The sequence below is a fragment of the Rhamphochromis longiceps genome, linkage group LG10 (genome assembly GCF_057381845.1).
Source record: "Rhamphochromis longiceps isolate RC_006_pf linkage group LG10, R_longiceps_female_GT1.1, whole genome shotgun sequence".
Lineage (NCBI taxonomy): Eukaryota > Metazoa > Chordata > Actinopteri > Cichliformes > Cichlidae > Rhamphochromis > Rhamphochromis longiceps.
In genome coordinates, this window is record NC_140566.1 from 11,843,181 (window position 1) to 11,945,465 (window position 102,285).

A 102,285-nucleotide genomic window follows, 5' to 3' on the forward strand; every position below is an offset into this window, starting at 1 on the left:
GCAAAACAGCAATAATCCATATGGATTGTAGGCCTTTTGGTTGTTACATCATTCAATTTATGGCTATTTCTGGGACACTTTCCCCCCCAAGAATCCTTCCTGCTTATAGGCTGTCGTTTCTGATCCTCGGGGTTTGGCGTATGTGTGGGATGGCACTGACTGAGTTTAAGATTGAAACGTTGAATACTTTTTTCCCCAACACCTTCTGAACGTGCTGCCCGATACTGTCCCGATCAAATAATCTCGACCTCAGAGCCTCCGACACTGAGAAGAATGCTCAACGAACAAAACAAAACAAAAAAAGAATACTATATACTCAATGACAACTGGTCAAACTGTAGGCGGATATGTTGACTCTTTTGAATATACATGTTCGCACATCTTCACTGCAGAATAATTTCAAACGAATCACAAAAGCAATCCTCCGTTTCCTCTTAGCAAACACAAAGCAGGATATGACGTCAATGAACGCTGCATCTAAAGAGCGTCGTTAGGAGGAAAGAAACAGCACAAATATACTTTCATGAGAATACTGAATGATAAAATGTACAGAATATGCTTTTTTTTTTTATCTCCAAACAATCAAAATGAGTAATGCATACCTTTGACTCTTTTATCTTGTAATGCCCTAGCTCTAGAACATGTTCTGACACTCTCTGAAATCACAGTATTTTTCAAGTCAAAACCATATCTACAATAATCAGTATTTTGTTTTTAACCGTAATGAAAAAAAGGAGCCCTCTCCCTCAACCTCCAACCCCCCACCCAATCCCCACCCTCCCACGAGGACGCGTTTCTAAAAACAACATGAGAAGAGAAAGGAATACAAGGGTTGTGTTGACTCTCGTCGAGAATGCGGCGGTCGTCCCCCATCCGAGCGGCCCTCTAATGGAGACCATTAGGCCAGAGTTGATGTCTGATAAAGAGAACGATATCACTTCAAAAAACCCAAGGAACAACACATAATCCAAACAAGGTTGCTGTACATAGTAGAACCGGAGATTTCCGTGCATGTTATCCATGGGTGATGGCAGGGGTGGGGGAGGTGGGGGATTCGGCTGTAGGGGTGCGTGTGGGGGGGTGCCAAGGATCTCACTCAGCTGATGCCTGAACAGACAAGCCACCACTGATTTCATGAGCTGCAGAAGAGGATTTTTGATTACAGTAAGTATCAATAAAAAGTCAATGGGACTCTGAGACATCGTTTCTCTCTCGAGAGCTTTCGCTTTCTCTTTTTTTTCTTCTCTTTTTTTCCCCCTTTTCTTTTTTTTCTTTTTTTTTTTTAGCAAAAATATCATGCAGTCTTTAGTTCCAAAACCCCCCTTGGTGGGATCTCGTGTTTGTTTTGTTCGTTTCAGCAGGAAAAAGAAACTCAAAGTCTCCAAATTCTTCTTTCACAATTATTCTTAAACATTCAAGTCATCCTATTAATACTTTGTACAGCAGAAAGGTCTTTCGGATTTCACATGTGTATATATAAATATAATATATAGAAATATGCATATACATATGTTCAACTCGTATATGTGTATACATATTTTGGAACTGTATCAAAGCCAATTTAATGTGCTCTCAAAATATGGCCCATGATTCCTTGTGGGATGCACATCATTTCACATAGTACAACCAGTAGATAAGGTTGAAAAATCCAAAGGTGATAGGGAAAATGACCCGGGACCACTTGTCAATGGTGCTAACATCTGACAGGTTGGGGATTTTCAACTTGAGCTTGGAGGAGCGTCGTCTTAGCCGACAGTTGGCCCGGCTCCGCATGGCACTCCGATCCAGCGAATGGTGGCTGAAGCCATCTCGGGGGGCCATGGGCTTCCTGAATTGGACCCCGGAGCTGTCAAAGGACATGACCGAATTCCGAGAGTCACTGACGCTGCTCCCCACGTCAGAAGGCATCACTTCGTTATTCATCTCCAGCGTGGTGAGGAGGATGTTTCCATAAGCATCCACCTGTGCAAAGCGGCGAAAGACACAAAGATTCAGCGAGGTCTGAAATGCCAAGGAGCAGCCCCATTAATCCCATTAAAACTGATACTTATGTTAAACCCCCCCTCCCATCCCACAAGCTGTCAAGCTTAAGCAAAATGCAGGGATGATATGGAATGTCATTTCTCGCATGCAACAGAAATAGTTAACAAGACTTTCTTTATATATTACTGCTATTATTATTTTCTTTCTTTTTTTTTTAACACAAGTTACTTTATCGTGAGGTCTGGCCTACAGCTGATATGATTGCTAAATAAATGTACCCCAACTTTTCTTTGTTCCTCGAGATACAGATTTCTTCGCTGTGTAAATGACCTGAAGGTGTTGGTTTGAAACGGCACGGAAATGGAGTCCTTGCAATGTGAAAGAAAAATGAAGAGAACATTAAACGGCTATAAAAATACTGGCAAATAAGCACATTTTCTCAGAAATTACACAAGGCATAAGACATAGAGTTAACAGGAACAACTTTTGAATAAACATAGCATTTTTAGTACCTCACACACAGGAAAACAGGAAAGGGGGGGGGCTTTTTTCACTCCATTTTAGCATCTGTCATTGGCAAATTGCATAAGTGCTGATGCTTCCTTATCTTACGTTTTGATGTTTATCCAATTTTTCTTTTTTTCATTTTGCAGGAAAACAGGTGCTGAAATATAAGGCCGGCCGAGTGAGAGTGAATAAAGCCTACAGCATAAACATAGACAACAACCTAAATAAGAAATGGGAATGTTTACACCACTGTTGAGTTAGATGAATAGGTATCTCAATGAAAAAGGCTATGTTCGATAAAAAGCAGTCAGTGCTTGAGGGAGAAGCAATGGATGATGGTCGGTGAATGCATGTGGTGGCATCAGTATGCTTGTGGAAGATTACTTCAGGGACTAGTGTATGCATATGTGTCTTTGGATAAAATGGCTGTGGCTCGAAATCTTATGTGCAGAACATCGTTGTTTTGTACTTGAACTCTGACTGACACAGAGAGGTGGAGTACAAAAAAAGGGGGGGAAAGAGAGAGAGAGAAAGAGGCGGCAGATGAAGATGCAAACCTGTTCCCTCAGGCGCTTCTCTTCGTATCTTGTGCGCTCATTGTTGGCTTTGTTCAGCCTCTCGCTGAGTTTCTTCTGTTGCGCGGGGCCCCGACCAAAGAACACGTAATTTACAAAGGCATATTCAAGCAGGGCCAGGAACACAAACACAAAACAGCCCATGAGGTAGACGTCGATGGCTTTCACGTATGGAATCTTTGGGAGAGTCTCCCTAAGGTGGGTGTTAATAGTGGTCATGGTAAGCACCGTTGTCACACCTGAGTACAGCAGCACACACACACACACACAGAAAAGAAACACAGAGACCGTCAGATACTGCACATGTACACACTTTTACTCCAAACTGTACTTGTGTATCGTTACTTACTGCGTGGTGATAGAAGTGGTGAAAGGAGTGCACAATTTACTTTTATTTAGACAAAAATGTCATTCCAGTGTTCTTTTCTCCCTTTTAATCTTGCATTGCTTTGCTAATATAGTGGTAACTAAGTAATATTTGCCTTTAATGCGTGTTAGAGGAGATAAGGAGAAAAGTGGGATTGTTAAGTAAATGTAATCGGATACATATTTTTACTAGAGTTCATTGATTGGCTCCAAAGTAGGAGTTACAGTTCGCCGCTTTCACAGGGCCTCTGTCACTAACACAGAGAGACAGCCAACCATTCACATCTACCTCCAATTTACAATCACCAGTGAACCTAACATAAGCCTGTCTTTGGACTGCCAGAGAAAGACCATGAAAACATCCCCACGCAGAAGGGCCCAGCTGGGGGGTGGATTTGAACAGAGGACGCTGCACCATCACTATGCCACCGTGCCACCCTGATCACATCTTAGTCTAACTATCATAGCGTTAGTCACTTTGATGCGGTTTATTCAATTATCATGGCAGACAATGCTCTGAGAATACTTGAGAAATTGGATAAGTGTCATGAAAGTTACCAATTTTGGTAGTGTAGCTGGGCCTTGTGTCATTACTAATTATTTGCAATAAAAATATTATATTTAAAATAAAGATTTTTTTAATACTGTCTCACTGAAATAGTTGTGTTATTCTGTTTTTGGACTAATTTCTGGGAACAAAAGAAATTCCACATGACCGCAATGTCCTATTGAAAATAGCTGATGCTGTGACCTTTAGGTGTGCGTTTGTTGTAATTATCTATCAGTCATTTGCCTGTATATGCTTCAGAGTTACACAGGAACAAGTAACACTGCACGACAGCCACATGTTGTTCCTTCCTGTGATAATAAATATATTCTAGCAGAGATAGTTATGAGTTTAATAATGCAGCAGTGGCTGCGGCTTACCCAGGGCCACCCGAGCTGCAGAGGCATCGTAATTGATCCAGAAGGAGACCCAGGAGAGGATGGTGATCAAGATAGAGGGCATATATGTCTGCAAGATGAAATATCCAATGTTCCTCTTAATCCTAAAACTCAGTGAAAGCCTTGGATATGCACCTGTAAGGAGAGAGGATGGAGGATGGGTGATTTTGGAGCAGGAGAAGAGTGAAAACACATTAGTAAAAAAAAAAGAAAAAGAAAGAAAGGAAAAAAGAAGGGAGAAACCATGGCACAATTTAAGTGTTCCAAACTCTGCACTTTGACAACACGCAGGGTAGTCATTTCTCCATTTGTTCAGATGGAGCACTTAATTTCCCCAAAGCGATGGATTCCTTTCCAGGGACAAGTTCGATTCCAATTAAACATGGCAGAAAGTCGCAAACGAGGCAGATTTTTCTGCAACCCCTATCTCAGCAGGCAGCTCCAGCATCCCTCTGAGAATTGTCACAGTGAGCTGCTCTGCTTTTCTTTTGCACTTTCTCTGTCCTCTAAACATTAACAAACGGCCATTTTTAAAGGTGGATAATTGCAGTGCATGCCTATATGCTGAGAGGAAGAAAAATGTGTGCCGTAAGTCATTTATTGCAGAATCTTACCAGAAAATGTTTTCTAGGAAAACTATCAGCCAATGTAAACACTGATGGGTGGTTTCTCTGCTGTCTAGACAAGATATTTTTAAAAAAAAAATGTAAATAAAACTAGAATACAATGATGTACAAAAGATTTTGAGCACAATATTTAATTGGAAATCGTGCAAGGGCATGTTTATGTCTAACAGAATTTCATTTTGAGTGTGAAACTGTCAGCAAAAGTTGCGACAGGGGCACCGTGTTACATCTTGTCATTTTTTTACACAAAAAGATGAGCATTTGGGAACTGAACAGGTGAATGTGTTATCCAGTGTTGGTTTTTACTTTTTTACTCTGGATGCTATAACTCCAAGAGGATTTGGTTGGACATTATGTTGCTGAAAGAACTTTCGGCAAAAAGTGCTGCTCTAAAATCTTCATGAATTTTATTGAGTATTAATGGGAGCTTCTGTGCCATTGCACTAATGCACCACCACACAATAGAAACTATAGTTGTTGGCTTTGGACCAATGTGTTACCTGACTTACCACCTTTAAGTCACTGATCTGTCATCTTGTCATCTCACCAAAGGACAATTTTCCACTTTTTTTTTCTTTGCATGATTTTCACTTGTATTGTATTGTCGATGTAGCAACCTCGAATTACCTGTAAATCTTTTAATGGACATTCGCATAAATGCCTTATCAAATGTGATAAATACATGCCAGATAAAGAGCAGCAACAAATATTATTGGAAGTCGTCAAACTCAATGAATTATTAATCATACATTCGACTTTTTCCTCTGTTTACCCTTGTCTGGTTGCTTAAGGGAAGTTGGAATCAGTTGAAACACAACTAAAAGGACATTTATGTTACACGTCTAAGGTCGCTTCTACATCTTTGCTTGTTGAAAGTCCGATGAGAAGATTAATAATCCGTACGCTGAATACGAAGCACAGAGAGAGTGAAGTGTTAGGTTAACATAAATACTGCAAATAAGGATAATGAGCTAGCATGCCTGTATTCAGAGGGGAAAAAGCTCACCTACTAATAAAGCTATTTATCTCTCTCAAGCGCTCTAATTAACACATCTCATCCCCGGAGTCACTGACGTTTGCCAAGCAAACTGACAAGATTGCAAGGAGGCACTGCCACGGGCCAAGAAGTATACAGTATTTATGATTCTTTTAATAGCAATAATGATAAATAAAAGCTAAATCAAGAGTTTTAGAAGTGTTGCATGAGTAATCCTGATGAGACAGTTCTCTATAATCTCTAATTTGTGAGAAACAAAAAGATGTTTGCTGGACCATTTCAGGCTTTCATAACCAGCAGCTCAGTTTCTAAATTTCTGCATTTTTATTGTGATTTATTGTGCTTGTATGCAGCCTCTGTCTAAATAGATGTGAAGCATTCTTACCTGTAGTAAAGATGACCTCCTTGGACACCAATTGGGTGGCCACGATGGAGAACTGAGGTAACTCTAACTTGTCAACGCCTGTAACAGCATTGTCTCCTCCTTCCCAGAAGAATACAATGTCATCTGTGGTATATCCATCTGTGCCAAGGTCGGGGAAAATGAGAAGTCAGGGGAGGGAGGTGTAGATGTGATAAAGAAACCCTCGTTAAAGTCAACCACATTTCTGTATGAAGTCTGATACATGAGTATGGATAATAAGTCAGGGCCTGCACTGCTTTGAAGTCACTGAGAGTTCAGGAACATGGTGTCTTTATATGTCTGTTGACTGCCTTCCTAGATAATAGTTATCTATCTATCTATCTATCTATCTATCTATCTATCTATCTATCTATCTATCTATCTATCTATCTATCTATCTAAGAACATCATATAAACAGAAAAGCATGGTAGTGGTAGTGTGATGATCTGGGGTTGCTTTGCTACTTCGGGAGCATCAACCAGGATTTCTGCTCGTTACTAGAATGTCCTGAAGTAGAATTCCCTGCCATCAGTTTGTATCCTGAAGCTCATGCATACTGGAGTTATGTAGCAGTCAAAGTCCAGACTTAAATCGAATTGCTTTGGCAAGACCTTAAAAGGACCGGACCGTTCCTGCTAAAAAACTAAACAAAAAACCCTCCAATGTGGCTGAATTAGAACAATTCTTCAAAGAAGAGTGAACCAAAGCTCCTCCACAGTGGTTTGAAAGACTCATTGCCAGTATTTGCAAATGCTTGACTGCAGTTCTTGCTGCCAAGGGTGGCTCAAAAAAGTGCATGTGGCATTTGTTTTTCACATAGGGACGGGTAGATTCGGATAGCTTTTTCTCCTTAATAAAAGCTATCATCATTTAAAAACTATTTTGGGTTATGTTTGTCTAATATTAAAATTTGTTTCACGATCTAGAACATTTACGTGTAACAAACGTTCATGTTTTTGTTGTAGTTTTTCATTTGGTGTATTTGTTAAGTAAAAGATCAAGTGTAGTCAAGCAGTGAGAGCAGGAAGAACACATTTTTGCTTAAGACTTAAATCTACCAATCCATAATCACATGCTTCACTATCCCATCTCCTGTGAAGATATAGCCCCGTATGCATTAATATCTACATAAATTAACATATACTGTATCATAGGTATGACGCGCCCACATATTCTCAACTGGCAGTGCAATTGAAAGTGACCACAGTTAGATTTATGTCAGTAGGCCAGCATGCATTCACTGCAGAGCCGTTTCTCAGTCTGAGAAGTATTACTCCATTTCACATTCTACTACTCTGTGCTCAGACCTGGACTGCATTCAGTAAGGGACCAGGATTCATTACTATTAAATCTCTCTTTTAGGTTATAGGAAATGCGACATTGTCCATGAAATTGAAACAAGTGGCTGACTTATAAATCAAACTGATGTCTAATGTGCACCATTCACTAGTGCATAGCTTCCATGACTGTAAATAGCAGAAATGCATGCAAGTCTTTAATTCACAGCCTGTCCATATTTGATTGCTTATTGAAATCCCCGAGGGTAAATTCTAGGCAGTTTTATCTTGAACAACATGAACCACAAAATATCTGGTGTATTGAGCAAGTGGATTTGATTGATGGAACGGTCAATGAAAATGATCAAGCAAATACAATTTTTAATTACACCACAAGCATATTTTTCTCTCGGATAATGATTTATTGAAATTAAAGCATTTGGGGGAAAATAATATGTGAAACAGCTGCCAGCTAATGTTAGGAGTTGTATTTTATAGGAAAGTTTAAAGTGAAGTGCAGACTTTTAGTTTTTATTTCAAGGGCTTTTTTTTTTCAATAACTATTTGGGAATTACAGACACTTTTAAACACAGCCCACTCGTTTTCAGAGGATCAAAATTATGAATTGACACAATTTTAAATATAAGGATTGTTTTTTATACTTGGATGAAAATTCTTTGACTGGCTGAAATCTTGTTTGTGGTTCTCTCTGCCTTCAGGTTTGTACTTAGTAACTGAAAAGCATGCACTGTTGGGTTGAGACCAGGAAATTGATAAATATCCCAAACCCTTCCTGGTCTTTTTTGATACTTTGTTGATGTTTGTAGTTTTGCATTGTGCATCTTTTGGCAAATTATGGGTAGAGGATACGCTACTTTGAGTTTATGATTGTTTTTTACTTTGTTTTCTTTGTTAACACAAGTATTGTTTGATGGCTTTGTGTTGTGGTAGTGGTAAGACTGTTTATTAATCGGTGAGCATGGCTAACTTATTAGTCTTTCCCAAAATATCAAACTGCCCCTTTAGGACATACTGAAAAAGTTCCGATTTTTGAAAGAAACATACTACCTTATTCAAAGTATCTGGGTCCAGACTACCTTCTAAATGAATCATTGCTGATAAGCCCTGAATCTGGTGCTAAATGGAACCTAACCAATAACTAATTACTACCTTCTTGCTACCGATATATTGGTTACATGTCTTATGTACAAATTATTCATTGAAATGTATGATGTGGATGTGATGGGTAGAGTTAGTATATTATTTATTAATGTGGACACTATGTTACACATTGAAAGTTCACTACGGTTTGCAGTATTAATTACTGGCCTTTGCCACTGAATAATCCACGGCTGGCTTGGTCCATCTGTCACACTGATGGCGGACTGTGACTATTAAAACTGGGACTTCAGCTCAGCCAAAACTTAGCCGCAACATTAAAAAGGCAGCAACCGGGGAAAAGATTTTGCCAGTAATAGGGACTATATCTCAACCTCACTTCCTATTTCATCAACTTAAGTGATGTCGTCATCCAAATAGATTCAATTTTCCTCCCTTTTCCTGTAAAGAACGCAGACAGTTCGAGTGTATCGGTGTTTTCCCAGACTACTGAAAGGAACCAAAGAAGTTATCTAATTTTTGTGCGTGTATTTCATTTCAGCTCAGTTTTGCAGTCATTTACGGTCATATTAGTTTCTCTCCTCTGCGTTCTTTGCTGATCTATGCACCCTAAAAACCCTTTTAGATTGATTACTGTCTCTTTTGGAGGTGAGTAATCAATGCACATCATCAAGCACTGCAACTTTTTCTTTTTCTGAAGGCAGTCATGAAGTCATATACGCCGAGGGTTAAACATCAGACAATTGCCATACATGTGCAAAGATGACAAATATCTTTCTAATTCCTCATGCTACAAAATAAACCAAAATAAAACTTTATGTATTTGCACCTAATTCAATATAGATTACCTGTATTGTAGTGATTAGCTAGCAAAAAAGTCATGGTTGAACATTAGGGTGGAGCATACTGGGGGCCGTCTGCATTATGCGAAACTCTTGAACCTTTTATGCATCAGTTTATGAAGGAAAATTATTATCAGGCCTGGGGAGTAAAAATATGACAAAAATTCTGATATAAAATAGAGTTAAGCTCCCAGACAAACCATACTGCTTTTAAATAATTATTCTCAGCTTTTCTTCCCCCTCACAGTTTGGGCCACTCTCCTTAAAAGTTGCTTTAGTTAATTGAGGCTGCAACACTGATTCTTTTTCATCCATCCTGCTTGAGATCATTGTCCTGCTACATGGTCCAGTTCCGGACAAGGTTTCGCTGTTAGACAGAGGGCCTCACATTTGATTGTACAATCATTTGATATACAGAAAAGGTCCTGGTCATGGCTCCAAAACAAGACCAAATCATCACCCTTCCACCACCGTGCCTACATGTTTGTGCTGATATGGTTTTTTGGATTTTTCCAAATGCAGTGCATTCTTGCATACTTTTTCTAATTGTAGTGTCATGAACTTTAACATTTAACATGCTAACTAAGGCCTGTAGGGTCTGAGAAGTAGCTCTTGGGTTTTTTGCTATTTCTCTGAGCATTGCACAGTTTGACTGAGAACAAAAATTTATACTTATGGCTGTAGGTATGTTATTTTTTTTTTGAAGGGTCTTTTGCATTACTCACAGCTTTCAATTTCCAGGGTGCAGTTCTGTTCATCAAGAGGGTACCTCCTTAAGTCCATCATGCAAGCAGCAGTAGTGGTTATCCTGTGAGACAAAGACAGAATAGAGACATGAAGACCTGGTACAGAAAAGACCAGATGAGGGGAGTAGTAAAAAGTCCAACAACAAGGAAGACATAGTGCAGTGGGGCAAGGAGTGGTCCTTTACCTGGAAGTTTCAAGTTCTAATCCTGCATGAATCCAAAACTTGCATTAACCTTTTTACGGCACATGTGAAGCTCATGGTCAGGAGATCTGCAGGAAGTAGATTTTCTTTTTTCAAATTCTTCCTTTTCTTGACATTTTTATATTTCTCCTTTAATATAGAGGTCATCATTTGTCATGTTGTACATAATAATGAACCATTAGTATGACGATTCCATAATCAAAATTCCCTTTAAGAGTAATTATTCTGCAGGTCATTGATTTGATGACAGTTTGTCAATACTCTATCTGTCCCTATGGGTCTGAACATACATAGCTTTGTAGGTTCTTTTCTATAAAGGGGAAAATGTGAGACTTCAGTGTGATTTATACATTTGTGATTTTTGAGGTCTGGTGACGTTATTTCGTTTTATGTGGATCACTAACTGCTCAGAGCCTGCATAGGATTTTGTCGATTTATGTTATTTATTGCTTGCTCTGAGATATGCATTTCTGCCAGGTAGCTTTAGAAAAATGTATGCATAGTAGCTTAATGCCAATAAATCAAGGCGCACGGGAAAGCAGCTTTGGCTACAAATTACACATGTGGGGATCTTTGAGATATTCACCGGTGCAGCAGATTTTAGTTATTACATTTCTGCGGTTTATACCAGCTGGTATGTGTTCATCACACCAGTTCTCATTTTCTTACTGCTGCCCTGTGCAAGTAAAATATATTTACAGTAAATTAACTTTCAGGTCATCGCCTTGTGACAGAAGCAAGCAGCACATTCATGTGAGAGCATGATAGCACCTCACAAAGTTTCAGCTTTTAGAGGATGCAATACTTTCGGGATACACTGAATCATATAAGCCACAGATGCTGCCAGAGTCCATGGTTTTATACTAATATAGCAAGAAAATATACACAACCATCTACCATAACTAGAATTAGAAATACATTAGATAATAAGCTCTTTGTGCTGGAAATATATTGCTTGAACACAGAGTCTGTAAATTGGTCATGGTGGCGTGAACACAGTTCTGCTGGCAGGTAATTGGAAAACAAAATATGTTCTGCTGAAGCTGATTTGGCTATATTTACACCCCAGCATGTGTGGCTACTAAAGCCATGATGGCAAAAGGCACCATGAAGGGTAAAGAAAATTATACATGTACATAAACAAAGTGTGCGACACGTATGTGTTTATTATTCACAATAACACTGTGCTGCATTCTGCTGCACAAGCAGTAAGCTGTTCAATCTGCATGCTGTTCTGCTCTACTGTACCGCACCTCCCTGTTGTCTCACAGCGATCTTCTGCTGAGAGGGTATAGCAGGGCCACTATTGTTACACACTGTGACAAGATAACATCATGCCTAATTACATTAACAGAAAAGGTCCCTTGGCAATCGTGATTCGAGACCAAAAGTTGAAAAAAGTCAAAGTTAACAATAATTACAGTTTAGAATTGCTATATGAGTCCATTTAGTCGGTTTCTCCCTGCACTTGTAATATGAGCACCATGAACACCATGTTAGAGAAAGACCAGGGTTTGGAGTAAACTAGATTTATGCAAACATACAATTGGGATTGAAGTTCATAGATAAAATAAACAGCTGAAAGTGGATAGTGCAGCAGTCCTTCGATATCATGATTACAATAATAAAGACAAGGAAAAAGTAGAACATTCACAGTTAAAAGAAACATTGGCTACCAGTTGGAAACAAACAGAGGTCTCCTGGGTTACATTTGAACGTTTCCTCTTGTGTTTAGCAAACCTGTCCATCCACCCAGACCACCTCCCTACATACCTTTACCTGTGATCACTACAGTCTACTACTACTACTTGCCTATGAGATGGGTTTTTTTAAAAAGGCATCATCATATTAAAAGTTGAGTCCTTTGCAGTTCAGACCGCAGAAAGAACACGGAGACAAAAAAGAAAGATAAATTATCAGAGATCATTTCAAATCATTTGGGGCTTCTGTTATAGATAGTCTACATACTAGCCAGGTTTGGTCTTGGTGCTGAAATTGCACTGAAAACTCAAGGAGTCAACAGAATTTGAGCTAATAGCCTCATGCAAACAGAAAGCAGCCAGTTTCCATTATCAATAATCTTGTCTCTTGCCTATAGATTATTCATCATGAAGTGCAGATATCTGCAGTTTTATGCAATCCCATCAAACACTGTGTTGTTTTTTTACATTGATTAAATGATCAATTTAACATTTTCCTTTACTGCAGTTAAAATTATTAATTAAAATAAATAAGGTTAAAATCATAACTCTCTCTTTTTTTTCATGATTGCACAGCAAACATTAACAAAACATTCAAAAAAGAGAGCCACCCCCCCCCCCCCCCCCTCCAGAGAAAACTAATACGATGGGTCCTTTTTGATCATAAACAGGAAGACAAATCCTGTCAAGACACTGTTACTATTCTTAAAAGACAATACCCCTGATACAGCAGCACAGCGGAGCAGTGGAATCCAGGCAGCTGCAGAAACAGCAGCTCAGAGTAATGGACAGAAATGAATTCTTTACCCCTCGGCAAAAAAAAGAAGAGAAGCCCACAAGAAATGAAATTGACTTTATATGTGACAGTTAACAAGTCAGGAGAGAATCATCATTGAGTAGGCACGAGCTTGGATGGCTCACAGCGAGGGGCTGGGATTTGGAAATGTCAGCAGATGTAGGTCAGCAACTTCCAGTCCCACAAGAGATGGTCAGCAGCCTCAGACCTGTGCATGCACTGCAGTCTGACACTCAGCACTCTCTACGCTCTGGATTTTAAGTTTATATGCAATGCAATTTAGTTGTCTTTGGAGGTAAAAGACGAAAGTGAGGTATGGGGAAGGGAGCCATCTCAATGGGCCGGCCATTGGAATTGGCATCTAACGCCTAAAGAAACCTTTGTGGTCAAAATTCTGTTTTGATGGAACTTTGCAGCATCTTTTAAGTCACTGCATTGCAAAAATGATTCATGAACAAAAGGGCTGACTAGTATGCAGCCAGTAATATAAAAAATAAATAAATAAAAGGTTCATTCCATTCATTTCAAAGAATTATGCCAACATAACACCACTACTAAAAGCAATCTGGAGGTGGATCCCAGAGGCTCGGCACTACAGACTGGTAGGCTTTCAGATATCTGAGCAAAAGTTGTGACGCCTACGCAGTCTACTCCTGTATCCATCTCTGTGTGGTAGTTTGCTTACCAAAGAAGATCACTGTAGTATCACAATGCTTGGCTTAATAAACAGAGCAACATGAGAGAGCAGATTTACAGAAACGGGAAGAGAGAGAACACAATCTGGCGAGAGCTTAGCTCAACAAAGCCCTCAATGCTCATATTGGCTCGTTGGTTTGCTGGTGATGATTCAGCCTCTGAACCCATTGGCAAGTTAGAAAAACCTGCTCAACAGTTTTTTACTGAATACATCTTCTTTTAGTGATGTTGGAAGTGACTTTGCGTGCAACACCCTGATGTTCCCATGCATCTTTTGCGGTTTGTTATACGTAATAAAGCACAAGGTTCAAATCTATCTGTAGAATTACCTGGTACAACCGAAAACAAAGAGCTTAAAGAACCAAAATGTTGCAATGATGGAATTTCATTGTTTGCTTTTTTTTTTTTTGTATTTGCATTCATACAATTCCTTCATCTCTGGATTCTTGTGGGCAAGCACAGCACTAATAATTCATGTGTCACAAGCATTTCAAGTAAGTGTTGAACTCAAAATATTAAGTTCAAAACTGTTCTGTGTGCATGTATGGGTACCTAACTTGATCCTCAAGCAATAGCTGAAATTAAAAAAATATATACTAGAAACTGAAGTGTTAAAACTGCTTTAAAGGGTTCAAAGCTAAACTGTATGGACTATTACTTGAACAGTGCATAATCCTGTTAAAGTATTACCCTAAAAAAATGTTAATTAAATCTATGAATAAAAGTAATGCCTTTTATCCCACTGAAATTTATTGCTGTACGAGAAAAAAGAGACACAAGTACTTTGAAATTATGCACAAGCCTAGTTAGACTGTCACATCAGAAGAACTGGTTTGTGATCCGAACCATTCTTGGAGCATTGATCATTGCTGCATCCACAACTCTCCATTGCAATCTATGTATTACAATACGGAAAATTTAGAACTAAGGATAATTATTACCGTTTACTTTATTAAAGTAAACTAAGTTGTAGCGCAGAACAGAGTAGTCTTTGAGTTATAGGTCTGAATATAGCATCTTCTAAAATATCTTTTTTGTGTGTGTGTTTGATCATGAGAAAAATTGATTTAAAAAAAAAGTTGGTGCAATCTGACTGGTAATCTGGAAGAACAAAGGCTGCTGGTACAAAGAATCATTCACCATTCAACACTCAAAGCCACATCAGTGGGTAAAAAATGACGGTGCCTTTGTGAAGCAGAGACACTTTTAAGCTTTTACCCAAAATGATTATAAAAATAGAAGTAGTCGAAGAACGCAAGTTAGATTAGAATCACAGTAAGTTGTACGAAACAAAGCACATTTAAAAAAAAACAAACACAAAAAAAACACCAGTGCTAGCACATTTCACAGTGAGTGGGTAGAGAACAGGACAAGGTGCAGTAGCGTGTTTAATGTGATTGTCCACAGTTTGTGTCTATCCCCCACGTCGTGCTCAGTAGCAGGACGTGGGGGATAGACTCAAACGGGGAGGGGCTGCAATAAAATCCATTTAAAGACACCGAAAACCTCAGGCACTCTGATTTGAGAGTCACAACAATCAATTAGCTTGAACTCAGACTACAAACATTTATTGTGCATTGTCTGTTCTGGTTGTCCTCACAACCTCTGGGCAAAAGACGAACAAATCAAGAAAGCAATTTCATTACACGCTCATGGGAAGCTTATAAAGGCCCTGGAATCACCACTGCATGTACGATTATGCACTTTTTTCTAATTACACACTGCTGACAAAAATCAAATCTGAGACCATCTACTATACAGCTTACAGCAGACAACACCAAACTGTAGTACGTCTCAGGACGAGCTGTTGAAGAATTAGCTGACGTTAAAATCCCCTGGAACGGACTTCGCTTTCCATTTCGTGCATGCGGAATAAAAAGCCAGCCGAAGTGCAAATGCAGGTGTAATGCAATTTTCTTCTGGCTCTGGTCCATTTTTGCTACCCTTGTGCCTCTTTCTGCGGGCGCAGAGGAACCTGCATGTGTTGAGCTGCGCTGAGTGGAGCAGCTGGGAATGTTTATTCAGATCAGGTGGCGCAGTGTCATTTGGTACCATTTTGGCACAAGTCTCCACCTGCTTAAATTGGCCGCTGCACAAAGTTGTTATTTTATTCCACACACATTCAAAAACTAACAAAGCTAAATATTTAATGGGGTAAAGTCAGAGATTTCACTTGGTATATGCTATTTTGTCCGTGCTATTTTTCTGTTTGCTTAATTAGTACCTGCATGGAACAATTTTAAATACTTTTTTTCAAGTTCCCTTCCTTAAAATACCAAAATAGTGTACTCGCCTTCATAAAGGATGTACTCTCCAAGTCCCCCTCTAGTCGTTCCCAATGTGATCATCAGCTGGATGTATGTAAACAATGTTGGATATATAACGTTCCCCATCAAACAGCAACTCTTTTTTTTTGTTTTGTTAAAATAATATATTCATCCTATTCCTGACTTGGAGAACAGAAACACAAGTACAGATTGTACTTGTCTGGTCAGAAGCTAAAATTAGCTTGGCATGCCTGTGTGGAATTGTCACAGTAGATCCAGATGAAACCGTCTCACAGATATTTGTTTGCCACCTCTGCATCAGTGAGGATGCATTTCTGTTGAAGTGATAATAGCCCTGTGACGAGTCATAAGAAGAAAAAGAAATACTTTTGCAGTCACATCTCCTTTTGTGTCAGCACCAATTTGGTAATTTGGCATTTCTGAATGCTGATTATCGCATTAATAATTCATTACTTCATATGATGTAAACCCTGTCGCTGACATTTTCCTTTATTCGGCGAACAAAACGCCTTCCCAGCTTCTTTGCCTCTGTCACACTACTTTATTTTAATAACTTGTGTTAAGAAAAGCAGCAATCCATTGTGAGTTCCATAAACCTTACTTTAAGCAGTGCCCAGGGGATTTTTAGATGGGTCCCTCTGTGCGCATTTGCTGTTGACTGAATTGTCTGGTTCGTCACAGTGATCTGGGACATTGAGGTGGTGAGCATTTTAAACCTTTTTTTTTTAGCCTTTCTGGGTCAATGAACCTTTGCTTTAATGTATTCGTCACTGCTTCCAAAACATTGTGATTGTTTCAGGTCAAGCTTATAACTTTGCAGACCATTAACTTTAAAAATAAAACTTGAAAGTCTGTTTGTTGTTACCAAAAATAAATCTGTCATATTTCATCCTGCCAAAGGACCAGATGATATGGGCTAGCAGAGGTGATCTTGTTTTTCCAGCTTAAATGTGGTTTAAGGTTAGTAAAATATACCACTTGATGAAGGAAATGGCCGGCAGCACAGCAACAGTTGTTCAGGTGATCGTAAGAGCTGTATGTATGGATGTTCAGCAGTTTGCAAAAGTTTTAGCAATATCGAAATACTTATGATTCTGCTGTACTATTTATTTTACGGCTAATGCTGTTTATGGTCACAGTGAGACGGGTCCTTTACTGGCACACGTGGAATGTTTTTCTGTGCTCACATTATATTTTCTGGGGCTTAGACTTCTTCTAGTATAAAAGTAAAATGTAAAAGGCAACAAGAACTCTGTCCAGTTTCCTTCCAGGCTGTGGGCAGAGAAACATCCTGGAAAGATTTCTAATCAGTTGCTGAGGAAAATGGAGCTGCACATAGCCACACTCACACTGGGACATTTCATGGTGTCCAGTTCCTTCTCACTTGACCTGTTGAGACTGCAAGAGCCAATCTGCCTCTAAGTTCAGCTGTGTAACAAACTTTGGTAATGATAAAAATGATAAATAATAATTACGCAGTCTCATCTGTATTAACATTAAATGGCTCAGTCATGCTACAGCAAAGACAGGAAAGCAACCTCCTTGTAAAAGATTGGTGGTTGCAAGTTGATTGGATTGATTTTTTTTTTCTGATTTGGTGCCCAACTGTGAATAGCTGTGGCAACAGCAAGGTGACTGCACAGGTTGCCTGGTGGAAGGCAAGCAATTCTGACTTAAACAGTCAGTCTCAGACAGATTGCAGACAAAATAACTAACTAACTTCCAAACGCATTGCTATCTATTTGAGTCAGTATTCACTGATAAGGGCACGCCTGTGACAGGCCACTTTCCAACAGGGGGATCAACTCAACTGGTTGTAGTTTTGTTATATAGCTGTTCAACAGCAAGGCTGGTGAGTACCTGTGTCATTTTGTAGTTCAGTTGAAGTCCTGGAACACCTATGTCACTGTTTTTGGAGGAATTGGTTTGGGCTGGATTATTTTATTAACTGGATATTATCACAAACAGATTACATGTAATTCCCATCTTGACCCCATTCAATAGGACATGATAGCAAACTGATAGTACACTGACTCTGTCCTATTGCCATGTTTTCCCAGCCTGACATACCAAAGTTGCTCTGCAGACAGAGACTGTTTGCGGGTTGTTGTAGACCTGGTCTACTTAAAAGTTCATTTCACACGGTCGCAGCAACCAATAGTCATCAACCTAAAAATTAACTGCACTCTTAGTGTCACAGCATTGCTATTATGATGTGAAAGCAAATAAAACAACAGTTGGACGGTAAACAGAGAAAAAGAAAGACAGAAGAGTGTGGCACAATGTATCCACAGCACCGATGCTTGCCTGATAAGCCACATTAAAATTAACCAGCAACCCACGTAGTGCGTAGCGTTTTTACTGCTCTTACCTTAATCCATATAAGACGGTGCCATCAGGGTGCAGTCGGATCATACGGTTTTTTACTGTCACACCATGAAGAAAGGACTTCTTGTCATTAAGGAAGTAGGTGTCAGGGAGCCAAAGCTGGTCTGCTACACGGTTGTCCAGAGTTAGGTTTAGGTTCAGCTCACCATAGGCCAACCGTTTATCTCGCCAGCTCTGCTGGAAATACATTGTGATGGTATAGTCCTGGGAAGAAGTAAAGGAAAAACCAACATAAACCACAGGCAAAAAACAAACAAAGAAACAAAAAAGTACTCAACTGTACTCAAGGGGAAAAGTAGACAGTTGTTTTAGATTAACTGCTGCTCAAAAGTTAAGTGCAGAAGAAACTAGAAGATGCTTAAGTGAATCTCAGATCAGGAAAAAACATCTAATGTTTCTGATTGTGTTAAGGAAAAGCGTGAGAGAGAAGGATTAGGAGGAGAAATGCAGTGAAGTGGAGAAATATCGTCTTGCAGCTAATGTATCCCCTGTAGCCAAAGGGCTGTGCTGTTAATAGTGCTGAGAAAAACACGAGTACAGGCGCTTAATGTAAAACCTACAAAGTGCAAAAAAAAAAAAAACGGCGGCTTTCGATGCATCTCAGATTATTAGAGTTAAATAACAAGTTTACCCACACTCTGCATTTGAGCATGATGCCTATTAAGAGATCTGGTATCCTTCCTTTCTGATTTATTATTAATGACATAATATTTTTTCAGAAAACGCCTCACCCGTGTACAAATGAATGGCCACGGGGCTCGTAATGAGAACTAAACCAAACTACTGATAAACAACTCAATCACCCCTTTCAGTGACATTTCTCATTAATAATCAGCAATTTTAGATGCAAATTTGAGGAAAGGCACTCTAACGTCATTTTAAAAAACACAACCCAATGAAATTTTCTGCTACTCAAAAACCTGCAAACGCATCGACGGGCGGAAAACACTGACATTTTATGTTTTTGTTTCATTAAGACCGTGAATTTTTAATAATCAGTCTGAGTGACTGATTGTTAGATGTCTTGATGCATTCTCAATCATCCAGGAAAGTAAATCTCCAAAAGTTGATGCTGTGATTGCAGCCATTCCCCAACTCTCTGTGAATGGTACTCATGGCCATTGATCAGTGGGTTTTGGTTAGTGGTTGTTGATCAATGGTCATGAGAATTTGCGTAATTAACCTGACATCTGACCTCCCAGCCCGTTGTTCCTTCAGTGGGCTGGTTTCAGTCATTATGCAAATGTACTGTTTATAAGATTGGGGAAACCTGCAGTCAGCTGAGTCTGAAGAAGTCACTTGGATGAGTGATGAAATATTTCTCCTACAAAACGCTACGCCCAGATGAACAGAATCAACTTTAGGGGATTGTTAGATGTATGTCAAATCACAAATAAACTTTGAATTTTTGGAAAATTATTCCATCACTCCAGAAGCAAAAAAAAGCCATACAGCAGAAAATAATAACAATAATCATAATTTTTAAAAAGCTGCCACACTATGTGGGCGGCTATATCATGCTGAGTGAAAGAAAAAGAACGCTAAGAGACAGGATGATGTCATTTTTCAGACATCAGCCATATTGCCTTATCCAGTACTCCAGCCTGCCTCTCTGACAGTCTTTGTCAGAGCAAACGAACACGTTGTATATTACCTGCAAACTAGTGTGAGGAGTAATGATGAAAAAAAGGAAAGAAAAAAGAACCTGCAGTCAAATCTCAGTGTCTCATTCAGTAACAAGCAGAAGCGGTTGTCCACCATCACACGTATCCACAGTCTGTGTGGCCGTTCAGTCCAACTGAACTGTACAAAACACAGTTAGTAGTGTTTGTAGCTGGAAAGCCTTTGAGCAATCCTGCCTTTGCTGATTCTGTAAGCAAGTATTTGCCTTGGTATTTGCAAGTGCTGTGTGATAGTTATTTACTTGGTAGTGATCCCATGCAAAGTAAATGCAGGGATAATATTGCCAATACTGATTAGAATGATCATTAATTTGCAATTTGACCACTAAATCACTGTGATCGGATACCACAGTAATTAGTGAGCACACCAAAACACACCTTTAAGCTTTTCATGTATTTTCAAGTCTTCAAAAAACACTAATTTTGAAGACCTGGAATTTAAATGTGCTTGTCTCTAAAGCACTTTGGATCATCTTTTATTATTTAAATGTGCTGCAGGCTATAAATAAAAATAAATGTGACAGTCAACACAGAAATATTCAGATATTTTTCATAGCGAGTGTTTGAGATATATTTTTGGGGAATTTTGGTATCTGATATTTAATATTTGCATGGTTTAGCATGAATCTAGTCTCTTCTTGCAAGGTTGGGAGTTCCTAGTGTGAAGCCCTCCTTAAAACAATGAGATCTGAACTTACCATGTTTACTTCTGAGATGGAGTCTATACTTGCTATGTTGATGCTCATTCCTACGACGACTGGAGGACCTGAGGAGAAAGGAAAACTTGGCGTCACCAAAGCGCTTTTATTTTTTCTTTTCTTCTTAAACACACATATTTTGAAGCGATGCTCTAACATTAAACTGCTTGATAAATTCAGCAGCATCCACCCAGCCACATCAGATTTTGTGTACTGACTGATGCAAAAATCAACACTGTGTTATGTTTTTGCATATGAAAACAGCCATTTTTTTTTTTTACCGAAAATGCACTGTACCCTTGTTCAACAGCTCAAATACCCCCATCCCCAAAAAGACAAAAAAAATCACACTGAGCACAAATATAAAGGTTAGTGCTTAATATGTGCAGTTGCCAGTGGGTGGATGCAAAGCCCAGCGTAAAGATGAGCCCCTTTCAGAAGCCTCTGAAACCACACGGAGAAAATGCTCTCGTACATACACGTTTCTATACTAGCAGTTTATGTAAAAGAACGAAAAGAGTGAACCACGCCTCATTTACATGATTATAGTGCATGTGACAGATATGCATGCTGACTCTCTTACAAATGCAATAACCACATACCCATTTCAGTCGTCACACAACTTTAGGTTTACGAGGTGTATGCATTCACAGTGCACATAAAACCACAGTCGCTGCAACCAACAGCCAGTGACACCATGTGACTGTGCTGTATACAGTCATGAATACGCATGAGACATTGCCTCAAATACAGGAAGGCACACTGTAACACTAAAAAACGTAGATACATAACTGCAATAAGCGCTTGCTTGTTCTTTTCTTAATGCCTTGCATTGGCCTTAACTGGGGGAACAGATCTGTTACCATTAGTTCTCAGTGTTTTATTGGTGCAAAATACAGCCTTCCCATTCCCTGTTCTTCAAACTAAGTCACCTTTATTTTGGTTGATGGAGCCACAAAATATAATTTGCTGACACGGAAAACAGAAACAGCAATAGCAGATCAGTGATTGGTTCATGTGGCAAAGCTGAATCAGGGAATTCAGATGATGTGCCACAGTTTTATAGTGGAAGTGGCATTTGCATAGGAATCATAACTACGAGAAGAAAAAAAGCAACTCTGCTGCAGTGTGTACAATCTAATATATCATCATACATACCCGAAAGACATCAGACTTATAGCTTTTTACTAAAATGAATCAATGCGATAGCTACGTTATTAGTGCACTGCTGCTGTGTGAACTGCATGTGATATACTACTGTATATCATATGCATGGATATACTGCATCTACAGTATATCATTTTTCAGGGACTGGTGGCACACATTAATTAGAAAATAGAAAGGAATAAGGACGGCATGATAACTTTTTTTTATCACAAGCAATGACTGGTTTGTTATGCTGATTGTTTCTTCGAATTTTCTCTTTTTTAAATAAAAGTTTACTAGGCCATCATTTCCTGCACAGTTTTAACTGCACAGTGAGATTCCTCAGCATTAGCTGCTGGTAATAGGTACTGAAAGCGAAAAAATTTTTTTTGGAGTTTCATTGGGACAGAAGTATCAAGTAGAAAGCACCACCAATAATTACTTTTTTGTAATAACACAATATAATTAACACATTTTATGAATATGTATATTGTTATAGCCTATTGTGAGTCACAGAGTCAGAGAGTGACATACAGCTGATGGTTATACTGCACAAGTTCACATAGACAGATTCTTTGCCCAAAACAGATCTAAGACTTCACCTCTGGATCCTCTAAAAATATAACACTCTGAAATAAAAAATATATATATATTAATAAGAAAAAAAAAGTTGACAGCTGCTTTAGATGACGAGAGCTGTGGTGATGTTAAAGGTTGGAAACTTGCACAGTTCAGAGGCCATAAGGATTTTAAGTGTATAAAAATCACTAACATAACCCAGATCTGCCCAAATAATCTCACCATACAGAGTCTAGATGCATAAAGAGTCCCCATGACTATGCTTCTGATTATGGCTAAAAATAGAGTTCAATCTAGCCTGTCAGTCTGCTCTCAATAACTATAGTGTGTGTTTCTGTGATACAAACATCGATCCATAAACTTTATGTCTTGCCTCTGTAGCTTAGAGCATGGAACAAACTGTGCAGTCTAATTCATGACCAACTCTGACCAACATAATGACTAGGAACATTTTGTTTCAGCAGAAAGGTGAATGAAATAAACATTTCTGCTAGAATTAGCTTTGATGACTAATCGACTTATTTAAACTGTTTGTGTTTTGACAAACTTCATCAATTATACTAAATAACACTGCAATTGGCACTGACAGATTGTCTGTGTTTCTCTTTTCATACTGGTGCAACATCCACTTCCTTTATTAAATATTTAATTGTGTACCGCATTAGAACATTTAATTGTACTCCAGCACTCTGGAACAACTTTTTTTTTAAAAATACAGCGGGGTCCGAGATCTCCAAGCAATTCAGAACAGAGTGCTCACTGACGTGACCAGGAAGCCAAGACGGTTGTTGAATGTGGCTAAAACAAATGATTTATATCACGATCATACCCAATAAATCATTTTGCACCTCATTCCTCCTTAACGACACTTATGTTACACATTTCAGTGCATCATTCTGCTTAAACTATCATCTGCAACCTATAGGTGTAACTGTACTGACACACATGTGTGGGTAAAACATTGTTAAATTTAAAAACAAAACCTGTGGCAGCTTTGTCATGTATGAAATATTAGCACATATGTTAAGTGGTCACAATAGTTGGATTGGCAAATTAGTTAATGGGATTAGAACTGTGTTACCATTTGCGTACTACACATCAGGCATAACATTATGACCACCTGCCTCATATTGTGTTGGTCTCTCTTTTGCTGCTAAAACAGCCCAGACCCATGGACCCTGTACTGGACCCCTGTAGGTGTAAAGTAGTTTCTGATACCAAGATGTTAGCAACAGACCCTTCAAGTCCTGTAAGTTGAGAGGTGGAGCCTTCGGACCTGGGTGTACAATACATCCTAAAGATACTCAATTGGATTGAGATCTGGGGAATTTGGAGGTGAAGTCAACACCTTAGACTCATTGTTTTGCTTCTCAAACCATTCCTGAACACTTTTTGCTTCGTGGCAGGGCGCATTATCCTGCTGACAGTGACCATGGCCATCAGGGAGTACCATTTCCATCAAAGGGTGCACATGGTCTGCAGCAATGCTTAGGTAAGTGGTACGTGTCAAAGTAACATCCACATAGATGGCAGGACAGCAAGGTTTCCCAGGAGAGTATTATCACTTTTGATAGATACTGACCACTACAGACCAGAAACATCCCACAAGAGTTGCCGTTTTGGAGAAGCTCTGACCCAGTCGTCTACCTATCAAAACCTTACTCTAGCCTATTTTTCCTGCTTCTAACACATGAACTTTGAGGACAAAATGTTCACTTGCTCCCTAATATATCCCACCCACTAACAGGTGTCACGATGAAGAGATAATCAGTGTTATTCACTTCACCTGTCAGTGCTCATAATACTATGCCTGATCGGTGCAATCTTGAGGGTCATGAAATAACCCCCGAAGCCTCACTGCAACAATCTATGGCTTTAGAGAATTAAAAGGCATATCAGATGTCCGCTGTAAAACACAACAGAATCAGACGATCAAAAAACAGCAACAATACAAACATTCTATGATATTTTATGATAAAATGTGATAACATGAATGAATCTGCTACTATTCTGGGGATCTGACTGAAAGACCCGCACACGTTCTCTCCTATACTCTGCAAATTCTTCTTCTTTGACTCGTCCCACTACTCTAAATACCCTAAAGCTCTGTCATCTTTCCTGACCCATCTTTTCCTTAAAAAATGGATGATGGAAGGGGGTATAGGGCCATTTTCCATCACACTTTGTGAAAGCAACCAGCAACTGTTTTCCCCAGAGATGCCAAAGTACATTTGTTCGCTAGATGAAAACAGAAAGCACCAAATCTCACCTCTCTCTCTCCCACCCTCCCTCCCTGTCTCCCTCTGCATATGTTGACCCTGCTTTAGAGGAGCAGAGTCACTCACTTCACTACCACAGCTTTCTTGAAATAAAACTGTTGCCTGCACTTGCACTTCACAAGTTGGAACGAAAACAAACACCATTAGACGTTGATTTTCATAAAAAAAAAATAAAAAAAACCCCCCAACAGTAGCCACCACATACTTTCTTGTTCTCCGCTGCAAATGTTTCCAACCATCTCTTAGTCTGTCTTTTTAATAATTTATCAAAGGTTGGGATCTGTGGAAAAAGAAGGGTGCGAATAAGAGGAAGAGATCATAATGTCCCAAGGCAAGCCATATTGTGTGCGAACAATTAGCGAACTAGCGTGTAACACTAAGTTTTTCAAGAAGCCTCTGAATGTGTCAGCCTGCTCTGGCTCGCTGACGGGTTGCTGGCCAGCATCGCAGTAGGAACAGCTTGTAGCACATGTCTGATGATGGTCTGGGCATAGATGTGGTGCATTAAAATGGAAAAGAGGCAAAAACAATATGAGTTGATCTTTAGTCGCCTACTGGTTTCTCCTCATGTGGTTCCTCGTGAAACTGGGCACAGGGACATCACTCAGGGAACAGAACAGATTTACTGAAATTTTACTAAATTAAAGTCACCCTGTGGGGTTTTTTGATGTCCACTCGCATGGCAGTGTAATGACCACATGCTCTAACAGCATGAAGATTTTCCTGTGCGTGTGTGCTACATGGGTTGACTGTAAAGGCGAGCATTGTTGGTGGTAAAGAATCAATTAATCACATTAATCATTTTAAATGTAAGTGTTTAAAATGGGTTCTCTGTAGCAGGGCATCATGATTATAAACATAATACTATGTTTTTCTTATTTTATTTGCTCTTCATTTGATTTGGGTGAATTTGTACTCTAACATCACAACACAATTTAGTGTGTTTTTTTTTTAGGTGGACATTAAGATGTAATGTATAATATTTTCCCAAGCTTTCACAGTATCAGCAGAGGTGACTAGACTGAAGTCTTCTTAATGCCCATAGCATGTAAATAAAAGATGGCAACTGCCTCTGGGTCTGAAAAGTGAATATGATACAAATGTGCTTTAAACCTACATTTTTTTCTAGCGGCCAGCAGGGGGCAGTCTATGAGAAAGAATCCTAATTCCACCTTCATGTGTGACCCCCAGGAAACCTGAAGGATTTCTAATCTCGTTTGCTAGTTTTAAGTTGTAGTTAATGTACTCGAATGGTAATTTTGCAAATGATGCTGCCTTTTAGATTGAAACAGACCATAAATATACTATAGATGGTGGCAATGATGACAAATCATTATTGTTTGGTCAAGTAGCGTCCTGTCCTGGAATTCAGTCAGACTCATCAGTCATGACATCGGGTTTGAAAGGAACTCTCAAACTCTCAAGGCTGACCTCCGTATGTTGTTGTCTTTTTTTCCCCAGAAGGACGCTGACTATTTAGTTAAAATAATGGATGAAAAGACCAGTAGCGCTATCTTAAAGGATGGAGAAGCTTATGCTGGTCACATTTACTGAAAGGCAGGCACCAAAGAGAAACTTGCACAATTTTCATCAGGTTGAATTTTATTAAAATAAAGGTCAATAAAAGGCAAAGGATCAATAAACTCATCTTTGTTTTTTAAAATACAAATCAGTCAGTGATCTCATTCACTCCATATTTTCCCCCTTGCTCCTGCAGTGACTGTGATGGGACCCCAACAGTGGGTCCCATCCCACATTTTGAGAACTACTGCTTTAAACGAATAAGATATAAATGTGTTTCTTTTCTTGCCAGTAGCTGAAGTCATTATTGTCATGGCTCATTAGCATGGAGTGGTGTCCAGTAGATTTCCTAAATGGTTCATAAACAGAAAATAAGCCAATCTGATTTCATTCCTTGATGACAATTGTTTTTCTTTTTGAGCCCTTGCGTCCCCTCCTTTGCTTTTCATCTATTATGTATGCTGTCCTCTGAAGTCCAACAATGTGTTGCCACATTTAGCTTGCAGTCTAACAGCCTTATTTTGCCTCAGGGCAACCGATGTAGGGGGCAGTGGAGCTGCCCCACTTAATGTTTTCCATGGCAATGGCAGTTCAAATCAAAACAAAGTACGTTCATTGCTGGGGAGTGGCATATCCTGATTTCAACTGAGGGCAGGGCACACATGTCTTTGTAACTAATCTTTTGACTGCTAATCATGTTTTTTTTTTTCTAATCTTAGCTGATAATCCTAACCTGACTAATATCTGAAAAGTCGTTATTTATTATAAAGAAAATAGAGCAGGTTAAAAAAATGCCTTTGTTTGGGTTTTTTTTGTTTTTTGTTTTTTTTGGACACTCTAGACTATATATGGTCCCTCAAATGTTATTAGGCTGGCTATTTGATGACTAGCAAAAATCACGAACTGCTTCCATTATGAAGTGTTAATAACATCCAAAGCTCCGCTTCTATGCTATGCTTCAAACACAGAATTACTACTTTTATTATGTGTTTAACACATATATGTGCAATATGTGCATTTCCTTTAATGTGTTAGCATAATGTAACATAATCAGCTACAAAGTACAGTTGGAGTTGCTATTACAGATGTTTATCATAATCAGAAGTCAAAATAGTGCTTCTTTGATTCATGTCAGTTTCTATGCATAGTACATGTAAGAGCATGACAGGTCAGGGAGGAAAGAAAAAGAGAGTCAGGCTTCCCTAAATTGGGTCTTTACTACGATTGTATTTTCTTATATATTAAAAACATGTCTAATAATGTAAACCTTAATCAGTCTGATGTCTGGGTGCAGCCACAAGAGGGCATCATGATAATATTCCCTCCATATTTGCGCTTATAATTTGGATGTTTTCATAAATTAAGCCAGATAAATTACAAAGAAAGAAAGAAAGAGAGGATCAATAGCACATTCAACACAGGACCAGCATAAGGTGAACTCGATATAGAATCCTCCTTAAGAAAGCTAACCGCTAAATATGTGGTTTAATATTGCATAAATGTGTGACATTCTCTTGCAGCAATGGTTTCTGATGAAATACTTCATAAGTTATATTGTGTTTGGACATTTGCATTTGATCATCTACACAGAAAATAAACAAAAGAGAATAACTTGGATCTTAATTAAAGAAAGCATTATTCCTCATAACCTGTCAGTCGAAAAAAAGCCTTCTGAAAACAAATTTGCGAGATGCCAAAGAAAACACCGCCTCTTATATAAAAAAATAAAACTCTGATAATAAACCTATTGCCTAGCAACAGAGGGTTCCATAGCAACTGTGCAGCATTTTCCCTTCAGTGTTGCAAGAGAAGCGTGATGATTTATCCAGCTGAATCTGTATTTGTTTTTGTTTTTTCATTTGTTTTTTTCTCTTTATGTTTTGGTTTTATTCAATGGAAACCTTTTTTTTTCAAGACAACACAACAATGTGTCCTACAAAATGCTTTCACTACAGCGGCCTCAGTTAGCTGCTTCATGATAGAGATCAACCGAAAACAACAGCGGAAAGTGCAATAAATAATAGAAACGCTACCTTTGCTCAAGAAGCCAAAGGGTGTCTCTGATATGCATCAGCAAAAGATTACAAAACAACATGACATCTTAAAATCCAATATTTCAGCAGCCTAATTATACAGCAGGTCTATTCCGCTAGTGCACCGGCTTTCATGTTACATTCATCCCGAACACTGAGGAAGGAACAACGTGTCTTTTTTTAAAAATTATAATCTAAGACCCTTATGAACTCCAAATGAACACATCATATACATTAGATTTACTGTAATTTTGTGGCTGCTAAAAGTAGGATCAGCTTGGAAAGAAACAAATGCATCAGATCAAGTAATCATCACGAGCACATGTGAACAATATACGGCTAAAACTGAAACGAGGCGGTGATGTTTGCTTTAGGAAACGCATACATTGAGAGGGAGGCAGTTCTGTACGTTCACGTTTCCCCGCATGTATCAGTGTCTTTATGAATGAAGTTATTTAGGTCACCACAGGGAGCTAATGTAACTGCTGACTGAACGTATTCACCCTAAACCCTCAAGAACTTAAATATCCTCACAAAGCTATATAAGTGAAGAAGTCATCTTTTGACATTTTTAGACACACGTCTAAAAAAACCCCAAAAAAACATGATAAACTGCAGTTTCAGTCGTAACGTGTGCAGCCAGTTTAGGTCTGTGCAGAACGCTAGGTTTTTATTACTTTTAATTATTAGTATTTTTCTTCTGCTTTCTACAAGCTTCAGGGTAGCAAAGACCCGGAGTCTGTACCCCAGCATGCAGTGGGCAGGACACAAGTCTCTTGCAGGGCTAACACACATAGACGGATGAACACAGTCACACCTACGGACAATTTAGAGTTTCCAGTTGCTGTGCATATATCAGGTCTGTGGAAGGAAACTGGATCACTCTTTCAGAACCCAGCGCAGCTTAATGTTTTCCCTGAGGTCTCATCGATAGGGTCAAATATGTCAAGTACTGAGCATTTAATCAGGTTGTTTTCCTATTTTTAATTTTTAGAATTTCAAAATAATTGAAATTAATGTAATGTCAAGTTTGTTTAATATTTGCGTCCTGTGCGTATCCCATGATTGCAACCCGTTCTTCTGTCCCGTCTTAATCATTCATTCTTCACACTTGTTTGTAACATTTAGTTCTCATTAAAACACAGACAAAATAAGTTATTTGATACCAATGTTGCATTCTGCACTGTCCAAGGAAAGCAACCAAGTGCAAAACTGCAAGCGCCGCCAAAACCGAAGACCCTGAGCCAGTAAATAAGGCGAAATCATTAAACCAAAGGGGCCTGAAAAAGGACAGAAGAGTAGACAAAAGAAAATGATGAGGTGAAACAGGAGAGCAGAGGCAGTACATCACAGGAAGTCAGAGAGACAGAGGATAAGTAAAGGTGGCCTCATCTTATCGTCCTATCCTGTCACAAACCTCAGGCCTGATGTATGAAACCTACTTAGATACTGCACTAAAAAGCTGGAAACAGAAGACGCTTCCTACTTACGAAACACTGCACATATTACAAATGAAATTTCCAACTCCTACATTATAATCCCACAAGGAACATTATTAAAGTAGTCTGAGGGGAGTAAGAGTGAATTGAAAGGTTTGACTTCTTTTTTTTAGAAGCAAGTGCAGTTGTTGAGAGACACTAAAATAGCAGACAGTTAATCACGAGGGTAACTCAATCAACCAAATACAGTGGGGCAAAAAAGTATTTAGTCAGCCACCGATTGTGCAAGTTCCCCCACCTAAAATGATGACAGAGGTCAGTAATTTGCACCAGAGGTACACTTCAACTGTGAGAGACAGAATGTGAAAAAAAATCAATGAATCCACATGGTAGGATTTGTAAAGAATTTATTCGTAAATCAGGGTGGAAAATAAGTATTTGGTCAATAACAAAAATACAACTCAATACTTTGTAACATAACCTTTGTTGGCAATAACAGAGGTCAAACGTTTACTATAGGTCTTTACCAGGTTTGCACACACAGTAGCTGGCATTTTGGCCCATTCCTCCATGCAGATCTTCTCGAGAGCAGTGATGTTTTGGGGCTGTCGCCGAGCAACACGGACTTTCAACTCCCGCCACAGATTTTCTATGGGGTTGAGGTCTGGAGACTGGCTAGGCCACTCCAGAACTTTCAAATGCTTCTTACGGAGCCACTCCTTTGTTTCCCGGGCGGTGTGTTTTGGATCATTGTCATGTTGGAAGACCCAGCCTCGTTTCATCTTCAAAGTTCTCACTGATGGAAGGAGGTTTTGGCTCAAAATCTCACGATACATGGCCCCATTCATTCTGTCCTTAACACGGATCAGTCGTCCTGTCCCCTTGGCAGAAAAACAGCCCCATAGCATGATGTTTCCACCCCCATGCTTCACAGTAGGTATGGTGTTCTTGGGATGCAACTCAGTATTCTTCTTCCTCCAAACACGACGAGTTGAGTTTATACCAAAAAGTTCTACTTTGGTTTCATCTGACCACATGACATTCTCCCAATCCTCTGCTGTATCATCCATGTGCTCTCTGGCAAACTTCAGACGGGCCTGGACATGCACTGGCTTCAGCAGCGGAACACGTCTGGCACTGCGGGATTTGATTCCCTGCCGTTGTAGTGTGTTACTGATGGTGACCTTTGTTACTTTGGTCCCAGCTCTCTGCAGGTCATTCACCAGGTCCCCCCGTGTGGTTCTGGGATCTTTGCTCACCGTTCTCATGATCATTTTGACCCCACGGGATGAGATCTTGCGTGGAGCCCCAGATCGAGGGAGATTATCAGTGGTCTTGTATGGCTTCCATTTCCTGATGATTGCTCCCACAGTTGATTTTTTCACACCAAGCTGCTTGCCTATTGTAGATTCACTCTTCCCAGTCTGGTGCAGGTCTACAATACTTTTCCTGGTGTCCTTCGAAAGCTCTTTGGTCTTGGCCATGGCGGAGTTTGGAGTCTGACTGTTTGAGGCTGTGGACAGGTGTCTTTTATACAGATGATGAGTTCAAACAGGTGCCATTCATACAGGTAACGAGTGGGGGACAGAAAAGCTTCTTACAGAAGACGTTACAGGTCTGTGAGAGCCAGAGATTTTCCTTGTTTGAGGTGACCAAATACTTATTTTCCACCCTGATTTACGAATAAATTCTTTACAAATCCTACCATGTGAATTCATGGATTTTTTTTTCACATTCTGTCTCTCACAGTTGAAGTGTACCTCTGGTGCAAATTACTGACCTCTGTCATCATTTTAAGTGGGGGAACTTGCACAATCGGTGGCTGACTAAATACTTTTTTGCCCCACTGTACTTCGTTTAAACAGATTTAACCTACAGTATATCTACTGAACACAGCCAAATGAAAATAAAGCGTATTTATTCGAGATGAAATTTCAAATATGACGCTTTGTGCTCTCCAAAGATGAACAGAGCTAGATCTGAGATTGTTGTACGCACAGAAAAAGGGTAAGTCACCAATCTGTTTTGAAGAAATTTAAAAAAGGAACAACTTGCAGACTGTGAAAGGTTTGTTTTCTGTGATACAAAGGAAATATGCCAATGTATGGGTACTTGAGGACAAAGTGTGTCCATTGCAGGATTTCCCCCTGAAGCTGTTAGCAAACTATTGGCTAAAAAAGGGTATAATTCATTCATCAGTTCTCTGTGGTCCAGCTTATTATTTATTTACTCGTAGGCCTAATTTATTCAGTCGCACATTGACAGTTTTAATCAATGCCATTATTTTCATGTTCCCTTCTGATCGTGAACTGAACATTTTGAAAAATTGGCTTAAGCAAAGTCATAAGATATGTGTGCTGCTAAATACAGGATGTTTTCTTTACAAAAGGGCATCTGTTTTTGTCTCTTTTAATTGATGCCACGATATCCAATGGCATCAGCATCATCGTGCACGCATTGGTAAGTCCCGCTTTAAATGTCTGTGTAATTACATTAACCTGTGGTAATTATGTGTAGATCCTCCTCACCAATCAAGACTAATATGTCTCAAGAGAGTACGATACATGAATTAGTTCTTTATTAGTAAAGAAACTCTTAGTGTTCCTCGTGTTCTTTCTGCTGTTCTGTCCAAGCCACTAAATTACAATTTACCAAAAAAACAAACAAGAAAAACCCATCAGGAGTGAATACAACCAAGGTCATCAAAGGGTGAACAGTACAAGACATTAGCGAGATGTGTGTGAGGCATGTGTGCAGGAATCTCACTACTTCTTCATTTTAGCTGAATTGCCATCTAGAGTTTACAGTTCATTTATTTTCACATGAAATGCTGCTAGACCACAGGAACAGAGAAAGTCACATTGCGCAGGTGAGATAAAAAAAAGAAACATCTCACCTCGAACAAAAGCGAGGAATAAAAAAAGGTCCTGCAACACGACAAACAAAAGTCAACAGAGCTGGATAACAGACTCTAAATGACAAACTCAAAAACAAGGGGGAGAAAAAATAGTATGTGAAAAACAAAAACAAGCTGCATAAATGTAAAGAAGGAAAACAAACTAAAGTCGTGTTAGATCAGATGAAAAAAGTGGAATCAAAAGGAAGAGTAACAGCGAGTGCTGCTGTGTGTTCAAAGACTCCGAGGAAGAAAGAAGGGCAGGAAGAGAAATAGAGAAGTTGTGTTGTGCCACTAGAGGAAAACTTCAGTAAGTTTAACTCATCAGCCAGTTGACACATACATCTACTGTACACTTGAACTGCAGAGACATGTGACCGTGCAGGAGGATGGATACATCTGTCCAAATGTCTTCCATTTATTTGTGATCACACAGAAAATCAAAAACTAAAAACACAACTACAGTTCAGATCTTTCAGTTTATACATGCATATCTTTTGACATACCTATAGCTTCACAAAACAGGAGAATGGAGTTTGACATAAGAAAACCTATTCAAGTTATTTCTAAATTGTAGACTTAACAAGACCTGGTAAAGTATACCTACAGTGTCAGTTCCTGTTTCTATTTACAATTAACAAGAGAGCCCTGAATTGTAATATGAAAATGAAAGCATCACCACTGACATCACCATTATGCATACAGATGCCAGAACAGTTCATACGAAACAGCATTAAGGTAATTATCTGTATCGGACACCCTGAGAACGTATTATCACGATCAGTGTTGCAAAGTAACACGTTACTGTAATGACATCATATTTTTCAGGAACGCAGTAATATAATAAATTCAGTGATTACATTACAGCTACAATTATCTCATCACTTGCATTAATTCTTCAGTTATCTTAATGCTGGGTGGATAGAAAGAAAAAAAACATCCAACAAAACTTTTCTTATTCCTGCTCACTTGTGCTGCAGTCAGCTGATTTCAGGTCATGTGCCGGGAGGAGGAAAATGGTGGAGCGGTATGGACATTGCTTTTATATTTATTGAACAAAAGGACAAACGTGAGGTAGTCCGCTAAACTACAAATTGCATCCACGACATAAACAACTGCATCGTGCTGCCAGCACTACTTTTGCTCTGTATTTGGAAGCATCTGCACATATAGCATGCTAACGCAATGTTAGCAAAGAACACACACTGATCTTCAGCAGGTCTTCTTTGGTAAGTAATGTAATGTAATGTAATGAGTAGTATAACAGATTAAGTAACATAATACAATACTTTTAAGAAACTAAAGTAACGATCCCAGCACTGATCACAATTATGGTGTATGCAACATGAAACAAAATTAGAGAATCATCTTTTTCTGTTATCGCTGTCAGTCTCTAGCATATTTACAGTGATGCTAGCTGTGCCACCATGTTGGGTACTCTGACTAAATAAAAAGCAAAATATTTCTGGAAGCCACATTTGTCAGGCTAACAGTGAAATTCTCTGTCTAGGTTGTTATTAGCACACGGTCAAAAGCCAGCATCGGTAATGACATGATGTTCATTACTGTGCATGGCATGTGTAACGTGCATAGCTATCTGTAAAGGTCTCATAAGTGCTGAAGTAGATTTCCTTCAGGGGAGACTTTGCTTGTTTCAGGAAGACAATGCCAAGCTATGTTCTGCACCTGTTATAACAGCAGTAAAAACCTCCAGGTACTGAATTGCGACGCTTCAGTGCAGAACTGATAATAATTATAACACGAAAAAATTTCCCTTTCAGAGCTACAACACTGGTCTACTCTCAAATGGTCACTGAATTCAATATAAATAATTTGCATTTTATTGCATTGTTCTTATTGATGCTTTAAGAGGTGTAAACACTGTTTCACAGAAGTTGAGCCACGCTTCCATCTTGCGTTTTCCTTTAGCCCTACACTATGCACAAAATATTTTTATGTGGAAACCTTTTTTTTTTGTGGCCAGCTGTTTGAGTTCAGAAATGAGATGGGCTTTTAAGCATGTTTCCTAGTAGTAAGGGTGAAAGCATCTCTCTCCAGATGCCGTAAATGGCTTTTTAAATCCTTGTTTATGTATATGAAACAATTTGATAGCTGTATCTTGCCCTTGGCCACCCTATCATGGCCTTGTCAAGGACACACCTCCCATCAATCACTGCAGGTTCAAGAAGTGAGTCACTGGGGACCTTAAGAGGAATTTAAAAAAAAAGAGGAAAAATGCCCTGCATGCAGGATGCCTCACCAACGCCTGACCTAGGGTTTTTGTACTTTGCAGTCCACTGCGATACATTCTGGTGCAATTCTATCAGCATTTTTCTCCTTCATTTCAAAGTTGCTGAAAACAACACTTTGAATGGGAAGATGAAGTATGTCCTTTCTCCTGCATGCTATCTCTCACCACCCCTGCCCCCCCTCTGCCTGCCTACATACACACCTCATTTAATTCAAATAGAAAATCTAAGCGAAGGGAAAAGGAAAAAGTGCCCAGCTTGAGCATTTTTTCCTGCGTTCCCTCTGTAATAAATCACTGGGCATTCTCTCTTCATCAGGATAGATTTCACTTGCACATGCCCCAACATCCATCCTGGGATTCTGACAACACACTTATGTTTTGCGCTGAATAGGCATTACTTTGAGACTGAATTACAATGGCCTCTGCCATCAGCCCATATGCAAAACACCCCAACATTTGACATGTCGCAGCACACAGACTAAGAGATTGTCCCAAGTGTTGCCTGCTAACCTTGATAGATCTACCTGCTACCACATATTATTTAATATCTGCGTCCGCCAAACTGCAGGTTGCATCCGACGTCCTGCGGGCATCAATCAGTGGTCGTGTTCTCAGAAGGTAAAGTAATAGTGTTGGGAGTACTTTCTGTAAAGAGCCGCACACGTATGTGAGCAGCATTTAGTCTATCATCTCAAAGGACACACGGGATAGCCTCATATCAATTACACTTACATTACGCTACAGCATCTTACAAGCTGAATATAAAGCGCTGCAGCTGCTGCTCTTACTTACATGTCCCGCCTTTTATATGCAGTCAATTAGGTGTCCATTCTACTCACCACTCTCGCTGAAACCGATGTGCTGTTTCATGGCTACATTTACCACTTATCCATTACACACAAGATCAAGCTGCAACTGGGACTCATTTGAGGTCAATGGGAAATGAGATCAGCAAAACCCGAGCTGCATATGGCAGAGAGATATGGCAGGTGACCGTTCTTTGATGACATGTCCACAGGCTGGACCGCCTATAGCTCGGGATCCGGCAATTACAGTTGCTGTCACAAACTGCCGCACAGGTAGAGAGTCTGATTCGCTTTGACGAGTGGTCCTGAAAGCCATTGATGTTTTTTAATGGTTGAGATCATTAAACTGCAAAATTCTACCGTGATCCTCTTTTATTTGAAACCATTAAAGTCTTGTGTAAAAATGACTTTATGGTAGGATGCAAGACAAAATACATGTTGTGGAGAAAACAAGAACGCAGCATTGTTATCGACTGTGGAAGCAATATGACTTCCTGCAGTCGGAAGTCTCCAATAAATATAGAAAGTTTTATCCTCTTACAGTGTTTTGGTACATGTCTATGGAACACCATTGACACTTTAAATACGAAATAGAATCGATTTGGGGTTTTCTTTTCATTCACAGAAGCAACACTTGTTGGAAATTTGAACACTCAAAAAAATTAGCCTTTATTTCTTATAATTTTAGCTGTTTAAACTTTTGGTAACTTAATAACAAATCGACAAAGAAACATTGTATCATGTAATCTGAATGTGATGTATTTCATTTCTTAGTCAAATTGCGGATCCTTTTTATTGTTGTTAAAAATATGTCTTCATGTCGTTTCATGTGTAATGATAAATAATACGTACCACCTCAGAACTGTTAATGGTAGCATCAAGCAGCAGCAGCAGCAGCTCTATAGCTGACTGATGTTCTTGCTCCAAGACAATTCCAATGTACAGTAGGAGCACATGAAAAATATTTAAATTATTATTATCATCCAACTAGCACATTCTGTTCTGCATATAATTATAGTATAAATGTGAGAAATGCTGCTCTATTTACAGACTGGAACAATTTTCCCTTTATTGTGACACAGTAAATAATCGAACGCACAGCAGTGTTAGACTATTTTTTTCACTGTTAGCAGCCCGACTTTGACACACCTTTAAAACAGCTGCTCACAGATGGTGCATTCTGACACTGTCATAGGGACCAAGGTTAAAAGCCTTAAACTAATAATATCAATTAAATGTATTAAATAAAAAAATTGCATTGATGTCATTTGATGTTTGTGTCTGTAACACAATACTGTATTTTAAACTAAAAATCACATATTGGTTTTCAACACCAAATTCTTTTTGTGCTACTTTTATTTGGTTTTGTTTTACTTCATTTTTGTTTTTTTAATGCTCATAACCACCATAAAACATAAAATGCCCCACGACCGCAGAGAATTCCCCAGAGATTTAGTCACCTCTGTAATGGTTTCAGATTTATTCCCAGTGGAGCTGCTGTGACATTCCAGTCCCCGGACAGGGTGTCCTTTATTGTCCTTTCTCCCTAAAAGGTACACGGTTGAACTTTAATTAATCCATCTGTTACAGAAAAATTCTCCATCCCGTGAACCATGTGAACCTTTAAAGTCGTGGAGAGAAAAAAAATAACAGAAGAGATCACCACTTGCAATTTCCACTAGTCACATGTATTTCTAAAATCTGCAGGGCTGTCTACACCGAGACAACACTTCATAAATTACCCCTGCACAGCACCTTCTGTTAGACATTTACAGGCTCTCTTTGCAGGCTCATTTCTTTGTCATCCTGCTTATGCACATCTACAGTATGCTCACTGAAATTCATTTTCTCCCTGCTGCACTACCAACAAAATACCATTTAAGACACACTAAGCCACTATCACTGTTTATTACACCAGACAAGGACAAAGTAAGGTAGGAGAGTAGCTTAGTAAAGCATCACTGAACTGTTTTTGTGCTGATAATCTAAATTATTTCCCATGTTCAGTATAGGAACGACAGAAAGACAATGTAAACGCTGACCTAATCAAGATCCACTGAAAAAAGCTGAATATTGTGAAACAGCCTTATAAACTATGGCATATGCAAAATACCGCTTCAAGAGTATATAAAATATGCTTAAGAGTGCTTAAGAGTATATATATATATATATATATATATATATATATATATATATATATATATATATATATATATATATATATATATATATATATATAGCCTTCATGGGAAACTGAACACTCTACATTTCTAAGAACAATGACTGGCTTTGAATCACAGCCTACCTCAATTTTATATTTGTATGGCGCCAAATCACAACAACACTTCCCATATGGAAAGATATATATAAATCTTATAAAGTTTGTATCTGTCTTGTGTGAAACTTGTATGAAAAGCATACAAGAGTGAAAACAGAGATAAGATCCCTTGAAAAATTATATAAATGAAACTTGTATGTTTTGGATACTTACTAAAACTATATATGAAAGTAATGAGAAAGTGGCCACTTTCTTGAGTAAATTAATATAAGCCTTATATCAGCGGTCTCCAACCCCCGGGCCACGGACCGGAGTAGTTTGGTACCGGGCCGCGAGAGTTGAGGCTCGGGTGTGAAATGTATGGTTTTCAGGGTTTTTAGCGTTATTTTGTTATCGTTTTTATCATTAACTCAGTTTTCCTTGGTCTTTTCACGTGTGTTATGAATAAATCTTATTTTTCTTCTGTACCGGTACTAGTTTTATTTTGTTGGATTTATCCACGACACCTAAAAAGCCGGTCCGTGAAAATATTGTCAGGCATAAACCGGTACGTGGCGCAAAAAAGGTTGGGGACCACTGCCTTATATGATTCACTATATGAAGTAGACCACATCTTATGCAAGTCTTTTATAAGTTTTTCCTATTTCTTTTCCATATGGGTTGCTTCAAGGCACTTAATTGTCTATTTTGCTTTTGTTTTTTGCTACTCTATACCAGTGCTGTGCTAAAATCATGCTGCCAAAACAATTTGGTCAAATAATAATGATTGCTAATACTACTACTACTACTACTACTACTAATAATAATAATAATAATAAAAATAACGAATTATTGACTGAAATATTTTTGAAAACTGGGTCCAGTGTGGAATTGGCACATCTTCCCTGTGCACATGTAGGTTCTCTCCCGATACTCTGTCTCTGTCTTCCCACTGTCCAAATACATTAGGTTAATTGGTTAAACTTGCCATAGGTTTAAATGTCAGTGCAAGAATAGTAGCCTGTCTCTGCACTAGCCTTGGACTGGTGACAAGTTCAGAGTGCACCTGACTTCTTAGCCTGTGACTGCTGCAACAGGCTTCAGTGTCTCCCAACAACCCTAATGGGTAGATGGACAGTTACACCTGTTTTGTTTTTTTCAAACCTTCCTAACTATTCAAATGCTCCTTATTTCTGTGTTTGTTGCATGATGAAGGCAGGAAGATGAAATGTGCATTTTAATCAAATAAAGACGTTTAAAGTCTTTGCTGAGTGGTTTCCCATTAAATTCCCATGTAGCGTAACTTACCGTTTTATGCAACCACATTAAACACTGTGGAAAGCACTTTCACTGATAGCTTCCCCCATTTAATGATGTTTATAAAGATTTCTATTTGTAACCATTTGAACCTATTAATTAAAAGAACGTTTAGGTAGGTAGAGGATTGGTTCTTTGTTTCTTTAGTCTACTCTGATATGATGAAGTATTGTCTACATTGGTTGGTCATCTAAAAATACATTCGCTCCATGATTACAAGCTCATCTCAAAGTCACTATTTGAAAATTGCTTGCCTCAGAACACCCCCTGGACATCTACTGACTATATTTAGTGGCCGGGCTTTCAACTTCACTCAGTGCTCTTCGTGATCAACACTTGAACTTGAACACCCTTTTTGCCAACCCTTAAAAAAACATTTGCCCACCAGACCATATTTAACCATGTATATCCATAAAATCTGAAGTGCTGGATTGAGTAAATGCACTTTTTTGTCATCTAGAGATGTCCCACACTTGGTCACGGCTCTGCGGGAAGAATGACATCTTTACAGCATTTGTGATATGTCACCTGTCATGGTGTGTTAATGGTGGAAGCTGAGATCATAAAACCCATTCCTGTGATGATGACAGCTTGATTTGAAATGTGTCCTCCAGAAGGACGAATGTGTGAATGAGCTGAGCTTGGCCCTCTTATCGTCTCCAACTGACTGGACGTTTGTTTGTTTTTCCATTTGTTAGCTTGTTCACACTGATAGCAAGACAGGGAATTGTTTTCGCCAGAATGAAACTGTCAGATCACCATGCCCTTTTTCCTGACTGAAAGTACAAACCATTCTTAGCACAGTGCATGACCTCTGCTAGGTCTCTTACTGGAACATATGGTGATCTGTCGAGTATTATTGATAAGTATTCTTTTCACAAAAGGTTAATGAACAAAGAGACAAAATGGCTGTGTAAGTAGGAGGGGGATAAATGAAGGATCCGTCTGCAGAAACAGCAACTTTGTTACAACTGTAAAAATGCCGTAACACCTATAGGTGGCGGTATCATTACCAAAATGTATCTCTCTATATTATTTCCATTGTTTGAATTCTGATTAAACGAGGAGGATAAGCTTCTCCTGAGAGCTGGAATACAGTATTTGAGTCACAGTGGTCAAAATTGTAAATTTCATGTTTTTTTTAGAGTCACACTGTGGTTGCATACTGCAATGAAAAAACAAAATTGCAAATTTCAAACTATCTTTAAATGCATCACTTAAAAATTACAGTGGATGAAGAGCTTTGGTGGACAGTCTCAAACCATGCTGCCTTTGCTGTCTGGGCTCAAACTATGTTGAGATTATGGTGGGGTAATGTGGCCCAAAATGCATCCATCCATCAAAGATTGTTGCTATTTTAAGTGTTCTAGTTTGTTTTTACATTTTTTGCTTATACGACTTATAAAAAAGGGTAAAGCTTCTGTGCAGGGGAAGTACCAAAACCAATGCTCACTACAGTACTCTGAAAATGTACATGTTTTTTTAGTACTGTAGGCAATCCAGACATGTAAGAAAAAGAATGCACATGAGCAAAAACACTATGCACTGCACAGCACATATTACACATGGAAAATAGCGACTAGCGTACTTCGATCTAGACTTTTAAAAAAAGGCCAAAAGGGGTTATAACTGATATGCAAAAGGCTATATGCAAATGATGCCATCATGCTTTTCACATCTTTGAATTTAGAAAAACATCTAAGAGATGAAATCCAGACCTGTTAAAGTAATTCAAAGTAAATGAATTTCAATTCAGCCACATCATCCAAACTACGAAATATCCTTATGTTATTCTGAAATACACACTTTTCGACTGGTATTGGTACGAACTACTAAGTTTCTGGTACAGCTACATCCCCATACCATGGGACAAAAAAATCAACATTGCAGTACATTGTCTTGTGATACAATAATTAATACCCAGGAACCAAATATCAGGACAGACTCCCCCAAGTTAGCCTAACCAGAGTCTCTATTCATGACTATTGTAGAGCCTTCAGTATTATTGTGGGGTCGTAAAATATAAAGCACATTGAGGCGACTGTTGTTGTGACTTGGCCACTATGGATAATCTGATATCGCCGTGTTGGTGTTGTTCCCACATCATCATGAAAATGTTGTTCCAGGTTCAACATTGCAAGTGACCAATCACATTCTTGTGGCGTTATTCTTTTGCGCACCAAGCCATTCGTGCATTTATGAAATTCCAATGTTGCAAAGAAAATATCAAATCGACTTACCGTTTATTAAAGGGTTACAGTTAGGGTCAGGGTTAGGGTCAGGGTCCGTTGATCGGCGGACAGAGGCGGTTTCTCGCAGCTTAAGTACAGTTTTTTGTTTTACGGCGGTTTTTCCCGAAGTCGCAAAAGTATGACGTCACAACATTCTGATTGGTCACTTGCAATGTTGAACCTGGAACAACATTTTCATGATGATGTGGGAACAACACCAACTAGAGCTGGGCGATAGAACGATAACGATATGTATCGCGATATAACTTTTACTCGATAGAGAAATTAAGCTATCGCGATAGACCTCGCCGCTCTTGTCCTCTTAAAAAAAAAAAAAAAAAAAAAAAGGTCAGCCAATCCAAATTAAGTAACGCAGAGCCGAACCAATCACAGCCGCAGCGTCACGTCGCGTGACTTGTTACGTACAGCACAAGTGCCAAGCCGCACGTGTGTTTGTTTGGGAAGCACCCAGCGGGTAATGGAGCCAGCGCGTAATGGAGGAAATGAGTGTGCCCACTAGAAAAATCAACCGAGCGTGACCGAAGAGAAAACAGATGATGGTTCCAATGCCGGAGAGATTGTCGAACGGAAGAGCCATAGAAGTTCCGTAGTGTGAAGGTATTTCGGCTATTTCAAGTCTGACAAAAAACAGAGTAGCGTGCACTGTAAATTGTGCCGAAAGCAAGTCTGGAAATACAATAAACTGGTGCATGCGTCACACTGTGCGCCACGTTATTGTTTCGGTGAAATGAATTTCTACAATACTGTTACTGTTAATTCTACTCTCTGCAGTGTTTAAATGCTTACATATACACACAGTTACTGTCCCTCCACACATACGACTCGGTTCTGCTTCTATGCCCCAGCTTTGTTTACTTTTTCCCACCGAGGCTTCTAGACTTCTGATTGGCCAACATTTCTGCACGGTTAGGAATCTAGCCCCACCTGCTGCTTTGGCATGTTTATAGCAGCGTTTTCCTTCATTTCTCCCTTTATGTGTGGACGGGATTATTTTTTAAAACGAAAACGGAAAATCTCCGTTTTCAAAAGTACCCGTGTACGTGTGGACGTAGCCTCAGTCTCTGACTGGAAGCGCTAATTCGTCATTCGGCTTTTGTCAGACTAAAGTAACTGTTAAAACTGTTTGAAAAGCTCAGCTATACAACAAGGAGAGATTGAGAATTTCCTTTTAGTTCTCAGTTTATTTGATATTGACAAAAGTTAGTCAGTTTTGTCTGTTCTTCTGTAAAACAAACTAAGATTTATTTTTAGAATTAATATTTTGTTTCTAAGTGGAATTGACAATTTAGTCTGTTTCGTTTTTTCTATTTTGAAACTTAAATGCTTTAGTGGCTGCCTTTTGTGTAGTTTGCAATATTTGCCTTTATTTATCTGAAAAAGTCTCATGTTCCTTAAGTACATCTACCCTGTTGAACTTATTATGGGAAATAAATATTTAAATCAAAACATGCTGCTGATTATTTCACATTTTACTTGTGAGCAACGGCACATTTAAATCTTACAAATATAGTTATTTGGCTTATATCGTGATAGATATCGTTATCGCCTGAAATGAAAAAAACATATCGTGATATGAAAAAATCTCATATCGCCCAGCTCTAATTTCCACTGGAAATGCCTTTTGGTTAAACTGTCAGCAAGGAATTTCCATTTGCACTGTTAATTTTTTATATTATATAACTTTAATGCACATAAAAAAAACAACTGCTTGTGAAAAGTGAAAATACATTGATGTTTTTTTTTCCACTAATAAAATTGTGGAGTTGTAAAGTATTTTGTCTAGTGTCAATTATATCGTCAGTTATATCGTTATCGCAAATTTTCAAATGTATATCGTGATAAATATTTTTGGTCATATCGCCCTGCTCTAACACCAACACGACGATATCAGATCGTGCTGGCCACTATATACACTGAATCAAACTGAATTGAAATGTACTCCTTGTTGAGTCCTTTGTTTTGTTTTTATTTTTTAGATAAATCAGGGCAAAGTAAATGATGTTAAATAACTTGCAATAAAGAAAGAAAAAAAATCACAGTATATAAAATGGTGGCAGGAAAATCGGGCAGGTAATAATACTGTCACATTTTTAAACTGCATGATAAGCATATACACAGACAGACACACTTTCCTTGTATCACAATATTGTCACCAACATGATAGCACGGTATCATGACTTGCTTAAAAAATGTTTTCTTGCTGTTGCTAGAAAATACAGTCACTACAAGGTACCACCAAACAGTATTATAAACTTATTATGTGACTGATTATGAGGTCTGTTAAGAAACAGTTTGGGTAATTCACATACTACTTTTTTTTTTAGGGACTATCACTTTTATGAAAACCTACATAATAAATGATGACGTCATTGTGTAACACGTTAAAGCCATGTGTCAGAGAAGCCGTGATTCAAAGTGTGGCCTGTGGTGCATGACTACCAAGGTTGGCTGTGTTATCCAAGATAAGCAGCATTTGTAGTCCAGTTTTATTGAAGTGTCGGACAACTTGACTGAGAAAAAAATGATTTAATGCGGAGACATGCAATTTCTCGAGCACACTTGAGTGTCTTTGTGTGCATGCATGCAAGGCTACGTAAATGAGAGAAGGGTGAGATAAAAGGGTGAGCCGGAAGAAGAAAGGCAGAAGAGATGAACAAACCATGGTTTTCAAACTGCAGATAAACTGAATTTTTGTAACTTCTTTGATTTATCACCTGTTTATCGGCATACAATGTTGCAACATACAACAGGCTATACTGGCGAAGGGTCAGGCTAATGTTGGGATAAACTGTATAATAAATTGTAGCAGCTGTAAACAGTCTTCTTTCTTTCATAAAGGTGGAGTGGGTACACTATCTGGAACACTTTTTAAATCTGGCTTCTTGAATATCTCCTCATGGTCTCCTATCCATTCTGTGAGGCATTGGTATCTTTTTTTAAAAAGCAACCATTCGAATGGCTAAAATTGTGTATGCGTAAAGGCAGGAATGCGCATTCTTTTCGTCAGTTTTATAAAGCCATGCATACACATGACCCTCTTTTATAAATCTCAGCTGTTGAGTAATTGTACGCACAAGCAGAAGCCTGATTGATTTAGCCATAAGGGGATGCAGACACTCCCTTAATTAATCATTTACATATAAAATCAACAAGGAAGATGTGCAATTTTGCAGAATTTGTAACAGCGACAAATTAGACAAAGAAATGAAATCACAAACAGGAAAAAGGTGTATACTGGATCTTTAATGAAAGTAATATGCCAGACTGATCTATATAGCGCCTGCCTGTCAGCAACAGGGGGCGATCTAGCTCATGCACTGAATAGCGGAAAGGCGTTGTGGGGGCAAGGAATCATTGTGAGTGCGAGGGGCAAAAAACTGGAATGTATTAACATGCTGAGCATCGCAATGAAATCACAGAAGGAAAGATAATGTTTGTGAGAATAAAATTTCTACAAGATGAGCTAAAATCAGGCAGTAATGAAGAGCTGCATTCATTTTGCTGTAAAGAAACCTCAGAGAGTTCAAAGCCCTGAAGATGGATGCAGACGTTTCTCAGTTTCGGCTTGACAGAAAGCTTTACAGCCCCTGCACTAGCTGTTTGCTAATTCTCTACCTAGCTAAAGTTAGTTACATTACTTGGCATTCATTTGCTTTGGTCAAACTTGTCTTTTAAAATTTGAGTCTTAGCTTACAAAGAAAGCTGTTGAGTTGTTTTCTAAAAGAAAATCTTAGATGCAGAGAAAAAACTAGGGCTTCAGTCACATGGGCCTAAAGACCAGTCTGTGATAATCTGGCAACCACTGGTGGGTAGGGAAGAAGGTGTGTTCCCAAGTTGGTTGGCAAGTGGCTGATGGCAATTGCTGTAAAATTGATTTCTAAAGCTCCCATCATGAATACCTAGAAATTGGTTGGTGGCCCCCTGTCAATCATGGGTCATTAGGAAAAAAATGTTGACTGCTGAGTGCTTGGTAGAGGTTACCAGTAGTAGTGAAGTGATATCAGTCACAAAGTGGTATATAGTGCATCACAGAAAACAGAGATCTAATTGCTTTGGTCACTAGCAGATTGCCACGGTTGCCTGCAGTTTGTAAGGAAGTCCTCACTTGTCTGCAAACTCTCAAGGCAGTAGTGAAACTAACTGTGAAATGTGAAAACCGGAAACAGAGAAATGTTTTGTCTGCAATAGTAAGGCAGACATATCACACAAGTCTAGTAGGGACCAAAGCAATTACAGAGACATTTTTGATGTGGAACCCTTGTGACTGGTGGTTGCCAGAAAGTCATCAACCATTCTCTAGGTCTTTTTGACTGGACCTTGAACATGTCATTGATAAGACTTCCATCCAAAACAGACCAAACCATCAGGATTTCATAGCAATCGGCATACACATTAGAGCAATTCTTCACAATAAAATCATGTTGTCTAAAAGGACAACTAAAGAGAAGAAGTTCTGGAGATCAAAATGTGTACATGAAAAGGCTGCAATAAGGAAGTGGTCTATTGCTGTCTTAACATTGTTGCAGCCAGCAGAAAGTGATTGGAGGATTCAATGGTCTTCTGCTTGACAGGTAGCTCTGCTCGCTAACTCGCTACCTAGTTTGCTAATTCAGTCAACTGGGTGATATATTCAATACATTCAAAATGGTAACCAGCACAGGTCTCAGTATAGATGATGATAACCAAAATTAATCTTCATCACTGTGACCTTTTAAGTCTAATGTCTGACAACAGTCATGGTACCAGATACATTGTTGTCGGACTGGTGCTGCCACCGCTGGCAAAATGTGAGAGATGTCGAGCAGAGAGTGCAGAGAGAGTCTGGCACCTCCCGGGCTCTTTCAGATAGAAATTTGACACTTGTCATTAGATGCAAGAGAGGTGTAACCATTCTGGACCATATTTGCATCCATATTGCACCCACAAGATTTTTGCATAGTACATTATGCACAGTATAAATTGAATGTTCTCATACTCAGATATTTTACACACCATAGCATGAATGTCTGTTCTTAGACATGCTGACCTTTGTTTTTAAAATGATGTCTACAGCTTATGATAATAATCTAGCAGGTATACTGAATGTAAAGCAATGAGTTCTGTAAGTTCTCTGGGCCCTATTTATACTTCATTTCTTTGTGAACCTGGTAGTATTGTGGGGTCAACTGCAGGAAAAAACAATCTCAAAACTCGCCAGAGTACTTTACCATGTGCAAAAATACCTTGCGCCCAACAAGTATCTTGAGATCAGTGGTCTTCTTGATAGCTGCAATTTTCTACAATGAACCTTTACCAGTTACAAGTCCACTGTGATTATTTACTAGGTACCTGATCTATTGCCTTTTTTCAGGCATGACACAGACTCTTTGGCTCTTCAGCACCTGCCCCAGGTTTCCAAGGGGCTTTGCCATTGTAACCTATATAATCAAAATGCTGTCAAGGTGCAGAGGCGCATGAGGAATACCTTGCAGCAGAGCTTCCCGTGTTCACTGAAAAATGGGGCTTACTGTCAAAAACACTTGGTCAAGAGCAGCCGACCATGTGCCATGGAGAGTCAACTGTCTGTTTTCCCCAGCAGGTGATCTTACTGATGAGTTACTTCACTCCACTGGCTCAGAGTTCCAGTCTGCGAGATTACTCTTTGATTCGCTTGATAACATGCGGCCAATTTCAAGAGTGTTGGCATTCTGTAGCATACGATTGGCATGTGTTGAGTGGTTGCACCCGAACAAAACCTGCAATGATAAAATATTGCTAGCTTAAGGAAGCATATCTGTCTACAGAATGCTTTGCCAGTGAGGCTGCTTTGGAGCCATTTTGGTTCTCCTTCTTGTGTAGATTTTGATGTTACAAGCTACTCTGAAAGAGTGAAAACATAGACGCTAGATGCACTGTTACCTGAGAAAGACTTAAGACTCTCAAAGATCAACTGATCACTCATAATTACATGTACTAGACAAAGAAATTAGTATCTGTATATTAAGATGAAGTCTGGTGCTGCAGTTAAAAAAAAATGCAAATCATTTTAGGTAATTGTAACAATTGCAAGTCTTCAACAAGCTTAACCGGCTTATGGATTTGAAAAATAAATGCATGTGCATCCACAGCCCCTGCTCCTCTCGACAGAGTACTAAATCATTTATCAGATTTGTCAAATGGGATGGTTGTGGAACAGTAGACGAGTGTAAATGTTACATGTTCTGGATCTGATTCTTGTACCTGTGGTTAAATATGAAAGTGGAAAAAATATTCAATTTCCAATATTTCTTTATTTCATTATGAATAGAAGAAAATATTTCTTTTAAACCCCCTCATTCTTATGATAACATACATCTCTTTCAAATGTAATAACCCAAAACATATATAGTCAACCAAAGCCCTCCATGACTATTTCTAGTATTTTTGCACTTACCTTGAATTTCCCAACAAATATTTCTATGAAATCAAAGACAGGGACTACCCCAACAGAAGGTGCATCATCATCACTGAATCATGATAAAGACCAACCAGTTTTAGAAGATATCATTAAACACATGACCAACACCACTGTGCTCCAATAACTAATAAAGCTTTACTGCTTCAGTGGTTGCTCTTACTCCCTACAATGTCTGTGAACTTTTAAAATGTATAGTCTCATTAGTGTGTCCTATTTTCCATTTAGTATGTGTTCAAGCTTTGATTCTCTTTGCAGATTTACTAGTATCCCCAAATTGGGCATATTCCCAAAATCCACTATTTTCCGATTAATTGTAAGACACTGTCATACATCACTGTGAGTCATCTGCCTTACATGAACAACACACCTAAACAAGTCCACACAACACTTTTCAGTATGCTGGAAAGTTCTCATGGAATGAGCACATTTTAAGAAAAGCATTTGAATGCACCATTTGCTGCTTAGTTCAAGCTAGTTAGAATCATTTAATGTCATTAAAACTATGTTTCATCCTTATTTCGTTATAATTCAACATTAAGTGGGAAAAGATAGACCTCATCAGTATCAATGCAGCAAATAAGCAAGTACTGGTGGCAGACGCTGTGAAATGCAGCTGAGCAGCGACACGATCAACCAACCGTCCATTTTTTGGTAACTTGTGAGTGTTTTGTTTTTTTAATACAAGACACAGATTTCCGTACAATCAGGTCCTGGATTGAGTAGCAGCAATTGCATTGGTATGAAAACACAACTGATTCAAAAAGAGCAAATGTGTTTAAAAAAAATATTGCTGTGCTTAAAAAATGATTCTTTCTTTACCAGGTCTGCAATGCGCTGGCTGAATTTAAATCAATGTAATGCATCATTCAGAATTGCGATCGAAAAATCAGCACTGTTACCATGGGCGGTTTGTTAGGCGGTTACAACCGAGGACTACAATCCAAAGAGAAGACACGCACACCCTTTTTGCAAGAGATCACTAATCAAACTGTTTTTTCTGCAAAATTGAAAAACAGTAATAGTAATTCAACCAATATCATGATAGTATAGAAGTAATTTGGGACTGTTGAGCTATTATCTTTAATTCCAGTCGGTTCACACCTGCCCCTCCCTTCCTTCCCTCCCCATCTCCAGCTGCCTCCCTCTTCCCGCTCCTCCACAACCACCCACACATGCAGGGCCTTGGAGTGGGGGTATGTCACCAGGGTGCAGAGGAGGCTACCCCCCCCCCCTGTCCCCTTCTGGCTGCCTCTGCCTCAATTTTATCCCACATCTTAGACATTCACATTATTCACACTCTCATTACACATACATATAGGATCTTGGGGGTGGGCACAATCACGGAGTCCAAATCACCATCAGGGTGTATACCTCACCCCTGACGTCGTTGCCCACCTCTCAATTTTAAATACACTTAGTCATTGAGGGTTAGCAGGAGGGACTATGCGCTTACCTGCTGCTCCTTGGCAGGTAGCTCCATGCCCTCCTGGGTTTTAATTGCACCTTAGAACACATATGCATCAACACTACAATGAGCGGGTGGAGGGAGGTTTGGAGTCTTCTCCCACCCCCATTCTCTGCGGCCTGCTGGAGCGGGAGGGCTAGTAGGAGGAGTTGGCCGTCCGGCTGCGGTCTGGGGTGTGGGGCCTCCCTGCTGCTGCGGAGTCGGGGTGGTCTGCCTCTCCCCACCGCAGGGAAAAGGGTAACACCACCTGGGTCTGGGTGCAATTCCCCCCTCCAGGGGCAAGGGTACCTAGACCCGGATTGTAGAGTACGCTTGGGGAGTGTGATTGTGTGTACAGCGTCTCTTTATGTCTGTCTCCACGTTGGTTGAGTGTGGAGTGAGTGCATATGAGAGCATGAGGGTGGGAATGGATGTTTGTGTCTGTGTGTGCCTGTATGTCTGTGTCTATATGTCAGGTTGGGTATCAGACGCCACCTCTCTGGGGACACCTCAGGCCCTCCAAGGTTTGGAGGCCTATCTCCACCCACCACCACTTCCCCTGCCGGTGGCGGACTCCCTCAGGTGTCGGTGTGTTGGTGGTTCTTTGTGTCTGGGGGTGGGCGTCCGGGTACACACCGGCTCACTCCTTGGCGGCCGCTTGTCGGGGCCTGGGGCCTGGGGCTCGCTCAGGCCCCCTTTGGAGGTGGGGTGCCCCCGGCCTCTCGGCCTAGGGCTCGGTCACTCAGGCGCAGCTGGGGGCCGGCGGAGCTCACGGGCGCGTCACTGCAACCCCCCCTGGCTTCTGCTCCGCGGCTGCTGAGTGAGCCCTCATCTGGGACTCTCCTCAGCTCTTACTGGAACAGTGGCGCGGCTGCCCCTCTGTTGGTCTTCCATGGTCTTTTGTGTTCTGGGGGCCTCTGGATGTCTGGAGTTTTGATCTCCTCCATACCCGCTTCACACCCTGGAGGACGGGGCTGAGGCCCCCCCACACTCCCTAGCAGATCATTACATGGAGAAACCTTTGGAATGCAAGCATGCTGATCCACACAGGTATGCACACATGGGTATTCACAGACGCGGACTAAAGCTTTCTTGGCTGCTGCCTCAAAGCACACTGTGCGCTGTCTATCTTGCGTGCTGCACAATATTGTTTATTACTTAGTAAATACTGATATCTATGACTAGCTAGTTTATTGTGATGGTGCTTTGTTTTCTCTATTATTATGTTGCTCTTTGTTGTTTGCTGTCTCCTCTGTTTGTTTGTTTGTTTGTTTGTTTTTTTTTTTTCTCCATACAGGTGACCCAGGAGTTTTTTTTTTTTTTTTTTTGTCTCTCTTCCCCCCCCTTCTCACCGTCTCTTCTCCCCTTTGGTTTTCTTTCTTTCTCTCCCCCTCTCTCTCTCATTCATTCCCCCTGTCCTATTTATTAAAAAAAAAAAAAAAAAAAAAAAAAAAAAAAAAATGACAAAGGATGAACTGAAGCTCTGCCATCACGTAATGTCGCATACTGCTGTTTCTGATGTCATTTAAAAAAAAAAAAAAAAAAAAATATTAAGATGAAGTCTGGTGCTGCAGTTAAAAAAAAATGCAAATCATTTTAGGTAATTGTAACAATTGCAAGTCTTCAACAAGCTTAACCGGCTTATGGATTTGAAAAATAAATGCATGTGCATCCACAGCCCCTGCTCCTCTCGACAGAGTACTAAATCATTTATCAGATTTGTCAAATGGGATGGTTGTGGAACAGTAGACGAGTGTAAATGTTACATGTTCTGGATCTGATTCTTGTACCTGTGGTTAAATATGAAAGTGGAAAAAATATTCAATTTCCAATATTTCTTTATTTCATTATGAATAGAAGAAAATATTTCTTTTAAACCCCCTCATTCTTATGATAACATACATCTCTTTCAAATGTAATAACCCAAAACATATATAGTCAACCAAAGCCCTCCATGACTATTTCTAGTATTTTTGCACTTACCTTGAATTTCCCAACAAATATTTCTATGAAATCAAAGACAGGGACTACCCCAACAGAAGGTGCATCATCATCACTGAATCATGATAAAGACCAACCAGTTTTAGAAGATATCATTAAACACATGACCAACACCACTGTGCTCCAATAACTAATAAAGCTTTACTGCTTCAGTGGTTGCTCTTACTCCCTACAATGTCTGTGAACTTTTAAAATGTATAGTCTCATTAGTGTGTCCTATTTTCCATTTAGTATGTGTTCAAGCTTTGATTCTCTTTGCAGATTTACTAGTATCCCCAAATTGGGCATATTCCCAAAATCCACTATTTTCCGATTAATTGTAAGACACTGTCATACATCACTGTGAGTCATCTGCCTTACATGAACAACACACCTAAACAAGTCCACACAACACTTTTCAGTATGCTGGAAAGTTCTCATGGAATGAGCACATTTTAAGAAAAGCATTTGAATGCACCATTTGCTGCTTAGTTCAAGCTAGTTAGAATCATTTAATGTCATTAAAACTATGTTTCATCCTTATTTCGTTATAATTCAACATTAAGTGGGAAAAGATAGACCTCATCAGTATCAATGCAGCAAATAAGCAAGTACTGGTGGCAGACGCTGTGAAATGCAGCTGAGCAGCGACACGATCAACCAACCGTCCATTTTTTGGTAACTTGTGAGTGTTTTGTTTTTTTAATACAAGACACAGATTTCCGTACAATCAGGTCCTGGATTGAGTAGCAGCAATTGCATTGGTATGAAAACACAACTGATTCAAAAAGAGCAAATGTGTTTAAAAAAAATATTGCTGTGCTTAAAAAATGATTCTTTCTTTACCAGGTCTGCAATGCGCTGGCTGAATTTAAATCAATGTAATGCATCATTCAGAATTGCGATCGAAAAATCAGCACTGTTACCATGGGCGGTTTGTTAGGCGGTTACAACCGAGGACTACAATCCAAAGAGAAGACACGCACACCCTTTTTGCAAGAGATCACTAATCAAACTGTTTTTTCTGCAAAATTGAAAAACAGTAATAGTAATTCAACCAATATCATGATAGTATAGAAGTAATTTGGGACTGTTGAGCTATTATCTTTAATTCCAGTCGGTTCACAGATCAATGGGAAGAGGAGAGCACTGTTCAAATGGAATGACTGCAGAGTGGACTTTCCATTTAAATAAACGATCTGAATAATATCACGCATCATCGTCCTATTTCTGACCACTCAGTGCACAAGCTTTTTCCACCAACATACACCTCTGGGCTGATCTTTACTTCTAATATGGGTGTTGGCCAGGCCGATAGCAATCACACTCACTGTCCTGCATTGTGCCAAATTAAAATCCTCCTTCTTGAATCTCCAGTGCTGAAGGTCATCAGCAGCAGTAGCACAGCAGAAGCAGCTGAGTGATGTTGGAAATATCAAGACATGATGGACTACAGCTCTCTGGCCCGAGGGTAAAGCACAGCTACTCCCTGCCTGGGATACTCACTCCTTAAAACTTGCTCTACTTACTCCAACACATTCGCAGCTTGCTACAGAATAGCAGCCTGTGACTAACAAATCTTTAGGCAATCAATATCAATATAGATATTTAATATCATTCAATGTCGAACCAGAAATCAAGGCAATTACTTGAATTGATGGTAATATAGAGATAAAAGAGGATGCTGCAGTGTTAATCCATTTGTTTATTAATTTAAAACATTGCTGATTTCTCAGCTGCACAAAAATGAAATCATTCACGTAACACAAAACGCTGCCTATATCTTCTTAACATTGAACATTTCGGAACAGAAACCTTTATTTTTATTCAAAATCTATGCACAAAATTCCTGATTATATTCTGATATTTAATACATACTTTGGTAATTCACCCACAAGAGATATGCGATGGGAATTATGGCATTGTGTTTTTATATATTATGTAAGTCATTATGGCGAAGTAAAGTGATTGTTGCTTGCTTGCCAATTCGACATGCCGAATCCAGCTTTTTTTGTCTTTTCTGACCTTTAACAACAGCAAAAACGCTACACAGATTCAACAGTTCTTGGTCACATTTAATTCTTTTGTCTGCTTTGAATGGCGGAACTGGTGAGCTACAAAACTGTTGCTGGTGTGCGGGACAATAAGGATGAGTTCAGACCCGAAACACTCTTCAAATTGCTGCCAACTGTCATGAAAGCACAAATTAAAACGCCAGAGAGAAAACACAATAGACTTGGCATTTGCAAGCACCAGCTACACAGCTATGGCGCTACATAAATGGGACCGAGGAATGTGTGAATCTGTTGCAGAAACATTGACTTTGAAACATTTGTTTGTATTTGAGTGATATTTAATATTGTCAAACGGGGCTGGGTCTTGCTGGGTGATAATATCCCAACTGAAATTGGCTGCAAAACTAAAATGAAATGTGCAATGTCCAAAACTACTGCTAGGCATAACGAGCTTGTTTCAACAGTCGGAAGCAAAGTGAAAATGGCATTTCGTTGCTGCTTTGTCTTATTTCCTTTCACTGAGTCTTTGAAACAACTCTGGAATGGCAGCACTCCAAAACACAGAACAAAGACCTAACCTCAACTATAACATAGCATATTTAAAAAAAAAAAAAAAATTCTTTTCTTTTCTTTTTTTGTTTGTTTGTTTGTTTGGGTTTTTTTGTTTTGTTACAATAGCTAACATCAGCCTAACGCATCTTGGCACATAAGCCTTCATCAGAGCAGCCAACCAGACGAAGGTTATATGAGGAGGCACACCTGCTATATGTTTTTCACTGCTTGCTCTCATTCTCATCAAGTGTAGTGTAGTCACAGGGCTGACAAGCTGCAGCCTGCAGCATATTTTAAAAAAGGTACTGGTGAACAGTGTGCATCTATTTAATAAGCGTAATTTAGATCATGTATGTTAAAGAAAACCACTATCAGCCAAATAAGCCTCCTAAATGTATGCAAATGTATGTCTGTTTACATTTGAAATGAAATTCAATCAAATCTACAACCCTGAACATTTTTTACAGCAAAACAAAAGCAACGCTGCCACAGCTGGAAATGTTAACTTTATGTTATCTCAATAACTTAAATGTCAAAAGGAAACCAACCACTGGCTTTTCATCCTGTACATTGTAAGTACACATGATCTACTTAATTTGCAAAAGAAAAGCTTTAATTCTTATTGATTTTTTTTCCCCAAACCTTCATTTTACACAAAAGAGACCCAACGAATTACCTATTAAAGTACCAACAAATTAATATAGATTGTCCAGCTATTTTCATACTTCCGCTTTAGTTAAATAGCTTCAGTAAAACAATCACTCTACGTAGCAAACAAGAACGAGTTGTCCTCCGTGTTGTATACTTTAAAGAATCATAAAAGCAAACATTATTGTAATGAGCAAATGCATAATTTCCAGTAAAAGTTAATGGGCCAAATGTATGGCGTAATGTGCAATGCAGAGGCCATAAAACATCTCTAATCAGAAGTGCATTCAGAAAAGTATTGAAAATCAGTGCATTCAGTCTGCCAGATTTTAAAAGACATAGCGTTTGACGGCTCGTCTCCATGTATGCCCTACTTCTAGAGGAGCAGCCATCTTCGATTATGTGGATAGATGCATAGTAATGACATGGTAGCAGTCACTTCAAAGCTCATCCCCATTTCTTTTTTTTTTTGCCACAGGCCAACTCTTCGGCAGCTCTCGGCTTAGGGATGACTCGTAGATATCATCATGACCAAACCTTGAATTGTTAAGACCCTCGACCCATAAACAGATGTAATCATGACACGTACCTCCAAAATCAGGCCTTAAACGGATGTCATATCCCTTCAGCAACTTGTCCACGGTGGTCTTGGCCACAGACATGCCGGCGCTTCCAATGGAGGAGCTGGAGGGGAGGTGAAAATCCAAGAGGCATTTTTAAGCAGCAAAAGCAGAAGTGTCCAATACTTTTATCACAAACATTACGCATCTCTGCAGCACACCTACTGAGTGATAGTAGCCTGAAAACTGTGCTGCACATACTCTATATTCCTTTTCAAATGTCACATTTGAAAAGGAAGCCCTGATAAGGTGTTAGCAAAAGGGCAGAAGGGGACTTTGGATGTTAAACAACACCTCGCTTACAAATAATCCCATCCACGCGTGCTTCCCACGTCCTTCAAAGTAAACATTATTTCACTACCAGACTCCAGATTTAATCAAAACGCAAAGAAAATAGCACTGCAAAGAATTAAATCCATGCAGATGCTTTTTTATTTTCTGTGTTACTCTGAGGTGCACCTGATAAAATGTTAAAACAATCCCATGTTTGTATCATAACTGGAAATGCTTGAAAAACGTGCTTTGCATTGTGCATTATCCCCCTCTGCCCCACCTACAGCATATTCATCAAATCGGTTGAGGGGGTGCAATGATGGTGCACCTGTCAAACGTTTTATATTGATGCCAGTCCTTCAGAAACAATGGTGTTAAGTGTAACAACGTCACAGTTTATTTGACTCGCCATCAGCTAAAAGCCCAGCGTGATTCAGTGGCGTGTGTTTTAATAAGCACGAGGTTATAGCAAAAAGCCTCCCATCGTGCCGTCAGAAGCACGGGCCTCATCAGTCTGAGCCCGGAGACAGACCACCTCTCCCAGGAGGAACTGCATAGTCCACTCTAGTCTGAGTGGCATCTATAACATTGGTGCCATGACCTGCATCACCTAGCAGAGAGCAGCTCTCCAGCTGAGGTTCCCTATTACAAGGAAGGGGCTGAATGAGTGTAGAGGGAGGGTGTGCATGCATGCGTGTGTGAGGGGGGTAAATTGCTCCCTTGGTATGGCAGGAGCACTACTGCCCACGGCTCAGTCAGGGAATCACTGTTCAATTAGCTCATAGGCAGTGCAGCTGTTCATCAAGCTGGGCAGTTGCAGGGCCGGAGGGTTTGACACCTGACAGCATCATGAGGGAATCTGCAAAAATCAAACCCTTTCATTTGCTTGGGTCAGACTATTGTAATGGAATCAGATGTCAAAAGGTGCAGCCCAGTGTTCTCAGTGAGCATTTCACTCTCATAAGGGAAGCTGCAGGTTGCTGCAGACCATGAAAAAGGAGTAGGCCACAAGGGATGAAAGCTACATCAGTTCCTCTAAGATCAAAACAACTACGGAACTGATCAGGAGACTGACACTGAGACGTTATCCATGAAGTCTTGTGCAGTAATTTGGCAATGGTGTAAACATTTAAAAGCCATGGCACATGAATTTAAAAAAAAATACGTTGCAACGTTAAAGGGCTACCCTGTCATCTATGTGGAGAGCAGCAGAGGATGACAACCCGCCAGGATTCCTTCTCAAAATCAGATTGAAACACGTATATAAATATACAAAAAGGAGCAAGTGGGCGACAGCAGTATGAATACGAACATTAGTTGGCGTTGAAAATTAAAAGGGTTTTGCTTGCTGGATACAGTGCTGTAGTTCACAGCTGCGGACAGCTGCTTAGAACAGCGTAATCAATCGATGATCGGCTGATTGATTGTATCGCTTAATCATCGCTCAAGCCTACAGTGCCTACTCAGGGCTGTCATTTTACACAGTCTCCCCAGACAACACACACACACACGTATATCCCCATTTTGATATCGGGAGTAGGTTACGTTTCACAATGGGCTTCTGGTTGTGCACGCGCATGTTTTTACGCTCGCGCGCGCCAAAGCGCCGTCTAATAGGGCATATATCGGCAGCAATGCCCCTAATAAGTAGGCCTGGGTACCCCGTTAATGCGATTTGCCACATCTGAGCCTTTTATTGACCGGTAATCACGTCTACGGGTGTGACAGTTCGTAATTTCTTTTCTTCTTTTTCTTCCAAGCGACATTTTCTTACCTTTGAACAAAGCATACGAAGGACAAAGCCGCCAGAGCAGAGAAAATTCCACATAATTTATCTTCTTGGCGACCCAACATCTCCACAAATCCTTCTATATAGTTCCTATAATCCAACCGGTCCAGTGGTCCTCCCGAAAATGCACAAAGTAAAAATCGGCAATCAAAAAATAATTGCCTTTTAAAAATGCCGAATAAACTAGCCTACATCTATGCATGCGATGTCTTCATTAAAATATGCTTTAGGGATGGGGGTAAAAAGAAAAAGAAAAGAAAGAAAAAATCTGGTAATTGGCCCCCGCTGCTTCTTCCCCGGCTATGGAAATCCGTGCAGGTCACAGAGCCCCTCGACCAACACCAGAAGATCAGACATCTTGCTCAAAAAACGGCATACCTAATACTTTTAAAAAGTGATGACAAGTGTTCTTCCCCCTTAAAAACAAACAAACCAAACAAACACGGGCATGAGTGACTGAGCAGCAGCCTCTTGACGATCAAATTGGTGGATGAAATTTCCCAGTCCAAATCTGCAGATGAGGCATGGTTCCAGCGATGCTCTGGCGCCAGACTATTCCACAACGTGATGTTGTTAAAAGATATTTGTTTGAGCTTGGAAACGCGCGTCGTCTGGAGGGGAGCGGTGGGTTTGTATTACAAAAAAAAGAAAGAAAAGAAAAGAAAAAAATTAAATCTTCATTCCCCCGCTTCTTTTCTTTTTTTTGTCTTCCCCCTCTGTTGTTGCTGCTGCTGATGATGATGATGTAGATCAGCGCAAAGTCACTGAGGGGAAAATGCACATTGAAAAAGCACTGGGTAATATCTGATGCAGACGTCAGAGCAGGCTATATCACTCCTCTGGTGGAGAAAAAAATTAGATGCCGAGAAATATGGATGGCCCCCCCGATACGCCAAATGCAATGTGTCACAACGTCGGATTAGCCTACATGTTAAAGACGCAAACCTATTCGAAAAGTCCACTTGCCTCCGCTGCCCGGCGTTAAATGGCGCTTGAATACGTTATTAGGGTCCGGTGGTCTTCTCCTGGAAACACCGAACCAATGACCAAAGAGATATGATGAGGGAATCTCGTCTCCTGTGTTTTCTTTCTGTTTTTTCTTTTCTTTTCTTTTTGGATCTCTGCTTTTAAAATAAAATAAAATATCCTACTAAGGGGTGAGGAGGGAGGGGGACACCTCAGGTGAATTCCTTAGCGACAGGCTGTTCATGCGCTGAATTGTCTCTCTGAAGCCCATTAGGATGCTGGAAGTGTGTGCCGGTGCGTTTCCGTGCGTTTCTTCCACTTTGCCACATTTCTGAAACACGCGCACTTACGCATGAAGGCGCTCACCCACACACAAGTCATGCATGCGGGCACACTCGCGAGCGCACCCACGGCATGGAAACACGCACGTCGAATTTATTTATTTATTTCATTCCTCTTCAGCATGTTTTCCCCCCCGTATTAGTAACATAAACACTGGGAAATTGGCAACACGCGCACACCACAATCGGAGAATCACACGAGCTTGTGTTTTATACAGAGGAAGAGGTATTCTTCAGGGATCTCTGTGCTGTCCAGTTGCTAGGCAACCCAGCCAGCACTGATGCAGTTGTGGTGATTCGAAGGCTATGCGCAAAGGCTCGTTTAAAGGAGCAGACCCGGCTCTGTCGCCGTTGTGGTGTCAGTGGGACAAAAGCAAACAGCGACTGATGAAGCTGACCACCGAGGCATTTGTGTTACATTAAATGCATGCAAGAACGAAATGTGGTGTGACTCGGGGTTTCGCACTGTACTTTAACCGCCTCATCATCGTCATTGTCATGGCCACAAGCACTGTCACGAATAACCAGGCAACCAGTCTCTAGTTTCTTCCTTTCTTGCTTTTTTTCTCCTTTTAATGTCTTTTTCAGCACACTCAAAGCATTTGTTGCTGCTTCTGCCTCAACTCTGCTGTCCTCCATTCTAAGGAAATTTCACTTTGTCCCTCCCCCACAGGTGATGTCACAGCACTGAGCCAAAAGGGTAAGGAAGTGGCAGAGAAGGAAAATAGTTATCCCGTTTAATCTCCTATTTTAACCGATGCTTAAATGTACACAATAAAGCATGCCACTGCTGTATTTTGGCTTTAGCTTCGGAAGAGACCATTGAGCGGCCTGTCTCTGACCATCATAACCATCATCGCTATTGCATCGCTATTTATATACTGAGTAACACCAGATGCATTCAATTATATAATAAATATTCTAAAAAAGACTTTGGTAAGATCATGACTGACTGTGACCTGAAACCCAAGGGCTTGGCAATTACGACTGGCTCTCACACACACTCATACTTGTTGCATCACAGGAGCTGATAGTCAGACAAGCTTGAAAGTGTGATGGCTCCAAATCTGGTGTAAAGCATCTGATTCAGCAAACTGAGTGTTAGTTTGTTCATGATGTTGGAAACACTTGGCAGCTGAACACTAGTTTTGTTTTGTTTTTCTGCAGAATATTTCTCCTGTCATAAACCTGGATACTTGAGAAGTGATTTTGAATGGCCCTAAAAACTCATATTAACAATAATTGGACATTGTTTCTCAGGATCATTTAATGATCATGTCTGTTATTTTTTTCTTTATCAAAAAAAATGAAAGTATAACAGTGATACAATTAGAGTCACTAGTTTCCTCATTATTAGTTTACGAGTACAAGATGATTGTAGATGTTCTAATTAATGATTAATGCCTAGCTATAGCTTAAGGTTGATTTTCAACTGTACATAAAAGAAGCAAATCCTCCATTGGGAAAGTGAATCCTGTAATGTGCATTTTTGCGATGGCCAGCAGGGGGCTACTCCTCTGTTTGTGCAACTGAAGTGCCTCAATAAACACTCTCCTCATGTGTTAGTTGTCTCAGTATGTCGTTTTATAGTATATTTAATAGAATATAAAGTTCATTATTTTGAATGTGGTCCTATTTGGACTCAAAGTGATGACAAAACAGGGAATGGTTTCGAGTGAGGCTAACTTGTGATTAACTAGCGAACATTTTTAGTTGGGTCCATCTCTCACATGTGATATCTGGTTTCAAAAGAAGCGAGACGTTCAACGCTAAAATGTTCAAGTTTTTTCTTTGAAGACAAACTAGCTCAATGTATTCTCATTTTTAATTGGTCTGCTCATGTCTACGTGCCAAGGCAACAGGAATTGTAGGTTTGATAAGTGCTACTTGTCCACATGTGTTTCATTTGAAGGCAGTTCAGCTCTCATAGGATACGTTTTTGAGCCACAGTGGAGCAGTGGCAGTATATAATGGAGCGTAATATGGAGTTGAAACCTGTCTGACAGCAAGCTAGATGAATACTTCCAGTGTCTGGGCATGCACAGTCTGCTCTACATTATAGACAGTTTTTCTCTCCCATCCACAGCATTCCCTGATTAATGCGATTAACTCTCATTGGCATCTATGACAAGGAGACCCAAGTCCCTGAGATGTGCATGTTCCATGCACTTTTTTTTTTTTGCGCCATTCATATGTTGCATAACACGTGTGAGTTACTGGGTCACCCTTGCTCCTCAGATATAAATAGTATCACATGGTTAATGCATTGGTGCCTTCCAGTCACTCGCTTTTCCTCTTGCTGTTGATAGGCATCAGTCAAACGCCCCAATCGACTCTTAGTAACACATGATGCTGTATGTTTAACTCAAGTGTTTAGACAACATGCTTTATCCTTTCTTCATACAACTTCACCATCAGTCTGGGACATGAGTGGATAGGTGTGTTTTCAATGGTGGTGGGGGGGAGGGAACTTAATGAGAGTTCATTTAACATTAATTTGTTGTGGGATTTTTTACACTCCCTCTGATTAGAGAACACAATCAAGGCTTCTCGCGAGGGGTTTAATTTACAGCAATGAAGTCCTTAACTGTGAGGTGAAACAAAAGCTTTAGCTCATGTTTGTTCATTCTCACTGTAAGAGGGATCCCTGTGACTAGTTTAAGGACAGAAGCTTGATGACCTGAAGAGGCTGAATATTTGGAAAGATAGCAATGTTGGTCTGAAACTGGAAACCAGGCTTTACAATATTCTCATAAATACGTGTCAAAAGTATTTGCTCATATGCCTTCAAATTCAAATTCTTAGCATTTACTATGATGTTGACCCACCCTTTGCAGCTCTTCAGCTCTCCTGGGAAAGCTTTCTACAAGGTTTGGGAGTGTGTTTCTGGGAATTTTTGACCATTCTTCTAGACGCACATTTGTGAGGTCAGACATTGATGTTGGATGAGAAGGCCAGGCTCGCAGTCTCTGTTCTAATTCATCCCAAAGGTCTTCTATCTGTTTGAGGTCAGGACTCTGTGCATGCCCAGCCCCTGAAATACAAACCACACCATAATCCACCATCCACAAACTTTACTCCTGGCACAGTCAGACAAGTATCATTTCCCTGGCAACCATCAGACCTAGACTTGTCCATTGGATTGCCACACAGAGAAGCGTGATTCGTCACTCCAGAAAACTCGTCTCCACCGCTCTAGAGTCCAGTGGCGGAGTGCTTTACAACACCATTGTGCTTGGTGATATTGGGCTTGAATGGAGCTCCTTGGTCATTGAAATCCATTCCAATGAAGCTCTCTACACACTGTTTTTGAGCTAATCTGAAGGCCAAATGAAATGTGGAGGTGTGCACCAATTCACTTTGCAGAAAGCTGCTAACCTCTACACACTATGCACCTCAGCATCCACTGACCTTGCTCTGTGAGTTTACATGATGAATCTCTTCATGGCTTAGCTGTTCCCAGTTGCTTCCACTTTGTTAAGTGGCATCCTATCACTTATTGATTGATATCCAAGATGGCGCCGCGTATGGATGCCCTGGTGCTTCAGTGCGTTACTTCTGTTTTGTTTTTGTGCATAACTTCTGTGTCTGGGCACTCCTCTGGATATTCTTACACCAGAGAAGAGCTTCTTAACTACAGGACTACAACACCTGTGGATTTACTTCCAATATTTGTCGCATCTGCGGCAGATTTACTGCAGACTCTGATCAGGAAAGTGAGACGCCGAAAGAGAGGTAAGCGAGCCGGCGCACTCGTGCGTCTGAGGAGACGTGGACTGCGAACTGCTCTTCCTGGGATCTTCCTTTCCAATGTTCGCTCACTCAGGAATAAAATAGATGAGCTGGCCCTGATGAGAAGCATGAACAGAGACTTTGCCTCCTCCTGTGTCTTATGTTTTACGGAGTCGTGGCTCTGTGAGGACATCCCGGACAGCGCGCTCAAGCTGGAGGGCTTTCATCTGCTGCGCGCGGACCGGCAGGCCTCTCTCTCTGGTAAGACCAAAGGTGGAGGTGTCTGCTTCTACATTAATAGTGGCTGGTGCACAGATGTAACAGTGATTGCTCAGCACTGCTCTTCCTCTCTGGAATACCTTTTTATTCACTGCAAACCGTTTTATTCTCCGCGGGAGTTTGCTTCATTCATCCTGGCCGCTGTTTACATCCCGCCAGATGCGGATGCGCAGGCAGCTCAGTGCGCACTCGCGGAGCAGATACTGCACATGGAGCGGACATTCCCGGACTCTCTCATCATTGCTCTTGGGGACTTTAACAAAGCCAATCTGAGCCATGAGCTTCCCAAATACAAGCAGTATATTAAATGCCCGACCAGAGAGGAGACCACTAGACATTAGACCACTGTTACAGCACGATCAGCGGGGCCTATCGTGCGGTGCCCCGCGCTTCACTCGGACTTTCTGACCACGTCATGATCCACCTAATCCCCGCGTACAGACAGAGGCTGAAGCTCTCCAAACCTGTCGTGAGGACCAAAAAACTGTGGATCAACGAGGCTGTGGAGGAGCTTCGCACGTGTTTGGAGTCTACAGACTGGGACACAATGAAGGCTGCTTCTAACAGCTTGGACGAGTTTACGGACACTGTCACCTCCTATATCCACTTCTGTGAGGACAGCATTGTGCCATCATGCACCAGGGTGAGTTATAACAATGACAAACCCTGGTTTACTCCTAAACTCAAAAAGCTGTGGCTGGAAAAGAGAAAGGCATTCAGAAGCGGAGACAGGGACTGCTACAGAGAGGCCAAGTACAGGTTCACTAAAGAAGTGGACGTTGCTAAACATCAGCACTCTGAGAAGATGCAGCAGCAGATCTCAGAGAATGACTCAACTTTTACTGCCGTTTTGACGAGTCATCAGGCAGCCTTCACACCTCCAACAGCCCCAACAATAGAGACACTTTGGACACTCATTCCCCCACCTCTCCCCCTTCCATAGAGCCATCACCACCTTCAAACACTTCACCTACAACACCCCCTCCTCACCCCACACAAAAGAGGATTTCACACCACCTCCTCCCACCACAACTCTTCATATTCGTGAAGCAGGTATGAGGAAGCAGTTTAAGAGTCTGAATGCTCGAAAAGCTCCCGGCCCAGACGGTGTGTCTCCTGCCACCCTCAGACACTGTGCAAACGAGCTGGCCCCAGTGTTTTCTGGCATTTTCAACTCCTCACTGCAGGCATGTCATGTGCCTGCCTGCTTCAAGTCCTCTACCATAATCCCTGTCCCCAAGAAACCTAGGATCACTGGACTAAATGACTACAGACCCGTGGCTCTGACATCTGTGGTCATGAAGTCTTTTGAGCGCCTGGTTCTCTCCTATCTCAAGACCCTCACGGCCCCCCTCCTGGACCCCCTGCAGTTTGCATACAGAGCCAACAGGTCTGTAGATGACGCCATCAACATGGCCCTACACTTCATCCTGCAGCATCTGGACTCCCCAGGAACCTACGCCAGGATCCTGTTTGTGGACTTCAGCTCTGCCTTCAATACCATCCTTCCAGACCATCTCCGAGGCAAGCTTTCCCAGATGAATGTGCCTGATCCCATCTGCCGGTGGATCACTGACATCCTGACGGACAGGAAACAGCATGTGAGGCTGGGAAAGAATGTCTCGGACTCCCGAACCATCAGCACCGGCTCCCCTCAGGGCTGTGTTCTTTCTCCCCTGCTCTTCTCCCTGTATACTAACTGCTGCACCTCCACCCACCAGTCTGTCAAGCTAATCAAGTTTGCAGATGACACCACCGTTATTGGACTCATCTCGGACGGGGATGAGTCTGCCTACAGGAGGGAGGTAGAACGTTTGGTGTCCTGGTGCAGCCACAACAACCTGGTGCTGAATGCCCAGAAGACAGTGGAGATTATTGTGGACTTCAGGAAGCACACAGCTCCACTCCCCCCCATCATCCTGACTGACACCCCCATCACCTCTGTGGACTCATTCCGCTTCCTGGGTACCACCATCACCCAGGACCTGAAGTGAGAGCCCACCATCACCTCCGTCATTAAGAAAGCCCAGCAGAGGATGTACTTCCTGAGGCAGCTGAAGAAATTCAACCTGCCAACACGGACGATGATGCAATTCTACACTGCAATCATCGAGTCCATCCTCACCTCCTCCATCACCGTGTGGTACGCTGGAGCCACTATCAGGGACAAACAGAGACTGCAGCGTGTTGTGCGCTCTGCTGAGAAGGTGATTGGCTGCAGACTCCCATCTTTGCAGGACCTGTACACCTCCAGGACACTGCGGCGTGCAGCTCGGATCACAGCTGACCCTTCTCACCCTGGGCACAGTCTGTTTGACCTGCTCCCCTCAGGCAGGAGGCTCCGGTCCATTCGCACCAGAACCTCTCGCCATAAGAACAGTTTCTTCCCCTCTGCTGTTGAACACATGAACAATAACCGTATGACTGTTCCCACCACTAACACATGACCCTACGCTGTGTTCACTGCATCATTTCATGTTTGGCACCGATCACCACCTGCACTCATGTATATATCTATCTATCTACTTAGCACTTTTAATTCTTATTCTCATTTTTATTTTCATGTCTATTTAAGCTTAATTTATAACAGTATTTATAACAGTATGTTTGCACTGAAGCACCGCAGCAATTTCCTAATGTTGTAAACCCGCTCAACATTTGGCAATAAAACCCTTTCTGATTCTGATTCTGATTCTGATCATGGTACCACTGTGGAATTCACTGAGCTCCTGAGAGGGATCCATTCTTTCACAAATGTTTTTAGAAGCAGTCTGCATGGCTACGTTCTTGATTTTATACACTTGGGGCCATGGAAGTGATTGGAACACCTGAATACTTTTGAATAATTTTGCCAATATAGTGCATTTATATATATGAGTGATGGGATCAAGATGAGTGCAAATAGACACACAAGTCTGACAGCAGCATTCAAAGATCCACAGGTGATTTCAGGTCTTCAAACACAAGCAGATACACACAAGCCAAACTGAGCTTTGCTGCCCTCCTGACTCATGACCTAATTAAGAATGACTTGGACAACCCTCCAAAAGGCCCCTAGAGTCAGAGCAGAGCTGAAGCATTTAGCCCATGCAAAAGCACAGCGCCAGGTGCAGCAGAGCATTTTGTTTTGGCACTGGATGTATGCACTGCATGACTTTTCTATGATTTTTCCTCTGTTCGCCATAATAAACTATGATTACACTCATAGGTCAAAGCGGCACTGCGGGAGCTCACCACCTCGCGCTCGCTGCAAACCTCTGAGAGAACCAAGGTTTAACATCAGTGTGCATCACGCCGCTCATTGACCGCAGCGATGAGATCGGAGGCTTTGAAAGCACACGGCACACGACTCTGAAGCACTACCTTGAAGCAGGCTACCAGGCAATTGTTGCTATGCTACCACAGAAAGCCCAATCAAAGTGCAGTGTGTTGCTCATTGAGGCTGAACTGCACCGCAGTGTTCCAAATACTTGTGAGGAGCGCTGTTTACACTCAAACCGTGGATTGCACACAAGAAAGAAAGAAATGCGCGTTAATGCTTCCGTTCTGTCCGCCTTGGGTTACTGCAGGGGAGAAAGGAAAAAAAATACATGTAAACAAGTCAGACAGATGCATCACATGAATAATCCACCTCTGCTCAGATAAAGTATGAACTGCAGGATGCTAAGTGGAAATCCTGCTCATGATTCGTGACCTCAGACTGGCGTGAATGACATCTGTTGGTGATTATTAAACACGCTCATCAAAACCGAACACACTGGGTGTTCCACACACGGCTCGATTTGTTTATTTCTGATGTTTGGTGAGCTCACAGCAGCATATTCCAACATAAATGGAAATTAACAGATATGTTCTGATTGGCCATAAAAACAAGAGAGCCTGAAGGAAATTAGCTAAAATGTAGTATCTATCTTCTTCTTCTTTTTTTTAAGATAAAAAATGATGACATGTGGCGCTTGTCCTCGGGGAGGGGGTGGGGGAGTTGAATAATTAATGAGATTAAGCAAAGGTTACATGTATCATCATAATTGTAAAATAATCCCCCTCACCCACCCACCCCGTGTGTTTCTGTGCAGCTTCGTGTGGCACAGTCTGCAGGAGGCCGGCAGCTTTAACACACTCTTACCTGTTCATTCTTTGAAGTGACAAAACTAAAGGCTCGCAACCCCTGCAGGCGGCACACAACTAACTGACCTGAAACGCTCATTTGTCCTCCACACACCAGATGAGTGCACATCTCAAGCAGTCACATGGCACGCCAGCTCCAAAATTAGCATGGGCGAGGCGCAACACTTGATGCTAAATAGCTATTGATGGAGGAGAAGCACTAATAGGAATCTGTAATTCTGTCCCTTACCTCACCCGTGTCCCTCTGCAGCCCTCAGTGCACTATTTCACTTTATAGCACCTTTTTTTTGGGGGGGGCATATTTAAGCAGACCTTTGTGGCCTTTTATTGATACAATCACAATGAATAATTAAGTGTTTGTAAAGGTCTGGCATCAGGTTAATCTTCTTCAATGGTTTATCAATATCAAAGTAGCATGTCTGTAATGCCAACAACACCCAGGGAGGTCTTTAGCAGGCTCAGTCTTTGTCTTAGCGTTAGAGTAAGCGGATGTAACAGTTTCTAAGGACATGCTGTTGGCATGCACGTGCCATATATATATTTCTCCTTCCAGACTTCAGCATGCCACTGATTTATCTTTTATCAAACACAGCCTTACTATGTTTCTCTGAGGATTGGCTTCAAGCCGCAAAGGGTTATTCTGCTATCCATCTGGCAAAGGGTAGCTCATGTGATGCCCTTATTTGCATTCAAAGTGTCATCACTTCAGTTTTCCTTACGTCCAAATGTCAGAGCCTGTTGCAATACAGCCTTTGGTGTCTGGATAACACGGAAACAATGGATGTCAATACTAAAGCAGACATGGATTCTCCACTATATACTAAAAAAAAATGCGTTGCACTTCATAAATAGTAGGTTTTGTCAAAAATAGCACTGTAGCACCCCCCACACCCCCCATCTGCATTCTACGTGGGATTTCTACATGGAACTCCTGCGAGAAAGGGTTAATGAATTCCTCACACAGATAGATATTGCCATGGAAACAGCTGCGTGACTGCTTGCAGCTTGTATACACACAGGAGGGGAAAAAAAACAATGGTGCCAAAGGTATTTTGAAATTCAGCGAGCAGAGGCTTTCCAGTGCACACAACTGCATTTTAAGATTTTTGAATTTTGATTTTTTTTTTTTTTTTAACAAGCAACTGTGAGTGAGGAGTAGCCACCTTGTAACCTCCACCCCTGCTTCCTCCCTCCATCTCCTGCTCTCCGTCTTCCAAATTCAAAGAAATGTGATTGACACTGGAGATGCATTTGCAGCGGCCGCGGAGCTGATGCATTCAACAACGACAACAAAAAACACACGCGTGAGGTCTGGATATTGTAGATGGGAAATAATACTGTGCCATGTCATTTTGCTTGCAATAACAAAGTAAATGCATGCAGAGCAGACACTCAAACACACACATATGCACACACACACTAATACAATTCCAGCAGAAAATAATTAATTTACAATATGAAATAGACCTTAAACAATGTGCCTCGCAGCTGAGCTGAAAAAGAAGGAATGGATTGAAAATCAATCAAAGCCACCTGCGCGCACACACAGACGCACGCACACACACTGCATTTGTACACGCAATATTTATTTGTCCCTTAAGATTATACAGTCCTGCTCATGTTTTTGAAAATGGGCAGCACGGCACGTCGTGTGCTGGTGGGAAAACCTAATCCATCTCGGCACAAAAACATGCTCTTTTAGTGCCATTAGCCATCCTCCCAATACTGAGTCAATAGTCTCCGTCCAAATGGACTTTTATGCTTGAGTCTGCAAATATGACTCTATAGGTCGGCTTCTGCAGGCATTCACCACTGGCACTCAGTTGCCAGAGCAAAATAACTGTGTTTAGATTCATAAATATTTTCAGACGCATTGAAAAAGCTTTTAAGTCCATAGAGAGGAGTTAGCATAGTGATGTGAGGTGCTGTAGGTGCAGGCAGCACAGAGCGGTGTGTTGGTACACAAGCAAACAAAGAGATAGAAAATATAAACAGGGACAAGTAGTGACACTAAAGGAGGATAAGCCTGCTTTGCAACTTGCTGCTTCTTGTCCGTTTTGGACCCGGTCCTTGTGCACTTTGGAGTCTCCCTGGAACCAAAGGACATTCCATCAGCATGCGTCTCACGGGTCCCATTACACGGGACGTGTGTAGCATGCTCCATTTATTTATGTGCTTTTTTTTAGAAACACACTCAACTTTCTTCATGCTTTGCAACCACATAACTCACCAGGGCTATAAGAAAAGTCGTGCTGTTCGATACTGCGAATTTTGGTATCGATCCCAGGGCCAGTACTGCCGATACCAATATTGATACCGATACTTATACGAACCTATAAAGCAGCTTTTGTAGTGGAAAGTGGTGTGTCATGATTTATTGAGATGAATCATCATTAATTTGCAAATTCTAAACACATTTTCATGAGCACTAAATGCCCGTTATTTTTACTTTCCACAGTAATTAGTTCATACAACAAAACACACCTCTCAGCTTTTTACATATTTTGAAACTGGGTTTTTTTGACGAACTGAAGCGTAAATGCGCCTGTTCCTAAACCTCTGTTGTTTAAAGTCAACACAAAAAGGTTCAGACGTTTTTCATAGTACATGTGTGAGGTATATATATTTTTTATTTCCAAGGAAAAAAAGTCAGAGGAATACATACTGAACATAGAGAATAGAAACAAAGTATCGATGCTAACACGCTACTATCGATCTGTTACCAACTATTAATATTTGGATTGATCTGCCCACCTCTAAAGACAATGAGAGTAGAAACCACTTGTGTTAAAATGAATTCAGTCAGCCACAGCTTACATCACACCTTTATGTTCATTTAACCAAAAATGAGTCATTTGCAGAAGTCAACACAACCTCAGCTGTAGTTATTCAGTAAATGTCACAGGTTGGGGATCACACGGGACCAGACCAGTGCAAGTTTTTTGCTTTTTTTAAAACCACATTCATCCAGGTTAATTAAAAAGTGATGGACTTCAGCTACCTCTCCATCTCGTCACACAGCAGCATGAACTGTGGTCAAGCATAATTACACAGCTGTAAGGAGATCATAATTGGATAATATTTTTTAGTAATTCCTTTTGGGATCTGATCCTCCCATGGGAATTTTTAATTGATGAGATAGCTCACAGCTGCCAGAAGTTACAAGATTAGGTGACTATCATAGCTTATCACACAGACACGGAGAAGCAGGCTAAGTCATAAAGCAAATTAGTCAGAGGCTCGGTGACTTTGTCGGGCAGGTATGTGAAGAGATATTGTCTTTTTTGCTAAATGAGCTGTGAATGGACGTTATCATTTTTTTATAGCTTGACATGGCATGGCAGCCCTACATAAAGACATTTAAAGTACATTTTTAGGTCTTTTCAGTCAATAAATCAAATATAATCTTATTTAATCTTTTCTTTTCATAAGAAAGAGAAATTAGTAAAAAAAAAAAAAAAAAAAAGGATCTGTAGCACAGGAAGAGTAATGAGGATATAAACACAAAGGGGTTTAGGCAGTACAAAAGGAAATAACTGTTTCCCAGATGTTTGTTTTTTTAAAGAAATAGACTTATTTATTTTCTTGCTTAGTGAGTTCAGTAAGAAGACTGATGCAAGAGTCAAGTCTGTACAGCAGATATTAAGATACAGTGAGACGCTGATTAGCTGATCTTAGGATCTCCACTGGAGATAAGAAAGCAGTCAGTTGGATTTGTGTGTAGGTAACAAATTTGCCGGCAGCGTCTGCAGCGCTAATTAGCTAACATGTAGGCACTTCTTATCCCAAACAAAAAAAGAAAACATTAAAATGAACTGCTTTTACATGACATCATACACAAAGGCTACTATGGGATGTCACTGCCTCGGACAAAGACATAGTCTGACACATACAACACATAAAACGTAGAGCCTTAGTCACACAGGGCCAGAGATCAGTCACAAGGAAACAAAAACTGCATTCCCAGACCAATTGGTGAGTGACTGCTGGTTGTCCCTTGGTGAAATCATTCACAAAGCGTGTGTCACACCAAAAATCTCCTTGTAATTGCGTTGGTAACCAGCAGATTGCAGCGCTCGTCGATTCCTAGCATGGAAAATGCTGACTTGTTAGGAACAGCTTACCAGCTACTAGCTGACTCATAGTGAAAGTGTGAAAAGTTTATTGTTCCCATTTTTAATCTGAAGATGAATAGTTCAGTTTGAAGTTTCAGTGCTAACTGGCAAGTTAGTGAGTTTTTGGCAAAAGGTCACCATCTTCAATAAAAACTATGAGTGACTGAGGAAATCTGCTTTCGGCCAAAGCAATGACAAGGAGGTTTTTGGCACAGCACCTCCTTTGTGAATGATTTTCTTGGAAATCAAGCAAAGTTGGTTGCGAGTTGGTTGCCAATCAGTCTAGGCCTGTGTGATGGAGGCCCAAGACGTCAAACAATTCTTTAAGAGAAAGCGAAGGTTCTTAGAGTGCACATTAGTTATTTGAAGCTTGTTTGCAGAACTTTGTAGAAAAGAACTTGACAGATTTTCATGGAGTTTATTGGAGAGGTGGTGCATAGTCAAAGAAAACACCCTTCCTTTACAATTTGAGCTATACAACAATTTTCTAAAGTAATGCACAGTTGAATCAGTTTCTAAGCTGTAGATTTTAGACAAAGTTTAAAAAGATGAAAATGAAAAATGAAGTGAGGGCTATGCCATGGTGATGTACTAAACTTGTTCCATTGTTATAGTTTTATGGCATTTCACCATTAGAGGTACAGCAAGTAAAGATTATCCTTATTGAATCATCCTAATAGCTTTGGAAATATTGTAGTACTTTGTATAGTTTTATTTTAATATAAATAATCTATCAGTGAGTCAATGTGTTTCCCAAGTCATCGTTCATCAGAGTTACAATGATAAATTTAGTGATCCTAAAGATATAGATAAAATCTTCACTTAATATTCACCCTTGAAACAGTTGCTATTATTAAGAATTTAGAGCCTTTAACTGTAGCCTCAAACTACAAAGAATGAAAAAATAAAAATCATAGTTTTTTGCAACTTGTTGTGATGTATCTCAGCACTTTTCAGCTGGCAGGTGGTTCTCACAAATGCTGTCAAGTCACAAGTCTCCATCATCCATCCACACCTCCAGAATCATGACTAAGACCAGTTGTAACTGACATAAAGTGATATTTCAAGAATTCCTAATTATTTCCAAGACACTTTTGTCAACTGGGAGTGGGGTTGTTAAAGAAAAGTATAGGGTAATGATAAGTAACATAAACTCAAAGGTAAATCACAAGGAGCATTTTTTGGTATGAGAACAAAATGTCTTGTGATGGGAGTAGGTCTTATGGCTCTGTCCTCCAGCTTGTAGCAGGTGAAGCTGGAGGTAAGGAGAAGCGAGGGAATGTCTTGAGGTTCCACTGAACAGAGAGGAAATCTGTATCTGTTAAGCTGCGTTGATTCATTGGAATTGATTGATCAACCCACCCCAGATATATTGTTGTCATTTTGTATGCCGGGGCAGTAAAATCTCACTTATTACCCCGTTACAGTAATGTGCAGCCGTTATTTATTGCATGCATTATTTAGTCTGCTTCACTTTTGAATCACTTCCTGTTGTATATGCCGAACTTTAACCTGCATTTCAACCACAATCCTTTCACAATACATACCTGTCCATTGGGCACACAATTATTATTCAGGGTACTTTTCAAATAAAATGTGTTCCAAAATTTAAAAAGAAGAAAAAAAATGCTAAATAAAATAGCTGTGTCCAGGTTGAGGACCGCTGGGTACAGGTCCGTGAGCCATTTGGTACCGAGCTGCAAGAGTGAATTTGTGTTTATTATTACATTTACAGAATACCATAGTTTTTGTCTTGGTCGTATCATTTTATTTTGTTGTATTTATCCGCGACACCTTAAAGGCCGGTCCGTGAAAATATTGTCTGACATTAAACCGGTCCGTGGCACAAAAAAGGTTGGGGACCGCTGCTATAAAGGACAAGTACAAAAATCCATGCGTGTCAACTTCATATTTTAATTATTTAATATTTTCATTTAAAACCAGAAAGAAAGAAAAAAAACAGGGCAGCTTACATGGATGAAACATTGTCTTAAATCTTTACTGACAATCTAATTACCTCGCATCAGTCAGTCAGTGCCAGCCTGTGGAAATGTTATATCAGGCTCACCGTGTAATCTGACTAATTCCACTCTTGTTGTACATTACAAGCCATTTTGCAACCCACCTCTACCCTTTCATGTGCTATCTGACTTCGTTTTGCATTTGTTGTCACTGACTTATTCCCGGAATATTAATGAATGACTATAAAAACAATAAAATTAACCAGTTTATCATAACGTATGGTGAAGTTCTATTAGGGGTCAAAAGCCAGAAAGTTTTGGAATCATTAAACTATTGCACCCTGGTAACTCTTTTTCCATTGCGCCTTTAGTGGCATCACATTATTTAATGAAAAGTGAGATGGTTGTGTTATTTTATGCTGTATAATCCAAAGCACATGCCATGGTTCGGGGCACGTCTTCAGACACAGCTGCTTGCTGACCTTCAAACTCTTGCCTAAACCCAAACAGCTATTCACAGCTAATCTGTCAACATGCGCATTTCTGTCAACATGTCCACTTCTGTTGACACACCTACCAGTTTCTGTCAGAATCTCCACATTTCAGAGCTTCACAAAGCTGTTACTATCCACTGAAGGAAACACGGATAAACACCGCTCTGAGCAGGGCTGGACTGGGACAGAAAAATTGCCCCTAACATGCATACACATTTCATTTTGTTTGATTATAGATAGTGAAACAGGATTTAATCAAGTTGATAGAGTTGTTGTTGTGCTATTTCTTACTTGCACTGCAGTATGTGACAATAATTAAAAGCTACACTTTAACTATTAATAGTGGTTCATGGTCAAAGTAGCCATTCATTTGACCTAAATCTTTGAATCTCTCCCTTCCTAATTATGTCCCTCCATCTATTTTCTTACATTAACTTCATCTTCCTCTGTTTCTTCCTCACTTCTCCACAGCTGGTGCTAGCAACAGCAGTAGCCTCCTGTGACTGTGAGGGCTGGGTACTAGTTGTTGCTGGTACTTGTTGATTTGACACATTTTGCTGCATCTATTTTTAGTTTCTTGTAATGTTTTGTCTTTGTTTTTTCAGCTCCACCTTTTCGCCACTTCTGGCCCACGAAACTTTTTCTATAAGCTGCGTGAGCTCACATTGAAGGTAGGGGAGGGCCGGTCGCATTCAGAGATTTGATTGGGAAACCCTGTATCAGTAATGAAAATGAGTCAAAATGAGTCATTCTAACCGGCCCATCGGCCCAAAAGTACATTGGCCCACCGTGAAAATGCTCGGTATGCCAGATTATCGGTCCAGCCCTGGCTCTGAGGTTCCTTTCCAAAGAAAGGAATCTGTATTTAAAACAAAGGTACACCATATATTTTCAGTCCCCTTTTCACTAACACTGCCAGAACCTAAAACATCACTGGCCACTTAAAAATGTAATTTTTATTCTATTACTTCAGCTCTTTTAAAAGGCTTCATCCTTGCCAGGGTGATCATAGCCAAAGCTATTGGCCGCATGTCAGCCTAAAGAACAACCTCTGTCCTCTCATGCTTCTTTGGCAAGGCTGGTTGCATCATTGGTGCACATTTCCCTTCTCAGTTACAATTATTCCCATTGCCCTGCCTTCGCCAGCAAGCTAAACACATTCTTGGGTACTCCCAAGAATGCAGTTAAGCTATCCTTGGCTAAAATCTTGAGACTGGGTTTTTCTCACAGAAATCATGGAAGGCAATCCAAAGCCAACCATTTGGTTGCACAAAAAAGCCATGAATCTGTAAAGTCCTTTGTAACTCCTCAGAAATGTTGACACCACACTAAAACATACAGTATATACTACATGAATATTTTATATTGCTCATCTAAACATCATTTAGTCTTGTACTTTTTACATATTCTTTAAGGATATTCAGTATATTAGAATGAATCATGTTGAAATGATAGAAACTGTGGTTTTCTCCTGAAGCTCTGTCTCCTGGAAAGGCATTTTGAAGGGAAAACAATTGTTCTGCCTATTATTTTGTCTTCCACTTTGGAAACCTTTCTGTGGGCCTGAAGTTCTACACTCTGTATACCAGTGAGAGAGTGTAGACCACGTGAGACGCTGTAGTTAGCACTGCATGGACCATGGCCTTTCTCTCATTTTGTGAAATTGATTGATATTATACTAAAACTGGAGCCTGTTAAGATCCCATGTGATAGAAACATTACTTCTCACACTCAACAGAAAGTCACTTGCTTCTTACGAGGATGGACCTACATTTTTCACTGGTTACCCACACGGACACTGGTCGACTGGAAATAATAGCTTGACCATAGTTATGTGATCTTGGTTTGGATTGGATTGAGTTATACTGAAATGCTGTTCTGTGCAGTAGTGCTGTGCAATACTGCAAATTTCAGTATTGATTTGATATCAAGTAAGTACAGGGCCAGTACTGAACTTATAAAGGCAGCATATGGAGTACTCAAAGCACTCTATAAATAAAGGGATTAAACGGCGGTATTTTCCTGTTTCATATGTTCGGCTATGCCCTCTCTACTTTTGGTTTCCACGCCCCAAACAAAACACGCATTAAGAGGCTCTGATGCCTGTGTCTCAATCTCGCGGCCCATGTCACCTCTACTTGTGGCCCGCATAATGACTTGAAGAAATATTTAAAAAAATTATTCACAAAAATGATTTAATACGAAGGCAATAGGCAGAGTGTTACAGGCATCGCCCTAAAGAATGTGGCCTCATGGGCAGTGTAGTGCTGCAGGGAGAATGGACTGCCATACCCGTTATGTGTTTGTGAGCGCGAGGGAGGGAGAAAAAGGAGAGTGGAAAAGTACGACCAGAAGCGGGAGATGGAAGCATGCAAATATAATAATGACCACTGCAGCCAAAAAGAGTGACTGACGAGCCCAGTTGTAAGTAAGCTATTAAGACTTGACTGTACACTGTGTTCATGTTTTTCTCCAAAACAATAAGTTCTGTTGAAGCAGCCTTTCAACGCTCTCTCTGTTTCTCGCTAGCAAAGTTGACCCAGACAACAAAGTAAAGCTAGTTTTCGTCTACGAACCCGACATGGAACCCGACACGGAACCCGACGTATTAGCCAGAGGTCCCTTTACTATGGTTTGGAGCCGCGGACCTGTTTTATATATGCGTGAAACTGTTTTCTATACGAGATCTCTGCAAAAAGTGCAGCTTTACCTAATGTCCACCCTACCCTACTCATTTTATATTAAGATTTAAAAATCTAGTCGATATTGGTATGGCAAGTAACCTTCAGTAAAAGTAATAAATCACACGATAATAGTACATTCATGTAGTTGTAAAAAGCATGATAATATAATAGGTAATCCAAAGTATTCCGAATACGTTACTCTCATTGAGTAACGTATTCTGTAATCTGTAGTGGAATACATTTTAAAAGTAACCTTCCCAATACTGAGTGTAAGCTTCACATTATGTTACAATATGACCCGTACCAAAAGTTGGCCACAGGAGAAGAAAAGCAAGCTCTGGGTGGTCACCGCAGTCTGGAACCTGTTTAATGCAATCATAGTTAATGGGTTAGAGAGTATTCGAGATCAACAGTGGGCCATTGTGACAGATGGCGTATGCATAATGACCCACGATAACCGCTATCATCATGTCTTGTAGAGTGCACTATATTCGAGAGAACTACTCAGCCAAACCATGGACAAAGTCCAAAACAAATATGACAGCCCAGGGCCGCCATGTCCAGGTTGGCTGTTAAATGAACCACTATCAAAAACATAGCTGCCTGTTCTCTGCAGTTACAGTCTGAACAATGATAGCCTCTGCATGTGTCCCTAAACGGACAAGCCTGCAGGACTTTCCTAGCTATCTGTGTCTGCCAACCAAGCTAATAACCAGCCAAAAATTTCAAGATATGGTGGTATATCACTTTATACCAACAAAACTGACTGCTCTTACTAACTTGTAACTGGAACTTAGCACATAAACCTGCAACATTACAAGAAGACTGGCTGCCAAATTGTTATTCATCTGTTGTGAATGCGTCAATACATTGTAAAATGTATTTGCAAACTATCCTAACCTGCACAGGTCTGAATGTTTGACCAAAATATTTAACCATTTCTTTTTCTGAAAATAAAGAACTTCTTCATGCTTAAAAGCACAAAACAGGCATCTGTGCCAGGATCTGCAACTTCCTATGGATATAAAATGCTCCATCTGGGATGATATTATCTTCAGCAGGTTAGAAGGCTTTTGTTACCATATTTCACAATAGGCTGAATTTCGTGCGTGGTTGAAAATATCTGATTTAATCATCAGGAAGGAAGGGCTCCAATGCTGGACAAACAGGGGGTCAGATACATTCTGTGCTAGTCTTCCATCAAATCTTTTCAAAAACTTTTCTGTGTGGATCTCTGAAAGATCAAATTCCAATTAAAAAAAAAAATAAAAAAATATAAAATATTTGACTCCAGGTGTAATGGCTAATTATATTTCTTAAATAAATCATTTACAACTAGATGCTGCTTACTAGGATTCCAAAATAGGACATCTGTCTCCATGAAAAAAAAAACAGTGTCACTTTTGTTTTCACATAGGTTACTCTGTGGTTTCCATTGAAGCCTACTACACCACCATCCACTGTCCAGGTCTAGCTGTGTATGCCTTTCATGCACATCTGTAACATATCCGGCCATTGCAATCCCAAAAGACCTGCATTTTGTACAAAATGTAAATAAAAAAAGAATGCAATGATTTAGAAATCATTTAAACCCTCCATTATGACAACTTTTTCAAACTTTATTTGTAAATCAGCAGTTAAGAACAACAAGCATGATTAGAAATCCTTTTACTATCCCCTGACCTTCTTCTTGTCAGCAGTCTAACATTGCTCAAGCAAGTACTACACAAAGTGTGACCGGTTGGCACCCATAAGATTCAGATCAGTGTGCAAGCCAAACCACTAAAGGACATCATCTGGATCATCAATTTGCACTCAACTATCCAGATCCACTGCTAAATCTACCCTGGCATAATTGGATGATAGAAATTGTAGTAAAACAACTAAGGCCACCATTGTCTGCCCATTTGACAATGTGCTAACTATGCATAGAGCCTTCATGTGACACCAACACACACATAGCTGCAGTGGCATATTGCCACTTTCAATTCTGCTGTTGACACTTTCTCATAGATTTCTTCTCTTTCTCTTCATCTGCATAGATACTGAATTGGATACTGTCACTGTTGCTATTGCTTTGCTGCTGTAATAGAATTAGGTATTAGCTTAGAGACACTGTGGGTGGCTCAGAGTAAGCTATAGTATATTGTTAATATCTATAAGCTCTGGTAATTTTTTAAAAAAAGGATGAAAGTCAAAAGTAATTATCAGCCACTAAGCTGTTTATGCCTCATTACTCATGCTGATTGTAATTACATCAATACATAGAGACATAACAATGTATCTGTTAGTAATTATATTGATTAAAATAATTAATATCATTATTTCTTTATTGTTTTGTTAAGCAGGTCTTAGTTTAACCATAAGTTTAAGTCAATACCCTCACGCTCATCCTATAACACCATTTTTATTGTTTCTTCTTTCTTTATTGAATCTTCAAGTTTCAAACTTGTCAAGCTTAGCATTAGAGCTAACGTTACAGGGTCATGAAGTCCTAGGTCTAATAACATCATGTGAAAAACAAAGTTTTCATAAACAGGACTCTGTGCAGTCTTGTATTTATATACACACTTTTCTATCCATTTATCCATCCATCCAATAGGGTCGCTGGAGTCTAGCCCAGCTACCATAGAGCAAGAGTGTACAAATACAGCCAGAAACAAATGTATTGTCCACAAGGCATCTCTGCTGGGGCATCTTGAGGTTAAATGCCTTCTTTGAGTACACTTTACTTGGTGGCTCATGAGACATTCTCAAAAGCATCGGTTGGGGCGTATAAGTGCACAGGAACGTGAGGCTTTTTCTGGAGTATGTTTTACTTAATATCCAACATTACTTTTCATTTGTATCAGGTTTCCTTCTGGCTCCTACTTTTCTAGATTCCTGTAGACTTTAGCATGGCCCTGGTGTTCCAAATCATAACAGGAACAGCTGCAGAGCCCACACTAGGGGAAAGAAGGTGTGTGCATATGTGTTTGCATGTGTGTGTCTCTGTCCATGCGCATTTGTGTGTTTGTGTGGTGTAGTTTCACCTAAGGGACTTGAGCTATCTCAAAGCAGCTGTGCTACTCTTTCAGAGAGGTGGCCTCACATAGATGGGAACAAATTAATCAGGTATAAGTAGCACATATTAGTGTGATATGGCAGTTCATCATGGGCCAAATTTTTTTTTTTTTAAAGGGAGACAAACTTGTCATCACGTCGAATCTGATTCTAAATGCATAAATTGATTAAAACTGTGTAAATATTCATAAAGCAAGCATCAGACTCCGTTGGTTATGAAATGATTTATGCCGTCATTAAGGACACGTTGCACAGGCCTATGCTACAATCACAGTCAGTATTACAAATAAGCACATGACTGACTGACTTGTTTTCTCTCCCTCTCTCTGTCTGAGATGGTCAGTGCTGAATTAAGCGCACTTGAAGCCTGATTATGCATTCTTCCGTAACGCAGCCTTCAGTGGCCACTAATTTAGAAACAGAATCTTCCCCAGGGCTTCTGTCTGCTTTGCTTGGTATATAGGGATTCACATATAGATGATTCACCTCTTATTCCCAAAGCACAGGGAACTGTGAAGTCATGGGCAGGTCCTACTGGGTCAGGGTTTGAACCTACATATTTCCCCTGGCAGGCCATGCTTTCACACTAAACCAATCCAGAAAAGTATCAGCCATTACTGCAGGCAAGCCGAGGCCTTCTCTTGTGGTGTCAAACCAAATGCAAACTAATCTGTCAACCTAAATGTGCACGGCTCAGTATTCTGCATGTCTAAGAGACCCGAGGGAAGAAACTCATATACTGTACAGTATCAAGCAAAGACAAAACCAGAGCCAACTACAGGGCCTGGAAAGTAAATACAAGTTTTTGCAAGGGAGAAAAGAGACTTGAAGTTCTAAAGCGCAGGTTGCACATCAGTGCTTGTCGATGCTGCAGTCGTGCATCAAAATATTCAAATAAACACAGCAACTTAAAATTTGTGGCTTATGTCTCTCACTGTTTCAATGCGTGACATATGACCAGCATCACCTTTCCCCTGAGTATCCCATGCCTATTTATGTGTGAAGATCCAGTGTAGGTGTGTGAAATGTGCCACATTTGTTCCTTCTGATCTCATCTGACAGAGTTGAGAAAAAATGGTGGCGACAAAACAGTGCTGATTCGTGCAGATGCGAACAGTCCTATGGGAGCCCTTTTGCACACGCGCTTCATTGATTTCCCAACTGATGGTAACTGCGGAAGCAGAGGTCAGACCCTAATGCCCTTGCAAAGATATTCCCCCTCTTAGGAGGATAAGATGTACCCAGTTAGTAGGCAACCGAGTTTAATATCAGATTGTCCACAGTGTCAGCTCTCATCCCATATGGAAAAGAAATAGAAAAAACTTGTAAAAGACTTGCATCAGATGTGGCCTACTTCATCCTGTGGTTGATCCAGGACAAGCTATAGGTTTCTTTTGGAAGCCACTGCATCATTCGTCCCACACTATCAACCCAGAAGTGGCGTGCAACTGTCTCCCTGCATATTTATCATGCCATTAGCAGTGAAGGACAAGAAAGGCCAGCCAGGGACTGAAAAAGAAGGAAGAAAAAAAACATGTAATTTTAATGGCACTTGGATTTAACTTACATTGTCCATATTAAAATATCAAGTGCTGTTCTCTGGACCTGGAGTTTTCCATCACTTTTTGTCAAGATGTATTAAAATCTAACAATGTAATGTTTTCATTTTCTCCATTCAGCAATTCTTCTTTCATTCCTAGAATACTATATAAGCAGATGAAAAATTATATAGTATATTACTAAGAACAAAAGATACCTGAGATGTACAATATAGAAGGTAATAAATTATGTTATTTTATCATTTTTTCTGCTTGGAAGGACTGTTTCTGTTTGACCAAAAAAAAAAAAACAAAAAAAACAAGTAAACTGCTGACATCCCTTTTCTGTTCTGCTGCTAAATGTGCTCTTGTGCAATCAGAACTTGAAAGACAAGATTGATTGATGAATGTACCTCCTTCTGCCTTGCAGTATTGATAGACCACTCGTCACACCATATCTCATCACTGGTATTGATCGTGCTGTATTTGAGGGTGGGGGGCTCTGACCTCAGACACTGTTGTGGATTGCCTGACTGTCACTTCCTTCACATCAAGGGTCACACACAGCCTTCGCCCAACCCTGCCATACCCCTATAAGCTCACGCCTTCTATTGTTCATGAAGAGCACTCTGACTGATTACTACCTTAAGTGTGCTGTGCATGTGCAAAGCTATCTTCTACATTGCAGTGGTGGAAATGCTTGGTCTAAGTAAAAGCTATTAAATTAATGCCAGAATTCCCAGAATTCCACTTGTGTTTGTACAGCAGCGTAATGGGAATACACCTGTACTAAATATTTAGCCACCAGACTAAAGGGGAATATTAGCTGGATGTGATTAATGGCTACAAGAGTCTTGGTGGCTCATTGCTAGCTAAACTTTAAAACTGTTCTAGGCAGCACAAAAACTGGAATCCATGTCACATGCTAAATGAACACAAGTCCTTGCAGCTGCATGTCATGAAGTTGTTTGGACAAAATTTGCATTTAAAACATATATGGTCCTAAAGGCAGGGGGAACTGTTGCCTTACTATACTAAAGCAGGCACATCTAATGATGCTTGCATAATAAACTTGTACTTACAGTAGTTTCTTTCCACCACATTTTTTTAAAGCAGAAGAAACAGGACAAATAAACAGCCCTTGTTTGGGTGAAAAATGGAGCAGAAGAACATATGTTGCTGCAATAAAACAAAAGTATTCTCACAAATTAAATTAGCTGTGAAATCCAAATAGACTCAGCTTGGCCGGCCTTAAGATGCACTGTCACAGATTCATTCAGACACAGCCTCTGGGGAAAAAACACCTTTAAAGACAACTATATGTGCTCTAAACACATGTAGATACGTCTATTTATATATGCCTGTGTGTGTTTACATGTGTTGGTGTGTGCTCAGCTGTTTCCATGTGTTTTGCATAATAAAATCTGCTTGAAATATTGCAGGTTGGGACTATTTGTGCCTCCGTTCATGTTTGTGTTGGCATGCGTGGGACAGCTCTGGAAGTGTGACAGGTGAAGTCTCAACCTGGCCCCGCTGGGCCCACCTGCTCCCTGGCTGGCAGGTGACGCAGAGGGGGATGACTGTTGCTATAGGGAACAGGCGGACCGGTGAAAGGGTTTCTTTCAGAGGGCAATCTGGAGGACCATGGGTGAGCACTTAGATCCTCAGGGCTGGCATCTGCTGGCACTTGTGGACTGGCACGAAAGAAAACACATAATTAACTTCATTATCTCACCTGGCATTGTTAGTCTGGGTGCTGCTAGCATATTCTTAATGCTTTAATGGTGGCGCAGGTTGTGTTAAATGTGAGGGGGTTGCATCAGTCCTCTCTTCGCCTCCAAGGTATATTTCTGTCTCCTTCTCATGTTTGAGCGCCTCCTTCAGAAGCTCCCACCCCATTCATGTTTGTACCATTATAGCTCATAAGACTGTCTCCACTTCTCTCCCTTATGTGTGTTTGTGCACCTAATGCCATGAACACACAAGCTTCTGCTGATAGCATATGTTTGCACTGCCTAGCCACGTGACAAGAAGGAATCCCACATGTGGAACTGAATGCATGTCCTGTTTTTTTTAAAGAGACAGGATGTTACAACAGCTGAAAATATTTTTTGAAGAGGTGACTAATAAGGGGAAAATCCATAGTGAAAAAAATGTAGATATATTTTTGTACTGCTTAAATTACTAGAAGGTCCATCATCATACCCCCAGGTAGATTTACAATGTTAAAAAGCATTGTGGACTTCACAGTGATAGATGTTTGCAATTGGTCGAATCATAAACTAGGTCCGTGGAATGGCGAGTGTTTCAAAAGACGGTGTCAGACCACACTTATTGGCTGGGGAATGTGTCAGTGAATCTGCTGTCTCAGCAGGATCCAGTAAAGGGGTGGGGGGCTGGAGTTTGGAGAGGTGGGGCAGGGAGGTATGGGAAAACCCCCATGAACTGAACAAAACCCACAGAGATTTTCAGTCTCATGAAAGCAGGCCTCACAGTGGTAGCAAGACAAATGGCATCCAAAGTGTGTCTCATGAGTGAGGCATGGGTTAGTGCAGAATTACTCCACAACAGCACGCCCATTGGTTCAGAGAGGAAAAGACAGCTCAATCCGCTCCTGGGGGGAAGGGGCTGGTGAGAGGTGGACAGCGTGGAGGATCCAAGCGAGGAAGCATGCATAGAAAAAAATAATAATTAAGAAAAAGGACCTCCACAGATCTTCCGGTGAGGGAGCGCGCCGAAATAGAGACTTGAACAAATCTGATAATAAGATAAGTGCTGCAAATGTATACAATGTGGGGGTGGGGGGGGGGACTATATTAGACAATAAAGGCTTGCAATATAGTTGCCATGGAGATGAGCAAGTCTCCCAAGCCTCGTCATTTCTCTGACTCCTCCCGTGAACGCTGAGATAAAAATAGACATGGGCAGAGAACAAAGAGCTATTAAAAAAAAGAAGAAAAAGAAGACAAGAGTAGTGAAGAAGAAAGGTTGTGAGGGGAAAAAAGTGTGACGTGTGTGTATCAAAGGGCATGAGTGTTTCCGTTATCTGTGTACATCTTTGACTGGTGAATGAAAAAGGTGTGAAGCCACAACACGACCATGCTTTAAACACTGGAGTGGAGTTAGTGAAAGATACAGCCAGCTTGTCTGAGCAAGAAATTCCCATCATTCCCAAATGACATCAAGAAAGCAACAATTTGCTCGTATTCTCATTCTGTACAGTATGTTTGCATTTGTGTGTCTGTATTAGATGTGGCATGCTTTGTGTTCGTGGCATGTGATTTCATACCACAAACCTGACAGCTTCTGAGTAGAAATGTGTTACATTAAAGACCCCGTGCATATTCAATATGGCTGATTTCTGACTGCACTTTTGACTCTATGCTCCCATAATGCAACGCGCAAAGAAAAAAAAACGAACAAGTTAAAAAGAACAAGTGAGTGATGATAAATTGGTTCCTACTAATCTGTGGGTTCAAGTAAAAAAGGCATTTGCCACATTTAATGTGAATTTTTCCACATGTTTGCTTTATTTTATTCTTGGACTTTGCCTTTTTCTCGCTCTGTGTAATCTTCGTGTCATGCATTCGTTTTTTCTTAAACTACTCTTTTCCAGGACGTGAAAGCGAGGTACACGACTGTAAAATTGACATCATAATTCTCCGTGCATTGCAGTTTTGTACGTGCAGATGTTGTGTAACTAGTAACCCATGAAAAGCAACAAACCTGAAATGAAAGTAGGTTTTACTTTGTTGACTCAGGGGAGAGGACAGGCCCAGAGAGAGACCCAGAGAGTGGCAGCTGGCCGTGGCTAACAGGACAACTGCTAATGGGACACTCCATCTGCTGCTCCTGTTTTCCTGCCTGCCACCCATCCTTGTTCCAACCTCTGGGCTTCTAGAAAATGTCCTGAGCTCCGCTGCTAAATGGCATCTCATCATATCATGACAGTATTTATCATGCACAGTGACACTCCAACTTTTGTGGTGGATGAAAGCAAAGAGCAAATGATCAGATTTGATGAAACCAGCAATCCACTGTGTATTGTGTTATATACCGGATGGCTGACATCTTACTCAAATATGCAAAGGGAGTACATTTCATATAACTACATTCAATATGTAATGCTACCCTTGAACCACATTATGGCACCAGCAACATTCAGGCGGTGCTTTCATGTTTACCTTTAGCACAAAAAAGCCTCTTTGTCCTGTAAGTTTGTTTTCTGCTTCCTACGGCTCGTTCAAAACAAAAAACTATGGAGATGCCTAGGATTAATTCACTTTTCACCACATTTGTAAATAAAAGCAGATCCTTTAAAGCACAGGCACATTTTCCATCTTAGATGTGGTGTGCTGCACAACAACACCCCATTCATTTGATGCTCAAGCTGCTCAAGCCGACAAGTACATTATGAAGCGTCTGTGGTGATGACATGGGTATTCCATTAGGAAGTAAGGAGCGTCATGCCCCCCTTGGACCTCTCTAATTTCCAAAGTGCAACGCATCACTCTCCTCCACAGCATATATAATAGCCTCTTTTCTCCTGGTCTGGATTTATAGCCGCCACCAGTCAGTTGTCTGCATGCCAGACGCCAGAGTTATGATGATTACGTTGATGCGAGCGCCCCTGCACTTCCTCATTCCTTCACGCTCCTGCCTGGGTGAGCAACACATGGATCAAACCTGCCTTTGCAGCACCATCTGGTGACGACTGCAGAGATTCAGGGAAACTTCTCACATATGAATGAGAGAGAGGAGGGGGGGGGAGCAAAGACAGAAATTCAACTGCAACTCATTTTGTGCTCACTTCCTGTAATACCACTCTGATCCTCTGGATGGTGTCTGTAACCTGTATGCTTTCTTTCCCCCTGTAAGAGTTCAGGGATTTCATGACATGCATACAGACAACCAGCATAAGAATTCATATTGGTGCATTATTTTTAAAGCTCTCGCTGTTTGCTACACACAAATGAACTCATCTGCTCCCCCAGCTGTTAACTCTGCAGGGAGTGCTAAAGAGATAAATGTGGACTTCGTTATATTTAAAGATAATGATCCTGATTTTTTCCCCCCTTCTGGTAATGTTAACTGACTTTTTACTTTAGTTTATTTATGAAATCTATGATTTCACACACACACACACACACACACACACACACACACACACATATATACATACATACATACATACATATATATATATATATATATATATATATATATATATATATATATATATAGATATATATAGATATATAGATATAGATATATAGATATCAAATCAAATCACTTTTATTGTCACATCACATGTGCAGGTACATTGGTACAGCACATGTGAGTGAAATTCTTGTGTGCGAGCTTCACAAGCAACAGAGTTGTGCAAAATACAATAATGTAAACAAGCAAAATACAAGAATGGCTACATCTGAAACTAATAAATATATGTACAATATATAATAGTATATGCATTTCTGGATGTGTATACTAAATATTTTTCTACGTGTGTGTGTGTGTGTGTGTGTGTGTGTGTGTGTGTGTGTGTGTACACATATTTTACAAATTAAATAGAGTAAATAGTATATATCTATATATCTATATATATTAGGGGTGCAACGATACACAAAATTCACGGTTCGGTTCGGTTCGATACTTTGGTGTCACGGTTCGATATTTTTTCGATACAAAAAGAATGTTCATGCATTTTTAATTTGTCATTTATTAAAATTATAAATATATATTTTAACTCAAAAGTACAGTTTTTAAATTTAACCCTAACCCTAACCCTTATGCGCGTTTTTTATTTTGACAGCGAATGCGCACCTGCGGACCACTTATGTGCAGCCCTGGTTATATAGCTCGTCATATTGCAGCCACAGAAATTATTTTGTCCATGAAACCATAAAGCTGCACTTTCTTTTTGCCTTATAGTCTGATTTGTCATAACTTCTCCGTTTTATGGTAAGCTTTTATTTGGCTGTCACTTCTTCACCCTGACCTGTCTTATTTGGCTCAGCAGAACTGAAATGCTTTTACACATGCACTCACATAAGCTCAGCGATTCTCTGCGCGATCAACCTCTCACATGTTTAAGCTGCGGGAGATTTCACTTGTCATGTTTGCATAGTAAGCTAACGATTAATAAGACGATGTCAGAGGAATTGGTGCACAAATTATCATCACTCACAGATCAGTGCTGTCGCTCTCTATACACAGTTCGCACGATTGCAAAGTGAAAGCAAAAAAACAAGCGCAAATTCAAACGCTACTTCAATATGTCACATATTGACAGTGGCTCACCGATGCCAATGACATAATTACCCAGCTACATTTCTGAAAGAATGCAGAAGCATTGACATATATTTTTCCTTCCTACAATAGCCCGACGGGCAGGGAAGAGATAGATTTTGGTAGCCCGACTGAAAAAATCGCTAGCTCCAGGACGTCGGGCTAGCGATATTGCAAGCCCTGTATCTGATTGAGGAATCACTCATCTTTGGAAAAGAGAGTTTATTACAGAGAAATGGCTCTTTCCAAAATAAAAGCTATACTATCCGCTTCTTCTGGGCTATATTCTCAGCAGCATAAGGAGAATCATGTGCTAACAGCTGTCTAAATGACTCGGCTAAAGTTAGTAGCATGCTTGTTGTTTTTGTCTTTGCACTAGGATGATGTCGGTGTAAATGTGCAGTCATATTCGTTGTGTTCCCACTAGTGCTTTCAGGTTAATCTCGTTGAAATGACCTTAACGCCACAACACGGCAAATCTCCGTTAACAAGCTACCGCCGATCGCTCCGTGCATGGGGCTAGACGGCCAACACGTTAACGAGCTAACTGCGCTAACACACTAGTTCACACCAATGTAATTGAGCATTGCATGGCACATCCAACATACTGTTTTACTTTAGTCCATGACTCGCTTACCTTCAGGGTCATACCTCACATGAAAACCAAAATAATTCCAAACGCCAGATCTGAATGAGGGTCAATTTGCCTGTTGCAAGGAGAGCTTAACTTCTGTCTCGCTAGCTTGCCCTGTGCTCTTCCTTCTGACTATGCTGTCTGTGTTGAGCGCTCAGTGGATCTGCGCTGGACAGTGCAGCCTAGGCGGAGTAGTCGAACACAGATTCACTGAGCGCTCCACACAGACAGCATCGTCAGAAGGAAAATTGATAAAATAAATTACAAATGTTGTATTGTTCGATACATATGCGTACCGAACCGAAAGCACTGTATCGAACGGTTCAATATCGATACGAATATCGTTGCACCCCTAATATATATATATATATATATATATATATATATATATATATATATATATATATATATATATATATATATATATATTAGAGAAGTGCAAAGCAGCCGGTATTTGTATTTGTATTCGAGTAAAATTCAAAATAGGCATAAAAATCTATTTTTTCTTGCATTACACTTCTAATTAACGTTATAGTGTAAGTATTCTTTCATTATATCCATTATAATAATTATGGATATGCAATATTAGTTGATGTTTTTGCATAAATCCAGCAATGAACATGTAACAAGGAACATCACTGAAAAGAAAATAACAACAGCCATCGCCTCATCCATGGTTAAAACCAACAACTAATAAAATACCATTGTGAACATTATGAACCCCCCCCCCAAGGACACTGAACAAACAGTGAAACTGACTTGGAGGGGCAGAACATGGCTGTGATGATGAATTGGTGCTGGTGGGGGATTGGTGCTTCTGGTGGGGGTTGGCAGACAGTAATAAGATGCTTTAAGTGCATGTGATTATGCATAACAGATGTTGACAGATGTTTGATATAACTACCTCTGCTGATCTGACTTTTGCACACATTACATATCAGTTTGGTACAGCACTGACTGTCAAATGCTTCCACACAGAACTTGATCAAGTTGTTTTGGCTGGTGGAGGACCAAGAGGTGGCTCAGCAGCAGCAACACTCTTTTCCATTTGGTTGACCAAATCCATGTGGGGCGTTTCAGCTAAGTTAATGAGCGACGGAACGCTATGCTAAGGTTAACTAGCCTATCCGGTTGTTCAGTGATGACGCGACGAATCCTACTTCCGGGTCTAAAGTAGTCTATGTTTAATATGGCTTTTGTGTTGTTAACATGTTTAATGTTTTGTATTTTCTTCTATTTGATCTCAAAAAGCTCCTAAAACAGTCAGTGATCCCTGTTGACCTCCCTCGGCTTTTATTACCGCTAATCATTTATTTAAGCTCAGTTTTTAAAACCTTAGGATGTAACTACAGCCCAGCCCATGCAGCAGTATATGAATGACTAACCTCATATTGTGGCTGCATTATCTCAGTTGTTCTCCTGGCTGAAGTTTGGTCCTTTTACAGCATCCTGCCATGCGATTACATTTGTTCCTGACCACCGAGAACACTCACGTTAACTTTTATCGAGTGGAAAAAAGTTAGCTTGTTTATATTATGTTAACATAGCTGTGTCGCTAGCGGTCACGTAGCACATCATTATATACCAGCTAGCCAAACTTCAGTGACCCTACAAACGTCACTGCTGTTTCGTTTTCTGTCTTCATATATGTTGGAAGTGATAACAGAGCTGTACGTTTTAATTTGTTTCCAAAACCCCGCAGTCAGGACATGCTATATTGTATTTAGATAGAAGCTAGCAAGCTAACTTCCTGCTAACTTCTAACTCCGTTAAATTTCATAAATGTCCGTTTTCATGGATGCCTGGATGTTAAACTCAATTGTTACACCTGGTAGAGCAGAACGCTGATCATTTTATTAAAGATGAAAGACTTTAGACAGTTTTTCAACTCTCAGTAATGCCACAGTGATCGTTTGATATATGGACCTGCAGCGGAGTTTAGACCCAGAAACGGCTAGTGACGTCAGACTGAACAACCGGATAGCCTATATCTTGCTGTCTGCACAAGACAGAGTAACTTATATGTAACATATAATTCCCACAAGTGCATACAGTTCGACACAACTACACAAGCATTGTTTTATCCTTTCAAACCGGACTTTAACGTTACTCTGTCAACAGCCTATTGTCTAAATCCGGTCCCCAACCTTTGCGTCACGGACCGGTTTGTGTCCGACAATATTTTTACGGGACGGCCTTTAAGGTGTCGCGCATAAATACAACCAAATAAAACGAGTACCGGTACCAAAAATAAATAAATAAAATGTATTCATAACACACGGGAAAAGACACGGGGAAACTGAGGTAACGACAAAAACAATAAATATTAACGATAAAAACGAATAAAAACCCTGGAAACCATAAATTTCACACCCGAACCTCAACACGCACGGCCCGGTACCGGTGCATGGCCCGGGGGTTGGGGACCGCTGGTCTAAATGACCGAGCTAACAGAGCTACGTAAACAGAGCGAACATGAGAACACCCGACTGTAGACGTCGGTAATGCAGCGTAATGGAATAATCTCCAGATCTTCGCAAAAGTTATAAACTGCCTCTGGAACCCAGTTAAGGTACAAAAAAATCTATTCAACAAAAACAGCGATGTAGTTCCGACTTTTATCGCATTCACCTCTTACATGTCACTCACTCATCTGGGCATGCATGTCTAATAAGGAAACTCAGCTTTTTGATAAAATGTTTTTTCTTGGTCCCGAATACAAATATTTTTTAAAGTATTTGTTCAAAATAAGTATTCGTAAAAAACATGATATTCGTGCCTATCCGAATACCACCACCCCTAATATATATGATATATATATAATATATATAATCTTGTGATGACAGCAGCAACTCTGATGTTGGCTACTGGAATTGTGGAAGTGATTTTCTACATAATATTTTCATGCAAACATAAAGATTTGGTTTTTTCAGTGGAGTGGCTTGCAATTAAATCAAGTATTCCCAGGCCTGTGGAAACCAAAGGATATGATCAGCGTGTAAGTTTAATGTTTGCCCACAGAGCTCTTCCCGAGAAAGCAGTGTTCAGACACAGTAGGGAATGGCTCATTATCAGCACATTCGTTGCATGTGTATTTGTATGCTGTTTGTATTTTAAGGCAAGCCAAGCTATTTTTATCCAAAGACATGTGTGGCTGCTGAAGGAAAAATAACGAAAAATCATTTTTAGAAGGTGTCACTCCAAGATTATTTGTGTGATGTTAGAAGCAGGCTTTCAGTGTCACTGCAATTAAAGAGTGTACTTAATGAAGTGTTGCAGCAACAGGGTTATTATTAGATTACACAAAGGCAGGTGTATCACTTTGGTAACCTATTAACCCACAGCATGCATGCTCTGATTCTCAGCGTGTGATGGTTTTTGCCCGATTCCTTCATGATATGAGACTCACAGGATTCAGCAACACCTACTTGTGTTTATTTACAGCAAGACAAAATTAGCTTGGCTTGACATTTCTCGGTAACACAAGGCAGAAAGGACCTTAAAGTTTGAAAAAATAAAAATGAAAAAATGTCATCCTCAGGGAACAGAGGCCTCGCTAAAGGCATTTTATCTGTCTTTAGAGACAGATAGAAGACAATTCATTGAAATTAGATATTGATTTGTATTCAGTTGCACAATTTATCAAAGAGTATGGGGCAAATTTATAACGTGGCGAATGTTTATGTGTGATCTGAATAGGAGTTTATACCAAAGACTGCTGTTTTTTGCTAGTTTGTTTTTATATACAGACTTAGGAAGGCTCCATTATTGTGTCAACTAGTAGCTTAAGTACCTTTTGCTGTAGCCTGGTCAACCTGTTTTCATTCACAATACATCCCCTTCTGAAACATTGTAATGCACTGGATATTCTTTTAGCATCATTTTCATTGTGCAAGATAAGACTGCCATGAGACCAGCGCTATCACTACACATGCAACTTTGCTGATCATGGAAATGTTGTAGAAGTTTGTCTGTTTAACCTCATGAAAGGTACGTTGTAAGCTAAACCAAAATATTTTCACAAAATCTAAAAAGAGGGTGACATAAACCAGAATTTTGTCCTTGTCCTTGCCTGACTATATAAACCATTGCTAAACTATAAAGCATATGCAGAGAGGTTTTACAGCAAAGTGTATATGTAATTTTATATACAACATATTTCTTTTATACAAATCCACAAAAATAGAATACAAGAAATAATTTTCCCCTCACCCCCAACCGGTCCTGGCAGATGGTTGCCTCTCCCTGAGTCTGGTTCTGCAGGAGGTTTATATAATCTTCACTAGAAATTTATTCGATGAGTTGATGAAATTTAAAGAAGAAAATGAAACCTCTGATTTTAATATCAGTTGTGAGCCACAATTTCGCTCACTTTGCTTCAAGTGAAATAAATATGATTTTAAAGATTTTAAAGAAATCGGCAGTAGCAGAAAGGGAGTCACAGTGGCTGGGCATTTATGGACTTGCTTTCTCATTCCAACTCCAGCACTTTAGATAGAAACACAAAAAGCTTGCAGCACCAACATTACATTTATTAGCGTTTTATCCCCATAATTGATCATGACTGCAAAAAAACAAGAACTAAAAATTCAGCCTCATTACCAATCACACAGACACGCTCCATAGTTAAGAGCAAGAGCAAACAACTCCATCACTAGTCAGATACACAAGAGCCCACCCTCACCTCCGAGGGCCTGACTATTCATGCAACACATGCATATCTCCCAGCTTACATTGCAAAAAGCCACACCGCAGCTTCTCTCATCACTCTAATTTCCCTTGGGCCCTTATTTACAGTATATGAGGACGTTTTTAGAGATAGGCGCAATATCCATAGATGAAGTATCCAGATGTGTCTACTCTCTTACATGTGTAATAAAAGCCTGACCTTTCTACCATTTGATATTATGAGGCGCCGCCTTAGTCCGTCGGACTGTTATGAGGGCAAGTCATTCAGAGTGCACTTTATGCACGCTGTCTTTACAGAGGACACATGCTATTTAGAATCCGCACATAAACCTGTCACTCTCTCTGGAGACCTGCTCGTGGTGGGCGGTTTCATTATCTCTGGTGCTTTTTGCACCCTAGGAGTAGGGTGGTCCTCCATATTTTGTCCCGTTACACTGCATTTGGCACTCTAATCAGCTAAAGGGGTACATGATTTACATTTACGTCAATTCCCCCCTCATGTATCAGCACTTCAGACATAGCCAAGGTCACTTGGCACCCAAATCCAACAGATTGTCAGTTCAGTCTTAGTTATTAGAGTTGTTGTTAATATTTGGTGCTCTTCTGTTCGCCCCTTTCTCTCTTAAACTGAAATGGGATTCATAATGTATTTTCTTACCATCTAATTTATGACAGTCTTATGTAACACAGTGATATTTAACAACACTGTTAACATTGTTAATTATGTTAAACATAATTAACAATTGGACCTGTCTAATCAGATCCTAGCTGGAATTATTGAGGAGCCTGATGGTCTGAAGCATAGATTAGGTGTTATAGATGCAAATGACAGAAAGATATAATAAAAGTTCATGAGATATGAAATGGGACTAATTTCACTCTGATATTTCTGTAGGCATTAAAACTTGTTTGTCGTGTCAGGTCCGTTTTAGGCCAACCTAAGCTAGCATGTCTATCAGAGCTAAAGCCTTGTTTTCCATGGTAACAGTAAGTGCCTCCTGCTGATTAGCTGCACCATGGGACCAAAAAAAGAGGAACATGTGTCTCATGTTTGGTGTTCCCTAACAAGTTTGAGAAACAAGGCATGAGAAGGGAGTTTTTGGTGACTACACAGGGAATATACACTGAAAACATTATCAGTCATTTGAGCGTATAACCTACAAGTTAACTGTTGTACTGACCCTCATTAGACCGCGAATCCTTTGCAGCTGAGCTCTGCTGTAACTCTGATGCATTCTCTGCGGGGGACAAATATTCTCTGCTCGAGTGAGCTAAACAGTTTAAAGGGATTCCTATATATTTTTCAGACTAAAAAAAGTATTCATTTACATAGTGTTCATGGCAAATTAGTCATACTTAACTGTGCCAAGAAGTAGCAGCTTTGAACAATGGATGTGTGTTTTTGTGAATCTGGCTCTGGACACTGCTGTAAGAGAATTAAAGGCAAAGAAAAATATACAACCATCCATTTTCTTTTCTCTCTTGTACTGTGCTCATTACTTCAATAAGCAATGTGTTGCAGGAGATGGATGTTTACTGTGGTAAGGGGTAAGCGAGCAAAGCAACCAGGTCAGCAGCAATTCATTTCTATTATCTATTATTCTGCATAACATTTTTCAGTGTGGGGAATTCTTCTTCCTCAATAAAAATACAAAGAGCTGAAAGAGTTTGTTCAACCCATGTGCTGTCCTCCAAAGCTTTTCTCTGCTTAACAAAATAGAAATAGTTTGCAGCAATGTGAGACAGTAGAAAGCAGAAGTTTGGATTAGCAGGCGTTTTATGTCTTTGTCTGAAAATAAAAGAAATAACTGAAATAGCTAAAATTACTTTTCTATCACTAAGTATATTGACCAAAATATTTCAAGGCAAATCTTGCAACTTGGCAAACGTTTTGGTAAAGTCTCTGCAGTTATTGCAGATAATCATTTACTCTGCTGCACGTTCACTCATGTCTTGGGGAACGTGTGTCCTTGAACTGTTATCTTTGGTGTTATAGCATTCAATGATTAAAGAATTACTTATTCTTCAAGTGTTGAGTCTAGAACTTGAAATGTCTCTGTTTGACGGACTCGTATTTCCAGCTCTAAACATGCAACATGTCATATGTACGGTGGCCCTGGGAGGCCAAACGGACTGCAACTTAAAAAAACACCAGCAATACAAAAAATGCTGCAAAAGCACACAAAACACAACGGAAATAGGAAAAACAACAATGGAAATAGGAAAAAAGAAAACAGAAATAGGAAAAAACAGATTTCCAAAAGCACAAGGGAAGTGTTTCCTGGGAGACAATAACCCGACAGACCAGTTGCAGGAACCAAAATATGCTAAGAATTGGGCTGGGAGACACTTAAAAGAAGTGGAGTATCTATTAGTTTTGTGAGGAAAGAAAAGACGAGAGGTAAGTGTGTTAGCTTGCCATCACCAGTGTGTGAATGTGTGCGTGAATGGGTGGATGACTGGATATGTAAAGCGCTTTGGGGTCCTTAGGGACTAGTAAAGCGCTATATAAATACAGGCCATACAGGCCATTTAGCCCAACTATTAGCCTAAAAATCCATCATCAGTATTATATGAATCATGATAAAACACACCTACCATTTTTTCAGTTCCGGCAACTGGTCTGTCGGGTTATTGTCTCCCCCAGAAACACTTCCCTTGTGTTTTTTCCTATTTCTGTTTTCTTTTTTCGTATTCCCATTGTCATTTTTTCCTATTTCTGTTGTCGTTTTTCCTATTTCTGTTGTATTTTGTGTGCTTTTGCAGCATTTTTCTTATTGCTGGTGTTTTCTTAAGTTGCAGTCCGTTTGGCCTCTCAGGGCCACCGTACATATGGGTGTTATTCCTGCCTTGACATATTAATGTTCATGGATCAACCCCCATGACTGGTAACAAGCAACTTACCAATCATGCGGGTGATACTAGTGATGGGCGGGGCAACCTTTGTTCATATAGAACTGTGTTTAAAAACAAGTAGTAAGTATTTTAAGTGTCTTAATTAGTATTATTTCTTAATTAGTTTATACAATATAATAAATATATTAGCTTTCTTATTAGCCAAATTTAGGTTACTCATATTGGTTTGTTAGTGATAGTTATTCCAAATATCAGCTAACTTCTTGACTAATGCTAACTGAAAGCTCATTGATCAGCATCATTGTTGATTGTTGTGGAAGTTTTCCATTAAAATAAAGCCTGCAGACGAGCGGTGAGCGGTAGCTAACATTCTTTAATCCAAGCACACAAAGACAACAGACAACCAAGCTTGATGGAGCCCCTGCATGTCCGCGGGACAGACGGTCAGCAGAGTTCTCCCTGAGTCTAGCATGGCTCTCAGTTAAATACCTTCTCCAGGAACAAAAGGCAGTACACAGCTGTTTCACACCTTAAGGTTCACACTCCCTTGCTACCTCCCAGAGTCCTCGAAGAGACAAAAGACTCTTCCTGTAGTCTGCTTCCCCCAACTTCCTTACTACGCCCCCACCATTTGTCTTACAGTATGGGTGTCAGACATGTTAAAATCCAGTGGCACCAAGGCATTATACAATAAAATAATGTGATTAATACATAAGTAAAAGAAATTCCTATACATGATCCTGAACCAACATTATTATAGCAACAGTGGAATAGCAGATTGTGATTAGTATGTAACAGCAGTGCTCCCCCTTGTATTAATACAGTGAATTAATTGCAACATATTGAACATTGAATAGAATCATGAATGGCTAGCCTTGAGAGAATGGCTCCCTGTTTATAAAATAAATGCATTTCTTTACGTAGTCCATAAAAATGCTTTATCTTTTAAATTTGGCTAAACCTGCCGATTGTGTAATATATATACTGCTGCTCTGTCCTGGATGAAACATCTTACTTTATGTCTGCCCAGAGTCTCTAGGCAGGCAGTTTTACATTCATCAGTATTTGCTTAATATTTCCTAAGTGTATTGAATTGAATGAATCAGCCAGGAGCGGAGGCCCTGGAGGACTGACCCCCGGCTGCCAAGACTGGCAATAGGGACATGGAATGTCACCTCTCTGGTGGGGAAGGAGCATGAGTTAGTGCGTGAGGTTGAGAGGTACCGGCTAGATATAGTCGGGCTCACCTCTACACATGGCTTGGGCTCTGGAACCAGTCTCCTGGAGAGGGGCTGGACTCTGTCTCAGTCTGGAGTTGCCCCTGGTGAGAGGCGGCGGGCTGGGGTGGGTATCCTAATATAGGGGATATTAGGATACCCACCCCAGCCCGCCGCCTCGGCTTGCTGCCGGTACGTTGGGGGTTTTCCCGGTGGACGAGAGGGTTTGTTCCCTGCGCCTTAGGGTCGGGGAACGGGTCCTGACTGTCATCTGCGCTTATGCGCCGAGTGGCAGTTCAGAGTACCCAGCCTTCTTAGAGTCCCTGGGGGGGGTGCTGGAGGGTGCTCCACCTGGAGACTCTGTTGTCCTGCTGGGAGACTTCAATGCTCACGTGGGTAACGACAGCGAGACCTGGAGGGGCGTGATTGGGAGGAACAGCCTCCCTGATCTGAACCCGAGCGGTGCTCTGTTATTGGACTTCTGTGCTAATCACAGTTTGGCCATAACGAACACCCTGTTCGAACATAAGAGTGTCCATAAGTGCACGTGGCACCAGGACGCTCTAGGCCGTAGGTCGATGATCGATTTTGTAATCGTATCAGCAGATCTGCGACCATATGTTCTGGACACTCGGGTAAAGAGAGGGGCTGAGCTGTCAACTGATCACCACCTGGTGGTGAGTTGGATCAGGTGGCGGGGGAAGACGCTGGACAGACCTGGTGCACCTAAACGCGTAGTGAGGGTGTGCTGGGAACGTCTAGCAGAGGCCCCAGTCCGCGAGATCTTCAACGCACACCTCCGGCAGAGCTTCAACAGCATTCCGAGGGAGACTGGGGACATTGAGTCCGAATGGACCATGTTCAGCGTCTCCATTGCCGAAGCTGCTGCATTGAGCTGCGGCCGCAAGGTGGTTGGTGCCTGCCGTGGTGGTAATCCCCGAACCAAATGGTGGACACCAGAGGTGAAGGGAGCCACCAGGCTGAAGAAGGAGTCCTATCGGGCTTGGTTAGCCTGTGGGACTCCGGAGGCAGCCGACAGGTATCGACAGGCCAAGCGGAATGCGGCTCGGGCAGTGGCTGAAGCAAAAACTCGGGTGTGGGAGGAGTTCGGAGAGGCCATGGAAAAAGACTTTCGGACTGCCTCGAAGAGATTCTGGCAAACCGTCAGACGTCTCAGGAGGGGAAAGGGGTGCTCTACCTGCACTGTGTATAGTGCTGGCGGAGCACTGCTGACGTCGACTGAGAAAATTGTCAGGCGGTGGAAGGAATACCTCGAGGACCTCCTTAATCCCACTGACACGTCTTCCGAGGAGGAAGCAGAGTCTGGGGATGAGGGGAATGACCCGCCAATTTCCGGGGGCGAGGTCACTGAGGCAGTTAAACAACTCCTTGGTGGCAGAGCCCCTGGTGTTGATGAGGTCCGCCCCGAGTTCCTGAAGGCTCTGGACGTTGTAGGGCTGTCCTGGTTGACACGCCTCTGCAATGTTGCGTGGAGATCAGGGGCAGTACCTGTGGACTGGCAGACCGGGGTGGTGGTCCCCATCTTTAAGAAAGGGGACCGGAGGGTGTGTTCCAACTACAGGGGGATCACGCTCCTCAGCCTCCCTGGGAAAGTCTATGCCAGGGTGCTGGAAAGGAGAGTTCGTCCGTTAGTCGAACCTCGGATACAGGAGGAACAATGCGGTTTTCGTCCTGGTCGCGGAACACTGGACCAGCTCTTTATCCTCTCCAGGATACTTGAGGGTGCATGGGAGTTTGCCCAACCAGTCTACATGTGTTTTGTGGACTTGGAGAAGGCATTCGACCGTGTCCCTCGGGGTGTCCTGTGGGAGGTGTTGCGGGAATATGGGGTGTCTGGCCCATTGCTACGGGCCATTCGATCCCTATACAACCGTTGCAAGAGCTTGGTTCGCATTGCCGGCAATAAGTCGGACTCGTTCCTGGTGGGTAATGGGCTCCGCCAGGGCTGCCCTTTGTCTCCGGTTCTGTTCATAATTTTTATGGACAGGATTTCTAGGCGCAGCCAAGTGGCGGAGGGCTTTCGCTTTGGTGGCCTCAGAATCTCATCTCTGATTTTTGCAGATGATGTGGTTCTGTTGGCTTCATCGGGTGAGGGCCTCCAGCTCGCACTGGAATGGTTCGCAGCCGAGTGTGAAGCAGCGGGAATGAGGATCAGCACCTCCAAATCTGAGGCCATGGTTCTCAGCCGGAAAAGGGTGGAGTGCCCACTCCGGGTCAGGGATGAGTTCCTGCCCCAAGTGGAGGAGTTCAAGTATCTCGGGGTCTTGTTCGCGAGTGATGGGAGAAGGGAGCCGGAGATCGACAGACGGATTGGTGCAGCTGCAGTAATGCGGACGCTGCACCGGTCCGTCGTGGTGAAGAGGGAGCTGAGTGTAAAAGCGAAGCTCTCAATTTACCGGTCGATCTACGTCCCTACCCTCACCTATGGCCACGAGCTGTGGGTAGTGACCGAAAGAACGAGATCGCGGATACAAGCGGCAGAAATGAGCTTCCTCCGAAGGGTGGCTGGCCTCTCCCTTAGAGATAGGGTGAGAAGTTCGGCCATCCGGGAGGGGCTCAGAGTAGAGCAGCTGCTGCTCCACATCGAAAGGAGCCAGCTGAGGTGGTTCGGGCATCTGACAAGGATGCCCCCTGGGCGCCTCCTGGGTGAGGTGTTCCAGGCATGTCCCACCGGGAGGAGGCCCCGGGGCAGACCCAGGACACGTTGGAGAGATTATATCTCTCGGCTGGCCTGGGAACGCCTTGGTATTCCCCCGGATAAGCTGGAGGAGGTGGCTGGGGAGAGGGAGGTCTGGGCCTCTTTGCTTAGGCTGCTGCCCCCGCGACCCGGCCCCGGACAAAGCGGATGAAGATAGATGGATGGATGGATTTATTAAATACCAGCAAGCACTGATAACATTTTCAATACTACAGCTAATTAAAACTTAATACAGTTGCAGTAAAGAGTGACATGAAAAAAATATTTCAGGGAAGAAGTTTGTTCCAGGAGAGAAATACTACTAGCACTCTTTCGACCACTGAAACCAGCTGCCTCTTCTACATGTTGTGCACGTACATTTCTGTTGTGATATTGCAAGCGTGGCATCAAGCTGTTCTGTCATAAAACCTTAAAGGACCAATCAATAAAAATTTACCAAATACTAGCATACTGTGTGCAAAATCTGCTGCCCTTTAAGAAAAACTAAGAAGCATGAACAGTTTTTAATTCTAGTGATGACATATCATGAATACAGCATTGTTTAAATTTACATTAAATGTTTGTTGTTGTTCCATCTTTCATCTCCATTTACCCCTTTTCACTATATCACCATCATGTTCCCTGCTGCACCACCAGCTGACTTGCTGGAGACTGTGGTGATATGTTGCAGTTCACCAATGAAAGAGCATCAAATTAAAATAGGGTGAGTGTTCTCTGTTTGAATTCTAAAGCAGGACAGATTGGTTACAGCCATTCCCCTTGAGGTTCATTAAATATTGCAGCCATTTATTTTGAAGGATGGCAACAAGTCGGTTCCAGGCCTCATCCTGTATTTGTCCATGAGAGCTGTACAGTATGCAGTATGTCTGCAGTTGTCTTCTGTGGATATTTTCACCTATCATACAGCAAAAATCAGAGGTGTAACTAACAATATGAGGATTACCTGTACAACTTGCTACATAATGCATCATATGAGCTTCCAACCTATTTGCACTCACTAACAACCTCTTTGTTAAGGCATTGGTGAATGTATGCATCGTAGCCCTGAACACAACATGAGAATATCCATCACACCACTATTGTAATAATGGAAGAAAGGCATCACAAAGAACTGCTGTCACATCAGCTGTCAGAAAAAAAGAGAGGGAGCAGACTACACAGAAGCTTTCCCTAATTCAGTTTGGATGGTAGGTGCTGATAGCAAAAACAATTACTGTAGCTATGGGAAGTGATTTCACTGAGTGCTCTGGTGCTGCAAGAGCACAAATAGCAAGGAAACAGACCTAGACTGCCACTGCAGATTAGAGTGTACCAATGAATAAGTCCCAGAGTGAACAGGACAGACCAATGAACCCGTGTGGCCACAGTACTATGATGAGTGGGAGCTTTACAGGCAGTAAGAAAGAAAACCTCACCTCTCCATTATAAACTTTCTTGTTCTTTATAAGGCTTATATTTTATAGTCGCATGAACCAGTTTAACACAGTACTTCTTAGTATATTTTAAAGGTAAAAAGACACTGGGTTGTATAAATGCTAAAATACTGAAATGATAACGGTGTAGAAAATTGTAAAAGTGTACAAAAATGCTAAGAACAGCACTCATACACACACTAAAATACCTTCTGCTTTACTGCTGTGCAGCGCTTCCCATCAAAGCTTAGTATTAAAGTCGCACCATGTGTGTGTTGGGCTCCTGTGAGATCACTGAGGGCTGTGGTACTGTAATAAAGAGCCAAAAAGAAATAGGCTGAAGAGGGGAAAGGAAGACACATGAGGAAGCAGAAAAGCTTCTGTGTACTGTGAGAAAGGGAAAAATGGGCCAAGGCTAATCCCCAACTTTACAGCTCAACATATGATTATGTGGTGCTGGAGTAATTGGTTACCAAGTAAAATGCCTTTAAGTCAACGAAATTATGTTATTTCCCTGATTTAACCTTTTTGATTTTACATTTCTTACATTAGCAGACCTGCAGTTCTTTAAACATGGAAGGATCTAGAGATTATGTGAAACCCTTTAAGCATTTAATGAAGAATATTCATAGTTTGGGCCATGAATATCTGGAGTTCAGTGAACTGCCTTTTATTTTATTTTTTTAAGTATGCAAGTGCAGTACAACTTAAAAAGCAAGAACTGTTTTCTGCATTTCTTGCTTCATTAGAAAAAAAAAGCATGAAGCACATGTAATAAACTAACTCATAAAAGCCTATTATAATGCAAAATGAAACTTGTGAAACTCAGTCATGCTATGCCAAAGTAATTGAGTAATAGATAAACAATTTAATGACAGAAGAGTTCTTGGTTTTTCCACCATCTGCTACACTGTAAAAAAGAAAAAGTTGAGAAAACTTAAAATTTCAAGGCAACATGATGCAAGAGATTTTTGAGTTTTCTCAACTTCTGCCAACTGTAGTTGACTTAACTAATATTTTCATGTTCTGCCAACTTGGATCTACTTGTTCACCTAATTAGGATAATCCTGTAAGTCTAACAAAGAAATTCTGGTTTCAATGCCATGTATTTCTGCCTTCACCAAACAAAGATATTCCTGTTGAATTAACATACAATCATTCCCTCCAAGGCCATGTATTCCTAAATTCACCAAACACAGATATTCTTGTTGAATAATCATACAATTCTTACTCCAGTGAGTTGAAAATTTACCAATATTAATAAAGAAAAATGTATGCTGTTATCGTACTTGAAAAAACACTCAAACAGATATAGAATAAAACAAAGCACAACTGAATGTTATGTAAAAACGTATTTATTTTTTTCAACAGTGCTTTCAGTATATTTCAGAAGGTCATGGGCAGTGGGGTGAATTTCTGTAAAAAAGCAAACAAACAGAAAAAAACGTGTTGCCAGTTTCTTTAGGGTGCTTTGAGCACCCCAGCAGAGACATTAAAATTCCAGAGTCCAGAAAAAAAGAAAAGTGTCCAGCAGCTTAGTCATTCACGTTCACACCCTGACTGTCCTGTAAAAGCTTAACTTAACTATTGCACACTAAATAGGGTAGTGCAACAAACAATTGCCTTTGTACCCAGACATTGACATTTTACATGGGCTCACTATGATGAACTACAGAAGTCAAAAGTTATTAGAAATGTTACCATCAATGAACAGTGAACTATCAGGTAAAATGAACGATTATATAGAGGGAAAGGGGTTGAACTACTGGGTTTTGTTTTGTTTTTTTACATGACTCTA

At 40.6% G+C, this 102,285-nt stretch overlaps 1 protein-coding gene across 1 annotated transcript; it reads right to left on the reverse strand.

The window, feature by feature from the left end:
• Positions 1–1,022: 1,022 nt before the first annotated feature.
• Positions 1,023–58,636, reverse strand: gabrb4 (gamma-aminobutyric acid type A receptor subunit beta4). The gene is made up of 10 exons (XM_085419558.1): positions 57,357–58,636; positions 55,279–55,373; positions 20,839–20,906; positions 18,442–18,662; positions 10,367–10,449; positions 6,385–6,522; positions 4,359–4,511; positions 3,048–3,304; positions 2,262–2,351; positions 1,023–1,962 (listed from the first exon to the last, which is right to left on the reverse strand). The coding sequence occupies exons 1-10, from the start codon at positions 57,434–57,436 to the stop codon at positions 1,609–1,611; spliced, it is 1,539 nt and encodes a 512-aa protein (XP_085275684.1). The 5' UTR covers positions 57,437–58,636; the 3' UTR covers positions 1,023–1,608.
• Positions 58,637–102,285: the final 43,649 nt, after the last annotated feature.

Excerpts from the sequence above, each read along its gene's own strand:
- gabrb4 (XM_085419558.1), bottom strand. The coding sequence starts at position 57,436 with ATGTTGGGTCGCCAAGAAGATAAATTATGTGGAATTTTCTCTGCTCTG. Across the intron at positions 10,450-18,441 it reads ACCGTCTTATATGGATTAAG|GATAACCACTACTGCTGCTT; the intron begins GTAAGAGCAGTA and ends TTTGTCTCACAG. Across the intron at positions 4,512-6,384 it reads GGAGGTCATCTTTACTACAG|GTGCATATCCAAGGCTTTCA; the intron begins GTAAGAATGCTT and ends CTCTCCTTACAG.